General features: G+C 56.8%; 1 protein-coding gene and 1 pseudogene across 1 annotated transcript; one reads left to right on the forward strand and one right to left on the reverse strand.

The window, feature by feature from the left end:
* Nucleotides 1-791: 791 nt before the first annotated feature.
* On the forward strand, nt 792-110,261 carry CCDC88C (coiled-coil domain containing 88C). Its single transcript, XM_054567147.1, has 30 exons — nt 792-1,002; nt 1,775-1,875; nt 8,159-8,267; nt 46,844-46,913; nt 59,846-59,904; nt 60,651-60,734; nt 62,896-63,036; nt 63,469-63,653; nt 64,342-64,423; nt 64,759-64,917; nt 71,576-71,722; nt 72,357-72,501; nt 75,563-75,747; nt 78,572-78,709; nt 80,023-81,093; nt 81,980-82,107; nt 83,099-83,240; nt 84,054-84,242; nt 85,389-85,550; nt 86,723-87,000; nt 88,512-88,655; nt 90,896-91,082; nt 92,148-92,293; nt 94,771-94,860; nt 96,181-96,419; nt 101,494-101,682; nt 103,691-103,759; nt 105,867-105,935; nt 106,578-106,864; nt 107,963-110,261. The coding sequence occupies exons 1-30, from the start codon at nt 943-945 to the stop codon at nt 108,974-108,976; spliced, it is 6,069 nt and encodes a 2,022-aa protein (XP_054423122.1). The 5' UTR covers nt 792-942; the 3' UTR covers nt 108,977-110,261.
* On the reverse strand, nt 6,177-6,886 carry LOC129065831 (V-type proton ATPase subunit D-like; annotated as a pseudogene).
* Nucleotides 110,262-127,416: the final 17,155 nt, after the last annotated feature.

The following is a 127,416-nucleotide window of genomic DNA, read 5'->3' on the forward strand; positions in this document are numbered from 1 at the left end:
GGAGAGTGGTGTCACAGTTGGGTCCGGCCCAGCTCAGTGCGGCCACACCACCGGCTTAAGGAACTTCTAGAAGGTAGACAGCCTGGGAAGTGGCACTGTGATGCGCAAGACAAAGCGTGCCTACGGTCTAAATCCAATCCAAAATTTCCTCCTTTGCCCTCTGCGCCGGCGCCCCACTTGCCTGAGAGACCCACCCCGGCACGAGAAACGCGCGAGCTTGGTTCTCCCATCATGGGCGCGGACGGGGCCTCTTGGCGGTACCAGGGGCCAAAGACCCTTGCGGCCGACGGGCTGCACCTGCCTGGGGCCCGCAGTCTCAGGGTTGGGTTCCGCTGTGTCCAGCTTACAGCGGCCCGGGCGACCTCTGCGGGGAGGACGCCCCAGTCCCCCGTACGTACCCGAGGACGCACAGGCGGGGACCAGCGCCCGCGCGCTCCGGTCGGCACTTTGCGCCGGGGCCTCGCAGAAGACGCACGCGCGCAGGGAGGCGCCACGTGCTGGGGCCCCCAGCGCGCGGAGGCTGCGCTCGGCGTACGCGCGCGGCGGGGAGCCCACGTGCAGGCAGCCGTGACCCAACTCTTGGAAGCCCCCTACCGCCACGCACCTGCGGGCCACCTCGCCTTCCCTGCCTCCCGCTTAGCCCAGCTCGGCCCAGCTCTGCCTAGTCGGAGCCCCGCTCCCTGTCCCGGCACCGCGAGGCGGCGCACCGGCCGCCCAGGGCTGCCAAGGGGCGGGGCCTCCGCCCGCATTGTTCCTCCCCGAGAGGCCAGCCCTCCCCTTCCCTCAGCCCCGGGCGGGGCGCGGGGCCGCCAGAGCCGCGGAACGTGGGCTCGCCCCCCGCCTTTGTCTCCCGGGCGCGAGCCGCAGTAGCCCCGCGCCCGCCGCTCGCTGCCAGAGCCGCTTTGTGCCGCGGGGCGCGGAGCCGGCGGGCGCAGCCTCAGCATGGACGTTACCGTCTCGGAGCTCATGGAGCTCTTTCTGCAGAGCCCTCTGGTGACCTGGGTGAGTGCGCCTTGCCCCCCATCCTCATTGTTGGTGCACCGGCTCCTCTCCTGCTCGCCTGCAGTTGCCACAGACCCGCCCCGCCCGGGGCCCGGGTAGTCCCGGGACCTTGGGGGCTCAGCAAGTGTTCCCGGCCGGGGTCGGGGTCCGTGCTCCGGGCTCCGGAGGCTTTTCCTACTCTGGAGCCGGCGCTCCGGGTGCAGGACCCCGCGGCGCTCCCAGCTCGGGGCTGAGAGTGGGTACACCTGTTCCCGCCGAGGCGTTGGGTTGCGAGTCCAGGAGCGGATAGGGTCCGAGTGGTCACCCCGGCCCCTGTGACTTGACCACTCGGGTAAATGACCCACTCAATAAAAATATCCTCGTGTTGTTTTTGAACCCAAGACCAGTCGGTGAATGGTGGTGACGGGTGGGGAATTGGGGGGTGGTCTCCGAGTGGGAACGTCTACAGGCTGGGGTGGGCGCAGTGGTTTTCAATGGATCTGAGACGTGAGAAATTTATTGAATAGCCCCTTTATTTTTTTTCCGCATTCTGGGACGCTGGAGAAAAGTGGCGAGGAAGTTTTCCTCCTGCTGTCTCGCGTCTGTTGCCTGGAGCGGGACAGCGAGAGAGGCCCTGGAGAAGGGTGGGCTTGGCGCCCACTGAAGCTTGGGTGGGCGTTGGGTGACCCCCTTCTGCCCACACGGGCCTCGCCAGCCTTGGCCCTGGAGACCGTCAGACTGTGCGCGTGGGGTGACTTTTCCTGCCTTTTTGTCCACATCTTCCTCCTCGCAGGTGAAAACTTTGGGCCCATTCGGAAGCGGTAACCAAGACAACCTGACTATGTACATGGATTTAGTGGACGGCATCTTTTTGAACCAAATCATGTTGCAAATGTAAGTTGCCTTCACGGTCGAAAGACAAAATGATGCTTCAGGAAGTTTAAAGTGGAGGAAATGGAAAACAAATATGCAGTGGGAGGGATCTTTGCACGTGGGCCCTGTGGTATCTCAGTATAAGTGCCTTTTTGCTGCCATTCGTTGGAGTATGAGGAACTCCAGGATGTGGGGTTGGCCACTTGTTTGATGAAGGAAATTTGAAATTGAAGGACTGTCAAACACTTCGTGTAGATAGTGTAGTTAGCTTCAAAAATCAGGTTTAATGTGGTTTAAGCAAAAACGCTAAAAAACTTTTTGGGGGGGCAAGCAACTGTAACAATGTCCGGTTACAGGAAGTGTCAGGGTGGGTTGGGAGCATCTGTGTATGACTAAGGTTTCACTCTTGGTTAGGATGCCTGTGTTTCTGAGCTCCCTTTCATTTTATCTTCCATTTGCTGTCGTCCCCGTTGCACATGCAGCTGGTTAAGTCGCTTCTCGTGAACTGGATTTAAAATCACTGTTTCAGGAAAGGCACAGGGAATGGCATGTGTTGGCACCGGTTTGGACCGTGCATCTTAAACATGGTGGAAGTTACACCCGTTAGCATGTGTGTGTGACCACATCCTTTCCTGTTGCTGCATTCTGCAGAACCGGTCTGATTGACAGCCTGCCACATGTAGGTGTTGGCTTTTATGGCTTCGTTCTGTTTTTAACTCAGAAACTGCAGGGGATATACTGGAACTTAGTGTCCGTATGATTCATAGGCACTTGAAGGAGAATAAAACATGCTGCTGTTCTCTGTGGATCAACCCCTGTGCTCACCTACTCACCTGCAGCTAAACAAGTGAACTTGAGCCCTTTAGCTAACGAGAATCTGCTCCATTTCTGGCCCACACAGGAGATTAGCTTTAGCATATCCAGAAAGTGGTTTAAATAGACTTACCTAAAGGGGTCTATTTTAAAAAAATTCCCAAGAACATCGCTGCTTTTGTTTTAGTAAGTCTTGTGGTGTCATGCTGTGGTAGAGACCCTTCGGTCCTAATGGTTTTGTTTCGTGTGTGTGTGTGTGTGTGTGTGTGTTTTCAAAAGCACTACCCGCTTACCAATCCTGTGATTAGATTCCAAATGACAAATCTTTTGTCAACTTTGGCATCAAGATCTTTGATGAAGATGAGTTTTCCTGGGGTTGGCCTGTGGCATAGTCAAGTTCTGGCAATTTCCCCCCTGCCCCCCTCCCCCGCCTATTCTGTTAGACCCCGAAAATTACTGGATTCCATTGGTGCAGTGACCAGTGAAACTCCAACCTGTCCACACCCAAGCCCAAGACTGTTTAATTAAAAAAAACCAGCAGTATCCCCAGCCTTTTCATTCAGCTTTTACACCCAGGCAGAGGGAGAACAAAAGCCTGGGACTGTTTCTCTTTCCTCGCTGACCTTTGGAATTCCTGAAGCTTTTACCACTTGCTTGTAAATCAGGGAAGCCTGTTGGACTTTCCTCTGAAAAATGCCAGCTCATCTCCTTCACACTTGGCCCATGGCCGAATTCAGTTTGAAGGGCTTCTTCCCGCCCCTTGACAATTTCAAATGTTATTTTCTTCTCTCAGATTTGCCAAGGTAGTCAGTCTGGAAGTGGGAGCTGACTGGTTAGTTTGCAGGCCTTGAGGTCTCAAGCAATGCTCCTGGGTCCTTCTGGCCAGGTCAGGCACAGAAAGGGGTAGTGGAGAAGCTGTTGGGGGGGCTTTCCAGAATGAGGAAATGGAGGAGGGCGTGGCACCAGCAGCACCTAGTTTACTGATTGGATGGTCAGAATAACCCTGCTCCAGGTGGCAGAAAGGAGAACACTAGTTGCCCTTGGAAGCGGGGTGGGAATTGACAGGAAAAGGGGTACAAGAGGATTTCTGGGAGGGGTAGAAGTTTTCTGTATATTGACAGGCGTCTGTTTCATTTTTCAATACTCATCAAGCTGTAACTTAAGATATATGCATTTTACTCTATGCAAAAAAAACCCCCTTCATTTAAAAAAAAAAAAAAAACTCCAGCCCTAGTGTCAGCACATTGGCAGCCAGCCTGGGTTTGAACCCCAGGCATCTCTCGTACCACCTGCCTCATGCTGGGCATGGCGCTCAGCACCTCAGTTTCCTGGTTCATCAAATGGGAAATAAAGGACCTCCCTTAAGAGACGGTTGTGAGGGTTAGATGTGACGATGTGTTAGCATTGAGCACAGTGCCTGCTACTTAAAAGGCGTTCATGTTACTCACGTATTCACCCTCTTAATCCAGAAGGGATCGGAGGTATCCCGTAAGAGTTGTTTGTTTTTCCTTCAGTGTCTCTCCCATGTTCATAGTCTTCCAGATTCTTGCATAATGCTTAGCCCTCTCCCAGTGCGAACTAGGGCAACGCTGGACTCCAGGACCCACATCCTAGCCCCACACCTGGCCCACACCTGGCACTCCTTAAGCTAAGCCTCTGTTTTCACTTCCGCCAAATGGGGAAATGTCGGCTGCCTGGCAGTAAGGCTCCTCTGCCTTCTCTCCCATGCTCGGAGCTTCGACTGTGTGCTCCTCACCTATTCTGAAGAATTCTCCCTGGGTTGGTAGGACCTGAGAAAAGAGAGCAGTGTGCTAACCGGGTTGCTGGAGCTCAGATAAGAGGCGTGTTACCTAACACTTCAGAGCCATATGGAGGCTGCTGGGCCCACGTGACGGCACCTGGGCATTGTCTCTGGCAACTGAAGAAGGCTGCAGTAGGAGTCTCCTGGCCCCAGCCTCCCGGTGACATCAGCGCCTGGAAGCAGGAATGCCCTGTGAGCTCAGCTTTCAGGGGAGGCCCAGGTCTAGGCGAATTCCTGAATGAAAGTGAGGCATTGAGTGGCGTGGATCGAGATGCACGGGAAACGCGCTGAATAGCTCCTCTGTCAGTGCAAAGTCTCTGGGTACCTGCTGGTGCCCAAGGGAAACGAACATGTCTGATTCACGTTGGACACGTTTTTCACTGTCTCCTAGGAAGAGTGTCTCAGAGCTTTGGCTCTAGCATCAGGCAGACAAGTTCAAATCCCCCCTCTGCCACTTGCTCGTTTGTTACCTTATACTCTCTGTGCTTCCATTTCCTGATCTGTAATAGGGGGATGGTACGGTACATATTTGGGGAGGGTTAAAAAAGATCCTCTATGTAGAAATTGCCCCACAAATGCCAGTAATCATTGTTGTTAGAGTGAAGGCCAGACTGGGTTTGTGTGTACGTACATGCACGTACTGTGTGCATGTCCTTTTGAGAGTGTCCGCCTTTTGATTTGACCCAGAGTGGAATCCGTAGTCCTTGACCGATGGGTATTTCCCGCTGCACAGAGAGGTCGGGGCTCGGCAGCCCTGGGCAGAGTGGGGATAGGCCCTCCTTACCCAGAGTTGCCTTTTGTTTCGATTTGGCTCCTAATAACCTTTTTTCACCCTGAGAGCCTTAAAGGAGGGAGCATTAGTTAATGGTCACGAGAGTTATCTAATTGCTCATGTAGTAAATGCCAAGGCTCTTTTTGGAGTGTTGCTTCAGTTAACGATCACTCCTCAGAACAGGTGAGAACAGAAGCAGAGGTGGCAGAGCCCAGGCCCCGACCCGGGGCGCGTGCCGTGTCTGAGGGGCAGCAAACGTCCACGTGGGCGCTGAGGCCCTCAGCTCCTGGCGCCCCTGGGGCGGGCCCGCCTGACTTAAATGAAAGCTGAGACCACAGTAACAACAACGCAGGAAAAGCCCTGCACTTTCTCTAAGTTCTGCTGTGTTAAGAAGCGCATCTGTCACTTTATGAAATTGCTTCTTAGGTCTTAATGTACTATAGTCAGGGGAGAATTGCATCCTTACAGTGAATTATTTTGTAATGCGAGGTGCACTTCTGTTGCTAAAAGTGCCTTTGCAGTTTAAATTCTGAACGCCTCCTCTCTGCCTAAATTAATTTCCACTGAACTGTTAACCTTCATTTTCTCCATGATGAAAGGCTCCGCGAGAAACGTGTAATGTGTAGATGGCTTGGCCAGACTCCATTACTATGAGGGGACAATAAGAGATGTTGTCACATGACAACTGAAAAGAGGTCCTCTGGTTTCCCCAAGGTACCTGTGTGCCTATTTCAGGGACTACAGGAGGAGTGAATAAAATCCACGGCTGAGGAGTGCATGTAATATGTAAAGGGATTTGCACACACACTGCTGTGTGAAGACTCATAGGGTAGCTATCAAATATTTACTTAATGGTTGAATGTTACTTTACATATTTACTTTTTGAACTGAAGTGGTGCCATGTTGAGGCTTCTGAAAGGACCAGCGCAGGCAAGGTTATTCAGACAGAAGACCCTCATCCTTCCCTTCAGCCAGAAGATTGGCAGGCTCCCTCGCCTCGCCAGCTGCCCTCTGTGGCTCCGAGTCCTTCTCAGATGTTTTCTTAAGATGCTTTCTCTTCCCCTGTATTTTCTTTAACCTGCAGAGTGCATCTCGCGCCCTCTCCCCCCGCTCTGCGATGACGTAAGCAAGGGTGCATTCAGTCCGGGGAACGATGACGGCGTGTTCAGGGGCATTTACACGCTGTTGGTCATCTTAATAGGTTCATCCAAAGTAACAAAAGAAGGCTGCAGCTAGGCTCGTCCCACCGGAAGTTCCACGGCTTTGGCATAATTCCTCTTTAATTTAGCCCATGGTTCCCGCCTCTGGCTAAACCGGTCCGTTCCTCCGTAGTATTCAAATACTTGGCAGAGTAACACCTGCTACGTTATCTTTCTTTGCTGGAACCTTCACTTGGGCTTTATTTGCATTCTGGGTGACGGTGGTGTGGAAGTCCCCTGCCATGAGCTTGGCCTCAGCAAGTGAAAAGGCGGCTCCTCTCATCACATCACCCGCCAACACTGGAGGGCCTGTAGAAATGGAAGAGTGAAGGCGTCAGAGTTTTTCTTCAGGAGGTTTTGACCCGCCTGTGCTGCTTTTCGCTGAGCCTTCCCTATGGTCTCTGCCACGCGCGAGGGAGGGATCTGAACTTGGACTTTGCCGGACATTCTGACCGCGGCTCTTCAGCCGGGGCCCCGGCGGGGCGGGCAGGGTCGCCACAGCCCGGGCCACAGCGCCTGCCTGTCCTGGAGTCGGCTGCTTGTGTTCTCCTTGAATTTCCCATAGCGCCTGTGTGTGCGTTTAAATTGTGCTTCCAGTAACATCTGAAATGTCTCTGCGTAGACTTTATTTGTCAATTTTGTATTCATTATTTACTTCACAAGGGCTGATTTCCCTAGCTCCTGAAACTCCCCTTCATTATCGAGCGGGACAGGCTTCTGCAGAAAGAGGGAGAGGCCAGTGGCTCTTCCATCACCCCCGCTCCCCGGAGGCTCAGCGCCCTTATCACAGGGCTCGGGTGACAGATGAAGCCGTGAAGACGGCCCTCATTTGAATTGGCCTCCGCTCCCTGTGTCTTGGGACAGTAACACGTGGGGGAGGGCTTTGTTAGGGAGAGCTAGAGAGGTGGCAGCTGAATTGTCCCCCAGAGCCTGTCATCTGCAGAGAGGAAGCCTTTATGGACACCGAGCATTTTGGGAAATATCCTGTGCGTAGATAGATGGGTGAAATTACAAATCCTTTGATTCAGGTTTCTAGTTTCAGTATGACCAGGCCTGACTTTTGCCTGAGAGTAGAAAATAAAGGATGCTTTGGGGGTTTCCCATATGAATGATTTGTGTCCCCGCTGTTAGCGTTTGTCGTAAGCGGCGTTGTACACCACATAGTGCCACAGGCTGATGGTGGCGGCTTTTCGAGGTAGAATTCTGTCCCTAGAGTGTAAAATCACAGGCAGGACCAGCCCAAGATCAGTGCTAGTCAAAGCGGGGGGAACCCATGTGAGCGGAGCCTTAGTGACTTTTATTGATTTAAATCAGAAAACGTACCATTCCCCCCCGCCCACCCCGTTCCTTTCTTGATAGTTCATATCTTGTGGTTTGTTCAGCTTTTAATCCTTGGACTCTTGAACTGCCTTCGGGGGCACGTTATTGATTTTTTTCACAGCGTCACTTTCTGGGCCTGCATGGACACTTGGTGGCGGTTTATGGGGGCTGCTAACAGCGGGAATGGAAATGACATCAATTAAGGGCCTGACGTGGTGAGGTGCTTGGTGTGGGAGCAGCAGTGATGTGACGCGTCTAAGGGCCATGGCTCGGCAGTGGCAGGATTCGTGGTTCCAGCCTCACGCCAGCCCGGGCTTGGGGAGGGCCACACGCCGCCGGGCGCAGAGGCGCGGCAGACGCTGTGAGATACCGAATTCATTCCCCTGTTTCCTCCCCTAGAGATCCCAGGCCTACGAATCAGCGCATCAACAAGCACGTCAACAACGATGTGAACCTTCGCATTCAGAACCTGACCATCCTGGTGAGAAACATCAAGACCTACTACCAGGTAAGGGCTGCTCTCTGTGCCCGGGAGTTCTGCTGGGCGCCGGCCATGTCGTCACTCAGGCGGTTTCCCCACAGGAAGCCCAGAGGAAATGGTGCTCACGGCTAGGCATCTGCTTGCTGACGCTGCGTGTGTATTTTTCACTTGCATCTTTTTTTCTGCATTGTGAGAAGGGTCGGATGTCAGATTGCTTTACTTTGTCCCGCACATGGGCATTCTTCGAGCGGCGTGCAAAGCATCGTGTCTGGTGCTGCGAGGGCCCCAGAACTGAACCGTGACTCCCTGCTGTGGCCCCAAGCACCAGTCGCATGGCGAGTGGCTGGAACGGGCCCCGGGAGGGGCACCCTGATGTGGTTATCGTCACAGCTCAGTGAGTCTTTGTGCAGCAGCCCTTCAAGGGGCTGAAGGAGATAGGAGACTGCAGGAGGGTCACGCTGTAATCGACAAGCCCCCAGCTTGCAGTCAGGAGCTCTGGGGTTCACGGTGTAGAGGGTCCACTTGTCAAGTGTGCCCTATCTTGTTAGCAGAGAGCCAGTGGGTAGGAGGGCCTGATGGGTAAGGGCTGTTAAAATCCCCATCCCAGCCTTGGGCAGGGCAGGTGAGAATCTTTGATGCTTATGATCTCTGGTCAGCACAGGCCGTGTGGATTTAAACTGCCCTGCAGGGCCCTGGTTTTCAAAGTTTTTCTTGGGACTGAAACTCCCCCCTCCCCTGAGCCCATATGAGGCTTTCTAAGATCTCAGATGAAGCCCAATGACTGGTTGACTTGGGGGTTGGAGGACCCTAGTGCTCTCTGCTCAGCCACCTCCTCTGCCTCCAGGGCACCTCTGTGTGTTCCCAGGACCCCAGGGAAATGGTATGAGAACCACTGTACTCAACAACAAGTCCCAGATTCATGCCGAGGTTTCCCTGAGCTCTTGGCCAGACTTGGCCTCTGAGACGGATTCTTAGCACTCACTGTCTTGGACTATAGCTTAGTCTTGGTCTGGGGTTTAGGAGCATCCCCTCCCTGCCCTGGAGCAGTGGCTGCTGCTTCTGAGGTCCAAGCTGATGGGTGTCATTTGTGCTGTGGCACTTGGGCCATGTGCAGGGCCTGGTTCCTGCTGGGGGCTGTGGTGGCTGCAGGAGCCTGTGCTTCTGACTCCACACAAATTTGAAGCGGCTGGGAGAGGGAGGGAGCGGACAGCGTCCTGGCCGCACGCACCATTGGCAGTAAACAGGCGCTTCAGATGCTGTGTGCTCTGTGCCTGGGGAAGCGCCTGGTGCTAACCATTCAAGAGACACACCCTTAACGCAGGCTGTGTGGGCTGGGGTGGGGGGCGGGGGAGTTGGAGAAGGTGTCACCTGATTGGAGTTACATTGGGCAAGTAAGTTTCCAGGTTTGGAAGGTTATGGGACGTCCTGGAGGCACAAGACAGTTCTGCCCTCCATCTGTCCCAGTCAGCCTGGCTGAGTTGTAGATGAATCAGAACCAGGGAGGATGTCAACAGGGGACTCTTGACAGGTGAGCATCCGGCCTCAGGTATGGGTGGGAGGCAACAGCCGCGAGGAAGGCCCCTGGGGCGGTGGGGCCTCAGGCTGTGGTGCGGGCTGTTTGGCCGTGCAGATGCTGCCCGCTGGTCTCGGTGGTCGAGCAGGGTGTGCAGACGGTGATCACAGCTCTGAGGGTCCGGGCCTGGGCGGGCCAAGGGGCCTGGGCACTCACTGCCAGGGACGGGGTCGCGCCTCAGGCAGGTCGCTGCTCCTGGGGCACTGCGCAGAGCTCCAGAATGTGGGAACCGTCCCAGGAAGGAAAAGATGGCCAGTCCACCCTCGGGGCCCAGAAGGAATGGCAGGAAGAAGAAGGGAGGGCCCTGTGTCCTCAGGTGGCCTCTACACTATGCGCCCTTCAAGGGCAGGGCCAGTGTGCGCGGCAGGCTTGGCGCTGGCGCCCGGAGCCGATGTCGGGTGAGCAAGCGCGGAAGGCCACAGGGCGTCCCTGCCCCAGGCCCGCTCACTCGGGAAAGCCTCTTGGGCTGACACGGGAGAGGTGTGGGCAGGGTTGCACTGTGTCTTTTTTCCTTCCGATTTATTGTGAAATGAAGTTAAGTTCTGGTCCTATAAGTAGTATGTGCTCTTTCTAAACAGCGTGGAAAACAAACAAGTAGCAAGAAAAAAAGAACCACCCATCACCCTCCACTCAGAGACAATCATTAGGAACAGTGTTAGGGTTTCCTCCCAGTGTTTGCATGAATAGTTTTTGTTTCCCGCCGCTGCGGTTGTGCTTTGTATACAATTGCATATCCTGCCTTTTTCCCCCTCCCACCTGACATTATAGCATAAACATAATTGACTATTATTGTAAAGCGACATTCAAGAAAGTTTTACAGAAGTATTGCCCAGCGTCCCCTTGCTGTGGGAGCTTGGATGAAGCAAGACAAGCCTCATTCCTTACGAGGGACCAGGGAGGGCCAGAGGTCACCTGCAAGTGGAGTGGGACTCGCCAAAGCCACGCCAAAGTCACAGGATCCAGCCCTGCGTCTTGTTTGCCAAGCGATGGGTCTGCCCGCCCCGGCTGTCCTTTTCTGAGGCATCACGGGACAGGGACAGTGAGGGAGGCCAAGGGCCTCCCAAGTACCGTGGGCTTGTTTCATAAGGAAGCTCAGGTGTTGCCTCTGAAAACCTGAGGAGACTTTGACCTTGCGAGAGGACAGATGGTGGGTGAGAAGCAGCGTGGCCACGTTCAGGCTGATGCTGGCGTCCCAGCCAGGGTCCCAGGCCTCCTCCCGGCCTGCTGGGGCCAGGGCCAAGCATCTGTATTTTCAGCAGTTCCCCAGCTGTTTGAGTCTTACCATCGTTCCTATTTCACCTGGAACCAGTGGGCTGCAGTGGTGGTTCTCAAAGTGGGGTTCCCAGGCCAGCAGTAGCGGCATCATCTGGGAACATGTTAGAAATGCATCTGACAATCTGTGTTTCTAACAGGCCCCTCATAAGTCCTGCTGCGGAGGTCCTGCAATGTTTCTTTTTTCTTTTTTCCAAAGAGAGAGGAAGGGAGGGAGAAGAAAAGGGAGGGAAACATCGATGTAAGAAAGAAACATCAACCAGTTGCCTTCAGAACATACCCGGACCCAGAATCGAACCGGCCACCTTTTGGTGTGCAGGACGACACCCAGGCCACTGAGGCGCACCAGCCGGGGCCGCGGTCTGTCTTAACAGCCCTCCAGGGGACCCTCACAGGGCAGGCGCTGGGTGTAGAGCATTCCTAGTGATGTCTAGAAGGGGCACCTGCAGCCAGTTCTTACCAGGTGTCTCCTCCATCACATGCAGCGAGATACAGCTCACCCGCCCCGGGACAAGAAGTCCGGGCCCTGGCAGCCCTCACCGGCGAGGCTGCAGTGATGAGAAGGTGACCACAGCAGTCACTGACAGAGTGGCCGGGGAGGCGGTCGGGGGCGCCAGCTCCAGGACACATGCGCCCACATGGTCAGAGGCCCCGAAGAAAGACCAGCCTGGGGGACCACAGCCGCAGGCTGCCTCTAGCCGCCTGGCCGGCAGCTTTGCGCTCAGGGCCACGCAGGGCCTGTGTCATGGGCTCAACGGCCAAGCTCTGTTTTTTAATCTTGAGCCCCCTGCCCCCCTTTTTTTTTTTTAAGTTAAATTTTGGAGTTATATAGTGGTTTGTTTTTTACATCAGGGCCTGGAGTCCTTAGGTTAAACACAAGTTCATCCGATAGTGGAGCCGGTAGGAAGGTGAGACGAGGGCGGCAGAAATCCAGCAAGGAGCTGGCCGGTGTCTGCTCTTCGGGAGGGTCTGCGCATGGTGTCCCACTGCCATTCGCTGCCCTGGGCACCTGTGGTCTCGCCCCTTCTCCCGACGGTTAGGGCCTGCTTGTCGTGTGAGGTGGCTGAGGCCTCTCTGGCTTCCTGGTGGTGGGAGGCACTCCAGACAGCGGCCTGGGTAAATCCTGTGCCTTTTGATGGAGACGTCCATCTTTGTGGGAGGTCCGTCCTGAAATTGGGACCCTTAGAGGGACGTAGGGACCTGCGGCAGGACTGGCTCGGAGAGGGGCAATGTGCTGAGTTCCTTTGGGTTCCTCCCATCACCGACTGTGCCTGGGGACGGGGTGTCCCTTCTCTGGGCTTCCGGGGTCTCATCTGTCAGAAGAGGATGGGCCCCTGGGGGTCTGACGCTCCACACGGCGCCCTGGCCAGAGACAGCCGTGATTTAGAGTAACGGTCACCTCGAGGAAGTTTTGTTTTAGGAGTTCCTTGAACTTGGCTCTTCCAACTTCTGGTCTCTCACCGTGGTTAGAAGGCTTAGCAGACCCCAAATATTGTTCTTTATCTCAAAAGAAAGAGCAGAAGACATAGTCTGGGGTTGCCTTACCTTCTGTGCTTTAAAAAACTAAAAATAAAACAGTACCAGTGGGTATAATGAACACCTGTGTATCCTATTCAAATGAATACGAACATATGACATATGTGGCTATTTTTCATATTTGTTTCTGAACTTTTTTTAAGAAATAAAACTTTTCTGATACAAGTCCCCAGTGTGCCTCTGCTGAGTCCAGTTACCCTTACCTCCCTCCCTCCCTCCCTGGAGGTAACCCCTATCGTTAATATGCCAGGTATCCACTTCACGTTTTTATATTCTTGCTGTGTGGGTGTGGGGTGTGTGCATGTGTATATAGACACGTACATACACAAACACTGCTTTGTGTGGTGTCTTTCATTTTTTTTTTTATCCTCACCTGAGGACATTTTTTCATGGCCTTCAGAGAGAGAGGGAGGGAGAGAGAGAAACACTGATACGAGACAGAAGCAAGCATCAACTGGTTGCCTTCCTGTATGCACCCCAACTGGGCATCAAACCCACAAGCTTTCGGTTACAGGATGATGCTCCAGCCAGCTGAGCCACGCCAGCCAGGCTGCGTGGTGTCTTCAGATAAAACCCCCGTACGCTGCCTGTACCTTTGCCCCCTCGGGCTTGTTTTTGAGACCTGCCAGCAGTGCGTGGCAGTTGTGTTAGATAAGCATGGGCTGGCTACTGAACGCTAGAATTATCTTGAGAAATGTGCATGCCCGGTTTGAAAACTGAAAGACTTTTGTTCAGAAGTAAGAATGGTAGGAAATGTGCATTTGACGCTGTCGGTGGGAACATAGTAAACTCACGTAGCTCTGTCTCATTCCTGTGGTCTGGAGGGTTTCGTTACAGTGCAGTCCCCTCGGGTGGGCGTGCCCTGTGTTGATGGGTGGGAGCGGGGGTCGCGGGAGGTTTGGCCCCGCTAAAGCCATACTGACAGATTCCACCGAAATTTGCTTTGTGAATAAGTCATGGTGTTAAATTTGCAGGGGAGATGTTACGTGCTCCACTTTTGACTCTAAAGGTCGAAGAGGAGGGCTGTGAGGTAGCTAGGCTTGATTCTGTGGCTTCTTATTTACATTCTGAAGCAGAGTAGACAGGGCAGAAGGGGAGGAGCCAAGAGAAGAGGCGGGTGGGGGATAAAAAGTGCGATTTTTTATTGTAAAAATATTTTCTGGTTGCAGATTGGTAAATAGGAAGAAAACTGAATACACTCACCACCAAGGGATACCGTTGTTCACGTCTTGCTATGTATGCTTTCTGACCTCTTGGCTGTGTGTGTGTGCGTGCGCGTGTGTGTTTCAAGGTGTAGATGTCCTTCCTTCATGCCGTAACATTTGTAACCTTTCTGTCCCTTTACTGTGCAGTGAGCATCTATCCGTGCCACAAAACAAACTTTCATAACAAGGATTTCAGTGTGTCCCTGGTGTTTCACCACGTGGCCGTAACTCTGTCGTTGATCCTGTTATTTCTGTCTCAGAATTATAACCAGTATCGCCATGAACATACTTGGTCCCTAAGTTTTTCAACAACTACTCTTATTTCCTTGGGATACATTCCTAACATGGGATTCCTGGGTCAAAGGGCACGAATACTTCGAGGGCTTTTGCTGTTTATTGCCCCGATCACCCGTCTTTCAGGCCATTCGGTTTTCTCGCCAGCTTGCGCGCTCGTTTGCACCCTTCACGCGCAGCACCGGTCCCTGCGGAAGGTGGACTCCGCCACGTTGGTGACGGTCTGAGATTATTTTTTACTGTGCGTCTGGGCAGACATGCTTGGGCTGGAGAATCGAGAGGTGCTGGTTTGGAACCTCCAGCAGGACAGCCGGGGCGGCTGGGGCCTGGTGAGAGAGGGCGGTGACCAGGACCCCTTCGTCAGAGAGACCCCTGTGCCCCGACCCTGTATCGGCAGTGGGAGAGCCCTTTGTCTGCTCTGGACCCAGAACCTTACCACTGAATGTTTGCTTTCAGTCTAAAATTCAACAGAGAACCTTCCAGGCTGTGTTGGGAAGTGAGCCTGAGGAGGGCAGGGGAACGCAAAGACCCCTCCTTCCGTCCTTCCTGCCCCTCGCCTTTCCTGTGGTGATGAAATGTGGGACGAGGAAGCTGGGCGGCCTCAGAGGCGGGTGTGGCTCCCCTGGGGTCCGGTTCTCCTTTCTGTCTCCTGTTCTTAACGCCGCTTTCCTGCCTGAGAAGTTCACGTCCACGGGAGTGGGAAAGGGGCCGGGTAAAGCGACCGCTATAACCCCTGTGTGTGCGCCGGATGTGGGGTGTCACAGGACACAGGAGCTGGGGAGGGGGCGGGGCTCGGGGAGAGCTTTCTCAGCAGGGCCTCCCTTAACCTGGGATTGTCACGGAGTTGGACCGGCAGAAAGTGGGGCGCCAGGGGGCTGTCCTGGGAGAGGAACAGCACCTGCACAGTGTGGAGGCGTCAATGGCCTGAGGGCCAATTAAGTCACTTCAGAGTGGCTATGGGGAGTGACGATGGGTGAGGCTGGAAGGTGGCAGCGTTCCAGGGGGTGGATGTCACGCTTACGAATTTGAACTTCAACCCGGACACCTCGGGAGTCCTTGGAGAACTGTTACAAGGGACAGTTTACGAAAGAAACATTGGTGCTGCCTGTGTTGAGAGCGGCTCATGTCAGGATGGAGTAGGGAGTCAGGGCAGGTCATGGGTCCCTGGACCAAGGCTGGGGCGGGGCAGAGAGGGGGCGCATTCCAAGAGACCCACGCGGGGCCTTGGGCCCCTGGGGCCGCGGACCGCAGCTCGCTCAGCGCCTTGCCTGGAGCAGGCATGTGTGCGGAGACTGAAGGCGGGGCCTTAAGGGCCGAGAGGTCGTGGCTCTGGGTCAGCCCGACAGGGGCCACCAGAATTCTTTTCCACACTGAATGGAAGGTGTTTGCTCCTAACCCGCTGGTCAGGGAGGGAGCAGATGGGCCAGAGGATGCCTGGTGACACACTGCATGGTCCCAAACCTTTCCAGAGGCAGGTTTGTTTCTGCCCCTTGGAGTTGGTGTCTTTTCTGTCCTTTTTGTTTCCAGAAGAAGAGCTGTCAAGGCATACTGAGTGGCAGCCAGGAACTTTGGGACTCAGTGCTGTGCCCCAGTCAGAAGGTTGAGAGAAAATGCTCGAGTGCCTATCGTTGAGCCAGGCACTCTGCAAGGAGCGTTTTAGCCTCGTGGTGGGGAAGAAATCGCCGTCCCCGTGTTCTGTGGAGTAAGGGAAGGAAACCGTCCCAGAGAGCGGCAGGTTTCTGAAAGTCAAGAGATCCACAATCACTCGTGCAGGGAGGTGGCTTGCTGCTGTCCTGTGAAGGTCAGCAGGCTCCGCAGGACAGCAGACGTGGTGGGTCCTGAACCAGAAGCCTCGCATGGTGGGCCGGCTGGGGGTGCCGCTTCTGGCGGGGCTTCCTCTGGGGCTCCCCCTTGTGAACCCGATATCACACCAACCAAGCCCCCGAGGAAGGGACTGCAATGCCTCAGGCACGTCTGAAACCAGCCCTTCCGGGGCTGGGCCATGGGTGGGACTCAGGGAGCAGCTGGCTGCAGACTGTACCCCGCACCCCCCTGAGAAGCAGGAAGCTGAGAATCAGGGCTAATTGCAGGGACTGGGAAGGGGTGAAAGGTGGGCCTGATGTAATTAGCAGGGCTGGAATGCAGCCAGGCCAGGGAGGCTTAAAGCCGGGGGCGGGGTGGGGGGAGAGCATTTGTCTGTTTGTCTGTCTCCTCTTGGCCTGGAGTCCAGACCTTGAATTGTTGGGGGTTTCCATTCTGTTCCTGAGCCGCGTCCCTGTCTTTTTTTAAAAAAAAAATTATTGATTATTATTATTTTAATCCTCACCCAAGGATATGTTTATTGATTTGAGATAGGAAGGGTGGGCAGTGGGGAAAGAGTGAGAGAGAAAAATGGATCAGTGTCCCTTGCATGCACCCCGACAGGGTATCGAACCCACAACTTAGGTATGTGTCTTGGCAGGGGGTTGAACACACAACCTTTGGGTGCATGGGACAGCACTCTAACCAGCCGAGCCACCTGGCCAGGGCTCTCTCCTTTGTCTTAGCAGAGAGACAGCAGCCCCAGAGTTTTACCCTTTGCTCCCAGGTGCTGAGGATGTCCCCAGGGTCCCGGTGGGCTGCCACCTGGCTTCGGTCAGTTCTGCACACACTAAACCCAAGTGCCCAATGCACGGTTGGGCCGAAGACCCACTCCGATCTTCGCATTTGCCAATCTAGACTTTCCCATGTTTCTGATCCAGGTCCCCTCCTCATGTATTTCCTTTTCACCTTTTGCTCAAGGTCTCTCTTCATTTGCAGCCACTCATTTGAAAAACGTTGTGTTGCGGAGCTTTTGACGGAGGAGAGCAACACAGCTGTGTCAGGGGCCGGGAGCTGGGCCGCCGCCCGCAGAGTGACCCGCTGGCCTCCGCCTCAGTTAGGCCTGGGAGGCCCCGCACTGGCGCTGGGGGAAGCGGGGCTGCCGCTTGCGTGACGGTACCCTGAGCACTGGGGAGGTCGGAAGCAGCAAGAGGCGCCAGTTCCATTGGCCACCAAAAGGTGGGAAATGGATTTCTCAAGTTTTTAAAAAAGAAAAAAAAACAACAACAAACCAGTCTCCCCTTTGCCTTGGGTTTTGATGTTAAGCGCCAGATCAGCTCGTCTGATGTTGTAGCTGGTTTGTGAGAGGAGGTCTGAAGGACCTGCCCGGGCAGGCCCTGCCTGCGCCTCGGGAAAGCCGGCTGTGTGGGCCACGTCCAGGGCTAATCGCAGTTTTTGTTACTCGGCCGTTCTTTTTGGAGAGGCAGAGTTTTTCTGCTGCTTTGCGGTGGCATTCCGGGGCTTGGTCCTTTGCAGTGTAATTTCAGCCATACTTTTCTAGTCATGAGGAGGAAGGCGAAGTAATGAGGGTGAGGAGGTGCTTGTCTTTGGGGTTGGTGGGTTCGGCTGGGGCTGTGGGGGCGTTGAAGAGGCTGCACCCCTTGTCCTGGTTCTGAGTTTGCTGGTGAGGTTTTGAGGGGAGGTGGAGGTCCCGCAGGGCCACGAGGCTGCCGGCTGTGTGCCGCAGGAGGGGCTCCGCCGGCGTGGGGTTGGGTTTCCCCTGGTTAAGGGGAGAGGGAGGGATGGTGTTCCAAAGAGAGGGCCCCTTGCTCTCCGTGGGAGGAGAAGAGGCACAGCACAGCCAGGGACCAGAGCTGTCCCCCGGGCTCCTGAGGGCGTAGTCAGTTTGGGTTCTCGGCTGGGGCTGGGGCTCGGCCCCCGCCCGGGAAGTGGGTGAGCTGGCAGCCCAGGACATGAAGCCAGAGCAGGGAGAACAAGGAGGGAGACGGGAGGGCCCAAACAAGCGCGAGCACCACCCACTATCTTGTCAGGTTGGGCCATTTGATTCTTTCAGGGGTCTAGAGACTGGCTTGTCCCTGTCACTAGCAAGGTGGTGGATGGCGCATCATTGAACTTCCTCTGACAGGTTGCTGGAGGTTTCTGGAGTCAGCGAGCCCTAACTGGGCAGCCCCCACTCCCCGGCTGACCCTGCAGGGGCTGCCCTGCTGAGCAGGGACTCTGCCCATGGAGGGGCTGGTCACTTGTGTTGTGGAGGACTTGGGAGACAGGATTTGTACAGATCCAAGTACAAATGGAGAGCGAGCAAAGTCCCGGCAAGCCCGTCTGTCTGCAGAGGTGCCGGTGTGGCTTCCTTTGGGCTTCCTTGGGTAACGCTGTCTCCAATCAGTAGAGCCCGTCCAGGATTGTCGGGCGGGGTGACCAGGACCTTGAGCAGGCACCATGCTGACGATGTGGCTCAGGTGCCCCCCGGGTCAAGCAGAGGGGGTCGTGGGCAGACCCGCCTCTCTGGGCCATGCTTCCTGCATTTATTAGTGAGTTTCTGGATTAGTCCCATACATGTGCACACATGTGCTTGATTTCTGCCCTCCATAAGTTTCTTCTACATGAGGAGCCTTTGGTTTTAAGCTTACTGTGGGTTTACAGCATGCCAAGCGTCTTAGGCATATTATCTCTTGGGAGCATCAGATTTTTTTTCTGCCACCAGCAATGGAACTTGTTGAAAGCAGGTATCTTTGTCTCCGTTTGTCTCGCCGCACCAACGTGGTGCTGTGGCTGCTGTCAGCGTGTGTTAGTGACAGATACAGAGCAACAGAGGCCATGAGTCCCTGGAATACATGGTTCAGAGGCTAAGTCGTGCCATTCAGAAAACTCTCAAAAAACCCGCGCTGGTCCTGGGCCCAGGGTCCTGCCTCTAGGCTAAAATGACTGCAGAGGCCCCTGACCTGCTGCACCTCGCTAGACTGGTGAATAACTGGAGCACAGGGCCCTGCTTTATTTGCACTGTGTCTCTTGGGTGCCTGACACGTATCGGGTACTCAGGTCCTGACTGTGCTGGGGGTCAGTGGGGGCAAACCCGGATGGCGGAGATACAGTGTGGGGGCGGGGGGGGGGGCTGGAGCCTTTGAATCCCACTCTCAGCGGGTCCCCTGCGGCTTTCACACCAACCTGCAGGCTTCTCATGTGGTGTCGGCTTTGTTGATGGAGATCCCATATGTCAGGTACCGGGAGGCTCGGTCCCTGGGGGGTGGAAACTGAATTGATTGTTTTCCACTTCGTCTAGCCAGCTTGGCTCCCTTGAGCTTTCTAATGTTTAGCCTTAATGACTTTAAAACTTTAAAAATAAATGCCTCCTTTCCGAACCACAGCAACTAAATTAACAGGCTCATCCTCCGGTCCTTGCTGCCAGCCGGAGGCATCCATTTCCCTGTAAATGGTGGCATGGTGGCCCCTCAGGTATCAGGAACGCAGAAGCGGTTTTGACACTTTTTGTGCTAGGCTGGTCTTCTAACCTCCCCCCCCCCCGTCAGCCCCCGCCCCCACCATTGTTGGCGTGAGAATCTGTGATTTTCACATTTGATAAAGTAAAGCTTACAAATTTGGGCGCTCCCCATGGAAATGGATGAGGTCACCTCTCTTTTTGGGGTGTCCGAGAACTCCAGGCTCGGCTTTAGCCGCCTGGGGCTCTTAATCCAAAACAGCCCGGCCACAGTGTCAGCAGAAGGCAGGTGGGGATGGGCTGTGGGTCACTTGGGAGGAGGGAGGTCCCCAGATGTGTCCTGCCTTTCTTTCCATCACCCACCGTGACCCCCGGTTTCTTCCTCTGGGAGGAGACCTCCTCTGCGGCTGCCTTTATGGAGCCCGCCCCTCCCCCCCGCTCCCAGGGGGCCCAGGCCGGCATCCCCTGTCAAACAGCTGCCTCTCCAGAGCCGCCTTGCTTCCTCTGCACCAGCAGGTGTGGCCTGGGACAGCAGCCTGACCCCGCCAGGCCGGTTCCTCTGTCACGTGGGGGTGATACCCAGACTGGATCCCCCGGGTTGTGCCGATTGGGTTTGCGTGGCTGCCCCACCGCACAGCGGGAGGCCGGAGCCTGGACTCTTCAGTCACCAGCTACGATGCTGTCTGTGCGCGCCCTCCCTCTGCCCTCGGGCACCTCGTCTGGCCCTTCATCCCTCCTGCAGCACCTTCCCTCGTCTGCCTCTGCCTTGGAGAAGCCCAGGCAGACGCTCTGAGCCCGGGTTTAACTATTTCTGTCATCGTCGTCATCACACCTTGCCCCTGTCACCTGCTTTCTCCAGGACGCCCGCCAGTTCGCAGGCTTCCGTTTGGACAGAACTCTGGTGGACAACCTTTAACCCTCCTCCCCACCCCCCAGGATGTGAGAGCACCGTCACTGCCAGTTGAAGGGTCACCTTAATAATATTGCTTGGATTCCCATGCTGCGGTCCCATGAACTGTATTCAAAAGCAGCGGTGCAACTGGACCAACAACCCTGCCCCCGCCCCCACCCCCAGCCCCCGGGAGCCGTGCAGCTGAGAGCCCCCCAGGGCAGGTCTGTGTGAGTGGGCTGCCCTCTTGAAATGTCCCTGCTTTACTGCTTCCCCTGTATCAAGCTTTGGGTCTTTATTGACCCTGAGGTTCAAAAGGGTGGGACCCATTGGTTGCTAACTGGCAAAGCCATTGCGACAGGCCTTTTAATCTTGCCCTTTTAAACAGAAGGTAATTGGGAATGTGACCAGTGAAGCCTTCCTCCTTCTTTTCATCCCTTTGAAGGGATTCTCCTCTGGCTTTGCCTGAGGTCTCCTGCCCTGCCCTGGGAGGCTTTTCCTCAGCCTTCCATGTCCCTAACCACCCCCACCTCCGAATTTCCTGGGCTGGGTTTCATTTTGGAGGGGTGCACATGGTGGGAAGGGGGGTGACCCAGTGCAGAGTCCACAGGTCACTTACATTCCTGGGTCTGTCTGAACGCCTCATAGGCACCGTCTCAGGAAGGGAGAGCCTGAGCCACCGGAGATGGTGCAGTCGGTGGGAACAGGGTCAGCTGGGCGCCGTGGTCCTGGCAGCCCCAGGGGCTTGGGAGCGGCCAGCTGGCGTGGGGGGGTGGAATTCGTGATGCGACGTGGAAATCCAAGCCTGCGTTCAGGTTGGGTGGGCAAGAGTTTAGAAAGTGTGACTTGGAACTCCTAAGTAGACCAAAAATTAAAAAAATGAGAAAAAGGGATATAGTGTACCCAGGAAAATCTAACGTTTAAGTCTTTTAGGTAGCAGCCTGGCCTCAAATCACCTTTGACTCCTAAAAAGCAAGGACCGCCACCCACATTCGCAGCAGCAGCAGCAGGAGCATTCACAAAAGCCAGAAAAGGGGGAGCACCCCAGTGTCCTGCGGTGGGTGAACAGATCGACAATATGTGGTGTGTACACACAGTGGAATATTATTCAGCCTTAAAAAGGAAGGAGATCTTGGCACACGCTACAGCATGGGCAACCCTGGAGGACATTATGCTAAGTAACATAAGCCCATCACAAAAAGATAAATACTGCATGATTTCACTCATATGAGGGACCTAGAGTAGTCCAGTTCCTAGAGACAGGAAGTAGAACGGTGGGCACCAGGGGCTGGGGAGAGGGAGCAGGAGGGGGGAGTTATCCTTCAACCCATTAAAACCAGAGTTTGGCTTTGCAAGATAAATTGCAAAAAATGTCTGGAGATTAAGACAATAATGCGAATGTACTTAGCGCTACTGAACGTTACTCTCAAAATTGGTTAAGATGGTAAATGTTAACGTGCATTTTATATGGTTTTGTGGTATGTGTATTCTACCATAATTTTACCATAAAAAGGACCAAACCCCACATTCTTTCTTTCTGGAGGCCCCTGTTGGCTCCACTCTGTAGCACGGGTGGCCCGTGACTTGGGCAAAGGAACCAGGACATTTCCACTCCATTCTCTGGACTTTGGGGATCTCTGTGTTGATTTGGGTTTTTTTGTTTGTTTTTTTAAACTTATTTCGGTGCTGGGAACCCTGCAATAGAATAAGACCAGCTGTTGGCTTTTTGCAGATGGCACCTGGCAGGTGCTGTTGGTGGCACCTTTCGGGAGGATGTGGCAGGCGTGGCTTTGGGCTTTACCTTCTCCGGTCGGGCGGGGCAGACTTGCAACAGCCAGTTAGAAAACCAAGAGGCTGGGCGAGGGAGTGCGCCGGGGTGACCCCTGCATTGCAGCAGCCCCCAGGTGTCCTGCAGCGGGTGGGGGGCCTAGGCGAACCCGGAGCCTTGGGGACACCAGCCTGTGCTATTTCTGCGGCCAGCACAGCGCCTGCCTGCCGGGCTTCCAGAGCTGCGCTGTGTTAGATGGCGGCCCACCCTTTCTCCTATGGTAATGAGATGGAATTACTAAAAGCATAAATTAAGGGGATAGAAGGTTTTTATGGAACACGTGGCTCCGTGCCAGACGTGTGTCTCAAATATTTTCTAAAGGAATGAAGAGGGCATCCCAGAAGACCGTCCGTGATGTTCATCATAAAAGGGCTTGAAACCCCAGCCCCAGCTTTAAACGTGGCTAAATGAGCAGGATCAGTCAGCGTTTCTTTTTTTGCCCCCTTTGTCTTTTCTTATTTGTTTTAAAGGAAAAAACCTTTTCCCTTGGAGTCAGCAAAGGGGTTTTTCCACATCGAAGCAATTAATCTTAAGTTCCCGCAGCCAAGATACTCCTGTTGATGATGGATAGTCCTGGGACATGAGGACTTTTTAGAAGTTCGTGCTTAAATCAAACCAGGATTAAACTGTCAGGCACGGAAGCATCCCTTTCCCCTTGAAAGCTTTTGGGTCTAGGTCAGTGACTTCAGCTTTGAACTTGAAATCACATCTGTTTAGAGGAGCAGTGGGCAATTTCCCCCGGCGAAGCCTGGGAGGGCGAGGAGGACGGTGGTGCGGGGTCCTGCCCACAGGCCCCTGTTTTTGGAGGAAGGGGGGATGGAGCCAGTTTTTCCTTTCTCACCTTCCCTGCCCCTGCCTGGCCCATAAAGGCCCCACTCTATTTGGCCACTAGCTGTTGAGCCCCTAAATTAACTAATTTGTCCCCCGTTGGGGTGGAAGACAGGAGTGCAGCCTGTGCGCCTCGGTTTCCCTGGATCTGGAGCCCGTCTGGTGTCCAGCACCAGATCCAGGGTATCCAGACTAATACCCTGCCTTGGGCTGGCGAACAGTGGCTGGGGAAGAAGGCTTCTCCATCTGGAAATGAGCCTTCCGGCCCCGCCCCTCACCCAAGGAGACCTTGGCTGACTGCGCCGAATCGGAACCTGGAGGCTTTCTTTTCTGCTTTCTATTTTTATCACATAAGTGATTACAATCAGAATAAATCTTCGCATGAAAAGAGAGAAGGCAGATGTCCCCACACCATCCTGCCACCTCAGCACATTAAAGTGGTTCATAGTTCACTGTCCTTCCAGGCCTGTGGCCCTTCCCTGGGAAGGGAATCTATGGCTTTCGTGGGGACAGCTGAGGGCTATTAATACCCTTTACACCAGCGCTGAAGGGGGAGGAGTCCACATCTCTCCCCACGGGGGCTTCTGAGGCACAGCCCACTGTGAGAACAGATCTCTGTCTTTATTTGGTTGAAACGTCATATGTTGGAGGGCTTCGATCCTTCTTTAGTCATTTCTGTGTGTTTCACAAGTGGCTGACAGCTTGCCTTGTGTATTTCTTGTGTGCAGAGCACTTTAAGAGCTTACTGTGAGCATCTGTGGTGAGCCCAGAGCAGCAGACCCAGCCACGGTCTGTTCTGCGAGTCCGCAGTCGCTTGTGTCACCCCGGAAATGCCGAGAGGCCCTCAGCCAGGGCCCGGAGTCCCCAGGGCAGAGAGGGACAGAAGCCTTTAGCCTGGGGCGTTTCCACAGCAGGCGCCGCCTGGTACTTGCTGGACCTGGGGGTGCAGGGGGCCAGAGGTTAGACTCAGCTCTCAGGCACAGGAGCCTTGGGAAGCTGGGCTGAGGCTGCCAGGCGCCATGAGACCCAGTTCCCTCATTTTACACGGGGGCGGGGGGGGGCGGTGGCAGTTAGGGGCAGGAGTTGGGAGAGGGCCTTGGCTGTGGCCATACAGTGAATAATAATAGCAGAGCTGGAACACAGCTCCCGGTGGCAGGACAGAAATCTGATCGTGCATTGGTTGGGACCCACATACCACGGGGATCCTCTCCCACTTACTTGCCTGCAGGTTGGCACATCCCCGGGGCTCCGCGAGAGTCCTCTAGGTTGTTTGGGCTCAAGGGCGACTGCTGAGGATCATGTCAGTACAAGTCCTCTTGGGGTGGCCGGTGGGATGATAGAGCCCAGAGCGGCGTGAGGAGCGCCTGGTTCTCAGCCCACGCCCTCCGCCCCTGCAGAGTGAGAGATTCTGATTTAACTGGTCGGGGGGCTCGGGTGTCAGTATTATTGAAAAGCTCTCTCAGATGCTTCTAATTAGACAACCCTGGCGAGCAGCCAGGCTGGCAACCCCTAATCCTGTTCAGCCTGCAACTCATTTAACAAATAGGAAAACACAAAGATGGGGCCACTGAGTGGTTCTCTGTTGTCCTTCCACCTGTTGGAAGGTGAATCCAGGACCTGGGCTCCCATCCCCTGAGGTCGCTTCCTCTCCTCCTTGCTGTGTTTCCTGTCGTGCATCAGCCAAGGGTCTCCGGGAGGCCTGAGGCTGTGGGACAATGCTGCTGCAGACTCTGGGACCTTGAATGTGGGTGGGTGACATTTGTTGGTAGACTTTTTCCCCTAGATTGTTAGAAATACCCAGCGTTGGCTAGATGAAGTCCCCGGTCAAGAGACTGTACTTTTCACCTGGGGTCCTGTACTTCGGGGTCCTTCAGACCTGCAAAACTAAACCTCAGAGCAGAACCAGCGCGGCATGCTGTGCTCCTGGTGGGCCTTTTCTGTGTCAGAAAGGGCAGGTTTGTGGGTGCTGGTCTCACCAAGGGGCTCACTAGAAAGATCTCTTCGGAATCTAAGCGATCACATTGCATTGCCTCATGCAGAGAGGTTACTTTGAAAGAAAAGAAGGAATAGTCCGTCTTTAGAGAGTGGAGACTATACTGTCCTTTGATGTTGGGTGGATGGTGACCTAAGAGCCACCTCCATGCTGTGGATTTCAGGGCCAGGGTTTGCAGCAGATGCAGCGCTGTGCCCCGCCCCCCGGGGGGTTCTCAAGCGGCTGAGGGCGTGCTAGCGGGCCGGGATCCGCGCCGGGGCCGTGTGTGACCAGGGAGGGAGGAAAGTGAGGCCGACAGAGCCGAGTCCAGCACGTGACTCGTTAACTGCACACGGACCAGCGTGATACACCAGCTGACCCTTGGAGCTGCTCAAAGTGCAGGAGAGAGTGGCTGACGGAGGTCCGAGGTGTGCAGTGGGGTGGGGAGTGGTGAGCTGCCCTTCTTCCCCGTGCTGATGCACACAGTAGTCAATGTCGGGGGCTTCCCTCCTGAGAAAACATGGATGATCCTCACCACCTGGGCTTGATGCATTGAGTCTCTTACCTCAGTCTTACTGAATGTATTGGTGCACTGGAGTCCCTAGGTATAGTGTCCTCAGCGTGTCTTCCCAGGATGCACCGGTGCTCCATGGTCTGCGGGTATTGCGTCCTCAGCGTGTCTTCCCAGGATGCATCAATGCACCATGGTCCACAGGTGTGGTGCCCCAAAAGGTCTTTCCCCCGTGGGGTGCACAGCTGGCCTTCGTAATGGATGTAGGGGGATGCTGCCTCTCTGCAGGTTTTCCAGCATCACCTGTTACTGGAAGTTGACACAGACAAATGTATTTCTCTCGCACTGTGAGAAAAACGGGCCTTGTGTGGTTTGAGGCGATAGCATGTTGGGGTGCATCCCCTCCACTGGCTCCCGTTCCCAGCACGCCGCCCACAGGGAAGTGGTTTATAACCTGCAATAGTGCTTGTGTTTTTCCCAGCACTGCATGTGCCCAAGAATGGCGCCGTTCCCAGGAGTGTCCAGTTTCCCACCGCCATTCACTGAGCCCCACACCGTCCTTAAGCAGCAAGAACTGGTTTTGCAAAGTAAACGGACACCTCAGGGTATCCTGCACAATAAGGATGGGGGCTTAATAAGTTACAGGACCTTTGAGGAGGCAGAGTGACCCTGGGTTCCTTCCCCTCCTCCCCACTCCCTTTTCCTGGCTCCTGAACGCTTGAGCGAGCCTGGAGAATGAGGGAGGGCTCTGTCTTTCCTTGGCATGGGGAGGAGGGCCGATCAAAGCAAGCCAGCCTTGCCTGGGGCCCCTTATGGCCCCTGAAGGTCCTGGGCGACCCCCTGCTGGAGCAGGACCAGCCTGGGCTTTAAGCCGATTCCTTGGCAGATGAGCCTTTCTGTCCAGCTGACTGCTGCAGGCATCCGGCAGGGCCCGGGTGCAGGGGTGGCTCTGCCCCCCGACTCCGACCCTGAGCGGGTGACCGGGAGCAGGGAGCTTCTGCAGGCAGCTGGGGGCCTTAGGCCTTCGTGGGTTTGGCAGGAAGACCCTGGGGCTTGGGAGCATGGCAGGGGCTGAGGGGTCCAGCGGGGCCTGGCAGCCAGAGCTGTGGCTTCTTTGGGAGGAATCTGACCTGACCTGGAGACTGTGGTCAGCACAGGAGGGGCTATGAGGACGGAGGACAGCCCCCACCTTGGATGGAGCAGGCAGGGATTCCAGGAGTGAGGTCCTCATTCTGTCCCTGAGGGACTGAGGGTGCCCCACAGGCCCCGGGCAGCGGTGGCCCCCTTCTTTCTGGCCTATGCCACAGGTTAAAAGGCAGCACGGCCAGGTGACTCTGGTGTCCTGAGTAGAACAAATTTGGATCACACCAGGCAGCAGGCGTTTGGAGGGTTTGGCTGAGTCTGTGCCTGGCGTCTTGGAAGCCGTGGTCTCTCTCCCCTTGGATTTTCTGTAGGAGGCCAGATGGTCTTGGGGACCCGAGGAGCATCCTCCCAGGCCTGCACCCCCTTCTCAGTCGGATGTCAGGCTGGATTTGATCCCCCAGCCTTGGTGGCTGCATCGTCTCCCCTCTCCTATGTTCTTTCTTCCTCACCTGCTGGAAGGCTTCCTTGGGTCCCAGCGTGGACTGGGCCCGGCTGGGGAGGGATGGAGAGACTGGCTGAGCTGGAGGTGAAACAGCTCTTAAGGGCCTTAGTCTGAAGAACCTGTCAGACTGTTACTCCTAACAAAGGTGGCAACTCAAGAGTCTGGGTGCCCTAGGGGAGGAAGAATTGTTCCCATTTTTTGCCACTAGCTTCTCACTAGTCTCCTCCTAGGTGCTGCGTTGGGGACCCACCGCATTTAGAGCGTCTGTAGAAACCACCTAGTCCAGGGAGCGGCAGAGAGGGCCATGCCTGGGTGCGGTGGATTGGGTGGGGCTGCGCCGAGGGCCGTGGGGAGAAGGGCTGGGAGGCCTTGGCCCGGATCCGCGGGACAGGGGTCCGTGATCAGCCCGTGACGCCCACCATGGAGGTGGGATGAGGCGCGTTAGAGCCCTCCCTGCACAGTGGTGTTTCTGATTTGACACAACGGAGGAACTAAGGCCCAGAGACGCCGTGACTCGTCTCCGTGTTTAACGGGTCTGGGACTGGAACCGGTGGCTGCTGAGTCCAGCCCAGTGCTCTTCCTATTGTCCTGACCCTGAAGAACCACCTTGTCCCGGCCAGAGAGGCCTGACGTCCAGGGCAAACCGGAGGAGGAAATGCTGACGGGCCCTGGTAAAACGGGCTGTTCAGAAAACGCACCAGGGACGGGATCGGGAAGGAGGCGGGAGAGGGGCTCCGGCCACAGACGGGGGCGAGCCGGGTGGCGCAGGAGAAGCCCGGTGTGGCCGACCGCACTTCCGCCGTCCCCTCCATGAGCGCCTGGTGGCAGGGCTGGCCCCCCGGGGCAGGAGGCACCGCCACTGCCACCCTCAGCTCTCCCCACGTGTCAGGTGTTTAAGCAGGAAGAACGGGTACCTACATGGGCACAGAATGCAGGGAAGACAGTGTCCTAAGCTTGGGACCCTACCGTGTTTGCCGACTGGTTGGTCACCCCTGCTGTGTCCCCAGCACCTGTGCACTGGGGTTTCTGAGACTTGGGGTTTGTTCCCTGTGCAGCCCCTTTGGCAACATGTGATGGGTCTGGTGGCCCCCAGCACCCTCGTTAGGACAGGTGGGGGATGGGACCTTGGACTCCCCCCCAGAGAGAGCCCCTGCCCCTGTGACTTCTGCGCAGCCAGGCAGGTGCTTCGCCGGGAGTTGCGCGGGATGCAGGCGTGACGCTTTCCACGATAGCAGCCGCAGCCCCAGCGGGTTAAACAAAGGGTAGGCCAAGGCACACGCTGCTTCAGGTCCTAATTTTTAACTCGTTTTTCTCACTGGATAGGGTGTCTGTTTGGCCCTTGCCAGAGTTGCGTGATGTTTTTCCACCAGTCATGTGGCTGCACCTTCGCATATCATCAGCTCTCCAATGTCACATTCTCTTTGGCCAGTGGTTAGAGTCACAGAAGGAGAAAATAGAAACCTGCTTGGGACGTGCAAATCAGAAGCTGTCCTTGGAGTGTCTGTCTGTCTGCAGGTGTCACCAATAGGGATTCTGTGTCCTCACTCCACCCGCCCCTTCACCACCCCCCGCCCCTCCCCTGCTGTGCTGGCCTCCCTCCAAAAACACAGAGTGCTTCGTTTTAAGAAGCACATAGGGAAAAAAACGTTTAAAGCATATAATAGGTTATGCAGGGAAACGCCAGTCCTCTTGAGAGATGTGTTCTGACGGAGGGGTGGAATGACGTGATGCTGGAGCTTGCTTTAAAATTCTTTCTGTCTTATAACAAAGAGAAAAAAGACGGATGAAGCAGCTCTTGCACATTGTTGAATTGGAGTGATAGGTGTTTGGGGCCTTATTGTCCTGTTGTCCTTCCTGTTATTTACATCCAAAGCTTTTAAAAGTGCGTTGGCTTCTACTGAAGGCCTCCAGGCTGGCCTGTCATTTTGAGGGCTCTTTCAAAAGACCGCGTTACCTCCTCGGGTACGTGTCTGACCCAGGCCCCAGCACTTTGCGCGCCCTTGCTTCCCTCCTGCATCTTGAACATGAACGTGTGCTTCTTTATGTAACGGTTTCTGAAAACTGGCAGTGTATGCATCCACCCCAAGGTGACCAAAATTCTGTCAATAGCATTTTACAGAGGTTTATGAGTGCTTTTTTATAAATAGGAATGTGAATTTTGTTTTTATCAAACATTTGCTGAGCATCTATATGTGAAGACAAGAACACGGGAGGTGAATGACATGGGGGAGGGACCCGGCCGGGCTCAAGACCACACTAGAAGCTAGGGGTGGGCCCCAGGAGGGGGTGCCCGTTAGGATCCCGCCCCACAGCTCGGAGGCGCTTCCTCCCGGTCAGCCCGTGCAGTGCCCAGCCTCTCGCCCTGTTCCAATGTCCCGGAACACTGAGATTCCACCCCGAACCTCCTTGCCTTTCCTTGAGTTTTCTTAGCCTGTTCTCAGGGTAGACCAGTTCTCCAGTAATTGACCCCCTTAAGGCAGAGAAGGTTCAGCTTTTTTGTGTGTTGGTTTCTAGCAGGCCCAGTGGAACTGGGGGGCAAGTACGGGACTCCATGGGGGAGGCCCGTGCGCGGGGGTAGGTACAGACCTGGCTGTGGAAGACCACTGCGCGCACCTGTCCATGCAGTCCCGTCAGCCAAGGAGGAGAGCCGGTGCAGGGAGGGAGCGGGCGGCGGTGAGCTCGCCCTCGGGCGGCACAGTCAGCATCCCACGTGGCCTGGCTGAGGCCTGGCTGAGGCCTCGCTGAGCGGAGGTGTGAGTCAGGCAGGCGGTGGAGGGAGAGGAAGCACTGGCCTCACGAGACCAGTCAGACCTGCAAAGGCTCAGCCCGGGGGCCCTCCCCTTACTTTGGGTGATAAAGGCTGGATCCTGTACAGACTGGCCTGGGAGGGGTCTGTGTGTCAGTTCTTGGCCTTGCACTTGACCCTGTCGAGGTATCCCCCTTGAAGTGACCCTCTGTCTGCAATGTCATCCTTGCCCTTTCAGCCTCTCCCTCCAGCCAGAGCCGGCCTGTAGAGGGGGACGCCTTGGCCAAAGGAGCACTGGGCTTTAGAGCCAGGTCGGCCGAAGGTCAAGACCCGCACAGCAGTGGGTGACGCTGGGTCAGTGTTTGCTCCCTGTGAAGGGGCCACTAACCCAAGGGAGTCGGGAAGGATCAAAGCGCGTGGTGAACTCCACGTGCCGTGGATGTTCCGCCTGTTTCTCATCCACTGCCCGAGGGAGTGCAGATTGGTGCTGTCACTTTGGAAAAGTCTGGCATCAACGCCTAAGTTCACCATCCACACACCCTAGAGCCCAGCCCACGTCAGGCCTAGGTGTACACCCGAGAGCGATGCATGTGTGGGAGTGTTTGCGGCACTTCTGTTCACGGCAGCAAAGCCTGGAAGCGGCCCAGCTGCCCGCCCGTGGGGAGTGGATGAATACACTGGGACGTGACCACACAATGGAATATTATACGCCTGTCCAAACAAATTAACTGCAGCAGTGGGCAGCGCTGTGGATGGGTGTCAGCAATGTCCTAAGTATCAGGCAGAAAGAGTGTGGGCTCCCCGCGGTTACGCACAGCACTGCTCCTTTTCCTATCAAGTTAAGAGCAACTAAAATAAATGTACTTTTTAGGAATATTTACCAGATCCTGTAAAACTGGAACAAAGAGGAGAGCGAGGGAGTGTGTGCTTCTGATTCAGGTCGATGGTATCTTGGGTGGGAGGGGGGCACCATCTGGTTAGAAGTAGGTTATTGTCAAGGTCTCAGCCTTTGTTTTGGGTGGTGGGTTTGCAGGTGGTTATTACATTGTGAAAAGTAACTAATTGAAAGTGAGCCCTGTGTGACCACAGATGAGTGTCATGAGCCAAGGATCACAATTAATAATTAACCCGGTTCTGTGCATGTGAGGCCCAGCATACCTCCCCTCCCCAGGTTAGTTTCGCTGGGGGTGGGGTGGAGCCTCCTTTCCCGTAGCTGCACCGCCCCCTCCCCCGCCGCCTGTCCATCCAGCTCAGGTCTCCCTGTGTCGTGCCTGCTGGCTGGAGTGACCCCGGCCGCCTGCGGCTCGGCTCTTCCTAAGCACTTGTTTCCTATCTGTGTCACACAATTGGTGCCTTGTCACAGATGGCCTTGCCCACTGATCAGTTCCACGTGTGTGTGTCTCTTCCTAACGAGACGGTAATTTCCCAGAGACCGGAAGGCATGTTTGATCCCTCTTACGTGGCCTGTGACTCCGCAGCTCCTGTTCGCCCTCTTCTTCGTTCATAAAAGAGCCCCCAACCCCCCGTCCAGCGAGGCACGGCCCTGCGGTCAAGGGAGGTGCAAGTGGCAGCGTGGGGTGCCGCTTCTGGGAAGCCTTCCGGACAGGCGGCGGCAGTGTGCGCCTCGTCCCGCCTCCTCCTCGCCTGGAATGCTGCCCAATGCCCACTGCCCTGAGACCCTGCGGCGGGGGGCGCTCACGCTCTGCCTGTCTTCTAATGGCTTGACTCTTGCTTATGTAAGATTTTCCAGTCTTCGTTACTTACAGATTACTGTCATTCTTGGGGATGCATCGCAGAAGCACCCGACCCCCACGTGAGATACCTAACGACTGCACTGTGAGTTCTGTGGATTAAAAAGACCAGCAGGATCTTCAGTTGGCATTTGGGCTCTAAAGCGATGCCTGGCATTGGGTCCTATGCTCCCTTCACCCACAAGTGACTTGGGCAAGTCACTTCGCTCCTCTGAACTCCACTAACTCAGGGACTTAGGGACCATGCCTGCAGACACGCCAGAGGTCAGCAGCCTAGATTGTCAGCCATTGAGTGCTGTGTGCCCCGAACACTCAGTTCGTGAGCTGTAGTTTTCGCAGCAGGCCCCCGCGTTCAGCAGCTCTGTGATGGAGGCACAGACTCACCTTGCGGCCTGCCCTGTGCAGTGGCGGCGCCACATCCCAGGAATGGGCTTAGGGCCCCCCCGGGACACACCTGTGCCCGTTGAAGGTGCCCTGTTTCGGCCTGATGCTGCCAGCTCTCGGTGGGCACTGCGACCCATCGACTCTCTAGAGAAGCTCAGGGCTGACAGTGGGAAGTGAGATGAGCTGGCTTTTTCAGGTGGGAGTGCGTTACTCTGGCTTCTGCGTCTCTCTCTTTTTCCCCTCCCCTCGCCAGGACCAGTGTCTCAGTGGACACAGGTGAGGGCCTCTCCCTGCAGAGGAGGCGGTGGCCGTGCCCGGTAAGGCAAGCGGAGGGAGGAGGGCGGAGGGGCTTGCGTGTGTGGGGCGGCAACCTGAGTGGCCAGAGCAGCTCTGTGCTGTGCCCAGCGTCCAGCCTCGCGTCCCCGGGGCTGGGTGGCCAGGGAACCACGGTGTGACTATTGCCAGGAGAGGCCTTTCCTACTGTGGCAGGCTGGATGTCGGTGGGTGTTGGCTGAGGACTGAGCCAGCGCTGCAGCTTACCCCCCACCACCGTCTTTCTGGGGCCCGTGGTCCCTGCTGGGAGGGCACATACCCTGTCCTCTTGCCCCTTCCCTTCACTTCTGGCTGGGAGATGGGATTTACAGTGACCAGCTGCTGGCTTCCCAGAATCTCTTCTCTCCTGGGCATTCACTGAGGAAACGTTTCTTTAGAGCTTCCTCCATGGCTGACCAGAGCCCCCCGCCCCCCGTTCCTGACTCCGAGCTCACTAGTCAGGGTGGGTGTTAAACGCTCATCTCCACCGTGAGCCTGCGGGCCAGGAGGGCCGGCATCCTGTCTGCGTTCATCACCAGCGCCTACTGTGCTGTCTGGAGCAGACCCCGCTCAGCAAACACTCGTCGAGTGACGAAGGAATGTGAGAGTGAGGCAGCTGAGGAGAGTACGAAGCGCAGAGAACCGTGGCTGAGGCTGAGGAGGCAGGCGCAGAGAACCCCCTGGGAGCCAGGGGTGCAGGTGCCCTAAGAGGAGCACTCGGGTACTTTGAGGGTCAGGGCGCAGTTGCTCAGGGCGAGAAGCCTTCCCTGCTTCTTAATGGTTTCTCCTTGGGGCCAGAGAAGCCTTTCCTGCCCCCGCAGAGTCACGGAGGTTCACATGGTGAGCTCCTGGGGTTGGAAGAGCTAGATCCCAGCACCAGCTCGGTCCTCACTAGACATCTGACCCAAGGCCTGGTCTCACCATGTGCATCTCAGTTTGTTCTTACGTAAAAGGGGCACAGTTCAAGCGCCTGCCCTGCTGAACACGAGAAGATTCCTACCCAGTGGAAGGTGCTGGACCAGAGTGAGGTGTTCTTCACACACACACACCCCCACACACCCACACCCCATCCCCCCCCGACGCCCCCATCCTCCCCCCCGACGCCCCCGTGTGTGACGGAGCCTCACCTCATAGGTGTTTAGTTAACGTACATAAGTGAATCTTCTCTCTCTTTTTGGCCTGGGCTGGAAGAGTCCGCTTGCCACGGTGGCTGTGTGAGTGCCGACTGCCATCCTGCTCATCTTGGGCTCAGGAACAGCTGATGAGGGTGCCTTTATGTTTCTGAGGGGTGGGCTCGCAGCTGGCCCTGCGGGGAGTCCGAGCAGCTGGCCTGCCTAGTGACCAGGTGTCGGGGCGGGTCTGTGCGCCTTAATTTTCCTGCCTCGTCCCCAGTGCTCTTTGATTCTGGTGGTCCTCACACCCACCTGACCCCTACCCAAAGAAAAGCTTCCTTTTTCTTTTCTTTTCTGAAAGGAAGAAAGAAAAGGGGGCATTGTTTTAGTCCCCGGCTCAGAGCCTCACACAGCAGGGACCCCGCTGGTCTAACTGAAGGGCCTTGTCCTATAGGATCCACGTTCAAGCTGTTCACACAGCAAGCACGTGTGCCAGCCGGGGACTTGTGGCCTCTCAGTGGCTCATTTGGCCATGAGCCCCTCCCCATGCCAGGCCCTGGGAAGCTGTGGGGGAGGGAGACAGTCCAGGTGGGCACGCTTGGGAGCCCACAGCCAGGTGAGAAGACTTGAAAAGTGAAGCTGGTTTAGCAGAGGAGGCTCAGTCCCCTGCTTCGTAATTAGTAACAGAGAATTACCAGTCCCTTCCCCAGATCCCTCAGCATGGCTTACTTATCACATTGGTTACACAAGGGATTGTCGCTGCCTCCTAAGTCCTGGCTCAGACAGACGTTACGTACCGGTCCTGGCACTCTGCCTCTGAGCCCAGACCTGGCTTCAGAATCCTTCTCTACCCGGTGCTCCCAGCAGCCACTGCTGGTCGGGTCACTGCTGGCCAGGCACACGGGCTCAGAGCCTCTTGATGACCTCTGGCTCTACGGTGAGTCGCTCGTGGGAGGGCTCCTGAGGGCTCCTGACACCTCCCGAGGCTTCCAAGTGTGGCGTGTGACCACAGGATCCCCCCATGAGCGCTTAGGACTGTTGGAAAGGGCCTCAAAGAGCCGGCCTGGCTGCCCCCCACCGCACCCCCAGCATCCTGCCCGGTGGGAGCACAGCGCCTGTGTCAGCTGCAGGGCCTTCCCACCTGCCGTGCCCCCGCCTGGAATGCTCTCATTCCGCACCTCACCTGGCCCACACCTTTCCTCCCCCCGCCCCCGTTGGTTCACCTGCCATTCATTTTGTCGGCAGGCCCTTTCCGACCACCTGCCTGTATCAGCGTCGTTTTCCATCGCTCTCGATTGTCCTGTCCTGTTTGTTTTTCTTCTCAGCGCTTAATTCCTCTTGGCCCATGCATATGACATTTTATATGCCTCTTTATATCCCTCATTTACTGCAGGTATCCCTAGTGATCAAAAGCATTTCTTGGTCAAATGGATTCGCGCTGGCAAATTGCTGCTGGACCCCCTGGCGGCTAGGATTAAATGAGATGATACACAGTGTCTCGCCCAGCCTCTGGCTCCTTAGGCACCCTGACTTACTCTCCTTCAGAAGAAGGGGTTCTTGGCGCTCTGGGACAGGAGAGGTGTGGTCAGTGGCCTGTCCAAGGTCCTGAGGCGTCTGTTCTCACCAGGCCCTTCCTCCCCACAGTCAGCCGGTTCCGTGTGGCCAGCAGCTGGTATCATCTGCCATGGGCAGCACGTGCAGAGGCCGGGGGGCAAGGAAGGTTCAGAGGTGAGCACGCCACAGCACCTGTCTCTGAGACTCTGAGGTTCCCAGTCACCTTGCTTGTGGGGAACACCATGCCGGGGCTCGGGGACCACAGATAAAGAAGCGACTATTTCCAGCCCAGACGTTTGGGTAGGGGAAGGAATTGGAGGGGAGCATCACGGGGTGGAGGGTGCTGCATTAGGTGCTGGGGGGGCAGGTCAAGCCCCCACAAGCCCCCCGCCCACCCCCCAGTGTGGCAGGCAGCTGCTTTGACGTTGCTACCATCTGTTGAGATTTTCACTTCCTGCTGTTAGTCATTACAAACTGGTCGGTCTTAACCTTCCTCCTCCCCAGTTTTTCAGTGTGGCCTGGGTTGCCCTCCCCGTTTCCTGCACAGAAAAAACCTGGCGATGGAAGAGCCCTCCAGAGCGGCTGCTCTCTCAATGACGTCTGCTCCCTTGTTGCAAACTCCCATGACGAGGAGCAACCTGTTCCCCGGAATTGTTCTCTGGAGCCGTCTGTTCATCCTGTGGCTTTTTTCTGGAGGAGGAGGCAGGGGCGAGGGGGCAGTGATAGTTTGACCGCGCCCACTTATCTGCTGTGGAGGGTTCGCGGCTCCCTTGGAGTTCACGTGGAGCTTGACGTACTTCTCTTTGGCCTCTGCTGTTCTCCGAGGCACAGGTTGTGTGGCTCTGCCCAAGGCTGGCATCACTTACCAACCGGGCACACCCTCCCCAGAGCCTAGGCCTGCCCCAGAGTGCCCAGCACAGGGCCTGCCAGCCCTGGCGGTACAGGCTTTTCCTCGTGAGCCCAGAGGGAAAAGACAAAGTGAGAGCGAGGAAGGGACGGTCTGGTGTCCCTGCTCAGCCCCTCCCTCTGCCTGGTCCAAAGCCCTGAGCGAGCCCCAGAGGAAGAAAGGGGCGCGGGATGAGCCAGGGGTGGGTTGGACGCCTGTGCTCCTGAGGAACCCGGGCTGGGCCCGCCCGAGTAGCTGTGGGCGTCTTCCTGGGGGAGCCTCCCCGCCTCGTCCCTGTAGGCCTCCTGCGCCTGTGCACCGTGGAGCTGTCCTAAGCTGGGGCGCTGAAGTAGGAGGCAGGCGTGTGTGCGCATGCGCGCGCGCTCGCGCGCTCGCCGGGCGTGTCTGGAGCAGCACCCACTGGGGCCATGTGCGAGGCACCCTGCGTGGCCTCTTGGACATAAGGCGTGCTGCCCGCCCACCCATCCCTGGAGGCTGCGCACGGGGTGGAAGTGGAGGCCCAGAGGCAACAGGCTGGTGTCAGGCCTGGGCAGGAGATGGCAGAGCTGCTGCTGCCTCCTGAGCAGGGGCCCTGGTGCCCTTCATCCTGGGACTGCGCAGCGGGGCGGGGAGGACGCCAGTGCCTGTATTGGAGGATGCTGGGGCCAGGGGGTGGGGGCTCTCCTGCTTTCTTCACCTTTGTCGCCGCCATCATGTACCGCGCACACACACCTGGAGGGCAGCCACTCCTCTGTGTTCCTGGTTCAGCTCAGCACCGCTTCCCCCTGGAAGCCTTTCTGGATTAGTCCTGCACAAGTGCTCCCATCGTCCCCTGGCTCAGCTGCCTCTCACCCCCTTTGTCAGGACACCCCGCTTGCCAGCAGGCCTGTCTGTCTGTTCCCGGGCTGGGGATTCTGAGAGGACAGGGCCCGGCCCCGTGCATGCACCCTGGGCACCCTCACTGCTCCCAGTCAGCTTTGTCGAGTTTCTCTCTCTGCATTTCCTGGACTTGAGGACGGGGCCTTGTCTGCTTACGCTGTCCCTCCTCCGGCCCACACGCGCCCTCTGCCACCCTGTTGGGGCCCAGGAAACACGGTGGTATGAACAGGAGAGTGAAAGGCTGCCTGCACTCTCCCTGCCCTGGGGGTTGGATTTGGGGGCCTGGCTGACTCAGGAGCCCTGGTGCATTCCGCTCAGGCTGTGGGTGACGGGGGGTGGGGCCTGGCCTCCCTGCCTGCTGTTCCCTGCCCTGCAGGTCCTGGCAGGCTGCTGCCTGCAGCGGGGGCGCCCTGCTCCTGCCATGCTCTGCCCTCCTCCTGCGACAGGGACCCTGGGAGGGGGGAGCTGGTGCCACACAGTCAGGCAGCAAGTGTGGGTGGCAGGGAGGGCAGGTACTGCAGGCCTGAGACCAGTGGTGGGGTGGGACAGAAGGCACCGCAGTGGGTGTTTTATGCCATGTTACCCCCAGCCCAGCTACTCACTGAGACGTAAAGGCCCTACCCGCCCCATTGAGCTCTGTGGTCAGGCCTGGGGCAGGAGGTACCTTGGGGATTAGCCTAGAGCCCCCCACCCGACAAGGGTGCAGGGGAGCCGTTGGTGACCTGTGGACCTAGTGGTGTTGGTGGCTCTTCAAGCCCCCGTGGCAAGGCGCCTGGCCTGCCCTGCCCTGACCCCCTGCTGCGACGCCCTGGCCGGTGCTGCCGGCTGTGGAGCCCTGCAAGCCTCGCTGACTTGCCCGTCAACAGAATTGTTGACTTTTCTGAGAAGCTCAAAGAAAGGGGCTCACAGCTGCTGATTCAAGAGTTGTTAGAATCCTTGCCATCCTAAAACAGGGTTTCTCACATCACCCCAACCACAGACGCTGCTCTTCTGAGTAGGGCAGAGAGGATGGGCGGCCCAGAGCCACCCCAGGCATTGAGGCGCAAGGACGGGCCACCCCTCCCTCCCCATCCCTGGGCCAATCCTCCTAGTCCTTCCTCCCCCTCCCCCGCAGGCTGTAGGGCGGGCCAGTCCGCAGGAGGCTGTTGAATGGAAGTGAGTCCCGGGAGACCTGGTGTCTGGACCTGAATGTGATGCCGTGCCCGCATGGTGGTGGTCTTCTCTGGGCCTCCGTTTCCCTGCTGTACAGATGACCTGTATGTCTCTCCTGTTCTAAGATGCTGATTCCCGCCACCCCCTGCCGTCGGCTGGGACCTGCATGCACGGGTGGGCCGTGCCTCCCCCCGTAGGTCCGTCTCTGTGCCGGGTGCCCTCCCTTCCCACACCCATGGCTGCTGAGGGCGTCACTACACAAGTTTGTCCCTAAAGCCCTGCTCTGGCCACCGCCGACCGGGCTTGGACTTCCCGGGTGAGGTGGCCCCTGAAACGCCATTTTCGGGCAGCAGCAGCTCGCGGAGCAGAGGAGGGCAGTGCCCTACCCCCGCTTCCGGGGCTGCCCCCACCGCCTTGCTGGCGCAGGGGCTCCGAACAGGCACTTCCTAGTATCAGATAAGACGGCTGCACCCACAGAGCAACCCCAGCCCTGAAGGGAGGGTGGCAGGTGCTCGTGGGGACCCTTGAGCCTCCAGGCCCGTCCCTTTTGGGTTTCCCCCGGGTTCTTCCGGGACATGTGGGTACTTGCCTGATTTCTGAGCTGGCAGCCCCGTGTGAACAACTCCATAAAGGCATGTAGTACCCCCTGCACCAGCCCCATGTCCCCTTCTCCAGCCCCCCTTCTTCTGAAGGAACCAAACATCCCTTAGAGTCCTGGTCCCCCCACAGAAGAGATGGGCTCAGAAAGGGATGGCAACTTGCCTGAGGTCACACAGCAAGCAGCTTTGTCCTCACATGGTGGTGGTTGAGTTTCCACGTGCTCCTTCCCACAGGTCTACTTCTCTGTGGGCTCAAAGGAAATATTTGTTTTTCTTTCTGCAAACAAACAATGGGCTGGGTTTGTGCCTGTGAACACAGTCCTGAGGACCGGAGGGTTCCCGAGGGGGGTTTCTGATGATGCGGGAACCGTAGACGACCTGCGCTGGTCGCCTCAACTCTCCGGGCCCTGAGACGCCGTGTGGCCTGGTGAGGGGAGCTGGTGCTCCTGGGCTCGTGAGGCTCGAGCAGGTCCCAGGCCCTGGGGACCCCAGATTAATTGAGACAAGGTGGAACAGATGGCTGGAATCTATCAGCAGCTTTATGTGACAGCCTCTTAACATGAAAGCACTTCATTACCCACTCATTTCGCCAGGGCCCCCTGCCCCAGTCAGCACAGGCGGAAACGAGAGCCCCGTCCTGATGGAATTACAGGCGCGTGGCCCCCGGGCCGAGGATAAATCATCAGGCTCACGGCTCCTCTCAGCAGCCGCTTTAGAAAACTGGGCTCCCGGCTGGCAGGGCCTCCCGGAGAGTGAGCTGAGGCCCTTAGTTTGGGGGTCAAGTCCCTATTCTCAGCTGGGGTGACACCGTGGGAAGTCTCATTGGTGGGGGGCAGGAGCAGCAGGCTGCCATTGTCATGAGTCACTAGGGAAGCTGCGAGGCACATCAGCTGTGGAAAGGGCCCTGGTTTGGCCATCGGGTGTGATACGGTGGCGGGGGGGCAGCTCCCCAGCCCTGACCGCCCCCCCCAACCCCTGCGCTGGGTCCTGCCATTACACCCCGTCACCAGCATCGAGCCACAGTTCCCTCAGATTGGGAATTCTGGCAGCTCTTGCCCTGGCCACCTCCCATGATGCTGGGCAGGGAGCAGAGCCGGGACCCTCCCTGTGGTTGGGTGTGTGTTTGCCCAGGCCAGGTTGTCAGGCAGTTTTTGTTTGGGCTGAGTTGTTAGAGGGCGTCCAGGAACCCTTCGTGGCCAGATCGGAGTGGAAGGTGTGGTGTTGTGCCAGGCGATTGCATGAGTGTAAACCCAGGAGCGTGCAGGAGCCCTGACTTGGTGGGTCTCTCCGTGGGGCGCCTGGCGAGTGTCTAAGCCTTTCTGAGCCCCAGAGGCATCATTCTCCCCCAGCTAGAAAGGTGCAGGTTCTGGCGGCCTTGTCAGTGTGGGTTAGAAGTCTCTCCTCCCCCTGCAGGATGCTGGAGTGAGGCTGTCACGTGCGCGAGGCTGCGCCTGTCGCGTCACTTCTGGAGCTCAGCAACGGAGAACTAACGCTGCTTTCATCCTTGGCTCAGAAGACGATTGCATTTGGGATTTCATAGCTGGAAAGCACGGTGTATTCAAACCAGCATCGCAGGTTCCCTTGGAGATGTTTTTAACTTGCATCAGTTAACATCCCCAGGCTGCGGGATCTTCAGGCATGCATACGGTGGCCGACTTTGCTAGGTTTGGGGGCATAGGAGGTGAGAGCGGAGCTGTCGTGGTCCTGGAGCAAAGCACTTGGTTCCCTCGATCGTGTGAGAGAGGAGACACCCCTTCCAAAAACGACATGTGTTTTTCAAGAACTTCCTCAATGAAGATTCTGAGGAGTATTTTCTGATCAGTCTAATTTTGTCCACCGTCACTCTTAGCAGCTTTTTGCTGCCTCTGAGTGGGAAGTTGCTTGACAAGGCAAACTGAAAGTGCCACAGAAGGGGGCCAATAAGCATTAGGAGTTGAGAAAGGAAATCCAATGCGATGAGGGACTTCGAGGGTGGCTGCATGGAGGAGGTGGCATTTTTGCGGAGCCCTGGAAGATGAGGAGGTTCTGCCCAATGGCAGTCAGGACTGGGAGTGTGTGAGGAAGAGCGGACCAGGTGGAAACGCGGTGTAGAGTGCAGTGTAATCGAAGGCTTGAGTTGCTAGCCACGCTTAATGGTGAATACATTTCCCAGCTCTCTCCTTTACCTGGTGGACTCCTAAGCAGTCTCCCCAACCCAGCCCAGAAGCTTCCTCCTCTGGGAAGTCCTCCTGGACTTGCCTGGGCAGAGTTTGGTAGTTCTCCTTGTGCTGTGCTGCTCTGACACCCGTCCTTTCGTGCCAGGACCACCTGCCTGCCTTCCCAGCCAGGCTGAGAGAGCTCAGCTCCCAGCAGGGTGCTGCGTGAGTGCCGGGGGCACACTCCAAGCTGACGTTATCACTCGAGTTTCTGATTCCAGTACTGACTCCGAGGATCGGGGGAGAGCCTTTGGGTTTCTTTGCTGTGGGGAAGGCACATATTGTTGTCTGGACCATCTTTATCGCCTTGGCAACTGTGAGCCTCATCTTCCCTCTGGATGTCTCTGCGAGGTGTTTGTCATCACTTTCCTGGGATTTCCCTCTCATGTACCCAGCATTAATGACTCCTATTCACGGCCCCCATGGAGGGTCATTCTGTGGACCTAAACTCTGGCCTTGGGCAGCATTTATTTTTCCTCCTTGGCAAAATGTTAAGACGTAAAATTCAGGTTTATTTAGGGGGAGAAAAAGATTTCTTCCCATTTCTCTGTGAAATCATTCATTTTAATCCAGCAACCCCAGTGTCTGGGATGGAAACAGGATAGATGACCTGTGCCGATCGCGCACTCCCACACCTGAGTGTTTACACCCTGCAGCCTTTCCAGGACCTGGCATTTCTTCCAGCAGCACAGAAAGGGGCCTTTCTGTTTGAGCGGGCCCAGAGGTCACCGTGGGTCCTGGCAGGAGGGCCCTGGCAGGACTTGACGCCTTCCAGTGAGGCCTCTGCGTTGCCTCAGGCGGTGGGTGGCACCCCCTGTCTTCAAGTGGCTGGCGCTCTGGGAGCGCAGGCTGTCCCCGCCCCCCTATCCCTCCCAACCCGGCCTCCCGCCTCCGCCCTCCCCGCCGCAGCCCCCAGTGCAGAGCTTAGGGCCGTCAGCCAGCCCCGCCCCGCCCCGCCCCTGGCAGCCCCGCCCCTGGCAGCCCCGCCCCGCCCCTGGCAGCCCCGCCACCTGGGCTCTCCAGGCTGCATCTCTTCCCAGCTGATGAAAGCTTTGCATTTCCTGATGGGAGATGCTGGAGTGCAGTTTGATTGGGGAAAGAGGCCTAGTTTTTTTTTGTTTTTTTTTTTTAAACAAAAACAGTAATTCACATCATTTTTCATTTTGGATATATTGTAAATTGTCTCCTAAGAAAGGTTTTTGTTTGTTTTTTGGTGGAGCTGCATGGTCACAGCTCAGTATCTGGTGAATGCCGCCGACTGCGCATTCTCTGTGTGGGAAGCCATTCACAGGCATTACAGTGTTTTAATTTAAGGCGATATAACTGCATTACAGAACTTTTAGAAAATGTTGGGAAAACTAGCTCTTTTCTCGACCACTCCCGTAAAGAGAGTTCTGTCATTTTGGTATCGTTCCTTTTTTTAACCTCTTGAATGCTATGTGTGCAATTAGGTATCTAGCTTCTCCCCCCCCTCCGCCGCTGCCCCCCATCTTGCTGACCAGGACGAGCGGCCCTGTCTCCCTCACCTGGTCGCCACCCGGGCGGTGTGCAGCACCTGGGCGGTGTGCAGCACCCGGTCGGTGAGCAGCACCTGGTCGGTGAGCAGCAGGAATGTCAAAGGGCCGTTCTTCCCTCACCCCACGGCCCTGTCACACTTGACTTGGATGGTGAGGCTTCGGTGGCGTGTTCAGGGGCTTCCATTTACTACTGTCTGGACCGTGGACAGTTTAAGTAGGCAGTTAACTGGGAACCTGGGGTGCACATTCTTGTTCTCAGGTGAGGTGAGGAGGTTGTTTTAAGGGGTCTGAGCTGCGTCGTCCCCTGTTGCTAAGGGAGGAGGTCCTGGGAGAAAGCATGGGCTCACATTAGGGCTTCTGGGAAGCTCAGCACTACGTACGGGTGGGTGGTCGCCCTGTTTCTATAAAGCCCTGGAAGAGACTGAATAAAAAGGAGTTAGGGGGCCTGCCTCCTCTGGGACCTAACACTTTTATGGGCGGTGACGGGACAGAATGAAAAAAGTGAGCTTCATCTAGAAGCCCCGTCAGCCACCGGTCTCCTCGGGCACATGGGGCAGATTAGGTGGATTGAGGCAGCCAGGCCCGTCCTGGGCCCACGCTGGTGCTTTCCCAGGCCCCTGCCTGCTCAGTTTTTCCAGGGGCTCGCACTGAGACCCACAGGGTTACAGGCGCTGAGGAAACTGAGAACTTCCTCAGGAGGAGTGAGGCTGGAGGGAGCTGGGGGAGGGAAGAAGCATTTAGGCAGGAGGACTGGCCTGGTGGAAGCTTTGGTGACGGGAGGCGGTGGCGAGGGCCCAGCGTGACCTGCCGCAGCCAGCCGGGAATGGCAGCCTGGGCCCTGCCTTGGGTTCTGAGGGGACGGGGACAAACAGCTGGCATCGGGGGCGCGGGGAAGCCGGGGGCCTGGGTGCTGGTCTTGTGTGCTGCACGGTGGTGAAGAGGTCCCCTCATCTACCACGACTCACCATGTGGTCATTCCGTGTCACCAGGTGCCGCTGGAGTCTGCTCGTTACCCTCCTCCATCATCCCACCTGTCGCTGGCCGCGCTCAGTCACCGGGGAGGCCTGGGCTGGGGCGCCTCCCTCCATGACCTGAGCTTTTCCCCGCTGAGCACGCCTGTACTTGTCGGGTGTCTTCCATCCAACTGCCTTCCTGGTCTGGTCTCAGAGCCTGTCTCCACTGTGACCCCTGAGAGCCAGGGCCGCAGATGTTGACACTGGCCGCCCCGCACCCGCCTCGTCCCGGGAGGATCCAGGCCAGGAAGCGGAGGACCTGTGACGGTCGCCGGCTGGCTGGGCTTGTCGACACCCTGTGCAGACACAGAGGCCGTCCCTGAGACCCCCCAGCGGGGGCGACAGACGCTTCCTGGAGAGTGTCCTGGCCTGTCCCCTGCAAGGACATGTGCAGGGCCTTGTTTTTATGGTGACAGCCCCGGGAGAGACTGACCTTGAGAGGGTGTTGGATTCAGATTTGCAGCCTGGGTGGTGTGCGTTCCAGACACTTTCCAGTCCCCTGCTGCTGGGAATCCAACACGCCCACCCTCCCTGGTCCATTTTTGTGACTTTTCTTTTGGTCTGTGTAAAGCAGTTACCAGTGGAATCCTTCCAGAATGCTGTTAGTGCAGTTTCATTCATGAACAGGAGACCCTGGTGTGTCCCCAGCATCTCAGATGAGGACCTGAGAGCAAACCTCGTACAAAGTCCGCCCTGGACCACAGATTTTACCCCCGCCGCCCTTTGTGGGGAGGGGTGTCCCCAGGAGGGCCCAACTTCAAGCCTGGCTCCTGTCCTGCCCGCGTCAGGCCACAAGGATCGGGCGACAGGACAGAGACTGCTACCTCGGGACTCGTGTGCACCCTTGTCCCTGCCTGCGGATGGGACGGTGGCCTTTGTGAAGGCTGCCTGGCGCCAGGAGGTGCCGGATTAGGGCGGTATTGAAGCATACCCCTGGGCTTGCACCCCCCAGCCTCGCTCAGTCCCACCCCACGCAGCCGGCCGGGGTGTGACCAGGTGCCCGCCGAGCAGGCCAGTGTCAGCTGCAGCCTCCACAGTGGCCTTCTGTTCCGAGTGCCAGGCGGGAGGGCCCACTCGTCAGCAAGCGCCTCACGTCCCCGCTGGTTGGACGGAGGGCCTGGCCTGTTGCCCTGGGGCCCTGCGACCCTGAGGGGACTGACGCCACACAGCTCCCTGAGCACTGGTGTTGGGGCGCGTGACAGCCACCAGCCACGTGTGGCTGTTGGACTCTCTCAGTGGCTAATGCAACTGAAGAATTTTTCATTTAAATTGAAAAAGCGAAGCGATGCTCGTTTCAGTTCTTGGAAAACTTTTAAGTGTTTGGAACAACTTAGGTATGCGAAGCTGCTTTTCCAGATCGAGTGTTTCCAAGGAAAATGTAGCATCCGACTTGAGATGTGCTGTGAGTGTAAACTACACACTGGATTCCAAAGACTCAGTGTGAAAAAGAAGGTGAAATATTCGTGGCTTTATGTCGGTGAGGAGGTGAAATGATAGCACGGTGGGATGTTGGCTTAATTAAAGGGTATTATTAGAACACGTTCACCTGTTTCTTTTACTTTTTTGAAGGTGGCTACTGGAGCGTTTGAAATTAATGTTTGTCTCTCATTATACTTCTGCCATTGACACTAACATCTCTGCGCATGATTTTGCTGGAATGTGCCTGGTGGCCCTTTAGGGGGGACCTTAGTTGCTCTGGAGCGTTTGTGGCCCTAGGATTAGGTCCTAGGAGACGCATGGTGTTTTGAAAGGAACAAATCAAAACAAAACAAAACAAAACCCACAACATTGTTTACTCATAAAACACGTCTTTTAAACAACTTAATTTCAATTTTATTCTGTGTATCATAAAGCGTCACCCTGAATTGCGTAAGGGGCACATGTTTCTTGAGGAAAAGGAGCAAGTTCTGCCTGGGCAGTGAGCGCCCCTGTGGAACACACGCGGGCTCTCCAGCGCTGCTCCCAGCGGCCTCTGCTCAGGCACCGTCGGCCCGGCAGCGCCCCGGGGCGCTCCTGCGGGGGCCGCCCAGGCGCTCACACGCGCCGTGCCCCCTTCGCCAGCGCGTGCCTTCCTCGAGCACCCCGATCCCTGGGCTGGTGCCCCCTACACGGGGACGGTGGCAGAGGGAAACCGGCCAAGGCTTCCCAAGGGACTGCAAATGGTGGGGCAGGGACAAGCAGTGCATCTTCCAGAAGTTGGGCTGAGCGTCTGACGGGTGTACGAAGGCGGGGTAGAGACTCCATGGCTCAGGACTTACCGCGTGGGAGTCCTTCCTCGTGGGGGCTGAGCCTCCGGAAAGTGGCTTCCCCGACTGGGCTCCTGGTGTGTGGTTCGCCCCAGGGTGGGACTGTGGAGTCCTCTGGTGAACCATTCTTTGGAGAGACAGGTTTTTTATGCTGAATTTTCCCAAGGCCTGAAGGAGGGCTGAGGCTGTTACACAACTCAGACTCCTGTCTGATTGCAACATGTTTAAGAAAACAGCCATTTCTGATGTGATGACATGGGACCCCAGATAATAAAGGAAAACGTGCCCCAACACTGATGGGGGAGAGGAGCGGCCCGGTGTGCAGGGGGCGGGGTTCGCCTCCAGCTGAGCATCCCCTGCTCCCATTTCAGGTCGGGCAGGAGCCACAACAAGATAACAGGAAGGGAGGGGAAAGGCGTTGTGTCAGTCCTTGGACGCACGGGCACCTCCTGGCCTGCTTGCCCAGGCCACCGGTCTCATCTGATGACTTGGAGGTCGTTCAGGGGGTTCCACTGGGCCCTGCGGGATTAGCCGGCTATGTGATCACCCCCTTTTCTTTCCCAGTGCTAGCTGGCTGGGTACTGAATGCACAGCTTTCTCCAGTTACGCAGTAGTGAGTCCTGAAAAAAAGCTGGAAACACTTTTTAAAAGGCCTAAGAAGAGCTCTGTGGGTGAAGAATTTGTCTAGTGACCCCTGCTGTAAGACCTCCAAATACTCATAAAACATAACCCCTCCCTCGTCTTCTGTAAAAACGAGACTTTTATCTTCCGATTTGTAAAAAGGCACGGCCTGGCCCATCGGGACAGGGAAGATGCCCTGCCCTGGCAGTGCTCTGGGGAGCGAGGCGGCGGGTCAGGGTGCGAGCCGGCACGCTCCAAGGAGAGCTTGTTAAAGACGCCCCGACGGGGTCGCATGACGGATGGCTGGTGCCTGGGCCTTTTTGCAAAGACCCTTGGTGTGAGGGCCAGAAGGCAGCTCGTTTCCCGCGCCACCTCCCTGACGGGCGCAGATTAGCTGTGATTTATCCCTTGCCCGGGGACGTGGCGGCTGTAAACGAGAGGAGGCTGCAGGTTTACAACTTGTACCAGAGACCTGCGGAAGGCTTAGCAGCCCGAATCATCCGGTGATACCAGCCCAGCCGCCTCTCTTTCATTTTCATTCTGTATCTTTAGCGACACAAGCAAACCATCCCATAAAAATAAATCTTGAAGAAGAAACATGCCCCTGGGCCTGCGATCCCGGCATGTCACATATCTTCTTTCTCCCAAAGTCTCCGTATGCATGTAGACATGATTCGTATTTGGTGAGATTAAGGCAGAAGTACAATTAGCTTTGACTTTTCCCATTTACTTACAACCTCAGTATTCCTTCCTCTTACGTAGTATGTTCAATGTGACCATGTAATGGCTGCACGCTCATCCAGCAACTTGATAAACTCATTTTCTTGCTCGTGCTTTATTTTTGCTTCCTGTTCTTAATGGTATCTTTTCCCCTTTGTTTCTGTAGGAAGTTCTCCAGCAGCTGATCGTAATGAATTTGCCCAATGTTTTGATGATTGGCAAAGACCCGCTGTCTGGTGAGTGAAAGCCGCCCCGGGGTACTTGGCTGGTGCCACCAGCTCTGGGCAGCTGTTGGACTCAGAGCTCTGGCTGCCAGCATGGAGCTAAGCGCAGTGAGAACACGAGGTCGTTTGGGTGAGATTTTTAAAGGGCGGGGTTGGCCACCCTGAGGCAGGGAGCCAGGAGCGCATGCTTCCTTAGGAGCGACTCCCCGCCGAGGCAGGCAAGCCCACACTTCAGTGGGCCTCAGAGCCTGAGGCGTGCGCAGCCTCTGCAGGTCTCACCGCCTCAGCAAAGGTGGAATCAGCGACACCGTCATGGAGCAGGTGTCTTTCGGTAAGAAAGTAAGAATCTTTTGAAGGGGCTCCCCTCTCTCGTCCGCGGGGGTCCTGTGATGCCTTTTTCAGGCCATGGAGGGGTCTCATCAGGATGTCTCTCCTGCCATGTCCCTGTTTTTCTCGTCTCCCACTGCATCTGGAGGCCCGCCAGGGCAAGGGTGCCAAGTGCTAGTCTCGGACACTTGGTGTGACTTTGAAAGACCAATGACATGTGCTCCTGGACGTCTTCCAGAGAGTTGGGGCTGATTCGTACTTGTCAGTTAGCTCCCTGGGTGAGTCAAAGAGTTGGTGGGTGTCCTCCCTGCCACATGGGTGCGTCTGCCTGCACCCATGGCCCCAGACGTCAGCTCGCAGGCCCTGGGGGCAGATGTCTCGCTGGCGGGGACTTCCTTTGTTCCAGTGGAGACCCTGACAGTGTTTTGCAACCCCTGTCCTGGGCCCCCTGGAATAGTCGAGGAGTGCAGGAAGGGTTGGCCACACGAGAGGTTTTACAGGAGGAACCAAGCTTCCCTCTCTTGGCCTCTCCTCACCACGCTCTCTCTGAGCCTGGCCATCCTTGCTCCTGTCCATGTGGCAGTAGCTGAAGTTGCCATGAGATGGAAGGGAAAGCATGCCAAGTGACCAGCCAAGGACATTCCTCGTAGAGGAGAGTTCCTGTTTAGTGTTGTATCCCTGTGACCAGCAGCAGCAGCAGCAGCATCTTCGGGGCAGGGGATCCTGGGCCAGGTGTGGCTGAGCATTACATCACGTTGCTGGGGGGCCAGGCTCCTGAGTGCCAGCAGCTGATGCGTCCACCTTTTCCCTGTGTGAACCGGAAGGAGGAGGTTTCCTTGACCTCCATGAGTCCTCGGCGTGGCAGGCCCAGGAACGCTTGCATCCTTGCACGTTGGCTCTGCAGAGGCCATCCTGGCTGTGCATGGCCTTCCCAATCCCCGCGTTAGTGACGGGGGGGGCCTGTGGTCTGTCTTTGGGCCATTTGTTTCCTGGCTTTATTTCGTGGTTCCCCCAGATGGATGATACCAGATGCAGCCCATCCCAGCCGCAGCCCTGGACACCCGGGGCAGCCGGGACCGCCCCCCCCCCCCCCCGCCGATTTCTGTGGTAAATTCAGGAAAGCAGGGCGTCTGCTTTGCTGAGCAGAACGGTGTTACCTCTTCAGTTTTATTCGAGGGGAGCTGGTATTAAGGGAAGAGAAGAGAAAGGTGCCGAGAGAGGTTGGTGGTCCGAGCTAAGTCCTGCTCGTCTAGTGGACAGAGCTGCACAGGGTGAGTTGAGGAAGGCCAAGGGGCAGGAAAGGGCGCCCACCACGTGGCAGACATTGTACATGTATTAAAAAATGGAAATGAGCCCTGGCCGGCGCAGCTCCATTGGTTGGTGGTCGAAAGGTCATCGGTTTGATTCCTGGTCAGGGCTCATACTTAGGTTGCAGGTTCGATCCCTGGACAGGGTGTGTGTGGGAGGCAGCTGATAGATTTTTATCTCTCACATCGATATTTCTGGCTCTTCCTCCCTTCTCCTTTCTCTAAAAATCAGTGAACGTGTCCTCGAATGAGAATTTTTTAAAAATTATTTTAAAGTGGAAGTGAAGATGTGCTTATGGGACGTGACTGTGCCATCCCCAGTTACAGATGAGAAAACGGAGGTTCACAGAGTGTAGGTGACAAGCCCTTGGTTACGCAGCCCGTAAGCAGGAGTGCCGGCAGGAAACCTGCTCCGTCCGACCTCCGAGCCCAAGCCCCGTTCATGTCTCACACGGACATAGACATGTGAGGCTGACCGATGGTGATGGCCACCGTTCAGCCGGTTCGACCTGCAAAGACAGCAGTGGGTACAGCGGGTACAGTGGGCATGGTGCAGCCTGACATTAAACATACCCGCCCCTCCCCCAGCGCCCGTCACCCACCATATGGCATGGCTTGGCCGCCTTCCTGTCTGTGCCCCCTCGTCCCCAGCCCCACCGGGCCCCTACTTCCTGCTGTCCTCGGGGACCCCAATCCGCCAGGCGCCTCCACACACCAGCCCCGGCTCCAGACTGCCCCTCAGCGGAGTCTCTGTTCCTGCCCCTTTGCAGACCACACGGGACGTAGAAATTGTTCGTGTGCTGAGAGCACAGGTCCTCACTGGCGTCTGGCACTGAGCAGGAGTATCTGCAGAGATGTGGATACTGATTTTTTTTTAAGCTTTATTAAAGGTATAATTTTCATACCATAAAATTTACGCACTTTAAACATACAATTTAGTCATCTTTTTTCATGAATGTAAAGAGTTACACAACCATTCACCACAACCCAGTTTCAGAACATTACTGGGAAGCTGATTTAAAGCGGCGATGAGTGAATGGATTGCCCCCCCCGCCCCCCCCAGCTCCCCGCGGGGCCCCCCCCCCCCGTACCTGGAGTCGTGCAGAGTTGATAGACGTCGATCCAGGAGGCTGGGCTCCAGCTCTGACGAAGTCAGAGATGAGGTGGAGGGTGAGGCTGGAGAAGGACAGGAACCCCACCCACGCAGCAGGCTGGGCCGGGTGGGGGGGCCAGGGGGCGCCTTACCCCATGTCAAAACCAGAGGGATTTGCGCGGACTCCTACGCATGGGTAGGTTTGGGGCGGGGGTGGGGCGCTCCCAGAGCAGTGGCCGTTGGCAGGCCCAGCAGCCGGAAGATGCAGTCTGAGTGCCAGAGGCACAGGGACGCATTGATGGAATAGGGTTTGCTGTTTTCGATTTTAAAAATAGATGCGTGAAGCATTTTGGGGTTGCTTTGTAAATAAAGAACAAAGCCAGTTTCTTTCTGTGCGGTTGCCTGGAAGTCGGGAGCAGGGGCCGCATTTCTACCAATCCCGTCCCGATGTCTCAGGAGCAGGCCTGTGCCCTTTCTGGCCGGTGTTGACTGTGTCCTGTTAACAGCATTTCACAGTTTCAGGTTATGTTTTGTTTTCTGGCGAACGCACCACAGTGGAGCCAGGTGCCAGGGGCAGGACACCTCCCAGCAGAGCATCTCACCCACCCCCTCCCCCGCTACACACAGGGACACTGACGGCTCCTCAGACCCCGAGCTTTGTGCCCCTTCCTCTGATCTAAAAAGGGAGATGTCACAACTCACACCCCCCACACACCCATCGTACAAAAGGATGTACTCTTTTTTTCCTGCCCTGGGATTTGAGGACAGCCCAGTGACCGGGGGAGGGGCGGGGGGGGCGGAAACAAACCTTCATATACTTTAAATTGCTTTTAAGATATCTCCTCGGTGTCTGTCCCCTTGGCCGCAAATCCTCATTCTGTTATTTCCTGTTTTGAACCTTGGATCAGGTCTCTGGATTTCCTCTCTGAACGTGCGCGGTTCAGCTCTCTCAACTGGACGTCCGTCCCTGGGGACGCGTCTGTCCGGTGCCTCGTTACTGCAGACCCACTTCTTGGAGCCCGCCCTGCAGTCCTGCAGGAGCCTGCTCTGAACCCCTCTGTCACTTGTATATATGATGGCACTTGGCAGAAAAGCCTTTTCCTTGGCAGCTGGTCTTGTCTCCAGGCTCCCAGACTGGGTGTCATAGGGTGTCCGTTGTGTTTTGCAGGCCAAATCTTAGCCTTTTCTCTTACCCCGTGCCCGTCCTTTCAGGCAGGTGGCTCGCCTCCGCGTTCAAAACGTCGGAGCTCCCCTCTCGCCCTGCCCCACTGCTGCTCTGCCACCCTGGTTCCAGCCGCCGCCGCCTTTCGCCCGGCCGCGCACCAGAGTGGCCTTCTAACCGTCGGCCCGCCCTGCCTCTGGCCAGGCAGCCTGTTCTCAGCACCACAGCCGGAGCAGTCCTGTTAGGAAGTCACGCAGATCGCGTCCCCTTTCTGCCCCGTCCTCCTAGCACTAGGGCCTGTGCACTGTCTCTTCCTGCTGCCTGGACCGCTCGTCCCTCAGATCCTCTCAAGAACAGCTCCTTCAGTTGTCTGCCCAAACGCCCCCTTCTCAGCGCAGCCGCGGGTCTGACCACCCCACTGTTCACGGCTCCAGCCGCTCCCTGGGACGCACAGCCCGCCCACCGCGCTCTGCCTTTCTTTTTTCATAGCCTTTATCACCTTCTGTGTCATTTACTTTTTTCACATCTATTACATTGTTTATTTTTCCTCCTCTAGGGTGTAATCTCTCACGGGGGCAGGGACCTTTGGGAGTTTTTTTGTGGTGGTTGCCAGTGTCTTCTGAGAGTCTCGATCAGTGTCTGGCACCTGGTAGGTGCTCAATGACAAGAGCCTGAGAGCCGGAGACCCTCCTCTCCCCCGTGCCCCCTCCCGCAAGCTGGCGCTGCTGCCAGAGTGAGCCACGCGCTCTTGTGCTCTCGCAGGGACAGAGGTCAGGTGTCAGCGGTCACGGGCAAGGGAGAGTCGCTCTCTGCCCAACACCGAGGCTGCAGAACACTGCCCTCCCCTCCCTGTCTCGCCAGCTGTGCACCCGTTAAATGTTTGCGTGGTTTATTGGAGAGGATGTTCCACGAGAAGTTGTGTGGAAACCACGAGACGACGATGTCTATGCGGCCTGTGATGTGAGGGCGGTGGACCAGCTCCCGGTCCCTTCGAGCCCCGGTTTCTCAGCAGCCAGGCCTGTCCCTGGGACGGACGGATGGACGGGGACACACACACACACGCACGCACGCACACACACGCACGTCTGAGAGGAAGCCAGCAGATTCCTTTCTGTGATGGATCATAGGGCAGTCATGCTGGAAGAGAGAGCGCCATTTTCTTCCGAGGCTCATATGTGAGTGCAGTAGTGGTTCTCAGGCTTGGGAATCGCCGACCCCACCTTAGCTGGTTAGAACGGAAGGGAGGGAGTCGATGGAGGTGCAGAACGCAGCCCAGAGAGGGGAGGGAACTCATTCAGAGACACACAGCATGGTGGTCCCCCGGATAAGCGATGTATTTATCATTATAAACTGCGTAGATGGTTACTTGGGGGATGATCAGCCACTGGTCCCAAGCAGGAGGACCTGCCACTGCCATTGTCCTGCCTGACGTTTCTTGCATTCTGAGTGTCAGGCAAGATTCCTGCGGCCTGGGAGCAGCTGCCCCACAGGCACACCCTGCAGGACCCTGTCTGTGAACAGTGAACACACTGGGACCTTTGAGGATAGCGTGGGGATCCCAATAACTGCCGCTCAGCGGGCTGGCCCTCAGTCCTGTGTTCTACCCCTTAGAGTGGTTACAGAGGGGGCTTCCGGGGGCAGAGAAAGCACCTTGAGGAGTCAGAGCCTCCTGTGAGTGAACTTCCTTCACAGCGCAGTGCAGACCGCTGTTTTGTCTGCAGAAACCTGAGGGCCAGCTTCTGACCCTCCGAGCAGGAGACCGAAGGCCCTGGCCCGCCTCCTCCCCTGGGCAGGCCACCCAGGCCAGAGGCTTGTTTTGGAGCTCAGCCCAAGCTCGTCCTCCCGCTTTCGTTGTCAGATGCCCACCTTGCTGAGTCCAGGGGTCTCAGCAACGAACTGGCCACCTGTGCTCAAGAAGCCACCAGTCAGCACTGGGGCAGGGAGGGGAGGAAGACGACGTCCAGAACTGCGTCTCTTCCAGGGTGAGAAGCGGTGTGAGCATGTGTGCTGTAGACAGAGTGCAAAGCAGGTAATTAATGTGTTCTGCCTGGGCAGCTCAGGAGGACTTCCTGGAGGAGGTGGTGTGTGGCAAGGCGCTAAAGAACAGAGCAGCAGAGGGATGGAGGAGCTGGGAGGAGGGGAAAGTGCCGGGAGCCCCTGGGGGCATGGCAGGCTCAGGGCACAGGGAGGCAGTCTTCTGTTGCCACTGGAGTTTAGGTTTCAGCGGCTGGAGGGAAACGGAACTCCTGACGCCCCTTGGGATTTAATGTTTAACCCTCTCAGTGTTTGCTTGCTCTCCCTCAAGGGTGTGCTTGAAGTGCTTTTCGGGGCCCATGGAAACCTTCCCTCACAGCCCGCACCGGACAGCACTGCCTTTTGGGGACTGACTAGGAACCTAGAGGGCCTGTGTGACCAGTGGCTTGCTCCCCTGCCCCATGGCAACCAAGGAAGACGGGCCAGGATCTGATTTATTAGGAACAACCTTTTTAAAAGCTGAAGGCTCTGGTCCTTCCCCTGCCGGGGCCTGGGGCTCTGCCCTGCCTAGTGCCCTGCTGGCCCGGGGTCTGCTGCGGGGGGCGGGGGCGGGGTACTGACGGGCCATTCTTGTATTCATTTTCCCAGCCTAACTTTTTTTTTTTCTACTTTTCTGTAACTTTCTAATCTTAACTCTCTTGTGTACATATTTTGTATTTTTTCATTTATAAAAACCTAAGTTCTTTTTGAACGAGGAGGGAAAATTAAGAAAGACCGATTGATCTTCAGGCATTGGATCCTGTTAACATGTCCTGTTCCGTACTGGGGGGAACGGGATCAGAAAAGCACCCAAACGCCATGGCAGGTGCCGTGGCTGGCAGCCTGTCCTTCGCTTCTGTGCGGCTGCTGGGCTCAGAAGTGAGTTTTCCAGTCCCGCTGGAGCGCAGGGCGCTGCTGGGCACTTGAGCTGCAAGCCAGCTCTCTGCTTTTCAAGGACCGTGAAAAGCTTGGTTAACACCAAGCCCGGGCAAGCGCGACGACTCGGCCAGAGGCCGGCCGTGGGGCGCCCATGGGATCTGCCTGGATACCAGGCTGTGTTTGGTAAGCCTCTTAGCGATGGCCTGTACACACAGAGGGAGTGCTCCCCTGGCTGCCAGAACCCCGCGATGGCCTCCAGCAGGACTCTTCTCTGTGGCCGTCCGAGGAGGAGGGACGAGATGCTATTTGTCAAAGGTCTCTGTGTTCCCCGATGATATCTGGGCTCTGAGCTTTCTGCCTGGGGGATGGGAGGGATTCTTTCTCAGATCCTCTGCCACCGCCTCGCCCGTGGCCGGCGCAGACCCTGGGTCACTCTCTGGATTCTTGCAGTTGATTCTCCTTTTCTTATCTTCAGCCGTTTGGTGCGAGGAAGTGGATTCGCTCTCAGCGTCTGTGGCCTGGGCAGGCTGGGGGCGGGGGAGGAAGTCATTTCTGGTGGTGGCGCTGTCGGAGGGGCTGCTGTGGCTGTTTCAGATTGTTCTCCGCAACTTGAGAGGGCGGGCCTCTGTTGTCTGGGCAGAGGCTTCTCTTTGCCCCTGCACAGCGGTGCCAAGGGTGGGGGCCGAAGCCCACGTCTGATGAACAGTCACTGAATGACTGATTGAACAAATGGAGGAGTGCCTGGGGACATTAATGTCCATTGGGGGCCACAGGTGTGACATTCTCGGTGTGAGAAGCCTAGGTGAGGGTGTCCCATGGGCTGCTGTCCAGGCTGTGAGGCGGTGGGTACAGGTGCCTGCCTCTTACCCTGGGGACCAGGACGGACGCGATGTAGGGTCCCCCTGCGCCCACCCACGAGGACATCACTGCCCACACTGTCCCTCAGCAGTGCCCATGGGACGCAAGCTGACCCTGGCCGGTAAAATAATAAACAGCGGTTCTTGCCGTGAGCCGAGCCCCCGGGAGGGTCCGCAGAGCTGTGCCTGTCGGGGAGACTCGGGGGGCACCCTCATGCATTGAGGAGGCTTGTACATGGGGTCATGCTTAGTGCGGTCCTGGTTTCCAATCAGTGAGACCGCCCACGACCATCCTTATGAAATGACTGGTTTTTTAGTACAAGACCAGGGAAAGCATTGTTAGTGTTTGGCTCTAGCACATAAGTCAGAAGTGAACAGGATGTAGAGTTATTAAGAAAACACATGTATACACACACAGTAAGTTCACTCTTAACATCGTCTGTAGGTTCATCTATAGGTTCTGTGACTTAAAGCAACACTATGAAAACAAAGCCAGTGTTATCCTAGGCAAGTTGATACAATCAAGAATTAAGTTCCTACGGCATCTCATCGCCATTAAGATGAAATGACATTGAATGAAGTGACATTTGAGGACCTGCAATAATATCCCCATCCCCAGAAGGAAGGAAACCAACTGTTCCCTTTGTCCTTGCCCTTGGACTTGACGCTAACAGGTCACGTCAGGCCCTCAGCCCGCGGACGCTGCTTCGATGCGGCCCTGTGGCCCCGGAGCAGAAGCTGGACAAGATGGAGCCCCCTCCGGGGGGAAGCGGAAATACATAATGAGAGTTCAAGGAGGAAGGGGCAGCGGAGAGGTAGGGAAAGCAGGCGGTGGCAGGCCTGGGACCAAGTCTTGTTGTGTAACTCAGCCTGCCTGGGAGCCCCATTCTTGTTTGTAAACGGGAAGTGTTACCCCTCGGGGGCTCAGGCAAACACTGGCCTGTTCTACGTGCGTGCAGCGGTGGCCTGCAGGAGCGGAGTCCCGTGGGGAGGGCAGAACTGGGTTAGTCCTTCCAGGTGGCAGGCATTATCTGCCCTCAGCAGGGCTGCCGACTCGCAGAGCCTGGGCCTCTGGTCGTGCGGAGCTGAGTTAGCGAGACGGGGGTCCGCACCACTGCCTCGCCCTGACCCCCACCTCTACAGATAGGTCACTGTGCCTCCGGACCCCCGCATGGCAGAGTGTGTGCCGTGCGGGGCAGGAAGAGTGCCCGCTTGGAAAGGGGCCGTTTGCTCTCCTTTGTCTGAATCCCCGCCTTCCTACCTAAGTGATCCTTTATAGATGGCAGGTGTGAGCATTTGAATGGTTACATCTTAGAGAATCGAAGAGTAGAATCGGAAAGGTCTCTAGGGGTCACATACCAGGCACGGAAGATAGGTCTCGTCCATGTGATCGGCAGTGGCTGCAGAGGGCTGTGTTCAGAAGGATTCCGAGGCTCAATAGGAAAGTGTTGTGATTGGCTGGCCATCTCTGCCATGGACTCAGAAGGCCAGGGAATCTTCCAGCCCTGACCTCATCCAACCTGCCCATTTTAGAGGCCAGTGTAGTTTAATTGTCCAACTACACTTCCGTATCCATATCCATCCATCCTCTTGGCATGTGTGATACCAGGTCGTTCCCCTTCAGTTTGGGGAGCTGATGGCTGCAAACATCTGTAGCTTTTTCTGTAGCTTAGATCAGCAGCTGTGTACTCCATTCCTGCTAAGACTGGTGTGCGTTTCTCTGTGTCAGGACTCCAGGAAGTAGATAGCAAAGGAAGGAAGGTTTTTCTTAGAGCCGGCCGCCAGCTCAGGCGGTCGCGGGAATCCTCCCAGGGTTGTGAGGTTGCAGGTAGATGTGGAGGGTGCCTGGTGTTTCCTGACCTTGCCCTACCCGCTGTGACTCATTCAGCGCAGAAATCCACATTGCTTCATACCCTGTCCCCTCTTTCTCACTCTGAAAAATGAATGCTAGTAAGCTTACCCACAGAGCATTTATAATCTGTCAAACACCGTGTTCTCTCACCTCTGGGCCATCGGACGTGCCGATCCCTGTGCCTGCAATGCTGTTACATGCTCCCCTGCCTCCTAAATCCCTCCTCTTCATCTGTGGGGCTCAGCTCAGAGGTCATTTCTTTTAAGAAGCCTTACCTAATCCTTACTGCAGACTAGATGTCCTCCTCCGGGTTCCTTTAGCACTTTGTCAGCTTTTCGTCGTTGCTGATTTCCTTGGTCTGAGCCCAGAGGGCTGTGTTGAATGTGGCGATGCACTCAGCACCAGAACACATGGGTGCTTGGGAAGGGGGTTGTCTGGAGGTTTGTGTCTTCTCTGCTTGCTTAACTGAGTCGCTGAGCCAATCTTGCTGGCAGGGACCCAGTACAGAGTCTTCTGTATGTTTTGAAACTATTCAAAACCCACAATCTGGTAGGTTTCTGAAAATAGAAGTTCTTCTTCTTACTCCTGAAATCCTGAGAGAAATTGGGCTTCAACTTCACATGAGAAATGAGGGAACTTCTGCTTCTCTTTTTTTTTAAAAAAATAAGTTTCGTAGGAGTCTGTCTAGGGGTAAAAATCCCAGGATGCATTTGTTACGAGCCAATGTTTTTGGTCCCCCACCCTGGTGAGAACAAGCACGGGATCGCTTCGCTTGAATGGGGCAGAGGGGAATCGCCTCGCGATTGGTTGCCGAAAAGTGTGTTCTACATAATTTTCTTCCATGAAGGTTTTTCTAAAATTAGTTCTCTTCCCTTGAAAACTTTCTTTCCTCCTCTGTTACCAAACTTAGCAAACAGGAATTCCATGCTTTTCTAACAGTGCTCTGGATCAGCTTTAGCCTTTCTTGATGCCTGATGGGTGTGAGTGAATGAATGAACGAACAAACGGCTTCTGGGTGCCGGGTGTCCTGTGTGTAACTGCAGGGTGCTGAGGGAGCAGGACCCTTTTGTCTTTCACTGAGCAGCCCCAGGCTGTAATGCTGAGCTCAGGTATGTCTGTGTCCTGCGTGTGCGAGGGTTGTAGTCCCCTCCTTGCCTACGCTCTTGCTACTCACAGTGGGCCTGACCAGTGCTTGTTTCCACTTTTAATGTGTTTTCCTCTGCTGTGGCTGCGGAAGTGCGGCTCATCAGAGCTGTTTAAATCATGCGAAGGAATGATACATCGAGGCCCTCTGGGGCCTTTGCTGTGAACAGAGGGCGTGAAGCTTTTCTGCATGAACTCTGCCTTCCGTTCCGGCCGACCCGAGCCCTCCGAAGGCTCTTTCTCCTGTGGGTCAGCTCTCAGCCGGTCACAGCTACGCGGCCCGTGAAAGGCGAATCGCTGGAGGAGGAGCGAGTGATGGCTGGGAGGGGTCTGTGCCTGTAATACCCACCAGAGGGCTGAGGAGAAGCGCTTGGCTTGTCATCTGGGGACTGACCGGGGGTGGGTAAGGATGGCCACATGGGCTGGGCATGAGCACAGTGGCCAGGGAAAGATTTTGGTGAGACCGATAGGAGGCTTTGCATATTCACATGGGCATTTCCTTTCCTTTTTACCTAAACTAAAATTGTGGCCAATCATCTGCCCAGTGTTAACAGCGAAGTGAGTCGGTGTGGTGATTATATTTATTCATGGCTGTAGGTCGGAGCCTCTTGTGCCGAGTAAAAGGCCTCGAGGGAAAAACAATTCATAAAAGCCTTCAGGAATTTTTCAGTGTCAAACATCAAGGAAGTCCTACATTTACTAGCAGGGAGAAGGGGTTGACTGTAGTGCATCGATCGGCAACTCCCCACCTCATTAAATGCGTTCCTAAGAGTGGGATCCGAATGGTCCGCGGGGACCCTGAGGTCTGACCCACCTCTCCCCCTGCCAGGCTGGGAGACGGCAGGGAGGGTGCAGGTTAGGTCCGTGCACATCCGGCCCCCAGGTCTGAGTCTCAGTCGCGCTGTCATCGTCTCAGGAAGGAGCTGCTCCTCCACCGAGAGCTCCCAGGCCAAGGGCCCAGGTTACTCCATGCCCGCCCTTCACCCGAGGACCCGGAGAGAGCCACAGCTCTGCTCCAGGGACCCGAGTCTGTTTTTTTCATCCCAGAGGTCGTTGGTGATACTGTGGGCCATTTTAGTGTGAGTGGGTGTCGGTAAGTCTTTCAAGAAAACGATGCTATTTCTGGCATGTTCCTTCTCCCCCAAATAGAACAGGATATAATGAGACGGGCAGAAAACCATAGTTTTTTGTTGTTGTTTTTCTTTTACCCAAAAATCGCTCTGCACTTCACCCAGGCCAGCGGCCTTCTCCACGTCGGAGCTGTGGAAACGGAGGCCCAGGGACGGAAGACAGCTTGTGGGGGGTCATACTGCTTCTGGTGACCAAGCCAGGGCTAGAGCCCCAGGGTTCGGGCTCTTTATTTAAGTGGTTGGGACCCACAGACACATGAAGCCACATTCGCCCTCAGCGAAGAGGCGGTGTGAAAAGGAGAAATAGGATGTTTTGGTTCGTCTGATGGGCACGGCTGAGAAGGAGCAGCAAGGCAGTGTTGGCTGGGGTCTGGGGAAACGGCTTCTTGTACGTTGGTCACAAGAGAGTAAAACAGTGAAGCCTTCCTGCCAGATAATTTGGCAGTGGGAAGAGCTTAAAAGGTGAGTTTTTCCTAAAGTAGAAAATAAGGATGTGCATGAAGAACTAGCCCTTGTGGTGTTCTTTAGCATCGTTTAAAACATCAAAAAGTTGAGCCTCCTGAAGGGGATTGGCTGAGTAAGTTTGTGGCCTTTGTACCCAGTAAGCATGAGACCATCAGAAATGTTGTGTGTACGTTGCCTGGCGTCTGCTTTGGGACACTCGAGCCAAATGCTGAAACCGAGAGGCAGGGGGAGGAGGGGGCGGAGTAGCTGAGCAGAATGTTGATAACGGACGCTGGGTGGTGAGTCTGCGGGCTCGCTGTCTGTCTGGCATCTTGCATGATGAAAAGGTAAAGTTCAATGCAGCCTCGTTTTAGAGTTGACTCAGTATTTCCTGCAGAGATGACTCTCTGCACCTCCCGCACTGTGCCTCCCGCACATGCTAAAAGAAGGTACTGATGTTGAAGTTCATTGATTATCATGGGAAGATATTTGATATATTTGAATGGGAAAGGACCACAAATAGTTATGTTCAGAATTCTCATTTGGTTTAAATACTACACAAGCCCATATGTAGAAAACAGATGGCCTGTGTACACCTAAGTGGAAATCACTGGGTAGAGAGATGAATTATTTTTTAAGCTGCTCTGATGTTCTTCCCCCCAATGGCAGACTGGTGTTATCACGGGTGAGACTATAAACAGGTGAGCCTAATTAAATATGTTGCTCTTTTGATTTAGGGAAGAGTATGGAGGAAATCAAGAAGGTACTGCTGCTGGTGCTGGGCTGTGCTGTCCAGGTAGGGCTTGGGCAGGGGTGGGGGGTCTGCTCTTAGCCATAACTTGTGTTTGGATTTGGGTTTGTGGGCTTAAAACTGCCCCTTAGTGAGAAAGGAGTCAAGCTGCCTTCAGCCCAACCTGACATGTTGCTGGGTCTCTGAGAGAAAGGACCACCCATTAGGTGACAGCCGTTCCTAGTACCAGGGCACCTTTGGCAAGAGGCAGGTGAGGGTCCCTTGGGTGAGGGTGCCATTAGCAAATTGTCCCCAGTACAGGGGCACCCAGAGGGAAGATCAGCAGATTACACGCAGCCTATGGGCCAAATCTGACCCAGCACCTGTTTTTGTAACTGAAGTTTTCATGGGGACAGAGCCCGCTCGTTTCTTTACATAGTCTCTCTGGCTGCTGCCACACGGCCGTGGCAGAGCAGAGACCCGCTGGCCTGCAGAATCTCAGAATTTTTTTTTACCACCCAGCCCTTTGCAGATGAAGTTTGCCACCATGTGGCCTGAACCAGGTGTCTTGACCTTTACTTGTTTAACAGTCATGGTTCTGTATTTCGCCCCCCACCCCTGGGTGTCCTCAGCCCGAGGGCCTTTTTAAAAACAGGCACTGCAGGTGACTCTGATGTAGGAGGCCGGGGGGGAGGACAAATTCTTGGTTACAAAGGAGGCTGGGCGGGCGGTTCACTTGGAGTCTGTGGTGGCGGTGGCCCCAGGTCACCTCGCTTGCAAAATCGCTTCCATTAACACGCTACCCTCTGCAGTGTGAGAGAAAAGAGGAGTTCATTGAAAGGATCAAGCAGCTGGACATCGAGACCCAGGCCGGGATCGTGGCCCACATCCAGGAGGTAGGTGTATGGCTGGCTCGGTGGGGCTCCGCCACGGGCCCTCCTGTGGCGACCAGGTGGCAGGCGCTCTCCGCTGGCAGCGAGTTGAGAGACTGCATCACCCATTAGTGATTTTACTAAGTTTAGGTTTTGGACACCGCAGACCAATGGAATCTGTTTGGAAAGGTAGCCATAAGCAAGCTAAAATAAAATGGGGGTAAAAATAAAAAGAATTTTTAAAAAAAGAGCTCATTCAAGTTGGGTGCCTCCTCTTCTTGCCTAATAAGGACTCAAACTATTTTTAAGTACTGTCAAGGGGTTTGGGCTCAGGCTTTGATTTACAGGCCCTGAAAATGCATTCTGGCAAATGTCACCCTGCTTCAGATGGTTGGTCTTTATGGAGAATGATTCTCCGCTTCTGGCAGTGACGTGGCCAAGAAACAGGCTGCCACCTCTACTGGGGAAGTGAGAAACCACCCAGTCCCCAAAAGGCTGCCTCTGCAGACTCAGCCCCTCTGCCGCTCATTGACCTGGGCAGAAGCGGGAACATCAGAGAAGTGGTTTCCCTGGCAACCGGGCCTGTGGGGGCAAGCACCTGCCTGAACATTCATTACTCTGACACCCTCCCCCACCTTCCCTCCAGAAGAAGCGTTGCATGTTCTAATTACCTTAGGAGATAGGGCTCAGCCTTCAGTCTGACTGGACAGGTGAGGTAAGGGCACGAAAGAGCCACGAGCAGGAGCACATAGAAGCAGGTGTGTACCAGGCAGGGGCAGCTGGACACAGAGCTCCGCGCAGCACCGGGGCAAGCTGGGCTGATGGGGCCCCAGGCAGCCTGGGGTGCTGAGGTCTGAGCCACTGGGAGCAGGAGATGGATTGGCCCCGGGGCGGCGCAGGGGCTGCGGACGTGGGGGGAAAGTCAGCGTCGTCATAAACACACTTAGCCATCGTGTCACGGAGTGGCCGCCTGTCGCCGAAGACCCACTCTGCCTTTTAATTCCCCATGCGTGTCCACGTGTTCTGAAAAATGTCTGTATTTGGGGACTAGGTCCTTTTCCACTGGCCGCCTTTCCTGCTCAGGCAGCAGGATATTTAAAATAAAAGCGGGCTGGAAGGCGGCCCAAAGAGCCCTAGGTGGCTGTCAGGTTCAGTGGCTGGCGGTGGGGACAGGGCCTCAGAATCAGCTGGGACCTTCTCCAACGTTCAAGGGCTCAGGCCCCGCAACAGACCCACCAAGTCCCAACCGGGGGAGGAGCAATGTGAGCCTTCAGTTGAAGGTTGCTCCTGTGGTTCATGTGCGGCTGGGCTTGTGTCCCAGAGGCCATTTTGTTGTTGTTGTTGGCATTTCTTTTTGAGGGGTGGGGAGAGTGGTTAAAGTTATTCCCACCTCCATTTACTCTGGAAAATTCAAGAACTTTTTTTGGTGTCTTCACTGAGTGGATTTCTGTTTGTTTTCCCCATTTGAGATCTGACTGCACTGATCCTCATCTTCCCAAACTGGGAAGGCGAGGGCCGGAAACAGATCTTCCGCCCACCAGGTTCGGGGGGAGGGGCGGGCAGGGTTGGGCTGAGAAGGTGAGGCTGGCCAAGGCCGTGGGTGGGGAGGCGGCCTGGGCAGATATAGCTGCACGCCTCCGCCCGGCAGAAAGGGGGAGTCCAGGTGGTCCTGTGTGGGAACGAGATACAGGCTTCCCTGAAACTAACTTCACATTATGAGATATTTTCCCCAAATAGCATAAGACTGTAATACACCCAACATTCTGACTTAAGAGTTTTAGTATTTTGCCATATTCGCGTTGGATTTAAGCCATGAGGTCCTGCTTCTCTCCTCATCCTCCCACTCGCGAGGCCTTCCTCCTTGGTGGCACCTGAGGAGTGTTTCGGGAACCATGGCCGTGCAGGGAGCGCTTCCCAGTAGTAGAAGGGGCCGCCGTCCTCTTTGAACCAGTGTTGAAAGCAGAAGTGGTTTGTGTTTAGCACCGAGCTCGGCCGCACTTGCCAAGGAGCCAGTCCCCCGCCCTCTGCAGGGAATGCGGCGATGAGCCTTAACGCTGTCAGTGACCGGTCAGCTGCAGGGTCCGCCGGGCCCCCCACCGCAGCTCGGCCACGGGAGGGGGTGCTCTCAGGCCCCGCAGCTGCCCCGGCCCGGCCTCCGCAGCCCTGCACCTGTGTGTGCCCTCAGGTGACCCACAACCAGGAGAACGTGTTTGACCTGCAGTGGTTGGAGGTCCCGGACGTGGCCCCCGAGGAGCTGGAGGCCCTGTCGAGGAACATGGTGTTTCACCTCAGGAGGCTCATCGACGAGCGAGATGAACGCACGGAGGTGTGTTTGCAGGCGGCCCAGTGGCCTGCTGGGACAGGCCAGGGAGGGGCGCGGACCACTCTCCTCTCTCCTTTCCTGCTGGTTCCCCTGAAGCCTGCACCCCTGGTCCTCCTGGTCCAGCGTCTAAGGCGGGTGGGACACGGGTGTTTGTGCAGCGAACGACCGGTCACCTCCGAGACACCTGTGTGAGGGTGGGAGCTGAGCGTGGGGACCCTGCTCCATTTGTGTTCTCCTTGCTGTCTCACTAAGTCTGTCCTCGCTTTGTAACAACACACCCCTTTCCTCCTACCTCCCTCCTGGTTTTTCAGTCTCGGCTGACATCTTGTCTTTTACTTTCAACCTGTCTTTTGGTCATTTTTCACCGAGTCCGAGGGCGGGCACTGTGCCGGGCACAGGGGCACGCCGGTGAGACCCGCCTCTGCCCTGCTGCAGCTGATTGTGGACCTCACTCAGGAGCGGGACTACCTCCAGGCCCAGCAGCCACCCAGCCCCCTCAAGTCCTCCAGCGCCGAGTCCACGCCCAGCCCAACCAGCAGCCTCTCCAGCGAGGACAAGCAGCACCTGGCCGTGGAGCTGGCCGACACCAAGGCCAGGCTGCGCCGCGTCAGGCAGGAGCTGTGAGTCCTCCGCTGACCCCGTTTGTCTGCTCCAGCGCCACGTGTCACAGCACATTTCTAGCACACATGGCTCACTACCATGCGGCGCAGCCAACAGGAGAGCTCTGACTTGGGCCCTGGGGTTGGCTGGGCTCCGCTCCGAGCCTGGTCCCTGGTTGACCATCGGCTGGAGCACTTCCTCCGCGGTCCGGCCCAGGGCGGGTTCTGTTGGGTCTTTGGGCTCCTGCCAGTCCAGACATTACAGGCTGTACAGAGTGGCCTGCCGTCTACCCTCAGGCCTAGTGTGGGGTTCGAATGGCCACACACTGCTGTGTTTCTCTTGACTGGAGGGAGGATGTGTCTTACCCCATCTAGTCAGCCTGTCCCCCATTTCCTGCAGCTGGTGAGGTCATTTTGCTGGTCATCTCGGGAGCTGCCCGCCTTCACCTCTCGCCAGCAGGCCTCGCTGCCTGCCTGACTGTGGCGTTGGGGTGTCGTGGTTCCTGGGGTCCCCTTACCTGCCCTGCACCCTCAGAGGAGGGTGTAGCTTGAGAGCAGGCATTGAAAATGTAAAGATGACCCGCAGACCCCCCTCTTCACACCAGGAAGCCACGTCCCCTCTGCTTTCCCCTCCGTGGTCTCCCAAGGTGGGGGGCTCTTCAGGTGCCTCTTGGGAAGCCCTCACCATGTGCCCTCCGAATCGCCCCAGGGAGGAGAAGACGGAGCAGCTTGTGGACACGAGGCACGAGGTGGACCAGCTGGTGCTGGAGCTGCAGAAAGTCAAGCAGGAGGTGAGCAGGAGGCCTGCCTGTCGTGTGTGGAGGGGTGGGGGCCAGGACACCCCAGTAACTGTGGCCTGGGCTTCAGGAACGCAACTGCAGGGCCCACCGGCAAAGGCCTCTGCTTCCGTCCAGCTCAGAGCAGTGCTGTCGAGAGCCAGTTGTCCTGAGAGCTGCTGTGGGGGTGATGTGTTTTAGTGACAACACGTGAGCCCCCATGAGGTGGCCTGCACACAGCACCGCTCGGCCACCGGGAGCTGGGCTGCCCTGGGGCTGCAGGGCCCGGGCCCTCCCTTCCCCAGCCCCAGGCTGCCCTGAGCCAGGCCCCTGCCTCTGCCCGCCCCCAGAATATCCAGCTGGCGGCCGACGCCCGGTCCGCTCGTGCCTACCGCGATGAGCTGGACTCGCTGAGGGAGAAGGCGAGCCGCGTGGAGAGGCTGGAGATGGAGCTGGGGCGCTGCCGGGAGAAGCTGCACGATGTGGACTTCTACAAGGCCCGCATGGAGGTGAGCGGGCGCTTCCTGTCCTGGGCGCGGAGGAGGGACCTGAGGCGTCTGCGCCCAGCGCTTCCCTGCTCCGGAGCCTCTCTGCACCAGTCCCGGGGGCCTCCCTCTTCTCGGAGAAGGAATAAAGTTGGGAATGTGGTATAAGGGCCCTGGTTCCTTTTAGGATCTTTCCTTCTCCCGCAAGATTGAGCCACAGCGGTGACCTATTCACCAATCTTTTTCTTTTTCTTTTTCTTTTTCTTTTTTTTTTTTTTAAAGACTTCTTGCAATTTCTACAAGTAGATCTTGCCAGGTTTGTTTCCTCCATTTTCATGAGGTTTTTAGGGCAAAGGAAGTAAAATACCTGGTATTTGGGCAAGTCCACCAATTTTTTTTTTTTTTTAAAGACTTCTTGCAATTTCTACGAGTAAATCTTGCCAGGATTGTTTCCTCCATTTTCGTGAGGTTTTTAGGGCAAAGGAAGTAAAATACCTGGTATCTGGGCAAGTCCACAGTAAGCCCTCAGTGGCGGAGCCTACTCGATGCTGAGGCTGTGGGTCCGGGTGTTGCGGGAGGCAGGGGAGGGTATCAGGGCTAAGGGAGTGGAGCTCAAGACCCAGCTCCAGGGCGTCTTGACACTGAGACCACTCACCCCAACTGCCTCACATCGACAGCAGGTTCTGGACCCTCTTTTCTGAGGATGCAGAAACTTTGCCCCCGTTGCTGACCCCAGGGTTAACAGGCAGTTTTAGTGAGCTCATACCCCGTGGCCCTAATAGACGGTAAGAAATCACCGCCATGTCCGGCCAGAAAGCTTTAGAGGGGATGGAGCACGGTCTGAGGGGCACGGGTTGTCCCTCTCCCTGCCGAGCGGCTGGCAGGCAGGCATGTGCGGGGCAGGCTCTTTGGCCCGACACCTCTACACACCAGACGGGCCCTGAGGCCCCGGGCCAGGCGGGCGGGTTGGGGATGGCTGCGGCCCAGGCTTGTTTGTTGTTCCAGCCTCCTCAGGGCGTGTCTGCTCCCCAGGAATGCTAGCAACACGCTCTCCCTACCCCCCGTGGAGAAGGCGCCCGGGTGCTGGGCAGAAGCGCCTGGCCAACTCGGGGTTGGGGGGCAGCTCTCGGCTCTGTCGTGGAAATGGTCCACCGGCTCTGCTGGGGATGAAAGGCGTCAGTCTCCAGCCCAGGCAGGCTCTGGGACGCGGCCTCTCATCCCTCGCTGGAGAGGCCGCAGTTGGGAGAGTCAGGGGCAATCATGCACGCGTTTCCCCAGAGCGCTGCGCCCCCTGCACAGCCTGTATGCACCCCGACCCTGTCCCGTGGACGGGGGGTGGGTTTCAGGGTTCGGTCTCCGTCTCCGTGCTCACTCCCGGCCTTGTCCGAGCAGCCCCCTCAGTCACATGGACACAGTGGCTTACCGCCCGGGGGTGCCAAACCTTCCACCGGGGGCGGGGGCTCTAACCCAAAACAAGACTCGCCCCCAGCGTTCGGGGAGCTTCCAGACATCTGGAGGGTTTCATGTTGGGAACCCCTTTTCCACCTTCTCAGACTTTGTGCCTCTGGATAATAGCACATTTTCATACTGATCAATAATCTTTATGGTGAAGTCACGTGAAATTAGTAATGCCTTGAGGTTTGCATTAGCTTAATGAATTACAGGAGAACTAGTGTGGTCCAGGGAGTCCAGGCCCTGACGGAGGATGAGTCACATAATATCGGTGCCCAGGGCACAGGGGAGGACAGCGCTTGCGCACGCGGCCCTGCTGTGCCAGCCTGTGGGCCTGTGTGCACCTCCAGCCCCCGAGGGCAGGGACAGGTCTCAGTGGACGGCATGCCGGGGGCCTGGCACGCACGAGGCACTTGGTCGTCAGCACACGGGGCAGGTGAAAGTCCCTCTCTCAGCAACGACAAGACTTGCGGCCTGGGGAGAAGGATGGGGGATCTCACGGGGTCGTCTTTGCAACCGTGGCAGTGCTGGTGTGACGGGCAGCGGAGCGAAGAGGGGACCACAGTTGCCACGTTCGTGCCAGCTCTCAACTGTGGCCGCCTATCATGCAGGGGCGACGACTCCCCTAGGTACAGGGGAGCGACAGACGGCCCGGGCACACTCCCCGAGAGCCTGTCCAGTGTCACCACGGAGCAGCACATAAAAAAGAGAGTGTTAGTGCCACGTGGGAGGAAAAGATAAAGGACCAGGGGTTTGGGGCGAGGGCAAGGTTAATTTTGCTTAGAAAAATATGGAACACAAATTTCCTTGTTTTGTTTTTAAATTTCTGGCAGTGTGTGTGTGGCTCCTGGTCTAGTTTACATAAGCGTTAAAACAACAACAAGCGGGGAGAGCCTGGGCGTCCCCAGGCACAGTGGAAGTCGGGGCGCGGCGGGTGGTCCTTCACTTCCCTCCGCAGATCGCCATCCTACCGCCCTGCTGCCAGGGCACAGGGTGGAGGACAAGAGCAGAAAGAAGTGGCTGGGAAGGTGCCCCTTGTCCCATGTTTTGTCATCAGCTGAAATGCTTGGCAGCAAAGGGCAGGTGTGTGGGTGCTGTGCACATCCTGAGCGGAAAGGGACCGAGCAGACCTTGTCTCTGCCCCGGAGGGATTCGCAGCTTCCTAGGCAGTGCTTGACTTCCACTGAACAGAAGTTTAAGGGGCGGAGACGTAGCAGGGCCCAGTCCTAGCTGCCACACCACCTGCTGGGTGCTGGGCAAGCCTCATCCCCGTCGGTGAAAGGAGCGATGGTCTGGGCGTCGTCTGTGCCCCTTGCGCCCCGGCATCATGCAGCATGGGTAGCAGCCCGTTTCAAGTGAGCTGCTCCTGGCGGCCCCTGTCCACAGAGCTGGGGCTCCTGGATCCCATCCGCGCAGGGCGCAGCAGGGCGGGGCACCCAGTGGCAAGGCAGCCGGGCTGGGTCAACAGCTGGTCCTGGGGTCTGGTGCACACACCCCCTTAGGAGCCCCCTCTGTGCCAGGTTCAGGAGGGGAAGGAGTGCTCTGGGCCTGGCGTTGTCCTGATGTATCTTCCAGTCTGTTCCCCACCCACACCGGGAGCTCCTTGGGGCCAGAGTCTTGGGTTTCCCTGAGCTTGAGTTTGCGTCCTCGGAGCCAAACCTTGCAGTCAGTCCACGGGTAAAATCCAGCCCCCCATCAGCTCTGCACCCATCCATTCATGTACTGTCTGGCTGCTTTGGCTACACCTGCAGAGCTGAGTAGTTGTAACAGACGTCTGACCTGAGAAGCCGAAAGAATTCGCCCCCTGGTCCTTCACAGAGCCGGGGGTCTGGCCCACAGCAGGCACTCGGCGAGGGCTCTGGAGTGAGTGGTGACAACTGTCTGTGGGGCCGCTTCCACATGCAGGGACTGCCTTAATCTCCAGCCACATCACCACACTCGAGCCTCGAGACGGGCCGGCGAGGTGTAGCAGCCACTCTTCCTCTCATTTTCAGATGACCAAGCTGTGGATTAATAATTTGCTAAGTATCACCATTGGAGAGGAGGCGGATCTTGCGTTGAAACACCTCCGAGGTGTTTCAGGACCTTGGCCTTGTGGGGGAGGAAGGAGAAAATGGGTAGAGTCACGGAGACGGGGTGGCGCGGGGAGGTGGTGTGGGGAGCGGTGAACTGGGGGCACTCGGGGTGGGGGCTGGGGGTGGCCACTGCAGCAGACGCTGGGGGAGGGCCCAGCCGCCCACACTTCCTGTTGGCCCTTGGGCATAACGTCGCAATCAGGGAACCTAAATTCACAGCCCTGACTGCCTTGAACTCCTTGATCCTGTGTTCCCACTTGGGACTTTGTGTTTCTTAGTAATTTCTAAGACGTTTAGAAAAAAATTGGCACAACAGGGACTGAGAGCAGGACAGGAGTGCTCTTTGGCTTATGGTTCAGTCCATCATGCGCCCCCAGGTCAGGGGACGTCTTAAAGCCGGCCGGTCTTCTCTGACCTTTAACGGCCTGCAGCAGACCAGTGAGTGGGTGGAGTGGAGGGAGGGACCACCTTCCCCAAGTGAGCGGGGGCTCTGCTGGCCGGAGTCGAACGACCCAGGGTCTCCCCCTCTGAGGGCACCGCTGGGCTGGCTTCCGGTTGCCCTGGACACCTGAGCGATGCCTGGTGCCGTGGTCCTGGGCCCAGTGAGAAGGAACCAGTTGTTTTCTGACCCTGCCCTCTCTGCCGCCATGTTTGGAGCTTGTTGGGGTCAGAACCCTCAACCCCTCAGAAAGGAGCGTCTGCCTGTCACCTGGTGGACGCACCGCACTGGACTGTGACTTACAGGGACATGAAGTGATGGTGATGGGTGGCCAGCCTGCTCATGGGGCCTCGAGCACTGATCACAGGGTATCTCATATGTGTGATAACAGCTGTCCACATTGGCCCGTAGTAGGAAAGAGGGACCCGTGACCGGGGGACCTGCCCTTGCCTCGGGCTGCTCGTGCACGTGGCTGGCCTGGGAGTTGGCACCGTCAGCCCGTGTTCCCAGTCCCTCCCAGTCACTGTGGCAGCTCTTGGGCCACTTGGGGACCCGCTGTCAGGCCCGGCCTGTGACTTCCTAAATGTGGCCCCTCAGCTGTTCGCTGGGCTGGGTCAAGCCTTTAAATAGCCTCCCGGTTCAGCCGGGGTCAAGGTCCTCGGGAGGCAGGCTGGCTGTGGGCAGCTGCAGGAGGCGCGGCTGCTCCCTCCTCCAGGCTGAGCCCTCCGCCTTAGGCCTCAGGCGCGGCTTCGGGGGGCGCCTCTCAATTCTGAGGTGGCATAGTGCACAGAGCAAGTTTAGATAAATTTTGGTTACCAAATAGATGGTGAAAATTGATGCTGCCAAAAAAATTGAGACATGTTTGAGTAGTAGCTATAACTCGGTTTGTTTCGTGTTCCGTTCCACTCTGGACACTTGTACACCCCTGCTGGTCTCCAAGGCCTTCGGGGCCCACCTCCCACGCCACCTGTGATTCCCCTCATGGCGTGGTTCAGCTGGCAGGTGTTACCAGACATTTCTGGGGGGGGGGTCATGCCTGGGTCACTCAGGACACCCAGGTACCTAACTCAGTGGGTGAGACAGAGTGGAGTTGCAAGCATTTCTCAGGGGGGCAACTCTGACTGGGTTTTGAAGGCTGAGTAGGAGTTGGCTGTGAGGCTGAAGGGGCAGGCTGTGCTATGGGAGGAGCCCAGGGCCTGTGAGTATGGTGCTCCTGGGAGCATGGGTGGCTAGGCCAGCGGGGACACTTGGTAGGAATGGTGGGGGGCAGCAGCTAAAGGGGGAGAGCTGGGCCTGCTTCCCTCTTGAAACCCCTCTTGTCCTCCGGCTCACCTCACTGCCAGGAGTTGCAGCCTCTACCCCCGCAGGCTCCCTAAGGATGGGTGGCAGGCAGCTGGCGGCAGGGGAGGGGACACGGGTCCAGAGCCCTCCAGCCTGAGTCCAAGCCCCAGCTCCCCCCCGCCCCCCCGCCCCCCGCTCCCGCAGGCCTTGTGACTTCAGGCTCATTCCTTAATTTACCCAAGTCACCCTCTTCACGGTTAGGAAGGGACTGTCCCTGCCTCCCTCCCTCCCAAGGCCCTTGTGAAAAGTGTATGTGGCAGGAAGAGTGAGCACCCGGTGCAGGGCCGGGGACAGGCAGAGAGAGTGGGCACCAGGGGAACCCAGAGCCACAAAGACCAGGCCCTTCACGCTGCCAAGCTTTGATCAGAGCCGTGTCCACTGACGGGAAGGTGCCTGGGCTCCCCTCTACCAAGCGCCTTGGATCCTGGCCCAGGCGAGGAAGTGAGCACAAGATGGGTAAGCCGGAGCCACCTGCCCCTCCCGGCTGTTAGAGCCCATGAACAGGGCAAGTTGCAGAAAACTGCCCATGAGAGAAACGGGCACGTTCCCATGTGTGCATGTTCGCAAGCTGTGAAGGCGTTTCGGGGGAGGCCCAGTCCCCCAAGACACTGAGTGCTGCTTGGGGGGGCTCTGCAGGGAGGGAGCAGAGATGGGGTCCACGAGCCAAGCCCCTCCCCCGTGCCTGCTGGGCCCCTGGGACAGGAGTTAAGAGTCTGGCATCCGCCTTCCCCACAAGGGGGCCTGCCAGGGAGCAGCCACTGCGTTCCACACAGCATGTGCCTGACCCACAGTAGGCCCACAGTACTTATGTATGTGTTGTGTCGTACCACCGCCTCATTTTTTAGGAACTGCTGACAACTGTCGTTCTGTTTCCCAAACTACGTATGTAAAATGGTCGGACAGGAACTGTGTGCTGAACAAAAGCTTGTCTGAGTAGCCATTTCTTTCCAGGACCCAGACCAGTGGGACAGACATTAAGTGGAGAGGCCTAGACTCAGCCCCCACACCTGGGTCAGGCTCTTCGCGCTCCCCGCCCCTTGTTAGGGAAACGGGGCTCAGCAGAGTCCCCTTTCTGTCAGCAGGTGCACGCGTCCAGCCAAGCAAGGTGAGAGAACAGTCACGCCATGGCCAGCACAGAGGAGACACGGAGGAAATCTTTCCTTCCGGAATTTAAATAGTTTCTTGATTCAGGGGATTGTTTTTTTTCCCCATAGAGAAAAATCTATTCGGCCTGGCTGAAGAAGGGGCAGGTGCTAAATACGTGCCCGCGGCCGCAGTTTTACCCCTGCACTGTCGCTGGGTCTGGGAAGAACGCCACCGTCGTGACCAGGAGCCCCCTCATCTTATGGTTCTCATGTGTGTTTCTGCTGACCAGGAGCTGAGGGAAGATAACATCATTTTAATTGAAACCAAGTCCATGCTGGAGGAGCAGCTGACTGCTGCTCGGGCCCGGGGCGATAAGGTCCACGAGCTGGAGAAGGAGAACCTGCAGCTGAAATCTAAGCTTCACGACCTGGAATTGGTATTACAGGCTGTTGTCACGTCTAAAGCAGATGAGGGCAGATTCGGGTTTGTGCTGAGCCCTTTTCCGATCTCCAGCTCCTGGGTTGGTGCCGCTGCTGACGCGGCGACCCGTTGGCTGGAGAGGGTCCCTTGGCTAATAAGCTCAGCGGCTTGAGCGGGCACCACTTAACGCCCACAGAGCGGGTAGGGCCTTGCTCTTCTGTAAGGATGGATGGAGGTGGTGTCTGTTACAAAAAAGGTCTTTCCTGGCATCTACAGTGTCGGTTGAGATGTGATTTGTGAGTCTGTACAGCCTTCCCCAGGCATGTTGGGCCTGCTGAGGGGCCACGAAGCTGCCCATCCTTGTATTACTTGCTTGAAAGCCCTGTGCTGTACTTTACTTGTTCAGATCCAGCTCAGTTAGAGACCTTGGGTCTCCTCATCCCTAAGTCACAGGTCAGCGTATCCTTCAGTGCTTGTAACTCTCCCAGCTGGGCCCCGTGTTAAGTCATTTCTGTGCAGCCATGTTTTGTTAAGTAGGCAGGTGCATGAGGTCCCCTCTTCCTGGGGGAATGAGTGTAGATGCACAGGGCAGGGGGCTGTCCAAGGGGACCCCGGGCCACATCCTCACCCCTCCCCTCTTTCTGCTCTAGAACCGGGACACGGACAAGAAACGCATCGAGGAGCTGCTGGAAGAAAACATGGTGCTGGAGATCGCACAGAAGCAGAGCATGAACGAGTCCGCCCACCTGGGCTGGGAGCTGGAGCAGCTGTCCAGGAGCGCGGACCTGTCGGACGGTAGGCCGCGGCCCCCGGTGCCCGGGAGCGGGCCTGGTGCGGCTGTTCCCTCGTGCAGGGAGGCAGGCCCTTGGCGCTGACTCTCATGTGTCAGCCCACCCTCACCCCAAATAAATAGGATTTCCTTCAAGGGCCGTTTGGAACGGTTCCACGCCGTCCTCCCCGAGGAGACCGGGACGGGTCTGGCAGCCTTGATGGCAGGACGTGATGTGCGCAGATGAAGGGTTGCCAGGTTTCTCAGTTCCCATATGGACTGTCCCAGGAGCTTCCAGATTACAGCCCGCGGACGCCCGGGGGGCCTCTTAGATCTGTCCGCGGATGATTGAAAGCTCGGGGTGTCAGGAGCGGTCCCTGGTGGTCACTAATCCCACCCTAAATGTACCCCGGGCATTATTGCCTCTGGTCATTTGCATAATTGGGCAAGATAGCTGCACTCAGTTCTCTGTCTCCCGGGCAGGGGCTGCTGAGCGGCTGCTCCTCATGGGGCCCCCGGCCTCTCCCTCTCGCGCGTGTGTTTGCGCCCCAGCCCGGAGAGGAGGTGTGAACTTGGCTAAGGGACAGTGGGTGCGAGCAGTGGTCCGCAGGGCAGCAGGAAGCCCCGGCGCTCGGCAAACAATAAGCCAGTTCCTGTGTTCAAAAATAGCACACGTGCACCTGAGAGTGCAAGTGAGTGTTTCCTGAGCACCTCACCGAGGGCAGGGGGGCTTCGGCTGGTTTGGCAGGGTGGAGGGAGCACTTTTTTGTTTCTGGTAAACATTCCTACACACAATGGAATGGCTGTTGAAGCAGCTGGATATTCCATCTCTTCGAGGGGTCCCACCAGTTCCAAACCTAAAATCAGTTCGTTCAACTGTTGATTTGTGTGCGAAGTTAGTTCTGTCTGTGGTTTGGGGTACTGCTGGGGCCCAGCGTGGGGATCATGGGGATTCCCGGCTCTGAGAGTTCAGGTTCATCGGGGAGGACTGCTGCCCCCTGGTGGGCCACAGAAGCGGTGCAGGCTGGCTGGGACCCCCTGATTGGAGACGGGGCTGGCGCATGGGGCTGCAAAGCCTCCCTGACTCAGACTGCTTGGTAGAGTTTGGGAGCCCTGTCAGGGTCCGTGACCGTCATTCATGCTCCGTGTTCCCAGCTCCTACTGCTCAGCTGGCAGCTAATGAACAAAGCATGGATGTGCTTTTGCCTGGGTGGTGTAGTGGCTTCTGGAGTCCGAAAGACCTGGCTTAAAGTCCTGGCCCCTTTGCTTGTTAGCTGGGCAACCGCTCTTAAACCTCCCTCTTCTGATCTGCAAAACGGGGTCGTGAAGCTGCCTGCCAGGGTTGCCATGCGTATCTTAGGAGAGGAACCGTGAAGCGTGGCGCTGTGCCTGACCCACGGGGCAAGAAAGGACGGCTGTTCTTGTCACCCTGTGGTACTAAAAGGTGTCCCATTACCCTGGTTCCTGGGGTGCTGACGAGCATAACGCCCGGTAAAGAGCTCTTGGTTGTTTTCCCAATAAACTCTCCTGCCATCCTCAGCCTCTGAGGCCCTGGCTTTTACGGAAGAGGAAACGAGGCTCATAATCCGTTCCATTGTTGAACTTGGAGAGCCTGCAAAATTATTTTCCATGAGTGCAGGGCTCCGGTGTGAGATAATGAAAAAGTTTGGAGGTGGACAGTGTGGCGGCTGCCGAGCGACGGGACTGTGCCAGTGCCACAGAACCAAACCCTTAGACACGGTTAAAATGGCAGCTGAGCTCTGTGCTGTGCTGCCAAGGTACCGTCCCAATGATTACAAGCTGTGAAAAATCGGTGGCGTTCTAGTCGGTTAGTGTCATGTGTGTCAGGATGGAGCCCCTCACGTGTGCTCAGGTGCTTGGGAACACGTATGTCTCTGTGTGCTCGGCGCTGGGACGGAGTCGGGCCGCGGGCGGCTCATCCGCCCTAGGGGTCTTTGGGATATTCTGGCTTCCTGGGTCTGCGCTGCCATCCTTGGTGGAAGATGAAACGCAGGCAGGACGCACACGCCCTTTCATCCTCAGGCTCATCCCCTGCTGCTTCACGCACAGTCTGTTTCTGGCCTGATAGGTCTGCGATGAGCACCGTCCCCTCTCCGTAACTCAACTCCAGCCCCGGGGGTGATGAGTAACAGGCAGGTGGGGCACAGCCGTGTTAGCAGTTAATTGGCAGTGCAATCAAGTTCCCAGGATTGAGGACGTAGCACTGGAGGGGTAGGGGAGGGGGCAGCCCCGCCCCTCTCAGGATCGAGGGCCCTCGCATAAGTTCACTTTCCCTCCTGAGCGAGCCCCGGGGCGTCCAAGCCTGGCTGTGGGGCCCAGCCGCCCGGTCTTCCCTCCCTTTTGCCAAAAGGGGGAGAGAAGGGAGATCCGCACTCCCTTTTCTTTTTGTGTTTAAGCTGTTGAAAAGCAAAGTAGAAAATCTGCTTTTTTCTATCTTTAACTTACATTTTCATCTCGCCTGGAGTTTTTAAAGCACTTTCGATGTATTGTCTCATTCTTTTCTCGATCCAATTGTGAAATGGCAAAATGAAATCTCAGTCCAAAGGACCTTATCCAGGGCTGGCAGGTACTGGGCACATGCCCCGCCCCCATAGTCTGTACCACCCCTGGCAGGCATACCAGGCCATTACTGCATCCCCTCACCCCAGCGGAGCCATCCAGACGCCCACTACTCTCAGAGCCGGCCCAGAAAATGACATCTATTTCTCCTCTGTTAGTCTCTCAAGTCCTGGACTTGATCGGTCAGGTTAGCAACATGTAAAAAATGGTTCCAGCCACTCCACAGTCTTGAACTTTTGTGTTGGCTTCTCCACGGCCACCTGTTTTCTTCTTAAGCTCTGGGCTACTCCCCGACAGACCCCAGCAGAGCCAGCAGAGGGGCCGTGCTGCTTGCGGAGCAACAGCACCCTGTGAAAAAGGGAGGGCACCCGTGGGAGCCCGTCCCAGGCCCCTCAGACCCAGGGCTGGGGGCTGGAGGCTGGAGGCCGACGGCCGTGTCAGGGCCGGGGGCGGAGCGTGGAAGCGGAGGCCCCGGAGTCTGGGCTCTGACCCCACGTCGCACTTCAGCCTCCAGGAAGTCGTTTGTGTTCGAGCTGAACGAATGCGCCTCCAGCCGCATCCTGAAGCTGGAGAAGGAGAACCAGAGCCTGCAGAGCACCATCCAGGGGCTGCGGGACGCGTCCCTGGCGCTGGAGGAGAGCAGCCTCAAGTGCGGGGAGCTGGAGAAGGAGAACCAGCAGCTCAGCAGGAAGGTAACCGGGGAGGTGTGACTGGGACCCACGGGCAGGTGGGTGGCCAGGCAGAGCCTCCAGGTGTCAGCGAGGGCGTGTAGCTGGGAGAAATGCCGACCCCAGTGCAGCCACCGCTGTAATAGAGGGACAAGAGCAGCCACGGAGGAGGGTCACGAGGCAGCACAGCTGGTCCCCACAGCAGTGTGACCCGGACAGGACTGACTTCCGTGTCCTTCATCTGCAAAGTGGGGTTAGTGATGTACCCACCTAACAGGTGTCCTGAGCATCGTGTGGGGTCCAGTACACAGTGTGTGCTTAACGGGCAGAGGGCGGCACCCTGTTAGAAAGCATTGGGGGAGGACGGGGCGCGTGGGTAAGAAGCACGCAAGGCCCGCGTGCGTGCGGGGCCGTGGATGGGCCGTTGCAGGGCATTGCTGGTGGCACAGCAGGATTGTGCTCACTCTTCCCTTTCGGTGGATGGGATGAGGAGGAAGAGACGGTGGAATGGCCTTTGCTTTCAGGGACCCCCGGGGTCTTTCCAGTAGCACCGCAGAACGCAGACATCTCGCAGGGGAAGGCACTAACCAGTCTTCGTCCTGCCGTTACGCGGACCCCCACTCCCATGGCAGGAAGGGCCAGGGAGAGGCTAGGACTGTCTCCACGCAGCGGTTATCCTGGGCTCCCGGGCCAGAGGGCATCAGTGCGCACAGCCACATCGCCAATGGCACAGTTGCGCTGTGGGCTCCGAACACAGCCTCACCCAGTGGCCGGGCTCTAGACAAGGACGAGGGCAGGGCCCTCTTGCTTGCCGACCACCATGTAGGACTGGTGCTTCCAGGCATCTGGGTGTCCGTCCCGACCTGCCCGTGAGCCCTGCCAGCGTTGTGTGTCAAGGCTGCGCCGGCAGCGGGAGGCACGTGGACTGCAGACAGGAGACCTGGGTCCCGCCGGTAACAGCGCTGCTCGCACTTTATCTGTGGGTGGGGCTTGTGAAGTGGGTTCTCCGGTCCTCTCCCGGGACACCTGAGGTTCAGTGGCTTGCTCTTCCTGTGCCCTGGAAGCATTGTGTGCCTTGCAGCAGGGTGGCTGCCAAATAGTTTGTCCAATCTTCGTAGGACAGTGGAAGCCCCCGTCTCCTGGCTTGTCCCTTGGTGCAGAGCAGCACTGGGAAGGCAACTAGACCGTTTGGGTTTTCTAGCTTCACATGGGCCTGGCACAGGAAACTTTGTAAATGGCAGTGCGACCTTGGCCAAGATAGAAAGAATGGACCTTTTGAAAGATGAGAGCCTCCGGATCAGCAGGTCCTCACGGGCCCGCCGCAGAAAGCCTGTGGCACGACCTCTCTGGCCCAGCCCCCAGCAGGCCTCAGAGGTGACCGCTGACACCTCTCCTGCCCTCGGCGCCCACTGCAGTCCCTCCCCTGCACAAACAGCCTGGCGGTGGGTGCCGCCGACCCGGCATGACTCCTTAGCCCTCGTCTCTCGAGTCCCCCCCCTCCTGCTTCCTCTCTGGATCTGTTCCCTGGTGGGACCCCGCGGCCGCTCTGCCATAGTCCTCGGGAAGCATGTCTGGGGTCAGAGTCCCCGGTGGAAGGGAGGTGCCACAGTTCCCAGACCAGAGCCGTCCTGTGTCCGGTACCGGAGCCCTGGGAAGGCAGCCGTTCAGCTTACCGGAGCGCTTCTGCTTCCTGTCCTATTGGGCCCGCTCGGGCCTGGCTCCTCTGTCCTCACCCAGCAGGGCTGGGTTTGCTTTCTCTCCTGAGCCTGGCACGGAATGGGTCCCCTCAGCCATCAGCTGAGCACCACAGGGGACGTGGCCCGACACTGACCTTCCTGGAGCACAGTCAGGCACAGCCTCTGGACAGGTCAGGACAACACGGCCACCCTGGCTGGTGTCTGAGCCAGGATGCAGAGGCTGGGACCCTCCGTGCCAGCTCGGCTCTCCCACCACCCAAGGGTCTCGCAGGCTGTAGGCTGGCTTCAGTCTGAGACGTCTGTGTAAGCCATAGTTCCCCGAAGTTAACGTTCTTCCCTGCAACGCACGGTGCTGCGTGGGCCTCGGCGTCTGGCCGCCTGTCTTCCCCGTCTGACTTGGTGTTGATATCCTAACACTTCACGCCTCCAACCAAGAATCCTGGTTTCTAGAGGGAGAGGGGAGCCCTTTTAGGGACCTGTCATGAGAACACAAGAGCCGCCCGGGGGCTGAGAGGCAGGTCCCTGGCACCCGCGTGCTCGGGGCACCTGGCATCTCACAGGAGCCTTCAGCCCACGCTGGTGCTTCAGGGAGGACGGGAAACCCCATGGGGCCAGAGGGCCTGCAGCCAGCCCACATCGCAGCCCAGCGAGCTCGCCCAGGGGAGCCAAGGTCCCTCGATGGGTCGACAGGAGTGAGGGCCCCAGTTTCACGGCCACAGCCAGACCAGGAGAAAGATGGGGGTGCCCAGCAGTGGTGGGTGGGTCAGGGGGCAGTCATGTCTTCAGACTAGAAGCAACAGCAACCAGAAATGCAGAGGTTGGAATAACGCCCTGTTTTCTGAAAGAGAAGGATGGCAAGATGGGGCCGTTGAGCACGCGGCAGGGAAGAAGGGGGCGGTGAGCTGGGAGGGAGGCTGACCGGCTGGTGCCCAGGCCTTTCTCTCTACGCTGAGCGGAGTACAAACCTTGTGCTCAGAGTGAGGGGTCAAGAGTGTGTGCAGGTCACTGCAGAACAAGGTCTGGATGTTTTTTTCCCCTTGAGAAGAGGCCTGGTAAAGTATTCCGTGGGGCTGGCAGGCCTTGGGTGTGCTTTGAAACACAGTTCCCGTGTGACACTGACTTCTGCCCGGGCTGGGCCTTCGACTTTGCAGATTGAAAAGCTGCAGACCCAGCTGGAGAGAGAGAAGCAGAGCAACCAGGATTTGGAGACCCTCAGCGAGGAGCTGATCAAAGAGAAGGAGCAGCTGCAGGGCGACATGGAGACCCTGAAGGCTGACAGAGACCGGCAGGTAGGCCCTCGGAGCGAACGCCTGCCCCGGCACCCCAGCCCGCAAGAGGTCGGGTCTGGGGTCATAGCCACGCCGTAGTCATTTGCCAGCGATACGCGCGTTACTCGCTCCCTCGCCCGGCTGCAGCTCACACCAGCGAGGAGTGATGGGGCCAGATTTTGCCCCCCAGGGACACTAGCCATCTTGTTTTTGATTATTGTGACTTGGGGAGGGGGGTGATCCTGGCGTGTGGTGGGTAGAGGCCAGGGATGTTGCTAACAGTCTGCAGTACGTGGGGCAGCCCCGCAGGTTGAATGATCCAGCTGCAGTGTCCAGTGTCCCGCTGAGAACCCTGGCAGACCTCCAGGGTTTACTTGTCTCACTCTCTAAGAAGTCCAGGGCTGGCAGCCCAGTGCTGGGCAGTGGCTCGGCGATGCCTCCCAGGAGCCAGGCTCCTCTCTTCTTCCTCTGCCAGTCCTGGCAGTGGCTGTTGTCCATCCCCAGAAACAGGCAGGAAGAAGGAGGAGGATAAAGGAGCAGAGGGAAAGCCTCTGCAGGACCCTCTGCTGGCATCTCATTAGCCAGACCCAACACATGACTCCTCCTAGCTGCAAGGGAGTCTGGGTGTCAAGTAGTTGAGTTTTTCAGCCTCTCCAGTAGAGCAAAAAAGAGGGGTTGGGATGGTGCAAAAAGAGAGGTGGGGCCCCCACCCGGATGTGGCTTACAGTCTAGGAGGCAGAATGACAGGTGACAAGCCAGGTGACTTCAGATGTGTGCTGCTGAGGGAATAAACGTGGGTGTAGGGAGAGAAAGTCCTGCCGGGTGCAGGACATTTAGAATTGTGTGCGGGGCTTCCCTGGGGAGCTGACAGTCACACTGAGCCTAGAGGATGAAAAGGAGCCAGTGGTGCTACCGGCCGGGGGTGGAGCAGGGCAAGTAATCGAGGCCGAGGAGGATCCCGTGCAGTGTCTGCAGGGGGAGAGCAACGCCAGGAGAGGCCACAGGAGTGGGCGACCAGCCCATCTGGCTCCCACAAAGCAGGGTAAAAGGCACCAAGGGAAATCGCTCTCATTGTTTTAAGTAAGAATAGATGTGGTTCATGTTTCTAAGTCCTCCTGGCGGCTCTGAATGCGTTTGGACTGAAACTGCCTCAGTGGCGATCTCCATGCCCCTCACTTTGAGTCCGTATCAGGCCCCTTGGAAATGTTAGGGCTTCCTTTGGGTACACGGTGTGGTGGTCTTTCAAGGCCTACACTTCAGTCCCCCCGTTTGGACCCAAATCTCTGAAATGTGCTCATGCAGCCATCTGTCATTCCCGTTGTGTTTTCCTGCAGATCAAGGATCTTGAGCAAGAAAAGGACCATCTCAACCAAACGGTGTGGTCTCTACGGGAGAGGTCACAGGTCAGCAGCGAGGCCCGTGTGAAGGACATTGAAAAGGAGAACAAAGTCCTCCACCAGGCGGTGACAGAGAGCAGCAGCAAACTGAGCAAGCTGGAATTCGAGAAGCAGCAGCTGGTCCGGGACCTGGAGCAGGTGAAGGAGAAGGTGGAGCGGGCGGAGGAGCTGGAGAAGGAGCTGCACCGGCTGGAGAAGGAGAACGAGAAGCTGGCCAAGAAGGTCACCTCCCTGACGACGGCCACCGAGAAGGCGGACGCCCTGGAGCGTGAGAGCCAGAGCCTGACGCTGGAGAACCGCAGGCTGCGGAAGTCGCTGGACACCCTGCAGAACGTGTCGGTGCAGCTCGAGGGGCTGGAGCGGGACAACAAGCAGCTGGATGAGGAGAACCTGGAGCTGCGCAGGATGGTGGAGACCATGCGCTTCACGGGCACCAAGATGGCTCAGATCGAGCGGGAGAACCAGGAGCTTGAGCGGGAGAAGGAGGAGCTGAGGAAGAGCGTGGAGCTGCTGAAGGCCCTGAGCAAGAAGTCGGAGCGCCTGGAGCTCAGCTACCAGAGCCTGAGCGCTGAGAACCTGCGGCTGCAGCAGAGCCTGGAGGGAAGCGGCCAGAAGTCGCAGGCCCTGGAGCGAGAGCTCGGGGAGCTGGAGGCGGAAAACCAGGCCCTGCAGCGGGACCTGGAGGCCCAGCGGCTGGCCAACAAGCAGCTGGAGCGGTCCGAGGTGGACAGGAAGGCCCTGCAGCAGGAGGTGGCCCAGCTGGAGAAAGACAAGAAGCTGCTGGAGAAGGAGGCCAAGCGGCTGTGGCAGCAGGTGGAGCTCAAGGACGCCGTCTTGGACGACAGCACCGCCAAGCTGGCTGCCGCCGAGAAGGAGGCCCGCGCCCTGGACAAGGAGCTGGCCCGCTGCCGGGACGCGGCCGCCAAGCTGAAGGAGCTCGAGAAGGACAACAGGGACCTCACCAAGCAAGTCACCATGCACACGAGGACGCTGACGACGCTGAGAGAGGTGAGCTGAGTGCAGGCCACCCGTTCTGGGGCGCCGCGGGGCTGGCGTGTTAGCCTAGAGCAGCAGGGGTGCCCTCGGAGTAGAAACGGGACTGTGTGTCCTCCTCCAGTGTTTTCCTGGTTTGACGGGATACTGCCGAAAGGTAAGGAGGACCAAGTGGAAATCGGCTGTTACCTCACTGCCCAGAGATAAGCACTGCCAACAGGTGGCTTGTTTCAGTCCGTCATCTCTCCTCCGCATGTGCATGTGCACAACCAGGATGCCCCTACGCCCTGTGCCCTATCCTCTTGTGTGCTTTATTTATTATGCCTTTTCTCATTACATTAAATAGGCTTTAAGCCGCGATTTCTAATGGCTGCCAGATACTGGTGCTATAGATTTACTGCTAGTTTTTCTAAAGACGCTTTAGAAAAACATCTAGAGTGAGCAGCGCCCACGTCTGCAGAGTAAATCACAACCAGGATTTGAAATTAAGTCTTCCTCCTTATTATACTTTCTGTCTATTCCAAATTCTCTGCGACTAGCATTTAATTACATTACTCCCCAGAAAAGACAATGGTGAGAATGGGAACCTGCTACTCAAAGGTCAAAATAACGGTCTTTCAAAAACGTGTCCGGAGCACGTTGGCCCTGTCCTGACACACCGCCCTGTGGCCTGGCCGCCCACGGGGCTCAAGGGGCTGGGAGGCGCGGTCAGCCCTTATCTTTGGGAGGCATCGCTGAGGTTCCCACGCCCCCTCAACGCACCTGCCCAGCCCTCACGACCCCTGAGTCAGCCCCGACTTGGGGAGACAGTTGCTCAGCCTTGTACCTCAGCCTGTGCCCGGCCTGCCCTGCCGTTTCTGCGGGGCTCCCATGCCACGCTGTGCTCTCCTCGTCCCTGCAGGACCTGGTGCTGGAGAAGCTGAAGAGCCAGCAGCTGACCGGCGAGCTGGACAAACTGAGCCAGGAGCTGGAGAAGGTCGGGCTGTCCAAGGAGCTGCTGCTGCAGGGTGATAACAGCAACAGTGACACGTGAGGACCCCTCCCCGGGCGGCCTGCGGCCTGGCAGCTCACACCCCCTCCCCCGCGTCCCCCGGGCACCTGCACCGCGATCCCAGCCGCAGGCCCTCCCTGGGCTCCCGGGGGGGGGGAGAGGATGGAGGCCTTTTGTCCAGTAAAAAGGCTTCTTTTATTATTTTCAATAGACTTTATCTTTTAGAGTAGTTTTAGGTTCACAGCAAAACCGAGGGGAAGGCACAGAGATTCCCCACACCCCCGCCCTAGGCACAGCCTCCCCCATTATCAGCATCCCCACCGTGGCGGTGCATTTGTTACCCTTGATGAACCTTCAGGGACTCATCATCCACCCAGAGTCCCTAGTTTACACGGGGATCGCTCTCGATGTTGTCCAGCCTGTGGGTTTGGACAACTAACTGTATAATGACGTGCCCAGCATTACAGAGCCACCCCGCATAGTTTCCCTGCTCTAGCAACCCTCTGTCCCACCTGCTGATCCCTCTCTCCCCGACTTCAGCCTTTTAATTTTTTTAAAATGTATTGCATCCTTTGCCTGCAGTTCTTTCTCAAATGATCTCATTTTTCAAGGAAATCCCATGTCTTGGGCTTTTATTGGACTTGAAACTGACAAGATCCACTGTGTTAGATAATGTAATATCCTCATGGTGTGGTCACCTAGCACTGTGACCTTGTGCACATTGCTTAGCCTCTTTGAGACTCAGTTTCCCCTTCTGTACAAAGGCCGTGGTGATAACTCCTCATTAAAACGGTGGCTGTAAAAGCGCCACAGTGGTGTGTGAAGGTGTCACAGGGAAGCCGACCTGGGGAGTCCCGGGTGGGCTCCGGATGGGTGGGTTTCGGCTCCTGCAGATGTCCTGGGCTGAAGGCTGCCAAGTGCAGAAGGAGATAGCTCGCCGGAGGGAGGGATGTGTGGTGGTTGGGCGGTCAGGAGCTTGTGGGTGGAAGAGGCAGACAGATGATGCTGTTATATCTTTGTATTTTTCAGAAAGTACAAGGTTTGGGAGAGCAGAAATGAATCGGCTTTAAAAACAACACTGGCCATGAAGGAAGAAAAGATTGTGTCCTTGGAAGCGCAGATGGAAGAGAAAGCCAGCCTGACCCACCAGCTGCAGAAGGAGCTCCAGGTGGTAAGCGCTGCCGCCAGGGGCGGGCGCGGGCCCCACCCTTTCCAGCCCTCCCCTGGGTAGCAGGGGGCAGCCTGGGCGCCCGTTTCCTAGAGCAGGTGCGGCTGTGCAGCAGGGTTCCTGTGGGGCTACTTTAGGGTCATGCATGTCAGGCCTGGACAGAACCAGAGAGGGAACCAGGGCCCCGCAGGGCAGAGGAGGCAGGATCTGGGGGCGCTGATGAGAACCCATTGAAACTGCGGGCACCGGGCACGAAGCCGAGTCTCATGGGCACCCTCAGATGCGACCGACACGGGTGCACAGAGGCTCATCAGGATGTGCACGTCTACTCTTGGCTCACACAGGCTATCCACACACCTGCACACACATTCTCCACACAAGCTTTCCACACATGTGAGCGTACGTACTCGTCCATTCCTCCTCTAGGAATCCTTGGCACGTTTCATGGTTGTATAATTGGATAAGGAGTCTAGAGCAAAGCGGTTCTAGACCTGGGATGGGCTTTATGCCATCACCTGGTCTGTATTCCCGGGTCACCTCCATCTTGTGCAGTGGAATTCCATGTGGCCGAAGTCAGGACTGAGGCGGGCTGGGACCCCAGACCACTGCCCCTTCTGTCATCTTCAGAAAGAAAGAAAACCACCTAGGGCGGAGGTGCTGTGCACCTGCAGCAAAAAGCAGGGTGTCTGCCCCACCATGGCTGGCGCCGGGCGAGGGCTGGGTTTGGTGCGGGGCTGTGCCCCGGCCACTCACGCGGGCTCTGAGCCGGGCCTCTTCCCGCCCCACACCCGCCTCCCCTGTGCCCCATGCCCACAGCTGCGGAAGGAGTGTGAGGTCCTCAGGCAGAGCCAGGAAGAGGGGAAGCACCTGCAGAACTCTTTGAAGCCCCCCGCGGGGACGTCGGTCTCTGGTCACCAGGGCAGGGAGAGCTGGGGCCCGAGCCACAAGGAAGCCACCATGGAACTGCTCCGAGTGAAGGACCGGGCCATCGAGCTGGAACGGAACGTGAGTTGGCCTCCCCGGCCCTGGCCGCTCAGAGAGACCGTCCTGTCCCTTGTCCCTGGGAGACAGCGCCATCCCCTGAAAGGACACTGGGTGGAGAGTCGGTTGCGACTTCTCCGGGTGCAGCTGGACGCTTCTTGAGCTGCCTAGCAGGTCCTCCGAGCAGCTTTTCATCGGAGTTGCTCCCAGCATTTCTCACGCGAAGGGGTGTACCCACATTCTCCCACGGTGGCTGGCCATCTGCCTGCCCCTCGCACTCGGCCTGTGGCTCGTGCACCAGGATGGTGTCTTCGTCCCCTCGTGTGTGTCAGTGCCCTGTCCCGGGGGTCAGCACACCACGGCCCGGCACCTGCTTCTGTGACTGAGGTTTTACTGGGACACAGCCGTGCCCTTTGTTTACCTGTCGTGTGGGGACGCCTTCCCAGGAGCGGCTGGGCTCCATGGTTGGGGTAGACACCCCGTGGCTGGCACACCCAAAAACACTCTCTGGCCCTGTAGAGGGAAAAGTTTGTGAATGGATGCCTAAACCCCCGATTTTACTTCGCTCTCCTGCTCATGCTGTGAGGCAGATAATGAGGGTTTTCACCATTTGCCGAGACAGTGTGAGACGTGATTCTAGTTCCATGCAAGTAAGGAGCCCACGTTATCTTGTAACCTACGTGTCCTAGCTCCTGGCCCAGTTGGTGGCATATTTAACGAGGCCTTTATCAGCCTTACGGAACATGAGCCACCTCATTCCACCTGCGGTCAGTCCTGAGGAGGGCAAGGCTGTGGCCGCAGGCTTGGACTCCCGCCTGTGTGCGCAGCGCACTGACACGTACTCTCTGGTGGTCAACGGGAAACGAAAGCAGAGAGGAAAGGGTGTCGCGGCTCCAGCTCCTGCTCGCCTTTGCCTCAGGCCCGTGCCCTCGGTTCTGTGCAGAGTCCCCTTTCTGTGTATTTTGTCTTGAAAGCACATACACCCCAAAATAGGTTTCTGGGGTCTTTTTTCCTCCAATTCTGTTGGTTTTTTCCAAGAGGGAAAATGTTACTTCTCTCACCAGGCAGACCCTGGCTTTGGCCCCCAAAGCATCAACCCCTGAGGGCAGGTCCCCGTACAGCTCAGGTCCCATTTGCCAGCGGGTCTGACGGCCTCGCGCTTCCCCCCAGAACGCAGCCCTGCAGGCCGAGAAGCAGCTGCTCCGCGACCAGCTGCAGCACCTGGAGACGCAGAATGTGGCCTTCAGCAGCCAGATCCTGACGCTGCAGAAACAGAGCGCGTTCCTGCAGGAGCACAACACCGCGCTGCAGACGCAGACAGCCAAGCTGCAGGTGAGGGCGGGCCGGGCAGGGGCCTGGGCTGCACACCAGCCCTGAGCTCCCCGACTCCTCCAAACAGGCAAGCCAGGGCGTGGGGGAGTCGGGGCTTCTGTTCCATCTTGTTTAGTAGGCTCGTACACGGCGGGGCCAGGCCTCAGGGTCTTCGGAGACGGTGATGGTCGATATGCCCAAAAGCTTCTTTTTCCTGCTTTTACCTGCAGTCCTGTCTGTTTCCCAAAGTCTGTCCCTTGATCCATTATTAGGAATGACTTGGAAAAGAGATTCTGGGGTCAACCGAGTTTGGTTCAACAGAGCAGACCAAGCCACTCTGCTGCAGAACCCGGCGGAGCCTTTTTAAGCTGCGCTGGCCTGGAATCTCCATGAGGGGAGGGGAAGAGGGGAGGGAGCAGCCCCGGCTGCTGAGGGCATGTGGCACAACTAGCATCCTGGGCCCATAGGCTGGGGCTCTGGCTTGTCATTACGGACCATAGGCTGCAGGAAAAAGAGCTGTCTTTTATTCATGCAGTGTCTGCAAAAAGTGTTTGAAAATATGTACCTTACAGGTCAGGGCCAGTAAACAGGAAACCATTGGGCAAAGAGGTTGGCATCTGTTTGTTAAAATAGAACATTGGTTTGTAGTTTTGTTGTGTTGTTGTTGTTATGTTGTCTGGTTTTGATATCAGGGTAATTTCTGGGCTCAGCATGAGTTAAGACGGATTCCTTTCTCTTCAGTTTTTGAATAGTTTTGCACATTGTTGGATGGGTGTTCTGTAAATGTCAGGTTAAAGTGGTTGGTAGCGTTGTTCAGGTAGTCCATATCCTTACTGATCATCTGTCTACTTCTATTAAAACTAGTCAAAGAGGGCAACCCAAGGAGCTTATTCAGGGGAACGACATAATGTGCCCCAAAAGGCCACATTTGTGGAGCAGGGCGCAGGGCCACATTCAGCACCATGTGGTAGTTCATTTATGCCGTTGGCCCCTCCCCAGGGCAGTTCCTTCAATTCTGGTAAACCTGTCCTCAGCCTGTCTCGGTTTGCCTATCCTGAGGGTCCCTGTTATTTTGGCGTCTGCGCTTGACCTGCCCTTGACCCCTCATGGTGTGTGGGGGTGCGGAGTCTGTGGCTCCCCGGGGCCTGCGCCCAGTGAGGCACCATCACCTTCTCCCGCCCCTCCCCCCGCAGGTGGAAAATTCCACCCTGACCTCCCAGAGCGCCTCGCTCACCGCGCAGTATACGCTGCTGCAGAACCAGCAGGCGGCCAAGGAGAGCGAGCTCGAGAGCCTGCAGAAGCAGCAGGAGCGGCTGAAGACCGCCCACGAGGCCCTGCTGCAGGACCACGAGCACCTGGGCGCACTCCACGAGCGCCAGTCCACCGAGTACGAGGCCCTCATCCGCCAGCACAGCTGCCTGAAGACGCTGCATCGGAACCTGGAGCTGGAGCACAAGGCACTTGGGGAGAGGTGTGTGCAGCGGCCAGCGGGGCGGGCTCCCTGGGCTCCTGCCCCTGCTCCGCCCTGGCCACTCGGGGTTCCTCTAGATCTGCTGCTTCAGTATGTGGGGCACTGGAACCATCCCAAAGAGGTGTAGGCGCCTGGAGCACAGGGGTGGTGGCTCTGTATTCATTTCGTTTGACCCTTTAGTCAGACACTCATTCCCATAACGCACATTTACTGAGGGTCAGGCCTCGTACTGGGGATTCCCAGGGAGCAAGGCTCTCGCAGTTTCTGCCCTGCGGCTGGGTTGTCGCTGATGGCCGGAATGTGCCTGCCAGTGGGCTTTTCCTAGACTTTACAACAGGGGAGCAGGAGTCGGGGACCCTACTGGTCCATACACCTAACTTGTCAAATCTGGATGCATTTTCCAGAATCATTAGCCCTGAAAGCCAGCAGAGCCCCCTCGCCCAGCTTGCTGCCACGCCACATCGGGGCAGCCTCTGCCCTGTGGCTAACAGCCACACGAACGTCTGTCTGTAAACGGCCCGTGGGTGGGTTTCCGAGTTGGAGGGGCATCTACAGACAAAGCTGAGGACACCGGAGCCCCGGGTGGTCCCTGTCAAGCTACCTTTGAGCTTGGAAAACTCAGGAAAGCAGTTTGGAAGGGGTTTGCCTGAAGGGGGGAGATTGAAAGGTGATGACTCAGTCGCCACCTTGGACTTGGGGGAACTCCCGAGTCACCCTGAACACAGACGGTTCCAGCAGGCAAGAGGGACAGCCTGGGGCTACTCGGGGAGCCATACCTGTCCCTGCTGCCCTTAGAGATGGTGATGCAGGAACCTGTACAGATTGAGGCAGGAAGAAAAGAAAAGCCCCAAGCTGAGGAGGAAGATGTTGGGGAGGGTAAGGCTGGGTTGGGGCTGCCTTAATGAACAGGGGGCGGGGGTGTGTGCATGTGAGTGTGTGTGCACCCGGCCCCTGGCAGCTGCTTGGGCCCCACCGGGCAAGCCTCTGGCCCTGCACACGGCCTGACTTAGAATGGGGAGACCTGTGTTCCCGAGCTGGGACAGAGGGCCTTTCCCAGTCCCTGGTGAGAGGGGTTAGCTGTTACGTACAGTGGAATTCAGCTGTATGTGCTGTGGTTTCTTAAAGATGCATTTGTGCTGAGTGAGCCACCTTGTAACTTAAATGTAGCTCCCTAAGAGAAGAGCTTGGAATTCAGAAAACAGTCATGGGGTTCCCAGTAGGCTAGCGGAGGAAGGCTGCTCCGGTGGGACTGGGAAGGACAATGGAGACACGTCGGGTGGGAGGAGGAGGACTCAGCTCCAGGGCTGGAGGAGACCCTCCCCACCCCCCAGAGCTGGCCGGGCCTGGACGTCGGCCCAGGCGTCTGCCCCCTCTGCTGTTCTCCCGTTTCTCTGCTGCCCGGCCCTGCCCCTGCCCACCCTGCCCTCCTCAGCTCGGCCCAGGAGCCGCCGTGGGAGGCTGCACAGTCCACCGGGGTGCCCGTTCCTAGCAGGCACGTTTCCCTCTAACAGGCACGAGGACATGCTGAAGCACAAGGCGGAGCTGGAGGAGCTGGAGAAGGTCTTGAACACTGAGCGGGAGGCTCTGCAGCAGGAGCAGAGAACAAACGCCATCGCCGCCAGCGAGAACCAGAGGCTACAGGGAGAGCTAGACAGGTACCCCGCCCCCAGCCCCCCCCCCCCCAATACAGCAGCAGGTGCTGGGGTTTCATTCAGGCCAACGCACTCAGCACCCGCTTTGCTGGAGGTCGAGTGAGGCCCCTGGTGATGCCATATTCTTACGAACCCTGTCGTGGTAACGGCTGGACGGTAAGAAGGTAAAAGGGGACTCCAGCTGGGGCCCGAGATGGCGCATTGTCTTAAGTGTGGGTAACGGGGCTTCCCACGCTTGTGACGACAATGACTGTATCAGGCACAAGTACCTCCATCGGACACCCATGACCCCCTGAGGGGGCTGCCGTTGGACCCATCCTCACTCACGCATCCCTAGTCGTGAATTCCCCTGCTCGCCGAGATGTCCTTGTAGCCACTTGGTCGGCCCTTGTGGCCACTCGTGGGCACGCCCAGCGTGCACGATCCGAGAGCCGACCCGCGTGCGCATCTGCCGCTGGGGCTGAGCAGGCCTTTGCCTCCTGCCGCGCGCCGGCTCTCGTGCTGCAGATGAGCATCCTTTTCATGGTCCATTTAGTGCCGTGGTTCTCTACTGTATTTCTCTGCTTTTTGGTAGCACCTTCCCTATTTGACATTGGCCCCCAGATGGAGTGCTGTCTAGTGTTCCCCAGAGCAGGGCTGCGCTGGGCCTCATGGGGAACATGCAGTAGTAGATGAGGTTCACTCATGCCCGAGTTACAAGGTGACTGAGGGTATATTACGTAAGGCATCTTTAGGTCTTGACCAAGTGACAAAAATGCAGGAGAGATTGACAGGAACCCTCAGAAACAGTAGTGCCTTGATAGAACGTTATACTAAAATAACAAGATTAACTGGGCTATGATGATCCCCCCCCCCTTTTTTTTTTTGATGGACAAGAAGATGGGCTCGGAGAGATTAAGTAACTTGTTCGAGGCCCGTGCTCCTCATGGCACAGTCAGCATTTGAGTGCAGGCCTTGCCTCACCCCAGAGGCACGACCGTGGGAGGCCGCTGCCTTCCCACAGCCTCGTTTTAACGTGCACTGGGGGCTACAAACTCAGGTGCCTGAGGGGGCAAGCCCGCGGGGAAGCCGTGCCGGGACAGACCAGAGGACGTGCAGAGTACACACCTGGGAGGCGGGCCCGGGGCTGCCAGGTCGGCCTTTCTTCAGGCTTTTTTCTTCCGAGAAGCTAAACATCTGAATGGTGACGTGAAACTTTAAAATTTTTAAATGTTGATAAACTAATTAATTACCACAAAATTTCTATTTATTTATTTTTTAATTTTATTTTAATTTGTTTTTTCAAATACATTTGTCTCTGCCTCCCCCCCACCACTTTCCCTTGCCCCCTCCCTCCTTCCCTCCCTCAGCTCTTCCCCTTTGGTTTTGTCCATGAGTCCTTGCTATATGTTCCTTGACTTTCCCCTTCCCTTCCTAAAAAACCCACTGGGTGGGCTGAACGAGACACAGCTGTGCTCACATTGAGTCCATGAGCCTCTGGTGATGTGAGCTTTCTGGCATAAAGCTGCCCCTAAGAAACCCAGGTGGGTGATGATGATGATGATGATTATGATATCATCAGTGGATTTACATAATACCCCAGCATCTCATATTTTATTTATCTCAGGAGTTGAAATTCAAAAGGGGCTTGGAATTGGGAGAGGACTCGGACATAGAGTTTAAGGGCAGAAATGTTTCGATTCAAAGTTTTTAAAAAGGGTTGGGGTTTTTTTAATCATCACCAAGGATATGTGTATTGATTTTAGAGAGAGAGACACATCAACGTGAGAGAAACGAGAAAAAGTTGCCTCCCGCGCTTGCCCCACCTAGGAATCGAACGTGCAGCCTAGGCATGTGCCCTGACTGGGAATTGAACCCATAACCTTTGTGGTGCATGGGGCGACATTCCTACCAGTTGAGCCTCCCAGCCAGGGCTACGAGTGTTTTAATAGGAGAACCCTTTTCTCCAAGTAGGCAGACATGCCAAAGCCTTAAATGTAAGATTTTTAACAGCGATGCTGTGTTAAAGCAGTGCCTCAGCCTGCCTGCTCTGTCTCCCCCGCCCAACGTGGGGACACCAGAGATACCCTCCAGAATCCCAATGGACACAGTTTGAAAACTGCTGGTTTTGCTCAACCCCTTGCTTACACATGAGATAACCTGAGGCCCAGAGAGGGTACGGTTTGGGGTAAGGTTGCACAGCGGAGGCCAAGCCTGGGCGCACTCCTCAGGCCCTTGGCCCTGTGGTTCTCCCCGCCCCCCAGGCTCAGCTTCCTGCACCAGCAGCTGAAGGGGGAGTACGAGGAGCTGCACACCCACACCAAGGAGCTGAAAACTGCACTGAACAGCTCACAGTTGGAGCTGAACCGCTGGCAGGCCCGGTTCGATGAGCTGAAGGAGCAGCACCAGACCATGGACATCTCGCTGACCAAGCTGGACAACCACTGCGAGGTGAGGCCTGGGGTACTGGGCCTCGGGGCACTGGGGCGTCTTCCCGGGGCTCACAGCCTTGCGCTCAGCTGGGTCGGAGTGGGTCCTCGCAGGCATCTGTGCTCAAAGACTGTGTGTGAAGGTCGCACAGAGGCCGCGAAGAAGCCAGGGGCCTTCGAAGGGGCCGTACACCATGCCTGGTAGGAACGTGTTAGAAAGCGCCTTTCATCTGACTTTTGCATTTTGCAGGGCGGGTGGTGCATGGAAGCAGCTGTGCACTGTTTTATTCCCATCCTCCTGGCTCTGTGCCTACCTGTGTCACCTCAATAAACCTCACCGTGACCTGGGGTTCCCATCCCCCTGCCTCTTAACTAGTGTGGGGACCCAATCTGTCTGAAGCCAAAGCTCGCGACTTTCCTGCTCCACCAAGCGCAGTGCTGTTCCAGCGTGGGAACGAGCCAGCCTCGGCCCCGAGTTCAGATCCAGCCCCCGCCTGGCGTTATGTGTCTGCACGAAGAACGGCTTTTACAGGGTTTACTGGTTGGGGAAAATCAAAAGACTTATTTGGTGCCAAGCAGAGAGTAAGAAATTTCAATGTCAGTGTCCACAAGCAAAGTGGGGTTTTTTCCCCACACAGCCACACCCATGCGAGCACCTTTTGCCTCTGGCTTCTTTCCTGCCCTAATAACAGAGTTGAATAGTTGCAACAGAGACTACCGTCCTAACCGAAAAGCCTAAACTGCTTATTTTCTGTTGGCCAGAAAAATTCTGCCAACTCTCTCTTAGGGCAGAGCTGCCCAGCAGAAATAGAATGCAAGCCACCACATGTAATACAAAATTTTCCAGTAGCCATGTTAAAATAGTAAAAGGAAGCAGGCGGGATTAATTTTAATGATATATTTTCCTTAGCAATTATATCTAAATGATCACATGTGACCCCCCAAAAGCTTATTAATGAGTTTTTTACATTATTTTTTAAATGGTGGTTAAGTCTTTCTCCTTTCTCCTCTGAGAGAGGCACATTCCCAGCAGTGGATTAATCCCAGAGGCACCTGGTGTGAGCGATGCTGTCGGTCTGTGTTTCAGCTGCTCTCCCGTCTCAAGGGGAACTTGGAAGAAGAAAACCACCACCTCCTAAGCCAGATCCAGCTGTTGAGCCAGCAGAACCAGATGCTCCTGGAGCAGAACATGGAGAGCAAGGAGCAGTACCACGAGGAGCAGAAGCAGTACATGTAAGGGGCATGGGCTGGCGCCTGGCGCCGAAGGGGCCCTGGGCTCCGGCTCCCCTCCCAGGCCCTAGCGTTCCGGGCAGAGCTCCCTGGGCGCGTTGTGTCTTGGGGGCAGGGGGACGGCCCGTTTAGCAGTGCACCCTCCTCTTGTTTCTGTGGAATGGTTCCAGAGCTCTGCAAGTAGGGGTGGTTCGCTTTTGTTTGCTTCTGAAGACATTGCCTGCTGCTAGGAGCTTCTTAATTGCCTTTTGGAGCTGTTAGCTTTAAAGACTACAACAGTGACAAAGAGCGGTACCTAGGGAAAGAATCCAGACCGGAGGTTGTATCCTTCCTACCTGTGTCTGCTTTCCCCCGCATGAGCTGGGCGGTGGACTGCGTGTGTGCTGTGGTCGTACAAACCAGCGGCCGGAGGACGAAGTCCCAGCTTTGGCGTCAGCCCTGCGAGGTGCCCAGATCCAGTACCTGGGCACCAGAAACTAGTAGGGGTGATGGAGGATGAGCAGAGCTACGTGCACACCAGGCAGAGGTTGAGCTCCATGGGGACGCGGAAGGAAGTACGGTGGTGGGAGTTGGGGTCCTGCTACTGACGACACAGATAGAGAGGAGCCAGGCAGTTGGGGGCGGGGAATCACGGTGGAGTTTGACGTTGTCTAGGTGCAGGGAAGGCGCAGGGAGCGCCGGGCCGGAGAAGACTTTCCTGCCTGGCTCGCGAGTCGGATTCCCTGGGAAGTGAGTGTTTAAGGGATGCTGGGCTACAGAGCTTAGGGAGCTGCCAGAAGTGAGGTCAGGAAGAGGAGCCTTGGTACCGGAAACCTGGTGATTTGGAAGTCAAGTAATCTGAGATGCCTCTCGTGGGTCCAGGGTGGTCTTCACCCCTCTGTGCTGTGCTGATGGGACCATCCTTCCTTGTGATTGGGAATGGCTGGCCAGTGTGGGGCAGAGGGACATGGTCTCAGTGACCAGTGGACACTGTCCCAGGTCCCCGGGGTAACGATTCTGCAGCACTGCTCTCCTCATTGCAGCTGCTCATCCACAGGTGCCTCACCACCTGCTGGGGGAGGGTTTATTTACATGGAAACCCGCACTGTAGTTTCAGAGTAGAAGCGACTGCTGCCTGAAGCTGGCCCTCTACACCCAGCTGGTAAAAGTTACCCACAGAGGCTGGGCAGGTACAGACCAGAAGAGCAGGAGCCTGGGGCCAGGGGGAATGATCTGATGGTGGTTTAGCCTTGGAGAGTGGCTGCCAAAGGCCAGGCCGCTGGCGACCTTCCCGAGCTTGCTCCCAGCCGGATGTCTGTCCTGGCCCGGGGCGCTGTGGGCCTCCTCCGGGAGGTTTGCGCTGCTGGGGTGGTGGGTCCACCAGGCATGAAAGCCCTGTTGCATCAGACCAGGCGGCACGGCTGTGGGGACAGAGTAACACACACTAGGAGAACAGGCGTCGGGCCAAGGGCACTGGGAGCAGAGCGGGCTTGGTGGCCAGGGCCCGATGGTTCGCGAGGTGCCCCCTTCCCGGTGGACTCTTGGGAAAGCCCTCAGTTTAGATGGAAGCTTATGGCAAAGGGCCTGAGCAGCGGCCTCTGGTCTGGAGGCCCCATTTTTAGGCAGAGAAACCCCAGGGGTCTGAGGTGTGAAGGCCACACCGGCCGCCAGAGGCAGGGACGGGACCGGAGCCCTCTGGTGGCCCAAGGATTGAGGGGTGTCTCTTTGGCCCTGTGTTTTCGAAAATGTGAACTAATTTCCAACATTTAGAAAGCAAGAGATTTTGCTTCACAACCTGGGTTACTGGATTCTTTGAGGGGAAAACATCGGAAGACCCACCCACCTAGAGCAGCACTCAATGTGCTGGGCCTGTGTCCGTGCCCACGCGGCTCCGCGCTGAGCTGCCCGCAGCCCCCAGCACTCCCCCTGGCTTTCCAGGCCTGCTCTACTCCTGTCTGTCTGGCCCCGAAAGGCTCTGCGTTTGCCTCCATGGCTGTGTTATCGGAAACCCGGCACTGGAATAGGTCCATGTCAGAGGCCTGACTTCGCTAAACTGACTTTTCACCTTGGTGCCCATTGAACTCACTGAGGGCAGACGCCTCCCCACCACCGCAGGTATCGTTGGTCTGCACTGGCAGCAGCTAGCGTGGCCCGGCGTCTGACCCCGAGTGGCCCACATTCTGCACTGACCTGGCTGGAAAGGCCTCGAGGTCTCTGAGCTTGAGTTTTAGTCGGTTAGGGGTTTGCTCTCCTGCATTGATGTCCGGCCTGATCTTAGGGGCGCTGGCAGGTCTCAGAAGGGTAGGGCTTGTGGACCCAGGTCAGGTGCCTCCATCCACACATTCCCAACTCAGCGATCGAGGTGGCCTTGGGCGCCATGGTGTTTGAATCTCAGAAAAGGACCAGCCTTTTCTGGGCCAGGTTCCAGGCCGGGCCAATGAGTGGATTTATGTGTTTTATTTTAAAAACCAGGTTGGTTTTTCTTTCTCCTCTGTTCACAGAGACAAATTAAATGCCTTACGGAGACATAAGGAAAAACTGGAAGAAAAAATCATGGATCAGTACAAGTTCTATGATCCTGCTCCAAAGAAGTGAGTTGATTTCAGTTTCAGTAACTTCAGCACAGAACAAAAACTGGCTGTCACGAGTAGGGGCAGACTGTGGCTGGCTGGAGCAGGGGCCGGTGTGTCGGGCCCGTACCTTGGCAGGTCCCGCCTGGCACAGGAAGAATGTGGAGGTCCCGCTCAGCCCTGCTCTCTGTACCCAGGGTTAACTGGGAGGCCTGGCAAATGTCAGCTGGCCACGAGCCCTTTTAAGGGGACAGAGAGTCTGATGTTAGAGCTGGTAAAGCAGGAGTATCAGGTTTTGTCTCAGAATTTCACAGGACATAGAAAACCATGTTTCTGTTTGGGGAAGGAAGCTTGGGTCAGACCCCTGGACCAGCACCCATGGCCTGTAAACATGAGAACCTTTGGCCTTCGCTAGGTGCCTCGGGACCCACCAGATCCCAGGGCGGCCTCCCAAATACCTTCTCTTCTCCAGAGAGCAGCAGCCCCGGCTGTGGGCCAGCTCGGTCCCTGAGACGGCCAGCATCCATCCAGCAAGGCTTCCCCTGGTCCTGGGCCTGAGCCTCGGGAGTTGGCCCTTCACGTTGTCCTCTCCCAGCCCGGCCTTGCAGACAAAGTCACCATGATCCCCTCAAGGCCTCTCGGTTGAAACCACAGAACCACCGAGGTTCAGAGCCTCTGCCCGAACCTTCTGTTGCCAAGAGAAGTTGAGGCACCAATGAGGACTCTGAGGGATCTGTGGAGGCACAGGGCTGTGTGGCGGCGGAGCCAGGACTGCAGCCCAGGCGTGGTTCTTGTGCCAGAAGGCCACCATTTCCGGTCAGCCGCAGTGGATCACTTACCCTGTAAATTCGCTGCCCACCCCTCCCTGCCGCCTCCCCCTCCCCAGGTTCCTCAGTGCCAGCAAGGGTCAGAGTATGCCAGCTTATGTCACTTATTATCAACTCTAGCAGAAAATGAGGCCCCTGACTCTTCCCCAAAATGGCATTTTCATGGAAAAATTGCCAATACACACAGGTCAGATGAACCCAGCAGTACTTCGCGTATCTTGCATGGGTAACCAAGGGCTGAGAGCCGTATTTGTGAAGCTCCGTTCTCCTTAGGGGCTAGCGTGGGTTCCTGCCTCGGTGAATGCTTCTACCATCGCTGGGTTGGTCGGTGTGAATTAGCTGCAAATTATGCCCTACCTCCTGAGCCCCAGATACGATGGCCGGGTGATGGCAAAGAGCGCCATCATTCTGAATCCATCCTTGTGGCCAGCCTCCATGGCCAGTGAGGGAAATACTAGGGCCCCAGGGACCTGCTGGAGGGACAGCTGTGTCCTCAAAGTCCACTTCTAACTAGGAAAAACCACTGGATTGGAGCCAAAGCCTTAGTCAAATTCATCAAACCAAAGAAAGAGAGTTCCAGAGAACGACCGAAGTCAACCACAGACGACCCTCCCTGGCCGCTGGAGTCCTTGGACCCGGCCTCGCCCGCCGCCCCTCAGCCTGTCAGGTCGCAGCCGGAGGCCCCTGAGACCACCCCTTCAGGCTCGAACTGTGTAGAAGAGCGAGACACCCGCAACGGGCCCGTGGGAAAAGGTAGGAGCGGCTGACCTGGCCGCAGGTGGGGAGGGAAGGGGCGGACTGCGCGTCTCCCTCGTGGACAGGGTAGAACGAGCGAGACAGCGTGTGGATGTGCATGTGTGTAGGAGCCAGAGAAGGGCTGCTTCATACGCGGACACCTGCCTCCTTACGTGTGATAACAGCCGAGTGGCAAAATAAACGCACGCCAGTGTTGTGGCAGTTTCGGCCCATAACAGTTCAGTGACTGTAGCATGAGAAGCATCACTCAGCATGTATGTGGTAGGGACTCGAACACCTGAAACTGATGTCCACACAGACACCACAGAGACAGGCTCAGTGGCATGTGTTTTGGGGTTTCCTTGTATCTCTCAAAGGCCGAGTGAGCATTTCTGTAGCGAGATCTCCGGTGCATGTAACACGTGATGGGCGTGTGCAGGATCTTCAGCAAGTCCTCACGCAGCTCTGATCTTTTTATCACTTCGAAAAGCAGGTCTGGTTTTCCTGTCCAACCTAATCGGGCCTTGAGTCCTGCGGCCACGGGGTGTGGTTTCCCTGGTCACTTAGCTCTGTTGTTTGGAGTTTGCCAGAGCTTCTGAAATGGATTTCCAGTTGCATGTCCTGTGTTTCATCAAATCTGAGAGGCTCTCAGTTACAAGCTAAACAATTACTGGGCACACATGAAAAGAAAGTGAATGGGTTGTCACGGCAGCGGCGGTTTCGTCCGTTGCCACCCCGCCCGTGCGACTGTGGCACGCCCGAAGCTACACCCTGATTTCAGGGAGGTTAGGGTTTGGGGGCCGGGGCGGGGGATGTTTAATTGATCTTACAAATCAATTAAACACAGCCATTGCCTTAAATATGCCTAAGTTTTCAGTTACTTTTAAATACCATTTTATAGATTATTTCTCTATAAACCTGCCAAACCTGCCTCCTGAGAAATTTAAGTTCCGTGATAGACACTAGGACTGTCGGACGATCGGGCCTGCGCCCGAGACTCGTGCGCTCTCGGGCTGATGTGACAACGCTGAGGGCTGGGGGCAAGCCGCCTCCTGAGTGTGACATGTGCACAAGCCTTTCTGGGGGACCGTCACCACTTCTCAGTCCTGCTGTGTCCCTTGCAATGCACAAGTGAAGTGTACACGGACACACCCATGGCTTGGGCACTAACGCTTGCTCTCAGGCCTTTTCCAGGGGGTGAGTTAGGTACAATGCTCACATGCAGGTACGTGATAATGAAGCTTATTAACGTGGATGGTAATGAAGCTTATTAACATCCGTGTTTATTGGAGGGGCTCTGTTGCCCCAGGTTTTCACACTGGCTATGTAAATTTTTTGGCATTTATCACCTCAACTTGCATTATTGTCTACATTGGCTTAATTAACTATAATCAGCCTAATTGAGCTAGGAAAACTTTCGGAGAAAGAAAACAAAACACTAAGGCTTGCCTGGTCCAGACGGTTGTGCTGATCCACGAATGGGCAGGTCAGTGACAGATGTTAATAAAGGCAGCCATGGCATGGGTGCTCTTCCTGAGCTCAGCACCTTTTAGCTCATTTACATGCTCTCTCTGCCTCGTTGAGCCCCAGCTGCCTTGTGAGGTGGGCACGATTACTGTCCCCTTTTCGGAGCTGAGGAAGGGAGGCGTGGCAACACCAGTTGCCCAGAGAATAAGTGTTAGAGCTGGGATCCGAGCGCAGGTGTGACAGATTACGGAGCCTGCGCTCTTAACCACTATGAGCACTGCCTGCAGTGAAAGCTGCAGGGGCTGAACTAACAAACCTGGGGCACCAGCCTTGAACAGTCCGCCCTTTATCCTTTGGTGTGAGCTATGGCCACCAGGTGGTGCTGTGGAGAAAGAAATAAGAGGTTCCAGTGTGGACTTTTTAACCCTAAATCAGAAATGAGATAAATCAGTTATATTAATGTACGACATGTTCAAAAAGTTAGACCAGTTGTCTGCTCTGATAGGACCCTATAATTTAAAGGTCATAAAGTGTAGGTTTGGAGTAGGGAGTGTATAGGGGTCTAAAAGAGAATAATTCTTAATGTTGAAGGTGTTTCAGTACCAAAAAACGGTATTTTCTTTATCTTCGAACTCGTCCTGCCGAAGGAGGTTATTTTAGATGTACAGGAATTGTTAGTGGGCAGTCCAGATAGACTGCATCGTCAGAAAAGGCCAGAAGCGTGTCGTGAAGTGTCTTTGCACAGGACTCGGAGCCATGGGTGAGCGAAACGGTCGGGGAGCCTGTCATTGAAATGGATCAGTAAGAAAAGCCTGGCCCTAAATTAATACACATTCTTATTTAATAATTTAACACATTGAAATTGAAAAATGGCCCCGCTCCTTGGCTCCGGGAGCAACACAGAACTTGCCTCGCACGCCCAGTAAGGGCAGCATGGGCACGAGGGCGCCACAGAATTAATTAAATGGCGTCAGAGCATAAACGATCCACCGAGTCCTGCTTCCGGCCGTGTTGTGGGCGTTGTTTGCCTCTCTCCTGGGTCGGGCAGGATTCTGATTTCCCAAGCCCATTAGCTAACTTAGCGTCATTTGTTGTTATTTTTCATTTCATTTATTTGCTGTTTGTTTTTTTTTCCTTCCTCTCTTGGGTTATCCGGGGGATAACAATTTAGCAACTCAGCGCAAAAAGAGTCCCTTTTTGAGAAGCAAAAGCAAGGACAAAGACAAGTCTCCAGCGGCCCACCCAGCTTTCTCTAAGCGCCTGCGGTTCTGGTCGGCCTCTGACATCCCACCCTCTCCTAACGAGTCTGTCACTTTTTCCCAAATTGGAGATTTCTAACCCTTTTCCTTTATCGGTGTCTTCATCATGTACCCTCCTTCATTTCTGAAATTCAAACAAACAAACAAAAAACAGTACCTAAAGGCCAGATGACCCGTAGTGGACCCCTCCTTCCCGACCCCAGCTCCAAGCCAAGCTTAAAGTAGCCAGCGTGGATTCTGATTTCGAAAGAGAAGATGAGTTGACACACCCTCTGGACCGTACTCCGTCACCGCACAGTTCTAGGGGAGCCTCGGGACACCCAGACGCAGGTCTTGGGCCCGGATGTCCCTGCTAAGTAAGTCCCCTGGCCGTGTGCTGCCCTCTCTCTCGCACCTGCAGGCTTACGTTACGCCCGTGTGTAACGCAGAACTGGTCCGTTGTCGCTATGCTTCCTAAAGTGTGCGGCCTCTGTCAAGTGAGTTTTTTTTTTTTTTATTTTTAAGATTTAGTTTCAAGCAGCTCCATTTAAAACTGCTGCCGTTTTTTTCCACTTTCCTTCTCAGAGCACGGAATTGTTGGCTTTTACGGATAACGCCCTTTTTAGGTGTGCTCTGTGTTTTGGAGGATTTATTGCTCCATTCAAGCATTTTGAATAATTGGATCGATGTTGCCAAGCCAGGGCTGGGCCCAGAGTGAAGTCTTAGGACTGTGCGGAGGTTCCCTGACCTCCTGGATGCTGATGTCAGAACCGCAGCGGACAAGCATCAGCACGCAAATCGCAGCCAGAGCGGGGGAAGCCGGTCCACAGAGGCCTTTAGCTACTGCTGTGTTTCCTGTCTCCAGCCATCCTTGCCCCACCTCCATGACTTTCGCCATGTCTTTGTCACCTGTGTGATTACTTACATGTCTTCCCTTGCACTGACTCACTGTATCCACTTTAAATTTATTTTAAAAGGAAAGATTATTATCAGTATTATAACTGGAAAACCAGTTTCACCATAAAAACAAGGTAACCATAAAAATAAATACGTAGCTATTACAGTGTTCAAGTCAGTTCCTGCCGCGCTGACCTGCTGCCCCCACGCGCTTTGGGCCCCCCAGGCTACGGCCCGGCCCTCGCCACTGTCTCCCGAGCCTGCTGCCAGAAACGGGCAGCTCCCGCCCTTGCTGCTGTGTGCTCCGCTCCGCCTCCCGCTGCTTCTCATTTGCCTCCACCCAGGGGATGCCTGTCCCATTCATTCCACCAGACTTGAGTCTTGCTTCTCATCAAGGTTATCTTTCAAAAGCCAAATTTTCTCCTGATTTCAAGTCGCAAGATTTGGGTGCTTAAAACATCACAGCGAGTCCAGGCATTGGGCAGCTGAGGAGCAGGGGGGTCAGGTCCCTGGAGGAGAGTGGAGGGGGGCCAGAACCTCGACAGTGGAACGCTGTGCAGAACAGCCTTTTCCTGATGCTGCTAGGGACCCAACAGCAGTAGTTTTTAGCTTGTATTTGGAGAGCCTGTCCTCTTCCCTCTACTAGGTAGCTGAAGGGTTTTTTTGGGGGGGGGGGGGCGTGGTTCTGATTTTTTTAATACTTTTTTCAAAAAGATTTTATTTTTAGAGAGGGGAAGGGAGGGAGAAAAAGAGGGAGAGAAACATCGATCAGTTGCCAGTTCCAACTGGGGACCAAACCCACAACCTGGGCATGTGCCCTGACCAGGAATCGAACCTGCGACCTTCTAGTTCACAGGCTGATGCTCAATCCACTGAACCAGGGCTCCAACTGTATATATGTGTCCGTGTAAGATTTTATTTAACTCTGACAAGAAAATATGTTCACGGCAGAAAATTCAGAGATTGCAGAAAAGCACAAACCACGAGGTGAAAGTCCCCCGTGCAGCCAGCCCCACCGTGCAGAGACGGAGGCTTCTTGGACAAGTTATGGTTAGGGTGGCAGTGATCCTCTTTCTCAAGTCGTAGTGGAGGCAGTTGGCAGGGTGCACGTCCTGGACCCCCGGGGCCTCGGCTGCGGTCTGGGGTGATCCTGAGCAGACATCTGTCAGGGTCTTTTTAAGTCGGGTTGGGGTGAAACACAATGTCACATGGCACGTGTGCCCTGCAGTTAATACCGTGGACTTTGACCAACATTCTGTTTGGCCTCTCGAGCCCGCCCTTCATTTTCTCCCAGCCGTTCGGGGCTTGGCTGCGATCCCTCATGAGAGGGCCAGGGCCGCCCCGCTCAGACCGCAGCCCCGAGGCCGCAGCCCAGCTTCTGTCTCCGTGGTCCGTGTGCCCTGCTGCCTCTGCTTCCAGGCCTCGGTGTGGCAGCCCCACCTCGGCATGGGGCTGTGTGGCCCCGTTTCTCAATGCCCTTCTTTGCCCAGGCCCTGGGGACCTAAAGCCAAAGCGAGGGTCCCCGCTCAGAGGCAGCCTTGACCGCACGGATGCCTCCGCCGACCCCGCCGCGAAGCCCTGGCCCTCAGAGCCGGGCCCCTGGACCTGTTCATCCTCAGCCATCACCACGGCCCCTTCCAGCTCCACCCCCATCTCCCGGCACCCGGGCCGCACCAAAGGTGAGTTCCGGGTCCCCCCAGAACCATGAGGGACAAGCGGCTGGGGCCCAGAGCACTCCCTGAGGACCCCGGCTCTCAGAGGCAGGAGGGGTCTCAGACTGCGGCGCTATGCAGCGTGGGTGAGCTGTGCACAGGCTTCGGTGTTACACGGATGCCGGTTCAGGCCTCAGCTCTGCCTAAGGCTGTGTGCCTGGGGCAGATAACATCCCCGTCGGGAGGCCTGGCCTGGAGCCACTGATGGGAAAGCGCTAGAACCCACCACCACTGCCCAGGAACTGCTGGCATCAGTAGCTCCAGAGCAGGCATGAGCCAGAGTTTGGGCTAAAGTCGGGCAACCTAGGGGGGTTATTCTCCAGGGAGGAGACTGCACAGGGTCTCAGAACTGGGGGTCAGTTGACAGAATGGAGGGCGAGTGTCCTAAACTGGAAAACAAGGGCCTTCGGGGAAGGGTTTGCAAAGCAAATGTCTCCTGCGTAGCCATGCGTGTTCACTCCTCAGATGGGAGATTGAAACGTCCTTCGGGCTCTCTGATTAGCAAAACCCTTCGGGCACATCTTGCCAAGTGAAGCCCAGGACAGTTCAGGGACCCCGGACACCTGAGGAGACAGAGACCAAAACCATCGAGCACAGAAGCGAAAGCTTCCAAGTGCCCATCATTGGTGCCAGAGCGAGCGAAGCTGTACCTGGGAAACAAGAATGGGTTCTGTAAAAAGGAGCATTCGGCGGGGAAGCACTGGGAAATTTAGTGTGCAAACAGAAGGAAAAATAAGCTTAAAACTAAAAAGGACTGTCTGCTTATAACTTAGAGATGAAAATGTCTGGAGAAACAGCCGAAAGAGCTGCAAGTGATCACCCCAGGGTGTTAGAAATTAAAGAGAATGAGAAGGGAGGCTGTTTTTCATAGCGATAGCCCCCACGGGACCCCTGCAGCCGTGGCAGGCGCAACCCTGGCTTGACACACAACGCGGAGGCAGGCAGGGCCCTGGAAGAGACGGGCTGCGAGAGCCCAGGGCAGCCGGGCAGTCCTCCTCCGCCCCAGCCGGGCCCTGAAAACAGCCGCTTGCTGTTGGGTGTCAGGGAATCGCGCTGCGTGCTGGCCAGGGCAGACCCACGTCAGCGTTCACTGTTGGCAGTCAGCAGTCTGCCCCGATCCCCCAGGCTCTGGGGTGCAGAAGCCCTGCCTGGTCTCCAGTAAGAGCCAGGACCCCCTCTGCCCTCGAGCTCCCAGCGGCCTGTGTGGTTAATGCCCAGCTCTCCCGGCGTGTCCACCACCGTTGCAGCCTGGCTCCTGCCCTGAGCCAGAGCCCACGCCTGTCCATAGGCCCGCGGCGATCCTGGCCAGTTCTCACGCTCAGGTGGATGGGTAACTAACTGCCTGTGAAACAGAAACCCTGTTGCCAGTTTAGAGTCTGCTGTTAGAGAGGAACTCGCAGGTATGAGGTGCAGGGCATTTGGTTCAGCTCTGGGAAAGGGCCGCTGACTGGTGGCCCGTAGGCTCCGGGCTGTTCTAGTGGGCGCGGCTGGTGCGGGTTCCATCCTTGGGGAATCCGCATCCTTGCTCAGGCAGCGGGTTCTTTCCTTTTCCCTCCCCCAGCCATGTGACAGTAAGGAGGCCCCCGGAGGAGCATTGCTGTCAAGGTCCTCTGCTGTTGGTGCAGCTTCAAGGGTGACAGGGCTCCAGGGTACCAAGTGCCAGCTCCTTCGGCTGCATGACCCCTAGGCCCGAGCGCTGCTTAGGCGTGGCGCCCCCATGATTGCACAGGTGGAAGCGCGATGTGAAGTTGAATGGAACAGGAGTCGGAAGTGTGAGGCTGTCCCAGCAGAGGAATAGGGACAGGCGTAGCATAGGCTGGTCCTCAGGGCACGCGGCGCTGCCTCGCCCCCAGGCGTTGGGCCCGTGCCACGACTCAGTGCTGGGCCGGAGTCGGAGGTGGCCGTCTGGCAGGAGGCCCAGGCCTCCCCACGGCTATTCCAGGTCCCTGACTCACCGGCCTTGTTTTCACCGCAGGCTGTAATTCAGATGACAGCCTCTGCGAGCCGTCCCTGGAGCTGGAGCTCACCAACCACAGGCAGCAGGGTGAGTGGTCGGTGCGCTGTGCCCTCGGCCTGGGTTCTCGGCCTTGTTTTCAGCCACAGTGCTCTTCCTTCACGCTAAGTCCCATGTGGAAGTCCAGCACTCAGAATTGGCAAAAGTGGAGTTATGTTGAAGTGGGAATCCCTCAATGCCCCTTCCCTGCCCTCCCCAGGGGCCTGTGCATGGACCTTCTGTTTACATACCTCCAGTGATGGGGGAGTCACTACCTGTCAAGCATCCTACTTCTGGGGGCTCTAACGCCTCTTGCTTTAAGAAAATTCTGGAGACCCGTACCAGGGTGCCTTGATTCCTGGGAGGTCTCACTATCCTCACTTGGATTTCAGTGGCCCAGAGCGGCTCCAAGGTGTAAATGTCATCAGAAATTGTTAAAAGCACTTGCCATCAGATTTAGGCATATTGTAAATTTCTGCAGAAGGGAAACAGTGCATTTTACCAGCCTTCTCAGAAATGGAATGTTGCTTTGGGTTTTTATAGTTTCTGAGAAACAAAATTCTAGAATAGCAGCAAGGTAATTCTTTAATGAAAAGAGGAGGCTCAGAGAATTTACCTGGGATTCAGCTCCTGAAGTGATGACCCATAAGTATGGGAGCGAGCATCACCCCCAGCCCCTGCGTCGCCTGAGACGTCGAGCGACGCTGACGTGGGTCCACGCAAACAGTCACGTACGACTTCTGGGCAGAGATGGGCTGTGGTCACACGGGGACACCACGGAGCCCTCACACCCCGACCCTGGGAGGCGGGTACGCGGCGGGGCATCTGCTGCAACGCTTGGTCAGTCTCGGCGAGCAGCCCGATCAGCGGACAAATAGGATTTTCTTCCTAAGTGTTCTGATTCCTGGAGCTTCTCTTGTCAAGAAAGAGAAGACAGAGGGGTTTGCAGTGCAGGGCTCGAATGAACAAAGGTATTTTCAGACCGGCTGATTCGTATCACAGTTGCCTTTTAGTGACACGTATTCCTTTTCAAAGAGAAAGGTGCTTTGTTTAGTTCAGACGTCCCCTTCTCGAAGAGGGGACTTCTGCTTCTATACTCTTTGCAAAAGCAAAAACCAAGTGATTTTTGGCCCACCCTCAAGCCCCCTTAGCAAACAGGTTTTCTCCAGACACCTGCTCGTTGCAGGGAACCAGCCTCCCTGCAGACTTTGCTCGGTGGGGAGGACACAGAGCATCTCGCTGCGTGTCCGCTGTTCTCATTGCGGTTCAGCCCAGCACCAGCTGTGTGTGGGGACGAGGGAAACGCAGCCCCGTCCCCCTGGCTGCCGGCTGCGCAGCGGGACAGGCACTGACAACGTGGGGGCACACCGGCGGGGGCCGTGCTACTGCGTGTGCTGGAGGAGTGTGCCAGGAGGGCGGTCTGCAGGCCTGGAGGGGATGGCCAGCCCTTGGGGGACGGCTGCCCGCCCTCACCTGGCCGCCTGCTCTGACCCCAGGGCTGCGGGAGACACTCACAGGAAAGGTACACACAGCAGCCAGGGGGCCAGTTCCCCCTCCTTTGGGGCAGATGTAAATTGGGGACAAATAAAGAGGAGCTGAAGGACAGCCGACAACCAAGAAAAGCAAGCACTCGCTTTCTTCCCTCCGGGGGCCCAGCACCCACTCCTGTGGATGCCATGGCGAAGCGGCCCCGCACGCGGGCACATGCTTCACGGTACACATGCAGACATGCACATAACCACCATCTAGGCAGGGTGTCTCCATGTGTGCTCCAGAAAGCTCTGTGCAGTCCCGCGGGTGGTTGCTCCCAACCCCCCAACCCTTGGCTAACCCAGAGCGGCCCTTTGTTGTCTGCTTTCTGTATCTGAGTGCGGCGGCACATTTCCTGTTAACAAGCGTGTTTAAGGCCACAGCCCCAGACCTCACAAAGCAGACAGGTGTCATCCCGGGTAGCCTCCTGTGCACTGCCCCCAGCCTCCGGTGAAGCCAGACCCCTCCTGGGAGGGCCTAGACAGTCCCCAGCCCACCCCTCCTGAGGCCCTCTGCCTGAACTTCAGCACAGGGCTGCTGGGTCGTGTAATATTTTTTGGATGCGGCGGCATAGTCTGGGGTATGCTTGGTCATCACCCTTCAGGGTAACGTTGTCGTTTCCTTTCAGTGTCGCGGCCAGGTAGCTTAGAGAGCAGCAGGAACGCGTCCAGCGACAGCTCGCCACTCACCCTGAAGGGTAAGTCGGCCTTCCCTTCCGTGTGCTTTTCAATGGGCTTGGACCTTTGGCCCTGGGCTCATCTTACTTGCATAATTTAAAAAATGCAACCAGCAGGGTTCTTAAAGCACTGTGCGTTTGCATTCAGAGGGCACACCGTTCAGTTTCAAGCTCAGGCCTGGGAGCCGCAACAGACTTTGGGTTCCAATCCCTCCTCCTCTGCCCAGCTCTGGGCACCTGGTCGAGCCACCCAACCTCTGAATCCGAGGGACTTCACCTTCGGGAAGGGGCTGTAGCTCCGATCCGAGTGGCCAGCGCACGGCGGACGGCCTTGGCTCCTCTCAGGTGTCTGAAGTTTGCTCTGTGGTGCAGGATAGGCCTGCCTTCGCGGCCGTCCCTGTGCGTCTGAAAGAACGTGTGCCGCCTTGTGGCTGTTAACTTATGCTGGAGCAGAAGCTTTCTGCTTTTCTCCCAAGTTATTTTGTTTTTAAATGCCAGTGTGAGATTCTAAAGAATTCCAGAATGTCCTTGGCACCCCCAGCGGCAGCCGGGAGCAGGTGCCCTGAGGAGTCTCTGTTGGCAGCCCAGGGCCCCCCAGTGGTGGGGGAGCGAGAGCTGTGGGAGACTGATGCGTTCTCTGCGTCTCCTCGCCCTGACCCCCAGGTTCCTCCGACCGGCTCCACGGCAGGACCGAGAGCTTCAGCAGCGAAGACCTGGTCCCCAGCAGAGACACAGCTCCTCCGCCCCGGGACGCCAGCACCCCAGGACGCGCTGCCCTCGGCCGCCAGGAGTACCCGCCACCCCGGAATGGGCCTCTGGCCCAGGACGGCGTCCAGAAGAGGGGTGTGGCCCAGCCCCAGGCCGGGGTGCGGCCCTGCGCCTCCCCGAGCAACGAGATGGTCACCCTGGAGGAGTTCCTGGAGGAGAGCAACCGGGGCTCCCCCACCCCTGTGAGTGGCCCAGGGGCGCGCGCTCCCTCACTCCGTCCTCAGGTGGACCAGAACCACAAACAGCCAGATGGGGCCGCGGTGGCTCACCCTGGTGCCGAGCCGGCTTGGGGTGGGGAGCACAGCCACCAGCCAGCCATCTCCGCCGTGTGCTGGCGGCCGGCCCGGACCCCGGCGGTGGCTGCTTTCCCATCTGTGAAGGGAGCGGGCAGCAATGTGCCGCCCACAGGGAGGGCGGGGGCGGTGTGTGTCCACCCCCGGGAGCTTCTCCTGAGGAGAGGCCAGCGCCCTCTTGCAGGGTTAGGAGCCCAAACACCCACTGACTCTGAATCATCGCGGGCAGATGCCGGCAGGTCTTCCTGGGAAAGGCCAGAGAGTAAACACTTCCGGCCGCATGGTCACCGCTGCAGCAGCTTGACCGCTGCTGGGGCGGGGGGTGGACTTCAGCCCTGGTAGCGGCTTCGAGGGAACAGTGGCGGCGTGGCCATCCCCTGCCCGGCCCTGAGTTCCCCTTGGGGGCCCGCCTCTTGTCCCTATCACCCCGCTTCTCAGATCAAGAGAAAGCTCGAGGTGGTGGCAAGGGCTTTGAGTGCGCGTGGTTCTGGCCTCTCAGGAGTGGACCTGACCCTCATCCTGGTGGCCAAAGGGAAGGCCCTGGCAGACGGCCGAGCGCGGCGGGCGGCGGGCGGGTGCCGGTCTGCTCTCCCCTCCCGCTGGGCTTGGTGGGAAGAGAGGGACAGGTTGAAGTGGCGGGCTGTGGGCAGGCCTCTGGGCCTGGCCTTTCCTCAAAGTGGACAAGTTTTGCAGGGAGCCGTTCCCTCTCTGGGGCTGTTTTCTGGCTGGTGGAGTGAGGGGTACCTGAGCGATGCTTGGGTCTCCCCCTCAGCCGTGAGCTGCCCCGGCCCCCTCCACTGCCCACCCCCAACCAAGGGCAGTGTGTGTGGCAGGGGCGACGCTAGGCCAAGGACGGGCCGAGCACGAGCAGGACACCTCAGTCCTGGCCGTGCGGGCTGTGTGGGGACATCCTGGGTGGGGGGGGGCTCTCCGAGGACCCTCCTGGCCCTCACTCCTGCCTCTCAGCTCGTCCCCTCTTCTCCGCAGGACACTCCCAGTGGCCGGGATGACCTGCTCAGCGACTACTTCAGGAAGGCCAATGACCTCCCGGCCATTGGAGGCCAGCCAGGACCGCCTGCCAGGAAAGAAGGGGCCAAGATGCCCACCAGCCTCGTGGCCCCCACCATCAAGATGGCTGTCCATACCTCCGAGGGGAGGCAGCTGAAGCCCGGGCAGTACGTGAAGCCGAACTTCAGGCCTGCAGAGGCCGAGGCCCCACCCAGCGCCCCCGGGAGGCAGGCCCAGCCCCCGCCCCCGCAGAGCCTGTCTCTGGGCCGACCCCGGCAGGCCACCATGCCACTGGCCTCCCACGCGGCCGCCAGCCGGAGCGCATCCCTGAGCCGGGCCTTCAGCCTGGCTTCAGCTGACCTGCTTCGAGCCAGCGGGCCGGACGCCTGCAGACAAGAGTCCCCTCAGAAGCCGGGGGGCTCGGAGGCCTCCGGGGGCAGGGAAACAGGCAGCCACGCCCTGCAGAGCCCCACGCCCTCCAGCTCCCACAGCCTGGCCCGGGAGCGGACCCTACTTGTGGGAAAGGCCGGTGGCCCCTGCCAGGGCCTGGGCCCCCGAAGCCGGCCGCTGGACACGAGGCGCTTCTCCCTGGCTCCCCCGAAGGAGGAGAGGCTGGCTCCGCTGCAGCAGTCCGCCACAGCCCCCGCCATTGCTGCTGGAGGCGGCGGCGGCGGCTCCCAGCTCCTGCACGTCTCACCTGCTTCAGCCCCGGTTGCCAGGACTAAGCCTCAAACCCCCCAACACTCGGGGGAAGTGGCCACCGTCGCCCCTGTCCGGGCGGGGCCCAGCCTCTCGGAGGGTGATGGGATCCCAGGACAGGGCCACAGAGAGGGGCTCCCGGCCAAGAGCCCGGGCAGGTCTCCCGATTTGGCTCCCCACCCCAGCCGGGCCCCTGAGGACTTCAGCCGTGGGAACAACTCAAAGAGCACGCCGGCGTCCCCAGAGCCAGGTGGGGACCAGCAGACGGTGTGGTACGAGTATGGCTGTGTGTGACTCGTTTCCTGGACCCGCTGCTCCTGAACCTTAAAACTGCGGACGCGCCTCCTGGTGCCATGTTCTTCCCTCCTGTCGGCCTGTGGTGTCGGGAAAGGGTTTGAGAATGAGAAAGGGGTTCCCGTGCGTTTTTTCCTTTTGGTTTGTTAACAAAAACCCTGTGCCAAGCCCTACGGCATTACACTCCTTGGTGTGTGACATGTCTTCCAAACCTGTAGCCTCTGGCATCTGGTACCTTTTGAATGAATCTCCTTTGGCCTGGTGCTCATGAGGCAATGATGCTCCGGACCTCCCCGAAGCAGACACTATGTGAGCACGCCTCATACGAACACTTGGTGGCAGCTTGTTGGCCTCCGTTAGAGCTTACACGTGTGTGGGGGGCTTGTGCCCAGACACGCACATGCACGCTCACATGCACGCTCACATGCACGCTCACAGGGCTGAGCCCTGGTGGGTCTGAAAACTCTACTCCCTCTCCCAGCAGCCGTCTGATCCTTGGAGAAGCCCACAGAGGCCCAACTACAGAGACCATGAGGCCCTGGGCGGACCCCAGAGTCAGGCTCCCTGTTACCCTAGAGCGGTGCCGGCTGTTTGGGTCCCACGCACTTCTCTTTCCCCTGGGGCCGGGTGGCCTGTGGCCTGTGGCCTGTGGCCTTGGGCCTTTACCTCTCTTCCTGCAGGTGGCTCTGGGCCCACGTGGGGACCTGCCCTCCCTGGCTCACTTTTCTACAAACACTGGATCTGCTGGGCTGGGGGTGGGGCGGAGAGAAGCCCTGCCCAGCCCCCTCCCAGCAAGTGTACATAGTGTACAGAGGGGAGCGTGTGCACGGGCGCGAGGGGTGCGCCTCGTTTGCAACGTGGCTGCCGCGCCCTGGTGTCCCCCGCCACGGAGATGTTGATTTATTATTTCTGAATAACTTCTTGCGGTAGAAACCAAATTTCTTTTAATATATTACATGTTTGTGTACACACTCATGTGAAAGTATATGTACTTGGAGGGGGATCTATTTATGTTCCATTGGGAGTCATTCTTTTCCTTCAGGAACCGCACCTGCTGCTTTTGTGTATTTGGTCAGGTTCCTGACACGTTTTCTTTCCTGTTTAGTAAAGGTGCTCTTCCTGGGATGTACTAAACCTGGTGATTTTGGGTTTTTTTAAGGCTTTTTTCTTTTGGTTTAATATACTGAGAAAGAAATGGGGATGTTAACACTGTCAGTTTTAGGATGCTCTGGGCTGTGTGTTAAATAGCCGTTGGTTCCGGGACACAAGGAGGGGGTTGTAATAAAAAATGGAGTAGAACCGAGTCCTGGTGTTCCTCGCCGCTCGTCCTGGCAGCGCCGACAGGACGTCGGGCTCCGGGGGCTCCCCGCGTCACCCCCCAGGCTCCTCGGCCCACGAGCCACAGCTCCCTCTGCCTTGCGGTCAGAGGGTGTGAAAGCCGGGCTCCCCTGTTTACCGCACAGCAGCTCTTTCCCAGACTTGCATTTATTTCGAGGTGAATCCCATTTCGATGGGCTTATATCCCTACAGGAGCTCAGCTTAAAGTGGTCCTTTGGGTGTTCCCAAGACCACCCAGCTAGGAAGTGCCAGGCCTGGGGTTTTGATCTTGGGGGCCTCCGATCGGAGGCGGGGAGGCCGGCACACAAATGTCCCCACCTGACCAAGTCGTCACAATCTGACCAGCTGATGCTCCACGTCCCCTTCGCTCCTCACCAGACCTGTCCTGTGAAAGGGTCTCCTCCCGCATCCTTTCCCGTTCTCTCCCGAGGTGCTGCCGTCTGTCCCGCTGCCCGCTCGGGGAGCTGCTGTCGCCCCGCTTTGAGCCGTGCAGCGCAGCGGCACCTTGCAGCCTTCGTCCATGCGGCCTTTGGCCTCTGCGGGATCTGACACCTGGCCAGTCGCTCCTGGGAGCTCTCAGCGTCTGTCTCATGATCCCCTCGCCTCTGGGACAGCTGGAATGCTCAGACTGCCAGTCCCTGTCATTCACTCGTTCCTCCCACGAACAGTCACTGAAAGCTTCCTGTGTGCTGGGTCCCAGGCCCGCTTTGAGGCGTCTCCCTGCCCATGCCGTCCTTTCCGGGCTGACCCCGCCCCGCTCCCCTAGCACTGACCCTCCTGGACTTCAGGCCGAGGTCAGCCGCCTGCCTGACCCCCTGCCCGGGCGGCAGGCTTCCTGACTCTGGCTGCTCTGGGCTCCCGGGCTCCAACACCAGCTCTGTCATAGAAGCCTGTGATGCAGGCTTGTCCCCTCCTCTCTCCACATCCGCCATTTTATAGGTCCCCCAGGTGACGTGCCATGAAGATTCCCCTCCCTGGGCCTCCACACAAGCTACACCCACCCCGCTGTGGTCTCGGCTCTGCGTGACTCACCTCAGGGTGCCCCCAAGCCTCCATTGCTCCCCCTCCCGCCCAGACAAGCCCACGCCCACCCATAGCTTTAACTACCATCTCCCCGGAAGGCTCCACACACCCCCAGCCCCCGCTTCTCCTTAGAAGCTCCAGATCTGTTTCCGGCTTGAATGTCGCACAGACACCTCCAACTCAAAATGCTTAACACTCAGCCCACCGCACTCCCCCTCCCCGAGCCGCTGTGCTTCCTCTCATCTCTGGCCCCTGACGTCCAGACGGGGGTCGGCATCCCCTTTCTCTTGCCCACGTCCTCTCTGTCACTCCCTCAGTGGGCTCCAACCGTGACACCTCACCCACATACACAGCCAACCCCCAGGGGTGCCCCCCGGGCAGTACCACGGGGTCTCTGGCAGAGGGGGCATCCCAGATCTTGCACTTGCTGAGCTGCAGGGCCCACCCTCTGTGCACTGGCCTGGGAGATGTGTGACCTGGTGGGTGGGAAATACCCAAGTGACCGCTGGATGTTGGTGCCCACGGCTCCGGGCTGCGGTGTTCCTGGAGAGACGAGGGACCGCCTGGGGGGCAGGGGGGCGCACTCTGGGGCAAACAGGGACATGAGGAGATTTGAAAGGGTAGGACAGACCTTGGGGGTAATGCAGCCAAGTGTTTGTCAACCAACCGGGAGGGAATATATTTATATATATATTTATATGTATGTGTGTGTGTGTGTGTGTATGTGTATATATATATATATATATATATATATATATATAGACAGCCAATGGATTCCCTCAGAAAGCTCTCATTGATTTTTGCTTAAACTCATGTATTTATAACGAACCCATGCTTACCCTCAACTGACGAATAAGTTTAGTTCCAAAGTGAATGTTGGGTGATATTTTCTTTTATGTTATCAAGTAAAACAAGCTGAGGGTGTATGTGAGAACTTCACTCATTTGTTAATGTGAGTCAGCGAGGTGGTTGTTTTCCAAATACCAGATGAAGTTCCTCAATTTCTTGTGCTATTCTCAATGTAATGGCTACAGACATTAAAGGGGGGGGGGGAGAAAGAGAGAGAGAATTTGCATACCATAGTATTCACCCAAGACACGCTTTTAAGTTTAGTCTTCACTATTAACATCTCCATCACTTCCTTAAGTCTAGGACAGAGACACTGATGAAAACAAATTAAACCCTGATTTGGTAACATTTGCCCATTTCTGTGGTGTAAATATTTTCACCACAGCCAAGTTCAAGCTGCCAACATGGTGTCACCAACCACAGAGCTGGGAAGAGATGTGCGGTGTCACCCCGTTATATACGATCACCTCCATACAGATACAATAGGTATAAATAACCCCAAGAGCCTAGGTAACAGTAAAATAACTACAAGCGGCAAGGTCTGAGTATTTAATACCTTTGTTTTTAATATAAATCATTTAATAGCAGGTTTACATAAGTTAATTTTTAATGATGGCTGTGTTTAACACTTGGCTTGTGAAATTCCTGGAAACTCACCGGCCTGCCCTCCCAGCCAGTCCAGGCTGGCTGCAGCTCAGCACGTGGCGTTTTACGGATGGGCTGGAAGGGAAGGGGGGACAGGTGAGAAGCGGCCTGCGGAGGTGCGCGCCTAGAGCGGGCGGAGCCCCCGGGCCCTAGGAGCGTCTCAGATCCCGGGCCATGTCCGGTGCCGAAGTCACAGTGGTCTCCCCACACAGGGGCGCGCAGAGGCCACGCGGGCTGCGTCCGGAGGCTGGAAACTGCCCGGGCTGCTCTCTCTCCTTCTGCTCTCCCTCGCTCCCCTTTCCCGGGGTAGGGCTGTAAGAGCGCACCTGGGGAGGCTGATAGACAAGGGGCCTGGGGAAAGGAAGTCACCTCCCTGTCTGTAAAGTGGGGCAGAGTGGACAACGGGAGCCGGGCAGGAGCCTGGGTAGGCGGCGCGTCCCGGCAGGGCCGGCACGTGCCCAGGGAGCGCTCACAAATGTCATCCTCTTTGCAAGCTGGGCTTTCCGGCCCAGCCCCCGGGAGCCAGGTTCACAGAGTCGCTTCGCACAGGCAGGCCGAGCGCTGGCAGCGGCCGCGCCAGTCACCTGCGCCCCACCTCCGCTCCCCAGGAGACCCCAAATCAACGAGGACGAGTAAACCTCTGGGCTCCTCCCTGTTCCCTCAGGAGCCCTTCGGGAAGCCGCGTCCTCCCAAGGCGCCCCGCGCCCGCCGCCGCGAGTGCGCCCGCGGGAGCCCGCCCTGCAGTGCCTCCCGGCGGCGGCGGCGGCGGCGGCGGCGGCAGCGCGGCGAGCCGGAGCCGCCCCGCACCACGCCCCCGCCTGGTCCCGGCGCGGCCGCCGCGGTCGCGCGGCCATCCTTCCGCTCCCGCTGGCCGGCTGGCAGGCCCGGGCCGGGCTCAGCCGGGTGGGACCCAGCCGCGGCCTGGCTTCCCGCACCTGGGACCTGAGCGAGGTGAGTGTCCCCGGCAGCTCAGGTCGGGGGGGAGGGTGGGGCAGTGGGAGCGGCAGCTCAGGGGCGACAGCGGCCGAGGAGACCGGGGGTGACCACCCGCCTTCAACAAGGCCGGCTCCCCGACATTCCTGGGGCGGAAAATTCAAAATCCAGTCCCTGGTATAAGGGCCTGTGGGGGGCGTGGAGGAGGAGAAGGGCTGGGAGGTAGGTCCCCGTCATTCCGGGGTCCAGATCGATAGTGCTTTTGGTGTCCAGGGACCTACCGGCACTTGGGTGGCATTTGGGGTCACAGCAGGCCAGAGAGAGTTGCCCTGATCAGGGTCTCTTGGAGGGGGGCAGATCTCAAAATCCGAGGCTGTCCAGGTTCCCTAGGGACAGGCCCTCACCTGTGGGGACGGCAGCTAAGGCCCACAGAGGAGCGCTGGGGGAGGAGCCCAAGGGCCCGGCCCAGAGCCGGCTCCCCTGGGCTCAGTGACCGCCCCCCACCCCCGCCCCGCTCCCCTGGGCTCAGCGACCCCGTAGCAGGCTGGGGCAATGCCACCCTGCCCTGGGGGCTGGGGGCAGGCTGGTATCTACTGAATGCCTGCTGGTGCTAGTGTTTCTCCTACGTTATCTCCTTTAACTGTCTCCATTGATCCTTTCCATTCATTCAGCAAACGGGCCCTCTGCTGGGCTCCACCTTCCGCCCCCACCATCAGCTGCACCCACGCACCAGTCACTGGGAGCATTCCCAGGGCACCTCCTAGTCCCCTTGCAGGTTTCAGTTTGGAGGCTGCCTCCTCCAGGAAGGCTACCCCGACTGCCCCCCTCCTGATCAGGCGCTTTTGGACTTCGGGCTCCAGTAGCATGGCCCAATCGTAGCTGCTGTCAGAGTATTGTAATTGCTGTGTTAATCCTAGATTTCCCTTCCAAATCAGAGTTTCCAAAACTCTGCCTTTCAAATTTCATTTTACTATGTATTTAGGGGAGGAAGAAATTTTCCTGTACCTTCCTAAGTTCTTGAGGTCGGTCTGATAATTAAATCTGCACAAGACAGGTTAACAAGAGAAAATATCCACATTTACTCACCTGTGTCGGCATGGGAACCCCACATGCATGACAGAGTCAGAGACCCTGCATACATGAGAGGTTCAAAGACAGAAAGGGAACATGAGGTGCATATATGACATTCAGAGCTAAGAATGAGGGAAGATGCCTGGGGCTTCAGAGGGGGGCAGGTCATTGCAGGATGGTATGAAGGACAGAGGTTCAGCCATTAATAGTTTGCCTGGCCCTAGAGATGAGTGAAAAAAGGTTATTTCTGGTGATAACTCTTACTGCAGGCAAGGCTCCTGGTTCAGATTCTTCCAGGTAGTTAAGGGAGAGCCAGAAGTTTCTCTTGAGCCCGCAGGGTCTCCCTTGCCTTTAGCTCAAAATAATCCACATATCAGAGAGGAGGGAGGAGACAGGGATGCGTGTGCCATTATGCAGCTTGACTGCCGAGGTCCTCACGCTGTTGGTCGTCTCTCCAGCCCTGCTGTGTGGCTCCCAGGGGGCACCATGCAAAGAGCTCCCCAGGGGTCCTCTGGGACCTCCCTGCTGTCTAGACTCCTGACACAGGAGCTGGGGCTCTGGCACCACCTCCCCCGTGTCCCCTGAGCTCCCGATCCCCCCTGGGTGCTCAGCTCCTCTCCTCCAGACCCACTGAGCCCCACAACCCTGCATGACACATGGAGGCTGTGTGGGCCACTCCCTGTCCGCTGGCTGCCGCCTGCCTCTCTCCAGCTTTCCTTCCTTCCTGTCCCAGAGGCACGCGGAGCAGATGACCATGCCCCCTGTCTAACCAGTCCCTTCCCTTGCAGCAGCCCAGCCCCGGCTCTGTGAAAATTCCCTGGGGCCTCACAGCCCCTCAGTGCCCACCCTCTGACCCCACGCTGCCCTCCCCACTATTGGGTGCAGGTGCTGGGGGTGGGCATTCGGATGCGGAGGTCCCAGAGGAGTGATCAGGCCCATTGCCGAGGGGCACTCTGTGCCTCTTCGTCTGCCACTGGACACCCAGTGGTCCACTGCAGGGCAAGAGGAAGAACCCTGCCCCTCCCCTCGGGGTTCTAGTCCACTTAGGTTCACTTATATTTAGAAAACATTTGTGTTCCACTCCCAGAAGTGGAAACTCAGAACCCTCTGCCACAAAAGGTAATTAAACAAAAACAAACAAAACACCAAGCCGTGTTATTAGATTGTGATTAACACCTGCTGCCTGCAGGACAGCCTATAGGTCACAAAGGGGGATTAGCAAGAATTAAAGTGGTGCTCAAGACAGACTAGCACCCACCTGAGATGTCCTCCGTACTGTCATAAAATGGATTCAGAAGGAATTGGACAGGGAATAACGAGCTATATGGCTAAGCTCCTATCAGCACCTGCCAAGTGCAGAGTTTCCCGCGGAGCCCACAGTGATTCAGAACAAGCCTTCCGTTGATCCTGCATCGGCTGAAGGGTCGCTTCCTCCAGGAAGCCCACCCAGGCGAGCCTCCTTTAACAAGCTCTACTCCTGCAGTCACACTTGTCATGTTTTATGTAATGATGTGTTTGCTTCCACCCCAGAGTGTGAGCTCCATAAGAACAACCAGCAGGTCTGTCTCAGTCCATCCACCACCCAGGGGCCCCTTCCCCCAGGGCCTGGAGCCCAGGCGCTGGACGAGCAGATGAACGAGAGATGAATGAATAACTGGGTCGAGTTCCTGGACTTGACCCCACTGGGCCCCTTCCCACAGTGCCTTTCCTTCCTCCTCCTCCTCCTCCTCCTCCTCCTCCTCCCCCCCTCCACCCCACATGCTGCACCCTCCCAGGCGTGGCCAAGGGTCCCACCTCTCCGGGAGGCCTTCTGTCAGCCCGCGAGCCTGCCCTGAGCTCCCCTGCCCCGAACAGTCCATCTCTGGCCTGGGGCCAGGGGACATTCAGTTCCGCGGCCAGCGAGTTTCTTCACCTCCGCAGGGCAAGCAGGAGGGTGACACAGCAGCAGCTCCGTCGCTGCTGTGGGGTGACTCACTGGGGCTCTTCCTTCAAGGCTGCCACTGCGCTGGGTCTTGGCAGCGGTGTGAGTTCCGTTTGGCTGTTATAACAAATTACCGTAAATTTGGTGGCTTAAAACAATACAAATGTATGCCCGGGCCGGGTGGCTCCGTTGGGGCATCGTCCCGTACACCAAAAGGTCGCAGGTTCAGTTACCGGTCAGGGCTGGTCCAGACGGCAGCTGGTTTCTCACATTGATGTCTCTCCCTCTCTCTCTCCCACCCCCTCCCCTTCCTCTCTCTAAAATCAGTAAGTAGATCCTCAGGTGAGGGTTTAAAAAATACAAGTTTATTACCTTACAACTGTGGAGGCCAGACGTGGGCCTCGGGCTGTTGACACCGCTGAGTCATTGGCAGAGGCTCGAGGAGAGAATCCATTTCATTGCCTTCCCAGCCTCCAGAGCCTCCTGCATTTCCCGGCTTGTGGCTGACCCGCGTCTGCAAAGCCAGCGGTGGCTGGATGCCGCCTTCCCCGCCTGCGTCCCTCTGATGCCCTCCCTGTCAGCCTGGGGTTCTTGGGCCCACCCGGATGATCTCCTTAACTTATCGCATCGGCAAAGGCCCTTTTGCCACATAGTCACAGGTTCCAGGATTATGAGGACGTGGACATGTTTGAGGGGGGCCATCATCCTGGCTGTCACAGTCGTGGTCACGATAGCTGTCCCTGGGAGTCAGAGGGCACCGCCGCTGCAGCAGGGTAACAAGAGCTGCCGTTTGCCGAGCACCCACCCTGCGCGGCGCTGCCCTGAGCACGCTACACAGCGTCCAGGAGGCGGGCACCCTGTCACGCTCCTCGGGTTCCCGGCGAGGCACCGACAGGTGGGGCAAGCTGGCAGATGGCAGAGCTGGGATGTGAACCCCGGCGGTCTGGGGTCCGAGGCTACACTGCGTTCCCAGCACCACGATCACCCCCAAGACACCAGCTCGCGGCCTAGAAGCTGGCCAGGCACGGCCTGGGCCCCGTGCAAGGGGCATTCCCCGGCATTTCCAGATGAGGCCCCGGTCTAGGCTGCAAAATCTTTGCCAGTCCCCCTACCACCCACACCCTGTGAGAGGCGCCCACACTGACCCAGGGAAGCCACAGGGAGCGGCAGATGTTCTCTCTGGGGGCTCCAGCGGGCGCGTCGGGAGGGGCTCCTGGGTGCCAAGCGCCGCTCACATTCGCCCCTGTCCTCCGCCGGCGCCCACACGCCAATGTGATCCGAGCCCCTCAGGAGGCAAATGTAGCAGCACGTTGAAGGAAGCAAACCACGCCGCCAGGCTTGCCGTGCCACAGGCCTGCACACCTGGGCCAGAGGGGCACGCGCCAGCCTTCCGCAGGCCTGAGGTGAGGAGGGTGCCCCAGCGTTTGTGGAGCACTGCCTAGAATTGTTCTAAGAGTTTTTAAAAAAAATACTTATTAACTCATTGAATACTGTGAGATAATTTTAGTCCCACATTTCACAGATAAGGAAAGTGAGGCACGGAGAGGTCATGTAACTTTCCGAAGTCACACAGCCTGTGTAAAGAGCCAGGACTCGATCCGTTCTCCATAAGCAGGAGAACCAAGGCAGGGGCTGGTCAGGGCTGGCTGACCAGCCCCAGCCTGACCTGCCCGACTTCGGTAGGCCAAGCCCCCTTTGGTACCTTCCCAGCCTGATGTCTTCCCCTCGCACCTGCAAGGCTGTGCTCCTGGTTTCTATGTCAGCCTGAGAGCACCATTATGTTTGGTTCTTACACTGATCTTCATTATCAACCCCACTTCATTTTTTAAAAGATTTTATTTATTATTTATTTTTAGAGTAAGAGGAAGGGAGGGAGAAAGGGAAACATTGATGTGTGAGAGATACATCACTTGGTTGTCTCTTGCACGCCCCCAACTGGGGGCCTGGGCTGCAACCCAGGCATGTGCCCTGACCGGGAATTGAACCAGTGGCCTCTCGGTTTGTCTGCTGGAGTCCAATCCACTGAGCCACACCAGTGAGGGCCATTATTAACCCCATTTGAAAGAAGAAGGAACTGAGGCTCAGGGAGGCTGCATAGCTGGCGTGAGGAGGGGGCCCCAGCGCTTGCTGAGCACCCCCTAGAGTTCTAAGAGTTGCCAGAGCTCTACCAACCAGAAAGCCACAGAGCGGGGACTCGAAGCCGGACACTCATATGTTATCCCATCTGCCTCGGCCTGAGCAAGCCCAGCCTGAAGGCCCCCTCCAGGAGTCTGCAGAGCAGCCAGGGGTGCGCCACGGGTTCCCCACCTCTCCGGAGGTGTGTGCTCAGGCCTCCCCTGGGCTTCAGTGGCCCCTCTACCAGCCCCAGAGTTCCCTGCTCCGGGTCCTCATTAGTCACATCCTATCTGAGAGCAGTGGCTTGTCTGAGTGGGAGTGGAAACAACGTTGCAATGTTAATCAGGTCAGTCCTCTGATTAATCAGCTCAGGCCCAAGCCTGCTGGGGTGTGGCTGATGCCAGAGAAAAATTGGTCTCAAAAAAAAAACAACTCCTTGCTGCCTGAAACTGGCCTGGGAGGTGCTTGACTCCCCCGCCACAAGCAGCATTTCTCAGAAGGAAGGGCGTGCACCTGAACACAGCCTAGGGAGCTCCCAGGCAGGACCGTCTGCAGGCGGAGTCCCCAGGCTGCGCGAGGACAGACATGCGCTGGCCCTGGCGCCAAGTGAGGAAGTACAGATTCATTCTGCTGTTTGGGGGATAAAGAGAGATTTCCTCTGAGGCTGGCCAGCTGTGCTAATTGGAAGAATGAACTGGGAACTCAGTGATCTTTTTTCTGGTAGAGGCATCTGTGCACCCTCTAAAATACACACACGTGGTTCCATCAGTGAGAGTTCGCAGCGAACCCTCTGGTGCAGCCACTTCCTCAGCAGGCGGGGTCTTGGCAGGAAGCAGGAGGCACGGTCAAGCAGGGTGACTGAGGAGGGTCTGACACAGGGACGGTGTTCAAAGGTGTCGATACGGTTAAAGGAAGCTGTGCAGGGCCGTGCGGCACCCTGGGACTGGCTAGCACCTGGAGGAGCTGCTACCCTCCCAGATCTGGAGGAAGAAGGGGGCAGGGCAGCGCAGGAGTGGGACCGTGACAGAAGCTGGCAACTTCAGGAAGGGGCGGCAGCCAACCGAAGCCACCCTGGCAGGTGGATAAATACTCCCCTCGACCCTCTGGTCCCAGTGGGCGCTTCCCATTGGCCCAGCGCAATGGAAGCCAGAGGGCGCGGGGACCAGGCGATGGAATTGACCGAGTAGGGCGGAGTGGGGTGAAGAGTGGATCTGGAGGGGCCCGTGGGAAATCCTCAGCACACCCTGGCCCGGGACAGCGGTCTCTTTCGTCCACCCAGCAGCTGGCACGCCCCTGCCTGCCCTGCACCTCCCTGGGCTTGACACGGGCAAAGTGCAAGTGCCGTGGCCAAAACTCCACGAGAGGCTGGAAAAGAAGAAATGACATCAACGCCACTCCTTTTCTCGCTGCGTATGGAGAAAATCTGACCACGTCGCTGGAGCCTAGCCCAGTGTGGGAGATGATTTCTGTGGGCAAGAAAGACAGTTATTAGTGCAGCGTCTCAAATCAGCATTCCATGAACGCGGGCCATAATTTATCATTCCCTAGGTCCAGGAAGGTTCTGGAAAACAATCTGTGCTTCATTTTAACTTCTTGAGCCGTGTCCTGTTTACAAGGCCAATGACTGGTTTTTGTTTACAAAACAACACATGCTGCTGCTCCTGCCAAAGACTGGACATCTTGGCACCAAGAAACACAGCAATGAAATGAATCTCTTTGCTTGTCCCAACTCTCATTTTCTTAGGGAACGCATGGCCAGGGTGTCAGCCTGCAGTCCACAGGCCACGTCCGGATAGATCGTTAAGTAACTGGCATCGGCACCGTGCCGCTCTGTCTCTAAAGAGTGAAGCATGAATGAAAACAGAGCTGGTTTTAGTGGGAGAGTATTGAGACTGTGAAAGGTTCTCAATACGTTTGGACGTCTGTAAACAGAGACTGTGGGCTACAGAAAGAGAGGCAGGGCCCTGGCCACGTGGCTCAGGGGGTTGGAGCATCGTCCTGTGCACCGAAAGTTTACAGGTTTGATTCCCGCTCAGGGTGCACACCTACGTTGTGGGTTCGATTCCCAGGCGGGGTGCATATGGGAAGCAACTGATGGATGTTTCTCTCACATCCACGTTCTTCTCTCTCTCAAATCAATAAATATATTCTCAGGTGAGGATTAAAAAAGTGAGAGGGAGGCAGGGAGACAGGGCCACCAAGTGCTGCATTCAGTGGCCCCCTCCCCTGGGCTGTGATTGGCTGCCCTGGCAGGATTCACTTTGTAATAAACATGGCAGGCACTGCGCCCCTGCTTCCGACTCAGGATCTAGCAACCGAGGCTGATGGGCTTTCCAACACCAGCCCTGCTTCCTGCAGGGAAAGGGGCGGGGCGGGGTCGCTGCAAGCAGCAGCCTCAGAGTCAGGACCCTGCTCGGGGCTCGTCTCAGGCCCTCAGGACCAGCCACTGACCCTCAGCTTCCTGTCTCTGAAAAGGACAGAAGAAAACTACCTGTTGGGATGGAAAGAGATTGCTGATAAGCACTAATGACATGTAAACATTCGAAAGATAAGCGCTGTAAGTGTATGTGGAGTGGACAATAATAACAGCTAACGTGTGTTGAACCCTAGGATGTGCTGGGTGTTGAGCTAAGGGCTTTACTTCATTTAACTCATGTAATCATCTCAACTCCCTTTTGGAGCTGTGTCCCGGTTTCACACATGAGGAACCTGGCCAAGGGTGTAGGTTCTTGTTCCAGGTCACCCTACTTGTAGGTAGCGGAGGGGGGATCCAAACTCAGGCACGCTGGCTTTCAAAGGCGAACTCTTAGCAACTTCTTTCAGTTTAGCAGTCTAAGGAGCACATGTGCAATTTTATGGCATGAATCGTTAATCTGGAAAATTCCATTTGTGAATATTTTGCAAGAAGGAAAAATTTCAAAATGAGGACCAGCAGCAGAAGCTGAGCCAGCCAGAGGAGAGCCTGCTGGGAGGTTGCTAGTAGGTGTGTGCCAACGGGAAAAGCAAAATTCCCCGCGTCCCCCAGCTGCCTGCTCCCTCTGCCTCCCCCGCTGGGGTATCTTCTGCCTTCTCACCCACCGTCCATTTCCTTCCAGAAACCCACCTAGGGGCCCAGTCAGAAAGCATGGAGCTCTGAGCCGCCCAAAGGAGCAGGTGGAGAGCGAGACCTGGATCTGTCTGCCCCCTGCCCGCCCTCCAGCTGCCCCCATCCCTAACCCTGACGGTCGGCCCCCACAACCAACCACACAAGCTTCTGCAGGGTCCTGTAGCGACCGGTCCCAGACACTCACTTCACAACGGAAGTGGGGCACCCAGCTCTGAGCCAGACACGGGGTGGGAATGAAGACCATGGCGGAGAGACGGCGGCAGGACAAGGACCTCAGTGGGTAGTGCAAAGAATGCTGGGAAAGGAGTCAAGGGAGCCCCAGCGGGGCTCAGCACAAATTGCCCCAGCCAAACAAGAAGGCTACGGGGGGGGGGGGGGGGGGAGTGACTTTCGGGTCTTATAACCAGGGCAGGAGTTCAGGACGTCTTTTGAGTGGAGAGGAACACAAGAGTATATTCAGATGTGAAAGAGCCAAAGCTGCTGGGGGCACAGCTCAGGGTGGCTTAAGACCGGATGCAGGTGATGGTGGATTCACCTGCCTGGGTTTGAGTCTCAGTGTTTCTACTTACTACCTGTGTGACTTTGGGCAAGTTACTTGACCTCTCTGTGCCTCATTCCCCCTGTGAACATGGGAATATTAACAGCATCTACCTCACTGAGCCGTGAGGATCAAATGAGTTCATGCATTTAAATGCTTAGAAAAGTGCCCAGCACAACGTACTCAAAAACGGAGTTGTAAATATTGTTATCTGTGAGCTCAGGCGGCAGCGGGACCTTCAGGCCTCCCGGATTTCTCAACAAAACCAGTAGGAGGTCCTGTTCTCTGTGCTGTCCCCGGCCACCTCTGCCGCAGGCACACTCGGGGCTTGGGAAGCGCCAGGGATCCAGGAGGCAGCAAACGGCCTCCCACTGCGGCGCAAAGAAGGGGAGAGAGCCCGAGCGGCAACAGGACTCTGCCTTTACTGAGTAGCTACGGATGCACCGTCGCTGAAGACACGGAGAAAAGATTGCTTCACGTACATCTTCCCCCAGCCTGGTACCTACGGGTTCTAGATGTGGCTGGAGAAGGACCTTGGCCCCTTTGCTGCCAGGCCCAGTCTGAGCCCACGCTGCCGGCAGCTCCAGAGCCTGTCCCGGGAGCAGGATGGTGGCTGGGGGCGGTAAGTGCTGTAGCCCCAGGACAGATCTGCACCAGCGGGGTTTTTCCGGGCAGGAGCCTAGCCCATGGCATGTGGTTAGTGTGAAAGGCAGGGCGCAAAAGGGCAAAAAACTTGGCCCGCGGGCTAGGGGCGGGGTATGCGGGGAATCGGAGCGCAACGAGGCCCCGTGGTCCAAGCAGTGGGAAGGCTGGAACGGAAACGGACCCGCCAAGCACCCCAGGTCACCCCTCACCCCGCCAGTAGCCACAGATGAAGTGCCCACCCCGCCTGCCATGCTGGCCATAGGAAGGGACGCGGGGGACGAGCGGGGTGACTTCGGCTGGCCCCTTCCGGCACTGGTATGCCTCCCCGAAGTCAGTCCTCTTCCTCTTGTCACGGTGTCGGGACCAGGGCGCAGCAGGCCGGGGAAACTGCGTGCGGGCGGCAGCCGAATCCGGCGCCGGCAGCAGCTCTACGCCTTCCGCGGCTGGGCCCTGTGAGCGCGCGGCCGGAGCCTCCACGTGCGCGCGCGCGCGGTCCGGGTGCCGGAGCGTGAGCGCGCGCGCGAGCCGAGCGGTGTCAGCCACGTGCGGGCGCGCCCGGAGGGGGTCCGCGGGTGCTTGGCGACGGCGGGCAGACGCGGCGAGGCCCGCCCTGTGTCTGCCCCCAGCGCCGGCGCATCCCCGTCCCTCTTCCGGTGGGGTGTGGGCTCTGTGGTTGTCGCCTGGTTTAGCAGCCACCCCCTCGGCTGGCTCCGTGGCCACCTGGTAATTACTTCCAAAAAATACATACATATAATAAGACAGCTAACCCTTCACTTCCCAGAGCTCCGCGGAACAGGTGACCCAAACATTTTCTTTCCTCCCGTCAAAGCTGTGCGTTTCCTCTTAAGACAGGAGCAGCTCTTCAGGCAAGGGGCCTGATTATGGCGACCCGGAGACCCAAGCAAGCGCCTCTTCGGCCGAGGGAGGGGAAAGCTGGCCTGTGATTGGCCGCAGGAGCACCTATGGGCTCGCTGGTTGGCAGGACCCCCTGGCGGGCCACCGTGTGGACCCAGGTAATCCTCAAGCAGGAGAACGGTGAGGCGAGGTCGAAAGGGCGTGGGAAGGCTCTCGGTATTTAGCGGTGGGCAGAGGAGAGACTTGGAGCCAGGGGCTTTGGGCAGGTCACTTGCTGGGGCTGGGCCCCTGCAAAATGGAGATAAATACTAGCCATGGTCACTTCACAGGGCGGGGATGTGAGGACAAAACAGATGTGAGAATGTTTGAAACTACACAAATCTGAAATGATACGGTCATGCTTTGCTTAACACCGCCCCCCTTCAGCCTCCAAAGCAAGGCAGGAGGGAAAAGAACTGAGTTTAACAGGGGAGGCAGGGCTGGAACAGTGTGCTTACATTAGACTCTGTGGGTGCATTAGACTCTATCTGCCGCTGAGAGTTCCGTTCCAGAACCAGAAGGATTGGGTCCAAATTTTGGCTCTTCCACTTACCAGAGCTTTCAACTTGAGATAACCCCCTATCCTCTTTTTAAGCGTCAGTGTTGCCCTCTGTGAAATGGGCGTGATGGCTGCTTCCTGGGGCGGTTGGGAGGCCAGGCAGATCAAGAGTTTGCCCTGCAAGCCTCGCAGTGCCCCCTAAATGTTAGCTGTGGGGATTCTTGATATTTCCCGTGTGTTGCACTTTTCTGGATATAGTGCACCCTATAGGGAGAGAAAACTCATCCAACAGGAAACAAAGAGTGGAACGCGGGTTTCATTCTTCCTGGCTGGCTGATCTCAGACAAGATACCGTTTGTCTCTGGGTATCTCCTGGGGAACATGGAGATTATTATACCCACCTTGCAAAGTTGTTACAAAAATTAAAATCAAAGAACCTTATGAATGACTATGACACATGATAAGCCCTCAAGTGATTTTGGAGTAAAACAATACTTACCTTCCAGTTCTCTATCGCTGCATAACAAACCACTTCAGGAGATAGTGGCTTAAAATCACAGCAGTCCTCTACTTCGCTCGTGAATCTCTGATTTGGTCAGGGCTTGTGGGGAGGGTGACTTCACTCTGCTCCTTGCAACACGTGATGAGATGGCCCCACTGGGACTGGAGGATCTTCTTCTAAGATCATACAATGTGTGAGAGGACAGTTGACCCTGGTCTCAACTGGACTGTTAGCCAGGGTCCTGGCTCCTCTCAGCGTGGCCACTCTTAAGAGGCCGCTTGGGCTTCCTCCCAGCAGCGCACCTACATTTGAAGGACAATATCGCAAGAGACAGGAGGTGGGGTCAGACCTGGGCTCAGAAGCCAGCATAGTGCGGCTTCCACTTCATTCTTTTGGTCAAGTCGTCACAGAATCCACCTAGATTCAAGGGGAGGGGGCTTCAATCCCATCTCTCAATGAAAAGAGCCTCAGACAATTCCCAACCATCGTGAGTCTACTGAAACTTGAAAGTCTTCCCTTTTGCTTTATTTTTTTTCTCCTTAGGTGCCATGGTAACAAATTAAGTCATCTTTGCTAGAAAACCAGCAGAGATACAAATATCCCTGCCTGAGGCCTTATCACGGAGCCTGCCTGGGGCAGGATCAGTTTCTATGGGCCTTGCAAAGCTGAGGGCGCAAGCATCCTTCATGGCGGCTTCTCTCGTGTCTGTCTCCCTGGGACGTAAGACTTCAGTCCCCAGCTCCGCCAAACCCTTGCTTTCAAAACGAAGGAGAGAAGCCAGGGAGAGGGTGGTTGGATTCAGAAAGCTGGATGTTAGCAGGTGGCCCTGGCTGAGTGCAGCAAGCATCTCTGCAGCTCTTAGGTCCCTGGAGAAGTCTGCTTGTTTTTCAAGAGGACTACTGCCTGGGTGTCTGGGGTGGCTGTTGCCCTACATTAGTAGGTTATTAATTGATGGGTTGGAACACTCAGGGTGGGAAGGCAGGCCGGTGGGGGCAGCAGGCCTACCGTCACCATGGCAACCCTCGGGCCTATGGTTTGTGCTTCCGGCATTCAGAGCAGTAAGGAGGCCCCCGGCCGCTCGAACCTCCTCAGACAGACCACAGACTTTCCAGAGAGAAACCCAAGTCTCTTAGGAGTAAGCTTCCAATGTGATGCCTTTTCACACACCGCCACCTACCCATGCCCTCAGAGTCAAAACCAACCGACCCGCTTCCTGTTGTTTCATCATGGATCCCGACTGTCTCCTGCAGTTTGCTAGCTCCTGACTTCAGTGTCAGCCACGCCGGCCTTCCAGGTGGGCTACAGACATAAATGGAGTTTAGGTTCGTGGAGTCATTCAGACATTCAACACATTTTTGTTGTGCATTTATTTTGGCAGAGAACCATTCTCCCTGGCTGAGAAAAAACAGACCCATCTCCTTATTCCAGAGCTTGCTATGGAGAGGGAAGGCAGACATTTACAAATAATTGTACAAATTCCCATGCATTGCATTGGTAATGGTTAAAATGCAATTAATTTCACCCTGGCCCATGCAGCTCAGTTGGTTAGAGTGTCGTCCCATAGTCAAAAGGTTGCAGGTTCAATTCCCAGTCAGGGCACATGCCTAGATTGAGGGTTCAATCCCACTCCAAGTGTGTTATGATCCTCAGTCTGGGCGCGTATGAGAGGCAGCCAGCCCATCACTGCTTCTCTCTTGCACTGATGTTTCTCTCTTTCCCTTCCTCTCCTTCGAAGCAATGAAAAAAATTTCTCCTCAGGTGAGGATTGTGTGTGTGTGTATGTGTGTGTGTGTGCACATGCGCGCATATGTGTATGTATGGTCTGTCCAGAAGCTACCCAGCCATGTAATATAAAAAATAGAGACATTTATTGAAGAAGATACAAGAAACATTGTTCATAGGACAATGAGGCCTCACTTCCCTTAAAAACAGGCACGTTGGGACCTTATACACTTCCAATGACCATTGGCTGCCCCGTCGTATTTTCCTGAATCTCACTGATGGTCTGAAATCTCTTTCCTTTCGAAGGTGATTTTAGTTTTGGGAAAAGCCAGAAGTCTCAGGGGGCCAAATCTGGGCTGTAGGGGAGGCTGAGTCACCTGGGTGATTTGATGTTTTGCCAAAAAAACTCTGCATGAGACGTGATGCATGAGCGGGCACGTTGTCGTAATGAAGTTGCCAAATCACCAGTTGCCCACAGCTGCAGCCTTCTGAATCCTCTGAATAGTTTCCACAGAGGAAATGTTCAAGCCTAATGCAAAATTTAATGCGGATTCGTTGCTCTGCTCTCTCAGTCACTTGAGTGCGACAACTACACAGTACACATGCTCACTCAATGGCATCTACCACCCCCACTGACTA

This window comes from Pteronotus mesoamericanus, unplaced genomic scaffold (genome assembly GCF_021234165.1).
Source record: "Pteronotus mesoamericanus isolate MK-2021 breed Mesoamerican mustached bat unplaced genomic scaffold, CSHL_Meso_final contig_182, whole genome shotgun sequence".
Classification (NCBI taxonomy): Eukaryota; Metazoa; Chordata; class Mammalia; order Chiroptera; family Mormoopidae; genus Pteronotus; species Pteronotus mesoamericanus.

Excerpts from the sequence above, each read along its gene's own strand:
- CCDC88C (XM_054567147.1), top strand. The coding sequence starts at position 943 with ATGGACGTTACCGTCTCGGAGCTCATGGAGCTCTTTCTGCAGAGCCCT. Across the intron at positions 59,905-60,650 it reads TGCTGGGCTGTGCTGTCCAG|TGTGAGAGAAAAGAGGAGTT; the intron begins GTAGGGCTTGGG and ends TACCCTCTGCAG. Across the intron at positions 60,735-62,895 it reads TCGTGGCCCACATCCAGGAG|GTGACCCACAACCAGGAGAA; the intron begins GTAGGTGTATGG and ends GTGTGCCCTCAG.